The 133,158-nt window shown below is 34.0% G+C and overlaps 2 protein-coding genes and 1 long non-coding RNA gene across 3 annotated transcripts; 2 read left to right on the forward strand and 1 right to left on the reverse strand.

The window, feature by feature from the left end:
* The first annotated feature begins 6,229 nt into the window (after nt 1-6,229).
* LOC130671149 (uncharacterized) lies at nt 6,230-7,867 on the forward strand. Its single transcript, XM_057474870.1, has one exon. It carries the CDS (start codon nt 6,230-6,232, stop codon nt 7,865-7,867), a length of 1,638 nt encoding a protein of 545 aa, XP_057330853.1.
* Nucleotides 7,868-11,758: 3,891 nt separating this feature from the next.
* Nucleotides 11,759-12,286, reverse strand: LOC130671152 (uncharacterized). The gene has a single exon (XM_057474872.1). It carries the CDS (start codon nt 12,284-12,286, stop codon nt 11,759-11,761), a length of 528 nt encoding a protein of 175 aa, XP_057330855.1.
* A 21,161-nt stretch (nt 12,287-33,447) lies between these two features.
* On the forward strand, nt 33,448-105,857 carry LOC130671175 (uncharacterized). Its single transcript, XR_008990482.1, has 4 exons — nt 33,448-33,726; nt 33,871-34,151; nt 105,011-105,113; nt 105,185-105,857. It is a non-coding gene; the product is annotated as an uncharacterized LOC130671175 (long non-coding RNA).
* Nucleotides 105,858-133,158: the final 27,301 nt, after the last annotated feature.

The raw sequence follows: 133,158 nt of genomic DNA on the forward strand, positions 1-133,158 counted from the left end.
CAAATGCAAGGAAATGACAAAAAAAATAGAAAATTTCCAAAAAATGTCAAAAAAAAAATTTAGAACACAAAAAACGAGTTTCAATTTTTTTTTTTTCTTTGATTTTTTTTGACATTTTTTGGAAATTTTCTATTTTTTTTGTCACTTCCTTGCATTTGCTGAGTTACCAAAGCAAAAATTTGAGAAAAGTCGAAAAAAAAAAATTTTTTTCATTTTGATTATGATTACACAATTAAAGGAACAAAACTTGCTCCTTTAATTGTTTAGCTAAACTTTGATCAATGATTCCCAAAAAACGGTTCGATAGATCAATTTAAAAATTTACAGGGGTTTTGGGGGTACATTAAGCTAAAAAAGTCCCTGGCAACATTATTTTTTTTATCGATATTTGCAGAGTAGCGGTTGATTTACTAAAAAACCAAAAAAAGTCATTTTTCTGTACTTTCTTCTAATGGATATTAAAAATAAAAAAAAATTTTTTTTTTTAAAAAATGATGACAGGGTCTTGTAGGGAATTTATTCAAGTTTTCAACGCCGCCCTTCAACTTTCTGTGCGATCATTGGTACCTGAAATATCGAAGATCAAAGCCAAAAGGATCATTTTCTGTTTGAAGGCTGATATCTCTGCGACAAATCGTCCTACGAGGTTAAAAAAAAACCAAATTGAAGCTGAATAAATTTGCTAAACGATGTATGCATTCGTTTAGTTGAAAGAATTTTTCCGCGGTCCGTAGGCTCTTCGGAAAAAAAAAAAAAATTTAGAAATTTTTTGGCTCGCGGTATTTCTCATGTTTGCGCAATAATCGGAGCTTTTAAAAAATTTTGAAAAAAATACACCTAAACTAGAGATTTCAAGCTATAAAATGCTTTTTTTAAATTTTCGATACGATTTTTTTTCACCAAGTTACAGCCTTCCAAAAATCACTAAAAAATTTATAAAATTTTTCTGCTCCTTTAATTTTTTGCATTAGTGTATTATGATATTTCATATTTTTGTATTGCACACCTCAATCGCGAAAGCGTTAGGTGTGCTTTACTGTCACTCTCTCACTCTCGGCCCTTTTACTGACTTTAAATCCTCTCTACTTTCTTTATAGTACACCAAAGTTGTTAATGATATATACCATTTTAAAGGAAATTTATTAAGGAACATTTTTCAATGCAAACCTTATTTGATTAATGATGTGATTAATTAAAAAAATATGATTTAGTCCGAAGCCCTCAGTGCGTCAATTGTGGTGTTCGGACTCGTCTAAACACGATAACTTTCAAAAAACAAGACTTATCGACTTAGTTTTTTTTTTTTTATCTGTGTATTTCTGATCACAAGAACCCTTTCCAAAATTACTATCTGAATCCTTTTTGTTTTGGTGTAATTAATAAAAAACGTGAAAACTGATTCTTCGTGAAAAATTTAGCTGCTATTTTTACTGTTGTTATTATTTTTTTCATTGTTTCTCTCTATCAACTACTGGTGGCAGCACCAGCGTATCAATATGTTTGAAAAAAAAAGCGACATTTAAGACAAAACAAGGCGGGATATTTAGAAAAAAATGTTAGTAAAAAAGTATTAAACTGAAAATAAGAAATAAAAATAAAAAAATCAAATTGATAATTTGTAAGTGAATAAAAGTTCATAATAAAAAAAAATATATTAGTATTATATAATAATAAAAGTAATGATTAAAAATAAATTGAGCGATTGAGGTGTGCACTTTTGGATTTTCCAACATTTTATTCTTACTTTTATCCTTGTTATTTTCATTCTTATTATTATTATTTATAATCGGACTTATGTCCTTATCACATTTATCCTTCTCCTCGTTGTTGCTGTCCCCACTATTTTTTAGGTAGATTTTTTTAAAAATCTAACTATTGTATTTGTCCTCATGGTCGATTTTTCAAGGAATTTTGTCATAACCTATCATAATTAGTTGAGTAGAGTTCAAAAATACTATTCGTTAAAAAATTTATAAATGGATGTATATATAAATATATATTTATATTTTTTTTTTCGACAGTTACCTCCATAGTATGAAGCGTCTCGTCACTTTAATCGTCTGACTAACTCACTCGATTTTTGGTTCCACCATTTAAATATAGTGGAAACCCAAACATGCAAACCTTCTCAGTAAGACAATTTATCGATAAATTGTGAAAAATGTAGATAGCCCGAACTGGGAATCGAACCCAGACCAATTCGGTATCGCGCCGAGTGCTCTACCAGTTGAGCTATCCGGCACTATACTATATTCCGTTCAATTTGATCTATAACTTATTGAGCCAAACCGTCCATCGTACGGTAATACACCATTTTTTATTTTATTTTATTTTTTTTTTCGATAATTACCTTCATAGTATGAAGCGTCTCGTCACTTTAATCGTCTGACTAACTCTCTCAATTTTTGGTTCCGCACTCACTTATATCGTCTTCGATATGGGTCTCTTCAGCGCACCCCCGGAAAACTCATCTCTAGTAATTAGTTAGCTTAGGGGTGGGACAGATATTCGGGTCTCACTGATTAGCAATACCCGGTGGCACGTCGAATCACTTTATTTAATAGACTGGTTATAATTCCGACCCTTAATCGACCGTGGACAAATTCAAATTTATTAATCAGTATTTGATCATGGGAATCTATTTGATCCTGTTACAAGAAAAATTCTTTTGAAATAACATTTGACAGTTCTGAATACGTCCTCTGAAATTGTCTAAATATATAACTATTTTCATCTTTTAAATTAGTTGTAAAAAAATTCGTCTAATTTGATTACGCTTTTTAAAATTTTTTCGTAAAGTAAAACTTCTAGAATTTTTCTTTCAAATTGTTACAGAGTAAATTTGAGTTTCGAAAGAAAAATGTTTCTGATCAGTCGATTAGTATAGTAACCTGTGTCAATCACAAATTGAAAATATTTGGAAGTCTAAAAAAAGTCAGTTAAATAATTTAATTGAAGTTAAATTTAAATTTAAGTGAGAGAGCCTGAGATGCTGGGATGCTTAATTGGCGGGAACAGGATTGAGATGTATGATGTGAAATAAATTTGATGAACACTGCAAATTAAGAAGTAGACAAATCAATAACTCATTTTTATTTGATTATTTTACACTATTGTTATGTCAGATTTGTAACAAAAAAAATATTTGGTCCTAACCTTTCGACCAATAGACCGGGGACAACAAACCTAAGTGGAGGAATATGTAAAACAAAACATGAGTTTAAATTATAAATAAATGCATATATTGTTACAAATAAATTTCGATTAAATATAGTTAAAATGTAAATATTGAAGTCAAGGTTATAATACAAAATTTTCGGAATTTAACTTCTTAACAAATACTAAATAATTTTTAGATACGAATGACAATTATTTCTTTTACGCTATGCATTACAAAAATCCAATTATTTTAAACGTGCCATCAACTAGGTGGCTTATGTGAGTAATACTCCAGCCTACACTAGTTGAATTGACTGGTAGAGAATTTTCTTAATCATACAGTACAAAAATATTAAGATGTAAGACTATAAATTTTGTAAACTGACTACGTATTAAAAGGTGATAATCTTACATTAAAATTGTAATTACATAGTTTTATACGAATGAATAGGAAAGTTTCGTGAAACTATTGAGATTACTATCATGAATTAAATTTGAGAAAAAAAAAATTCAATAGTAACGAAAATCATGAATAATTTTGTTTACTTCAATGCGATTGGGAGGGTCCCTATGAATTTGAAAATAGACTAAATAACGTAGTTTATAGAATCAGAAAAATTCCCAATGCGCCGTACTGTGATCGATAAGAGGAAATAAAAGAGAAGTCCGACTGGGGCCCTGAACGATCTCAGTGTAGAAGTTGTAAAGGGTAGCCGGGATTCTGTAGTCAATTAGTAGGTCTAGGATATCTTGCAAACTGATAGAATTAAAGATGTCTGAACGACTTACTGAAGAATGGTATAGTCCTTAGGAGAAGTCTGGCAGTGGACCCTAAATAACCACACTGTAGACGTTGCTGAAGAGTTCCCGAGATTCTGAAAGAAGTCTGGCTGAGGGCTCTGAACGATCTCAGTGGTAACGTTGTTTGAGGGATTCCCGGGATTCTATTAGGACTGGGAATGTTCTAAGTTCGATTATTAGCTGAGGGAAGTTTGGCTGAGGGCCCTGAACGATTGGTCGTTGTCAGGGGATTCCCGGGATTCTTGGGCCTTTGATAAGAGACTGGATATTTTGTCTGGTTTAAGTGAGCTCAGCTCAAATCAAAAGTTTGAATTCTTAGGACTCATCATTGGTCAACGATATCCTGGCTGGAGCTTGGGGATCCATCCGGAGTTGACATAGTCAACATTTTTTTTACCCTCGCATTTTTGAATCACGGTGGAAACACGGTGGGTTTGTTCCATTTTACCACTGTGATTACGCGGTGAATCCACCGTTGATAAACAATAGGATGTAACGACGGAATATGTTTAAGTAAAAATTAAATAAAATGTTGGAGATAGTCGTTTTGTTTCTTTATTATGTAGAGATAATTTATTTATTTATTTATTAATGCTTACAGAAAGAGCTGTTATTCTTACAGCATGAGTGAAAGTATGTTACAAGAAATTAACAGAATAAAAGTATAGATCAAAATTCAATCAGTTATAAAAGATAAAAGCGTTAAGTACACGAACCAACAATATAATTTTTTTTTCCTTTTTCAGAACTCAGGAAGCAAACCAATTGACTTTATTGGATTATTAGTAGGTGTTTACATTGAGAATAGTTTCAGAATAATATTAATCACACGATAAACGGTTATTCCGGATTACAAGAGACTTAGTGATATAATTTGCTATTGATTGAATTTGTTTGTAGCTTCTTATGTTTGTCAAATCAACGTCTACACATCCGGAGGACAGGAGCCAGTCTATGAGTAGGTAGAGATATTTCATGCGCTGCGTTGTAAAGAAGTGCTCAAGAGAGTCAAGTTCGCTAGTACCACAGGAAGGGCATTCCTTCTTCGGGTAAAATTTACACATAATCGAGCCAGAACCCAGATTACAAACATACGAGTTAGTCAGTCTAAGTTGCGCAATAATCTTCTTGAACAGCATGGGGGTTTTTAATCTCAGGTACAGCTGTGAATTTTCTCCTGATGGAATCGTTGATAGTAATGGAGTCACTGATGTTTATGCCAGAGCCTCGTATTCTTATTGCAATAGCCGAGCTTTGTATTTAAAGATGACCGGGGTGAGCGTAGCCTTCCATGGTTCAGGATCCCAGTTACCCCAGAGGTATTCTATTTCCATATCTACAGCAAACTTTTTAAGGATACAAGGTAGAGCACTCGGCGCGATACCGAATTGGTCTGGGTTCGATTCCCAGTTCGGGCTATCTACATTTTTCTCAATTTATCTATAAATTGTCTTATGGAGAGGTTTGCATGTTTAGGTTTCCACTATATTTGAATGGTGTATTACCGTACGATGGACGGTGTGGCTCAATAAGTTATAGATCAAATTGAACGGAATATAGTATAGGGCTGGATAGCTCAACTGGTAGAGCACTCGGCGCGATACCGAATTGGTCTGGGTTCGATTCCCAGTTCGGGCTATCTATATTTTTCTCAATTTATCTATAAATTGTCTTATTGAGAGGTTTGCATGTTTAGGTTTCCACTATATTTAAATGGTGTATTACCGTACGATGGACGGTGTGGCTCAATAAGTTATAGATCAAATTGATGTCTAAAATATTTCATGAGACCTAATGGTTTAGTGCGATTATGGGATCATGTTCTATGATACTTGAAATATGAAATTCAAAGATAAAAATATTAATTTTTTTAGACCATTTGAAATTTAGACCATTTAAATATAGTGGAAACCTAAACATGCAAACCTCTCAATAAGACAATTTATAGATAAATTGAGAAAAATATAGATAGCCCGAACTGGGAATCGAACCCAGACCAATTCGGTAACGCGCCGAGTGCTCTACCAGTTGAGCTATCCGGCCCTATACTATATTCCGTTCAATTTGATCTATAACTTATTGAGACACACCGTCCATCGTCTCGGGGGAGAAACCCAACTTCTACCGAGCGCGTCCCCAGGTGGCGGATAGGGGAACGTCCTCACCGGTCGTCAGGCCGGCGGATAGGGGTGAAATTAAATAGCCCCCGCGGACCAAACGTGGTGTGAGGAGAAGCTAAACTCCTTTCAAAAAAAGAGAGACGAGCGTGATGGTTAAAGGCGGAAAATTTATTATGATGGACACGCAGATTAATAAAGATTCGTTTACGGAGCAGAGGAGGGATACCTCAGCCACGGCTACCGCAGGTGGGTTAGCAGCACCTGCGCGGTCGACATCCAGCGACTGCTCGACGCTCTTGGTTGACCACTTGGCCAAGGGTAACACAAACGTCGACACACCAAGTGAAGGAATATTGAAGGCGACTGGGAGCTGTGGGAACGAGATTCTCACGCTGCGAGATGGGGCGATTTCTCAGGAAGACTCTGGACTCGAGGAACTTCGGGAAGGCCTCAAAGAGACCCTGCGGACCATCACCAGGAAGAGGACCGTGGCATCTGAAGTTACTGCTGGAGTGAAGGAAGCTGCGTTGATACTAACGCAGTTGCTTGTCCACCGCAAAGGCTGGAAGGATGCCCAGAGGAAATTAGCAGCTACAGAGCTGAAGGAGCGGGAGCACCTGGTTCAACAACTGCAGCGACGGGAACAACTTCTGAGGGAGGCACGGCAAACCGAGACCCCGAGCAAGAAAAATGAGAAAGTCTCAGAGCAGATGGAGGTAGAGCACTCGAGCCCACCAAAAGGGCCTGAAGAGTCAATCGTGCTCACCTACTCTGAAGCCACAACCAGAGGTAACACTCCCTGTAAAAATGAGGCCACGAAAGGGAAGCGGCCGTTGGCATCGCCCGAGGAGGGTGAACGGGAGCAGAAAAAGAGGAAGGAGAAGGAAACCGTGGACAAAAAGTCAGGCGACGCAGTTTTCATTGTTGTGGAAGGGAAGCGGAAAAAGAGAAACAGGAAGAAAAAGGAAAAGGCTGCGAAAACAGCGGGCAATGGAGAGCAGGGACCAGGACAGGATGGGACAACGAATGGACCAGCGACGGAACGGACCACAGCACCCAAGGAGACCAAGCAGCGGAAGATGCGACAACGGGCGGAGGCAGTACTGATCTCACCAGGTGAGTCAAGATCGTCTGGGGATGTTTTGAAAGCTCTGCGATCAAAACTATCCCTAGAGGATCTAACCACAAGTGTTAGATCAATAAGGACAGCCAGGAACGGCGGTCTTCTTATTGAGTTCGAGGGATCTGTTAAAGATCACTCTGCTCTCGATAAGAGGATCACCGAGGCGGCTGGTGGGGTTGTTGCGGTGCGCCATCTCGTCCCAACCACTACAGTGGTTATCGACGGGCTGGACGCTGCAACAACAGTTGACGAGGTAAGGGCGACCTTGCGTCAGAGCATCAATGAAGGTGCGGACGAGCTCAAAGTTAATATAACTAAACCCAATAAATGGGGAGCTGTACGTGCCTTCATTGAGGCAAGATGCGCGGTCGCCACTGCCTTAGAGGCCTTGGGAAAGGTCAAAGTGGGCTGGTTGGTCTGCCGTATCCGCCGCTGGGAACGGCTCGATCGATGCTTTCGCTGCCATGGTCTTGGTCATTCGGCCGGATCATGTAAGGTGAAAGTTGATCGGTCGAGTCTTTGCTGGCGTTGCGGCCAGGCGGACCACCAGGCCAAGGCCTGTCCTAATCCACCACGCTGCCACCTCTGTGCAGCAGTAGGAGACGGGCGATCTGTGGATCACACAATCGGTTCGAGGCGTTGCACTTCTCATAAAAATGGCTAAGGTGCTGCAGGCGAATCTACAACGGTGCAGGACATCGCTGGATCTACTTCTGGCGCGGAGACAAGACTGCAGAATGGATATTGTTCTGGTTTCAGAGCAATACCATTCAGCGTCCGGACCAAATTGGTTCTGTGACCCTTCGGGGACAGCGGCAATTTGGATTCCGGACCTAGGGTCTGTTTCCGTGAAGGACAGTGGATCCAGGGATGGTATTGTATGGGTAGTTACGCCTGCGATCACCTTCGTGTCGTGCTATTTTACACCCAACGAGCCTATCGCTGACTTCCGAAAGAGGGTGAATGAACTCGAAAGAGTCGTTCACAATCTTGAGGGAGAAATCGTCATAGGTGGTGATTTCAATGCGAAATCCATCGATTGGGGGATGGAATGGACTGACACGCGCGGTACTGAGCTCTTGGACATGATGGCAGGTCTCGATCTTGTCATTGTGAATAAGGGAAACACTGCAACTTTCCGCAGGGTGAGCACACGTGGGTCAATAATTGACCTCACATTTGCTACTCAACGGATAGCTGCGGTGATCTCGGACTGGGCTGTTTTGGAGGAGTTTACGGCTAGCGATCATCAATACATCTCGTATACGGTACATGATTTACGGGGAAACCCTGCGATTGTGTCCCAGCGATCAATGAAGCGGGTAGGTTGGAGGGTTTCGAAGCTGGATGAGGGTGCTTAACAAAAGGCAGTCTCAGACAGCGCTGAGGCCTTCTCTCCTATGTCTGCTGAGACGCGCGAAGATGTTGAGATGATTGTTGATCGTACGATGAAGGCTATCGTCTTAGGCTGCGACGCTGCGATGCCTCGACGTTCCGCGAGCTCACGCAGGAAGCCAGCATACTGGTGGACTGATGAGATCGCGCTGCTCAGGGCTGAGTGTTTGCGTCTTCGGAGGCAAGCACTCAGGACGCGAAAGCGTGATACTGGGCAGCAGAAGAACGAAGAGTACAAAGCGGTGAAGAAGCGACTGGTTGTGGCGATCAAGGAAAGCAAAGGGAGATGCTGGAAGGCGGTCTGCGAAGAAGTAGATAATGATCTATGGGGCCTTGGCTACCAGATTGTTACTCGAAAATTCCTGGGTCGCAGTCCAGTATCACCTATGGAACCTGATGCGATGCAGGAAATAGTCAATATCCTATTTCCGGAGCGTGAAGATCGAGACAGTCCAGTTTGGACTATATCCGACGACGACTGTCCACCTTTCTCAGCAGCTGAACTGCGGGTGGTTGTAAAGAATCTCAAAGGAGGAAAGGCCCCGGGCCCCGACGGTATCCCCGTTGAGGTTTATAAGGCCCTCCTCCCTCAGCACGAACAACTGCTTTTGAGTGCTTACAACTCCTGCATTTCGGTTGGAGTTTTTCCTGCACGATGGAAGCTGCAAAGGTTAGTCCTGTTGGACAAAGGAAAGGGTCCGCCCTATACTTCTTCGTCCTACAGGCCACTTTGCATGCTGGACGTAGCTGGAAAAATCCTCGAATCGTTAATTCGTAATCGACTGAGAATTGAAGTTGCAGATGCCGGTGGTCTAGCGGAAAACCAACATGGTTTTCGGTTGGGTCGCAGCACAATCGGTGCTATTTCGGAAGCGCTTTCATTTGCCAGAAGAGCTTGGACGGGAAACCATCGATCCCGTCCAGTATGCATTATGATGACATTCGATGTCAAAAATGCATTTAATTCGGCACGATGGCCGGATATAATGAAAGCGCTTCGGAAATTAGGTCTGTCCGAGTATCTCATTCGGATCATTGACGATTACTTACGTGATCGTTTTTTGATCTATGAGACTACTTTTGGCGAGATGATGAAGAAGCTGAGTGGAGGAGCGGCTCAGGGTTCTGTCTTAGGACCGGAACTCTGGATCATCCTTTACGACGCACTTCTACGTCTAGACCTACCGAGTGAGGTGATACTGGAGGGGTTTGCTGATGATGTGGCAGCACTAATCCTTGCGCGCTCCTACAAGAGTGCGCAAAGATTAGCAAGCCTGGTCGCGACCAAAGTGGACGCTTGGCTAAATGACCATGGTATGGCATTAGCTAAGGCGAAAACTGAGGTTATAGTACTCACAGCCCAGAGGTGGTTTCCGAGTCCTTTCCGCGCTCTCGTCGTAGATCAACACGTCGAGAGTGGAAGTTCTCTGAAATACCTCGGGGTGACGATCGATACGAAACCTACGTTTCGCGATCAGATTGTCGGTGCGGCTAATAAAGCGGCAACGTTGGTAGCAAACCTTTCTCGGTTGATGCCGAACGTCGGAGGACCGAGGAGCAGTCGTAGACGAGCTCTCATAAGTGTCTCAAACTCGATAATGCTTCACGGAGCAGAAATCTGGTGTGAGTCACTTAAAGTAGAATGCTATCGTCGACGTCTGGCATCTGTTCAACGAAGAGGCGCACTGAGGATAGCTTGCGCTTACCGAACGGTTTCGGAAGCAGCCGTGATGGTCATCGCGGGTGTGATTCCGATCGACCTTTTAGGGTTCGAGAGGAGACGCATCTGGGATGCCCGTCGGGCTGGGGAAGAACCGTTGGAAAGAGTTAAGGCTCGAGAACGCGAGGAGACCCTGAAACTCTGGCAAGAGCGATGGGAATCTGCGGAAACGGGACGTTGGACATTCAGGCTCATTGAACGAGTCCGTGACTGGATTTCACGGAAAGAAGGAGAGGTGGATTACTACCTTTCACAATTTCTCTCCGGTCATGGCCAGTTCAATGAGTACTTGTATCGCATGAGGATCCGAACCGATCCTTATTGCCAGTACTGTCCGCAAGTTGTCGACTCTGCCGAGCACACTTTCTTTTCCTGTCAGCGTTGGTCTGAAATACGGCTGCGCTTTCAGGAGGAGAAAGAAGTGCCAAATGCCACTGACCTGGTAATACCTTGGATGTTGGCGACGGCAGACAATTTTAAGACCATGACGAAGTACGTCCGAGAAGTGTTGTTAGAAAAGAAAAAGGAAGAGATTGTGTAGCGAATAGAATGAGAAGAGAGACAGCGACGGCGACAAGAAGAGGAAGACTAGCACTGCGAAGTAATGCTAACGCGGTCCCGCAGTGCCAGGTCTGAAGAAGGGAGGGATTGAGGTTTTTAGCTGGTAGGGCCCCCAAGGATACAGTTATTTGCTTAAAACATCATTTAAGTAAATACATCCTTGGGGGAGGAGCCCGGCATACGGAGAACAATAGGCATATGGAGAGCAGCTTATGCTTTTCATATGAATATTGTTTTCTACGGTGCGGTGACGCATTTTTCCCTCAATCTCCTTCCTATAAAAAAAAAAAAAAAAAAAACACCGTCCATCGTACGGTAATACACCCAATCAATTGTAGATTTCCTTGCCGATTAATCCCTGGGGGTGTTCAGAAAGTTCGTATTGTCTGAGAAAACATGCTTTAGTTAGACTGTGGTTCACTGATTCAACTATTCTTATGAAAAACTTGAAAGTTGATTTCCAAGCTCTGTAGCTAAGTTTTTTCAGGTTTAGCTAAACTCTAAAAGCAAAGCTAGACGTGTTTCTCGGAAGTCCAAATGCCCGTTTGTAGTACTTATTTTGTACGACCTCCAGTTTATTCAGATGAGACATGCCCCATACTGGGATCCCGTAAAGAAGCGTTGATACTGCAACAGCATCAAACAACTTGACCACAGCTTCCCAGGCATACTTTTTGGCATTGGCATGAATAGCTAGCGCATCATTAGCGGCAATTCTAGCTGTTTTTATTCTTCCTTCAGTCACACGATAACCGATCGCAGAACTAGTTATGATCATCTCGAGGTAGTTATAACTGCTTACTATTTCTATTACTTCTTTTTTGTATTCAAACCTGGATGGGTCAACTGCCCCTAGGTTACCTCCTGCTCTGGCAACCATTATATTGTTTTTTTAATGTTTACAGCAAGGTCATTCATATCGCAATATTTTTCTAGTAATTTGAGCAGTTTGATCATGTCTTTGACATTACAGGCAAGAAGGACGGTATCATCTGCGTGTAAAAGAATTAATAGATCTAGGAGGTTATTCACGTTTATTCCGTCGCACCCATAAGAACGAAAGAATGTTCCAATATCAGCAAGGAACAGTAAGAAAAGCAGTGGACTCAGGGTTTCTCCCTGTAGTACACCTTCAGTAACTGAAAATTTATCAGTAGTCTGGCTGCCTTGTTTTGTTTGGACATACGCTTGTTCATATAGACCCTTTAATATCAAGATGAGTTCGGTACTCATTCCAAGAGAATATAGTTTTTTCCAAAGTAGCTCATGGGGAGCTGAGTCGAAGGCTCGTTTAAAATCGACAAATAATAAGTAAGCTTTTGCTGCTGTTTGACGTAATCTAAGGTGTATAGCCGCAAGGAGAACATAGGCTGCGTCGATGCAACTCTTGCCTTCTCTGATGCCCATCTGGCATTCAGGAATTATGTTCTTCCTATTAGCCTAATGGGGAATTCTCGATCTTAGAACTTCAGTGAATATTTTGACAGAGCAATTTATTGATGCAATGCCTCTGTAGTTGGCAGGATCAAACTTGTTACCAGCTTTGCGGATCATGCTTAGTGAAGCTGTGGCCCAGCAGTCAGGGACTAGTTCCTTATTTAGGATGCTATTGAAGAGATCGAGCAGACAAAATTTCCTGTTGGAAGGCAGATGCTTATAAAATTCGTTACTGATACCATCAGGTCCCGGAGTTTTATTGGACTTTAGCTTGTTTAAACATTTGTTTAGTTCTTGGAAAGTGATTTCATGGTGCCGCGACTGGTTACCCTCGGACAAAATAACCTCGACAAAATAACCTAGAACAAAATAACCTGAAAAAAAATAACTTTGTTATAAAATAACCTGAACAACAACAACCTGAAAAAATTTACATAAATCTTTAACGATAAAATACGTACTTGAAGGTTATTGTTGTTCAGGTTGGTAGCACAATTTGTAGTTCACGAATAAAATATCCCCGACAAAATATCCGCGATAAATTATCCAAATCCAAATTATCTGATAGACAAAATATCCCCGGACGAAATATTCAAGAGACAAAAATTCGTGACAAAATATCCTGTTGATAAACATTTTTCAGAAAAATATATTTTAAATGAAAAAATAATGAATGGTTTTCGATAAGCGGGTACCGTACCATTCCAAGCATATGTGGACCTATTTCCAAAATAATACCTACCTAAAATCTGTGAAAAAAGGGCACAGTACGATTTCAAGCATATCTGTTGATCTATTTTTAATATCACACACTCAAATTTAATGTGCAAATATATTGAGCATTTCTGATAAAAAGGTACCGTACTATTCATATGAAAAGTTTCTATATTATAAGATATTTTGTCAAGGATATTTTATCTATCGAGTATTCAGTCCGGGGATATTTTGTGTATCGGATAAAATGTATTTGAATATTTTATCGCGGATATTTTGTCTTGGATATTTTGCTTTCGGATAATAAGTGACGGTTTCGTTCAGGTTATTTTATAACAAAGTTATTTTTTTCAGGTTATTTTTTATTAGGTTATTTTGTTACGAGGTTATCTTGTTCAAGGTTGTTTTGTCGGGGTTATTTTGTCGAGGTTATTTTGTCCGGGGGCAATTTGTTACGGAACCGATTTCATGGTCCAGTTCCTCAACATGAGCGCTAAGAAAATCAAGACTGTACATCCGATTAGCAGGGAGTATCTTTGTATGGAAATTATTCCATTCCTCGATAGAGGGATCTATGTTATTCGGCTTTTTGTACTTACAAGATCTAACTGCTTTCCAAAATTGGTTTGAATTCTTGACTTGAGCAAAACTGTCCTGGATATGTTGGGAGAATTGGTCTTTCTTTGTAGTAAGCAATTTCTCATATAATTTTTTTTCCTCGATGTAGGCTGCTTTGTCCTGGGGATCAAAGCTTGAGTGAAAGCAGTTCTTCAAGAGGTTTGAAACTTATTTTTTTGCTGCAACACAGTCCTTGTCGAACCAGAGTTTGGATACTTTTTTTATTGGTCGGTCTATAAGCCGCGTGTGCATGCCAGCATACTGAGCAGATTCCTTGATAGCGTCACCGACTATTAGTGCTTTTTGAGATAGATTTGATTCACCACAATACTCTTTACAATCCGAGGCGGCCATGTAGAGGATACAGGAGCCCTTTCTAGCATGGTTCCACTTGTAGGTGTCGATAGTGAGGTTAGAGATCGTTCCACTAGTTATTTCGTTATCATTGCCTATTTTTACGTTGATTACTACCAGGAAGTGGTCCGAACCTGTGATAACCGGGCGGATATGTAGGTCTACAACTAATAAAAGCATGAATTGGTTGACCCAAATTAAGTCGATCACACTATTCCGGTTGTGATTACAGAACGCAAATTTCGCTGGGTAGTCGCTTGTATCGCGTCCGTTGACAAGTATAAAATTCATGTCTGACATGAATTTACGCAGGACTTTACCTTTGCTGTTTTTAAACGCATCTTTAGTTTGCCTACCAATCTGCAAGAAGATATCAGTTGTTAGTTCGGTCGGAATATCTTCAGTAAGTCCAACCCTCGCGTTTAGACCACCGCCAATGACAATCGGAATGTTGTCATATTTGTCTTGTATATCGTCTAGTAGAAGTTTGAGGTGATTGACTGTACTTGATGTGTCAGATGTAGGACTTGAGTAAACGGACCCTATTATAAATTGCTGTTGTGCGGTATTTTCGACTAAGATAAAAATCCATTCCATAACTACAGCAATCTCCACCGGTTTCCATTTTTCATTGTTTATTAGCGTCATTAGGCCACCACCACCACGACCACCCACTTGGTCCTTTATTGAAGTAGCCCAGAATTTGAAAGAGCCATCAGCTTGCTTAGTAAAATACATAGCGGGTGAAATTAAATGGGTTTCATTAATACATATGATGTCAGAGTCAAGATCATGTTTGCAGTTCGAAAATTTTTTGAAACCACTAATATTAAAAAAGAGCCATCCGGCCTTACCCGGAATGGAAAGGTAGATTTCTTATGTAAATACAATAAAGCTACAATAATGTAATTAATACTTATTTTGTGAGCTTAAACATGAATTTCAAGGAAATGAGTTATGCCTTATCATTTAGAAGTTATTAGAAAACTAAGCTGCAAAAATAAGCTTTTTTTATTTTTTGTGAAATTTCCGATATCATCAAATTGTTAAAACAGATGTTTAAAAAAACCAAGTATTACAGTGAAAATTGAAGCTAATCGTCCAAATCTTCAGATGTTTTTTACAAAATTTAGTTATCATTTTCGGTTCAAAAATTATTTAAGGATAAAGCCAGAAAATTTATTTTTATGAAAATCAAAAACAATTTCAAACACCCACAACTTCCAAACTAATCGACCGATTGGGCTCATCTTCGAACTTGATCAAGGTAATCGTCCAATAAATAAGTGTATAAAATTGCATTAAGATCCGTTGAAAATTGCGGGCGCTATCGTGATGACAAGGCGCGTTATATTGTATATGGGGCATTTCATACCAAATCAGCCACTTTTTGAGGTCACCTCCTCCGATATTTTTGAAAAATTTATATGTTTTAGAGGCTGATAAAAACGCTCTCATGAATTTGTTAAAATTTTTTTGACTACTCGTTTCCGAGATACCGATTTTTTTCAAAATACGAGGTTTATTTTTCAAACGGTTATGACTTCGCGAAAAATACACTAATCGGATCGTTTTTTTTTCAAAATATTCGTTTTTGAATGTTCTTTCAAGAAAAAAATGCGTTTTCATTCTCAATCAATTCCTTCATTGTTAATTTGAAGTTTTAAGCAAAAAATACATTTTTTCGAAATGTATGCCCCCTTCAATTTTTTTGAAAAAATTCTCAAATAAACTTGGATGGATTTAGAAAATTTTGAGACCAATCCAATCGTGGGCAAACAATTCGTTCTATTTTTTTTCTTAATTCGAAACAATTTTTTTTCCCTAAATATTATATTTCGACTTAATTTGACCAATAAACATTCTCAGATCAGTCCATTTAGCTGCTATGATTTTTTTTAAATACTGTGCCGTTCAGAGTATACTATTTTTTGAAATTTTTCTACTCGTTCAGAAAATGAATTTTAAAAATCAACTGAGAACTACTTATGAGTTATCTTTACTATCTAGGAGAGGTGACACGTGGCCTTATTAGGACGATAGCCAATAAGGAAAATAAAACCCCAGGAAAGGATAGTAGATGAAATTGATCCGCATTCAAACCCCAAAGTAATAAACGATGTTTATTTTTTTGTAAGCTTAAACAATTTGTGAATTTTCAAAACACAAATTCTAGTTCACACTGCAAATCCAACTTAGTGTGTTAAAATAAAACACGTTAGTGTTTTCTGCAACTTAAGCGCTTAGAAGTAAAACGGTATAAACGTTTAAACAATCGCATAAATCATTACAAGTGTTTTAAGGTTCGCGTAAGACACTTAAGTGTTTAATCCAAAAACGTTTTATCCGTTTAAAGAAAAAAACACTTCTATGTGTTTTATTATAAAGCGCTCACTGTTACATTAAACGTTTAAAAAAACATCGAGTGTTTTAAATTAAAACAGATATTCCGGAATTAAAAACTTTTTCAGAAAAAACGTTTAATCTAAAAAAACATGTATATTATAAAACGCTTAAATTTCTTAAACAGTTAAAAAAAATTCTATCAATTTTGTCAATCGACAAATGATACATATAACAATTTCAAAATATAAAAGTATGATAATTTTCAAATATATTTATGCATTACGATATAGATGTATCAAAACGTATTTTTTTGTATTAAAAATGAAATTTTACAAATGATTGAACTCGGTTAATATCATCCAATGAATTATAAACGATCATAATTTATTATTGAAATAAATGTTAGATTTTTAATTTTAAACGACGATAGAGATATATTCTTGAACTACTACATTTTTTATATCTTCAAAGTTAAGTTTCTGTGTATCAGCGTATTTTCTCTGATGACATTCTTTCTGTAATTAATAAGGATAGTATTTTAAAATAAACAAATGATGAATCGAAAAAAATAGCCCGGGAAAAAATGCTTAGATATGATCATATCTGTTCATTAGGGTGGGCCAAAAAAGTGACTATTTTTTTTTTCTTTAGTTACAGTAAAACTATTGTTTGAGATGATGAAAAAAATTCTATCAAAATTTGAGCTCTCAATATTAATATTAAGAGGTGCCTATTTGCAATTCTCCATTTCCCATTTAGATAAAATGGGAAAAAATTTTTTATTTTTTTTTATTTTTCTAGCTCGGCATTCGCACGTCATATGAATAAGTCCATAACATATTATTGTAGAGAATTTAACGCTCTACAAAAAAGGTCTCTTATCATTTTTTCATAAATCCATCCATTCGAAAATTATCGGAGCTGGAAGTCAAATCTATAATAAATTTTCAGATCTTTTTACTTTTCCAGCAAAACTATCAGACTTATCAAAAAATGTTATAGGATCTTTTTCATAGACAATTTTATTTTCTACAAATTAGTTGGAATAAAGTTCATTCGAATTCCGCATTGTTTTCTAGTTATTTTCATTTTAATCTTAGGCCACACATTACTAAATGTACTATCATATATGTTAATGTATGATCCGCTTTACGATGCGCGCGCACAGGGTTTACACGAAAACTAAATGTTGAAGTCGCTACATACACAACACGTGTTATAAAGTGCGAATTGTATATGTGCTTAATAATTATATTCACTATACTGAATCACTATAGTGATTTAAATTGAACATTTTGATAAATATTATTTACTACTGATTTGTAAATATTAGTGAAGAAAATTGTGCTTATATACTTTTTCAACTGTTCCAATATAATTAAGGTTATAACTATCCGTATGTATTATTTATTGATATAAATTATTATATTATTATTTAATCTAATTTCTACTAAATGTTATTAAATTATTAATTTAAAATATTATTGATTATTTAATATTTAAAAAATAAATATAAAAATTATAAAAATATATTCAAATATACGTAAGATATAACCTGTAAAAAACGTAACGTTGTACAATTAAGGAAAAATAAATAAATATTTTTAAAAAAAAATCAATAAATTTAACACAAAATTTGTGATAAAAATTACAATCGAATATTAAATATTTAAAATTAATAATCTAATAATATTTTGGATAAAGTACATATATAATATATATTGATTATTCTCTAAATTTAATATTTTTTATAAATAATTAAATATTAAATAATAATGAAAATTAAATATTTAAATAAATTATTAATTTTTAATATTAATTTCTCTACAATAAAACTTGCTCATCAACCTAAGATTCTGTTATTGTAGGTTTATGACTATTAATGGTACTATTCAATTTCTATTCCAGTTCTTAAGATGGATAAAACAAATGCGGACATTTGCAAGGACTGTCACAATTGGAAGATGCTCTGGCAGTAATATGGACATAATTTAAAAATAACATTCGAACAATATTATAAAATTTATGTTACACTTAATGGAAGAAAATGAATATTTATTTATTTAATTTTTCAAATTTTAACTAATTTTTATTAAGTGTGTTGACGATCTTTTTCTAGTTCTTTTATTATTTTATTGTAATTAATTATTTGTATTATACTGTATATTTTCAGATTCTGAATGATTTTTATAACTCAATAAATAACCAGTTATTTTCAAGTTACTTCTATCGTTTCTAATTTTTTTCAAGTGTAAACCTTTTTTAGAGCTTTTTTTGGACAAAAATACAAATATATTTTTAATTTATACTAAATTCCATTCCTACTTTTATGCTGAATGTGTGATGCAATAATTATCTAAATCTTCTGATAAAAAGAATATTATTCCAGGATATGACAACAATCAATAACGACTTTTATTCAAAGGCAACTATTATTTTTAATATTAGAAATATTATTATAAAAATTTCATTGATTGTACTTCAATGGAAAAATTGTTATATTTAATTTAAAAATATTTATATTATTAATTAATGACACTAAACACTTAAAGTGTGTATTGATGCCTAAACACTTCAAGTGCCTTATTATCTAAAACACTTTATGTGTGTTAAAATTAAACGTTTAAAGTGTTTACTACACTTTAAACACTAAAAAGTGTTTAGTAAGTGACTACAAGTATTTAAACGCTTAAAGTGTTTTAAAACAAAACACTTGGATTTGCAGTGTAGTTCTCGAAAGTCTCAATTCCTTTGAAGTTTTATTTGCTGCCCAGAAGTAATTCTACGTTAGTACTAAAAATCCTCAATGAGAACTATGAGGTCTAAATGCGGATAAATTATCGATTTTAAATTATGACTTAGACCTTACAATTATCAACGAATGAAAAGTTATACTTCAGACTTTGATAAATTTTAGATAGAAAATGGGAGGGGAGAAAATATGTCAAATGAGATTTTTAAAGTTCAAATGTAGATTAAATTACTTCTGTATTTTGAGGCTCTGATCCAGGTAATGTTATTCCAGTTAAGTCCTCAAAGTGGTAAAATGGGTTGTAACTACTACTTTGAGGCCGAAACTAGGATAACTTTCTATACTGTTGTAAATCTTAAATTTCTAAACTAATCGTCAACAACCTCATTGAAAACTTTGAGACTTAAATCCGAATTTGTTTTCTGACTCGAGGTGCCACTTCTTCCAGGTTGTGAAGATAACTCATAAGTAGTTCTCAGTTGATTTTTAAAATTCATTTTCTGAGTGAGTAAAAAAATTTCAAAAAATAGTATACTCTAAACGGCACAGTATTTAAAAAAAATCATAGCAGCTAAATGGACTGATCTGAGAATGTTTATTGGTCAAATTAAGTCGAAAAATAATATTTAGGGAAAAAAAATTTTTTCGAATTAAGAAAAAAATAGAACGAATAGTTTGCCCACGATTGGATTGGTTTCAAAATTTTTTAAATTCCAAGTTTTTTTAAGAATTTTTTTAAAAAAATTGAAGGAGGCATACATTTCGAAAAAATGTTTTTTTTTGCTTAAAACTTAAAATTAACAATGAAGGAATTCATTGAGAATAAAAACGTATTTTTTTCTTGAAAGAAAATTCAAAAACGAATATTTTGAAAAAAAAAACGATCCGATTAGTGTATTTTTCGCGAAGTCATAACCGTTTGGAAAAAAACCTCGTATTTTGAAAAAAATCGGTATCTCGGAAACGAGTAGTCAAAAAAATTTTAAAAAATTCATGAGAGCGTTTTTTATCAGCCTCTAAAACATATAAATTTTTCAAAAATATCGGAGGAGGTGACCTCAAAAAGTGGCTGATTTGGTATGAAATGCCCCATATATATATATATTATAACGCAAAAACTATACGCTAATTTTTGCGCTACAACTTCGTTCTCTGCCTTTAGCCTCCAGTCTCGGTACTAATAGGGCGCCAGGTAATTTTTATCACTGGAATCACCAAACCAGTAAATTACGACAATTTTGATAATTTTTGATCTGTGGAATTATTTCCTAAACCACGCATAAATAAACTGAATAATTTTTGATCTGTGGAATTATCACCAAAACCACGCAGAAGTAAAATTCAAAACTAAAACTAATATATTCAGAACTTATAAGCAAAACAAGACAGAGACTGGAACACAAAAAACAGAGTTACGGTATGCCGTGGTGTCGCTCAGTGTGTAGGTTTATGGAGAGAGGGAGTGGTCCGGGTTAAATCATCCCAAACTCGTGTAAATTATTGGCGGATTTGCAATTTTTATTTAACAATAAATAGAATCCTAGAATATAATACAAATAATCTTACTCTCTATAACAAAATACTGAATCCGAAAATACAACAATTAGGTAAATCCGGACGGCAACTTGGCATCTAAATGAGACGCGTCAAAACCTTATAGCTAAATTAATTAAAAATAATTAAATAACTGGAGCCAACCGATACTCAAATAGTACTCGGTGAACGGGAACAATAATCTTAAATTCATTACTCTAGCATATTTTCTTTAGCAAAATCGTACGACTAACGTACCTGGATCTCATTTTGACGTTAATTAGGCAATAATTAACTCACTGACTAACATATTCCTTATAATTATTTTACAAAAATAATATTAACAATAGATCGCGAACATGACTCTAAACTGTAACTACTTTCTCATAACTTTCAAAGATCTTACATCTTTTTTTCTTAACTAAAACCGTAGCATAATACCTCAAGATTCTAACTCGAACTCGACTAATTATTTACAATAATTATCTCATGCCTGATTACTGATGAATAAAATATCAAGTAACGTCTCACACTGTTAAAAATAATACTTCTGTAACAATAATTCCACCCTGCAGCTTTCTGAAGCATCACTCCTGACACGTCTGCTCGCTTCGAGCGACCAGAGTCGAATCCCTTACTGTACTCCCCAAACTAAAAACATCATCGCCATTTCTACCGGCTCTCTATACTTTTCTCCATAACTCCAACTCGATATTGAGTATGGATATCTCAATGTGTGCGCTCTCCTGGACTTGGCTTCGGTGAGATCGCAGTCTAAATTCTTGAATTTAAGTGACCAACGGTTACCCTCAGCAGCACACTGTTCAAAGCTGTCCAATGAGGCCTACCAACAAAACCCAAAACTCCAAAAATGACCAAAAATAGCGGCTTCCACAGCGATAGTGGTCACTAAACCATCGCTGAGTCCTACCAATCATAATAACAAAAACCTGATTTCATATTCCTAATCCATAATCCTTATTTTGGAGCACTAGCATTTCAACTAGACCTCTGCACTCCACATGAAAGTCTCATAGGGTCAGGCAAGCATCCTGACATCAGATACAACCGGGTGGCAATTACTTGAGCCCCATTCCACGGTTGCTCCGACTTTTCCACATACTCAATAAACCAAAAACTGTAAATTCCAAAACTCAAACTTTATCTTTCACCAAACTCTAATCTCAACCCATATCCCACAATAAATTTCCCATATAAATTTCCTGTAGCCAAACGTTACTCCATATTTTATTCTTAAACTATATCTCGATCACAAAAAAAAAACTGTATAAAAATCGCAATTTTCTGTAGCTAAATTCCAAATCTTGAGTTACCATGCTCGGTTATGCCCCAAAATCAGTTGGTGCTTGTGACGTCAACTTAATCCAAGCCTCGTCCAAAAAAATAACGTCACAATATGTATACATACATACATATATAAACTTTTGAGTGGATGGTATTTTTTGACTCTACTAGGTAAAATAAGATATATGGTGGCAAAATTCTTCGATAATTTGATCATGAGATCCATTGCAATAGTCCGATTTCCAAAGAAATCTACCTAAAAACAGATACTTGAAGTTAAGTGGTTTGCTTTATCGATTAGTTTTTTTGTCCTGATGGAGTAGAGCCTGTTTCATGTGTTCTCGAATACCCGGATTCCCTGGTCACACTGTTGGGAATAACCTTTTCGATCATTCGATTACTTGTTATGGACCTGGAGAATAGTTTATCGTGCACCATTCTGGTGCATCATTTTAACTCGTTTCCCCTACTTTCTAGCCTTCTTCCCGAATTCGCGATTCTTGTTGTCAATTAATTGCTCATTCTTTGTTAGTTCCGGATTGAAAAAAATTCTTGCAGTGGTCTGCTCACTTAAACCAGGGGGTTTAAATTTAACGCACAAAAGTTCACAGAGAAGCCCAAACACGACACATGTGCAGATAATATTTCCAATTTCATTGGAGAAGGAGAGAAGGAGTCTATTCCTAGTCCTTCAAGGACGAGAGGAAGGAGTTCCTGTTCCCATTCCCATTGAACTCCATTAATCAAGAGGAAGGTTAAATTTTAAATTTTATTTATTTTAATTCGTTGAATTAGAAAATAGAGTCACGCGTATCGATTAACTTTTCAGCAAAATATTTTATTTTTTTTAAACTTCCCGCTAAGAAAATTGTAAATTTTCAGAAATTCAGGAAGTTATTGGTTTCGGTCCGATTTACGAAAATCGAATTTTCATCAGATGTTGACGTTTTGAGGTCCTAGGAAGCGATTCTGACTAATTTTAAAATGATGTCCGAGTGTATGTATGTATGTATGTACGTACGTATGTAAATACCTGTATCTTTTGAACGGATAAACCGATTTTCAACTTTGAGTTGTCATTCGACGTGGCTTGTCAATATCTTGAAGCTGTGAGAAATTCAGCTTGATCGGTAGGGCTCGTTTACAGATATTCCGAAAATAAAATTTTTTCAAATATGATTTTTTTGAGAACTTTTAATGTGCTCGATGGATTGATCCCAAAATCGACTGGGCTCTAGAGCTTTATAAGCCGCGTCGAATGCCACATAAACTATCAAAATCGGTTCATTTGTTCAAGAGAAACCGTTGTCGAAAAAATTGGAAAAAAAATTTTTTTTAGTTTTTTTGAAATATCTCAAAATCGACTCGATAAATCGAATTCAAAATTTGATCAGCTTTAGAACTTGATAAAACGCGTCGATTGCGATCTCAACCATCTCGATCAGTTTATTCGTTTGAGAGATATCGTTGGAGAAAAAATCGTAAAAAACTATTTTTTTTCGAAAAGAACGGCACACAAAAGTATTTTCGAGCTCAAAGAGCTCAAAAATGTATTGACGACAAAGTTTTTGAGCTCAAGGAGCTCAAAAATAGCGGACAGTTTTAGGGCTGGTCCGCAGCGTCAACCGATAGACAAATTTTTTATAATCAATTCTTTGCTCAATTTAACTATAGACTATTTTTTTATTTTTTTATTATCTTTGCGTTAGCCTACAAGGCTGTTTTTTGGCCTGTAAAGTGATAGATAGGATGTGTTGGGACCATAGTGGAATCGAACCAAAATTGCTAATGGTTTCAATTTCAATTAAGTTTTATTCTTCCAACACAAATTTTGTCGGAACGACAATTTTATTGAGAAAGGGGTAGTGTATCGAATGTGAAACTGATCTTTAAAATATTTGAATAGCTAGAAAACAAATGCCTTCTTCTCTTGTTTTATAAATGCGCGACTAAAGTCAGTCAGTCTTATATTGACAACATAACAGCATATGTCTGTTGAGACAATGTGAATTGTTTTCGTCGTTCTCAGCCTTGCGGTTCCCGCTTTTATCCGTCTCGTTGCCGTCTGATATTGTACATCATAGTGCCGCGGTCACATGTCGCGTCTTTACGTCAACGCATGTCCTTGAGGGTGAAGTAGGGGCAAAGTTCACCGGCCGGTCCGAGACCCGAAATTATCGGTGCGACTCTTCGATCCTGGATCAATCAGCGCTCAGACGTCTTACTTTAATTCAGTTTCAATAATCGGGCAATCTTATTCGTATTATTTCTATATTTTTTCCATATATTCTTCTATTGTGTATTAATTAATTGTTATAAATCAAGTTAGATTTATTAAGTTTACTGTACGTTACCGGTGATTCACTCGCATATTAAATAGTATTAAGATTAAATAATAAAATCAGTGTATTACACGGCGTTATTCCACGTGGTTATGGATTGCATATCCGGCGTTCCAACCAGGACCGCATTTATTGTACTTTGCGAAAACCTTACGGTAAGTAAATGAATTGATGTTACGATTGGCAATAAACTTGCATAATTCTAAAAAGTAAATCCTTTACATTATACCTTGCCTTTTGTCCTATCCTTATCCTAAAATACTGGTCAGACTACTGAAAAGTTTGAATTAATAAATATAAATTGAGTTACAAGTAGTAACTTGACTATTGATAAGTATAATCTATAATTTTATAACAAGCCGTGAGGTAGGTTGATAAGCTTTTTTTATACGTTGCCGAGTTTGGACAAGTGCGGGTTCTTACTTTGCAAGAACCCAAGCCCATTGCTCTGTCTTATAATTGAAAATTTCGTAGAGGCCAGCCTAAGCCAGGGTTCAACCCGCGAATCCTGGTGGCTGCTGGTTAGAATCGCCAAGACAAAAGGCGATTTGTCTCACTGTATATCAATAAACTATATCTTTCTTTGCCTTCCTTTTACTGCTGTTAATTGTGGTGTCGTTATTTATAATATAAGTGTGTCATCATTGTAGTGTATAAGTGATATTGATTTAAGATAACAGTTACTACAATATGTTATTGAAATATGAGTTGATCGAAGGTTTTCATCCTTCGATAAATAGTTATGAGCCCGCCTATTCCTTATTCCATAGGTAAAATTGACTATGTGTGCATCCTTCATTGTGTCAGGTTTTAAAAAGGTGGCTATCAGCCCACTCTTTACTGTATGAAAATGAGATCACTTGGATAGGAAGAATAACGAGTATTAAGTTAATAGTTCGGGACTCACGACACAACTGACGATGTTTGGGTCAGTTCGTGAGACCTTCGAAAAAATGGGTGGTTTCTCAAGTTTCTGAAGTTGGAGGAAATTCTCTTCCCACAATCTCCCACCTCTATCCAAAGTTTTCCACTTCCTTTCGGAAACCCATTGTTTCGGGGCCACGCTATCCCTTCCACATTGATTTTCCGGTTCCCTCTCTTTCGGTTTTTCACAACTCACCCCTATTCTTATTAATAATAAATGTATCAATAGTAATGTTAATAATAATAATAAAAGTAATTGATATTATTATTTTCATAGATTTTAATCAATGATTCGATTTATTTTTCCTTGAATTATTGTCAAATGAAATTTTCTATTTCTAATTTGTTTAAATTTTATTCTAATATTTTAATATTTTATTTTTTTTTAATTCTAATATTTTAATGTTTCATTTTATTTAATTTAACTTATCATATTTTGATATTTCATTATTTTTAATTTGAATGCTAGTATTTTATTTAAAGTCTAATATTTTAGTATCTTATTTTATTAAATTTAAGTTCTAATATTTTAATCGGTTATTTAAAGTCTAGTATTTTAAATGTTAGTTTATTTATTTAAAAATTACAGTAGTTGATTAATTTTCACTTATTGCCATAAGATACCCTGTGCACATACTTGTATCAAGAAATTTCATAACGCCTTTTATTGATTATTTCGCCAACTTTTCCAATAACTGATGCGAAATCACATCATTGTCAGAAGAACACTAGCGTATCCGTAACCTTGAGGTCCGAAATGTCTTACGAAACATTCTGAAAAATTTAAATTTATTACCGTTATGGAATTCTAGCCAGTATGAATTGATTGGGGCAAAATAGGATATTAATGAATTATGATAAAGAAAAAGTATAACAATGTAAGTATATTCTAGAATATAACGCTGAAATAGCTATTTATTCTTATTAATTTGATAAAGTTTTTGTCTATCGACCGTTTGTATTTGATACATTATTTAGAAGTTAGTTTCATATTTGTGGATTATATCTCATTGAATAAATTTTTATTAATTTTTAAAGTAAAAACTTGACTTTAGATTTCATATTCCGTTTTTGAAAGGAGTCACCGATGGAATTAATTACCCGCACTATCAATTAATAGATGCATGCATATGAAATATATAGCAACATCTGTAGCATGTCACGCTAATGCACTAAAACCGTGACACAAATTACTTGAATATAAATTGTTGTTCAGCATATAGTATTTAAATTCACAGTAACTTGCATATGGAATTTCAATGTTTTCAACTTCCTGGCACGAAAATCGACGATTTTCAAAAAATCGGGAAGAAATTGTTTTTATTCCGATTTTCGAAAATTGAAATGTCATCACATGTCAACGTTTAAAGGTCCTAAGAAGCTAATTTGACTATTTTCAGAATGATGTCCAAGTGTCTGTATGTATGTGTATGTGTGTAAACTTTTCATAACTTCTGAATGAATTGACCGATTCAAATAGTTGTTGCAGCAATTAAAAGAGCTTATGAGCTGTCAACTTTTTCGAAAATGTTAGATCATTCGATCATATAGACTCTGAGAAAAGTAAGATATACGCAAAATAATTTTTTTTAAGATTTCTGAGATTTCTCATGAACGATTCGGAGAATCGATTTCAAAATTTCATCAGTTTGAGAATGCAACGTATTACGACGATTACCATAAAAACCACCTTGATCGGTTAATTCATTCGAGAGATATTGTGGGAAAAAGAAATGGTAGTTAATTAATTAATGTAACGGGACCGAAGTTCACCTCCGTTTGACGGGAGGCCGTTTCCTCACCCTTTTAGGCATACATGCGCTGCGAGTATCTACATCTTCTATCCAGATGACACTCTTAATCAACAAATATAATCAAGTGACGACTAAGGTGGACATTAACCGAATGTATAATCAAAAATCCTCATTGCGCGTGGTATCTAACCATAGCCACCACGAGTCCTACCTCTCTCGGGCACTGTAACTTTCGCCCGCTGTTTTCTCTCCGTCTTTAAATGTGTTTTGAATATGTCTCACAAAGTCCTAAGTAAGCCTTTTTAATTTCTGTCCTTTTATATTCATTCGTCTCCCTCTGATATCCTCTTCTAGCTTTGTAGACTACTCTCTTGTCTTTAGTTAGCTTTTTGGACTACCACAGGTATGATTTTATGTGCGACTTTTTCCACAGGATAGCAAATTCGCATGACTCTATTATGTTTTTAGTAAGTGCATCGGTATACTTTTCCACGTCCTCGACCGTTTCCAGGGCTGAGCCTTCAAGATTAACTCTTGCGAGTTCTGGTAGTTTCTCGCGGAACTTCTCCCAGTCAGTCAGCGCAAGGTTGAACCGCTTGGGATTCACCGCATGGAGACCCTCCCGATCTCTTGGAATTTCTAGGCTAACATCGATTGCATAGTGGTCGGTACTTTGCATCTACTCGCGTTTGATGGACCAGTTTCGTACGTACCGTGCAAGTTTTGGGGTGACTAAGGTGACATCTATGTATGATTTCTCTGATGTCGAAGCACAAGTTGGGCCCTCTTCATTATGTTTAAAATCCCCAACCCATAGTCATCTATAAAATCTTCCAATTTCTCTCCCATCTCAGTTGTTTCTGAACCCCATCTGATAGACCTAGCGTTCACGTCCATTCCAAATAAAACCCTATTTCCCTATAATGCCTGAGTTACTTTTTCTAATTGCGTGATGTGAATTTATATTTCGTTACGACACTCGAAGTATAACGATACCACGTAGAGAAGAATGCCTGGACTCACAATTTGAGCGCATACGCAGTGCGCGGTGCTTAGTTAAGAAATATGAATCATTTTGTATTTTGGATTAGTTAAGCAAATGGCCACAAATGGCCTTGCCCCAGTTGCAGCAGCAATTTGTCCATTGTTGCCAAAACCAGGTATCTTAAAACATTTGTCACTCGCTGCTGCGTACGGCTCTTGTAGAAAGAGGACATCAATACTTTCCTCCTCCCACAAGGCACCTGTCTCCAATGTTCCTGCCTTATCTTTTCGCAAGTTCACTTAAGAGACTGGAAGACCATCCGCGCTAAAACCTTTTTCTCCTCCGGCTCTTTTTGTTGTTGTCGGACTGGGGGGGATTTCGTTTCGCGAACCGAGCCCTATTGTTGTTTTTCCCTCTGTTTCGAGCCCACCGTGAGCAAAGTTACTTGACCCCGGGCACGCACGTCGGCTTGTGCCCCGCGAACAAAGTCTCACGTCTACTAAATTTACTCTGCACTCTCGCGTGAGTGTTACTGTTTCCCGTTTCACGTTTTCTAAATCATTTGGTCGCGTGATTTTACCCGTGCGCGTCCACGTTTCCCAACTCTCGAGCCGACGATTAACGGGGGTACCTGGGGGCCTAGAGGGAGTTGTATTAGTCATAGCAAGAGCTTCACCGTTGACCTGCTAGTATCGGAAAAGACAGAACTGTACGACGTCAAAACTAAAGGTGGAAACATGAAGGAAGCAACAGCAAGAGTAAAGGTGGAAATGATGGATAAATGAAAAAATAGATGGAAAACGTGCGAGGAAGACAGATGGGTGCTGTGCCTGATTCCGAATATAAAATTCTAGCTTACCCGAAATCCCGGCGAGACAGACTTTTTCTGACTCAGTTGTTGAGGAGCCACAGTTCATTCGACGCATACCTTTTTAAAATGAGATTACATTACACCCCAAGTTGCAAATACCGCCCGGACAAAACCGATGATCACGAGCACACGTTTTTCAAGTGCAATGGCTGGAAAAACTATAGAGCTAGTACCGAAGTGATCATAAGAAAGGATCCCAAGCCTGCAAGCCTTGTGACACGGATGTTATCGCGAGAAGAAAAACTGGACAGAAAACGTAGCCTATGCGCAGCGTCTTGTACAAGAAAATGTTTTAGGAAGAAACCGGTAACATAGAAGCTGACGTCATACAATGCAATACGGACTAGGTTGAAGTAATGTTAACGTGCCTCTGACCCAGTCTTCCCTGCAATTACATACGGGGAATAAGAAGAGGTTTTTCAATAGAGCGGTATCTTTGAAAGATTTTACCTCTTCCATAATAATAAAAATCATACACATGCACACATACACAGACATATATACAGACGTCTCTCTGAAAATGTCAGAGTAGCATCCTAAGTTGACTTTTGATAAACGCTTATTTTTTGAAAACCGAGGTGAAAACAATAATTTCCCGAATTTTTTAAAATTTGCAACTTTTTTAGCAAGAAGTTAATAAAATATCGTTGTTGCGTAATTATCAAATGTTCGCGCCAGAACATTTGGTAACTCCGCGCTCTACTCTACCAGAGGTACTGCTATCGACGCGCCCTCTGATACTCGGAATTTCAACTCGGTAGCCAGCTACGCGGCAACTACCATTATTTTACAACACATTATAGAACACCACGTGTTATTTAATAACAACGCAATCTTATTGTTAATTAAGCTACCTCGTTAATTACTCAACGTCATAATTTAAATCAACTGAATTAACACTCGCTGATTTATCAGGTATTTTTTTTCATTTATATTTTGTAAAGTTTCTCTTTACCTTTTTTATAAATACTGTGATCATTTTTTGTTGACGGCATGTTAACCTATCCATGCCGGCTATATCTATATACAAACAATTGCTATTACATGACTTTGCAGTCGCAAATAATTAATATTCAAATCATAGTTTACACTCCGATTATAATATTGTAACGAATGTGAAACTGATCTTTTAAATATTTGAATAGCTAGAAACAAATGCCTTCTTCTCTTGTTTTATAGATTCGCGACAAAAGTCAGTCAGTCTTATATTGACAGTTTAACAGCAAACATTGTACCTCAATAAACTATATATTGCCCTTGCTTTCTTTTACTGCTGTTGATTGTGGTGTTATTATTTCTAATATAAGTGTGTTATCATTGTAGTGTATAAGTGATACCCTCGCAGATTTGAATCACGGTGGAAACACCGTGGAAGTGTAAACACCGTGGATCCACCGAGATTACACGGTGGGTTTGTTCCATTTCACCACCGGGTATACACAGTGTATCCACTGTGATTACGCGGTGGATACACCGTGGAACCACGGTGGCTTGACCACTGTGTATACACGGTGTTTCCACTGTGATTACGCGGTGTATCCACCGTGATTTCACGGTGGCTTTGTACTATTTCACCACCGTGGTTCCACGGTGTATCCACCGCGTAATTACAGTAACACCGTGTATACACAGTGGTCACACTGTGTATACACAGTGGTCAAGCCACCGTGGTTCCACGGTGTATCCACCGCGTAATCACAGTGGTAAAATAGAACAAACCCACCGTGTTTCCACCGTGATTCAAATCTGCGAGGGTATTAATTTAAGATACCAACCACTACAATTTGGTGTCAGAAGTGCGCGTAACCTTCGTGTGTATTTACAAATATAAAATAAAAATAGCTGTCAAAATATTGCGGCGCGACGGGAAAGGCAAAGATTTGAAACGATCGTGTTTTTAATATTAAAAAAAGACGTAAATTCAGTGATCAATTAAACAAGTTTAGTGAAAACATATTTTTTTAAATTTGTGATAAATTAAAAAAAAAACAAAAAAGTTATGTGGATATGTGTTATAATGTTAAAGTTCGCGTAGTAATATAAATGAATACGGTGATGAATGAATTAAAATTTGTGAATATATTTTATAATATAGATTTCAAGTGCGTGTAATAATTTAAACGAATTCAGTGATTAAATAATTAAGTTTTGTGAAAATATTTTTTTTAATCGGTGTTAAAGTGCGTATTTGAATTTATATGTGTGATGTACTATATATAAAAAAAAAAAAAAAAAAATTCGTTATTAATAAATTAACGTTATGAAAATATTTCTATTAATTTGTGTTAAAGTGCGGGTATGAGTAATTACGTGTGTGATAAAAATATAAAATAATAGTGATCAAAATATTAAACGCCGGGTAATCTTATTTTTTTTTTTTTTAACAAAACAGTGAAGCCGGAAGAATATATTATTAGCATCAATTGAGGAGTTGAAGTTAAATTTATGGACAACTCGAAATTCAGAAAGGATAAATTTGGTGATGTATCATTATTTAATAATAATAGTAGTTAGGTAAAATTAAAAATAAAAGAAACATCATTTTATCAAACATAAACTAACTAAAAATATCGTGACATCTAACCGCTCTTTTGTTTTGTAATCGATTGACGTAATTAATAAACCGGGTATATTTAATGATTTTGTGTTGAAGAACAATAGATAAAAAATTTTGTATAGATAGTCATTTTTTAAAATTTTTATCTGGGCTATATAATATACCTCAAGTATTTATCGAGTTAATAAATATAGTTTTATACGGATGAAAAGGAAAGTTTTATGAAACTGCTGAGATTACTATTATGAGTTGAATTAAAAAAAAAAAAAAAAAAAATCGATATTAACGGAAATAATAAAAAAATTTATTTACTTCAATGCGATTGGGAGGGTCCTTATGAAATTGGAAATAGGCTAAATAACGTAGTTTATAAAATTAGAAAAATACCAAATGAAAATATAAAATCATGCATGTAAATCGTCATGTAACATATTGTGATCAATAAGAAGAAATAAAAGAGAAGTCCGGCTGGGGCCCTGAACGATCTTAGTGTAGACGTTGTAAAGGGTTCCCGGGATTCTGTAGTCAGTTAGTAAGTCTAGGATATCTTGCAAACTGATAGAATTGAAGATGTCTGAACGACTGCTAAAGACTGGTATAGTCCTTAGGAGAAGTCTGGCAGTGGACCCTGAATAGCCACACTGTAGACGTTGCTGAAGAGTTCCCGAGATTCTGAAAGAAGTCTGGCTGAGGGCTCTGAACGATCTCGGTGGTAACGTTATTCGAGGGATTCCCGGGATTCTATAAGGACTGGAAATGTTCTGGGTTTGAGTATATTAGCTGAAGGGAAGTCTGGCCGTGGGCCCTGAACGATCAATCGTTGCGGGGTTCCCGAGATTCCTCAGTCATTGATCGGAGACTGGATATTTCTTTTGATCTAAGTGAGCTCAACAAGGGTCAAAAGTTTGATTCTGAGGACTTATCAATGGCTAAGAGCAACCTGACTGGAGCTTTGGGATCCATCCGGAGTTGACACAGTCGACATTTCTCTTTTGTTGATGGCCGCGACTTCTGAGAGATAGATGGATGCCCTGGAGAGTTTCCGAGGAGCTTTTGGGGAGAAAAATGAAATTCGTTGCAACGTGTGTTATTCAGTATCATTGATATGTTAGCTATAGATGACATATCGGAGAATGGTCTGGATAAATCGAACGGCAGAACATTGAGCATTTAAGATCGAAATTATTGAATTGATCACGATAATAAAAGTTTATAATGAACAACTGATAAATAATAGGATGTAACGATGAAATATGTTTAGCTATAAAACTTATTAAAATGTTGGAGATACTCGTTTTGTTTATTTATTATGTGCAGATAATATTTCCAATTTCATTGGGGAAGGAGAGAAGAAGTCCATTCCTGGTCCTTCAAAGAGGAGAGGAAGGAGTTCCTGTTCCCATCCCGTACCTAATCCCATTCCCATTGAAAATCCATTCAATCAAGCGGAGGGTTACATTTTTAATTTTATTTATTTTGATTCGTTGAATAGGAAAATAGAGTCACGTGTACTGATTAACTTCTTAGCAGAATATTTTATTTTTTTATTATCAATTCTTAGCTCAATTTAACTATAGACTATTTTTTTATTTTTTTATTATCTTTGCGTTAGCCTACAGGGTTGTTTTTGGGCTATGGTGTTTTTTTCCCTGTAGGGTGATAGATAGGGTGTGTTGGGACCATAGCGGAATCGAACGAAGATTGCAAATGGTTTTAATTTCAATTAAGTTCGATTCTTTCAACACAGTTTTTATCGGGACGATAATTTATTGAGAAGGGGGTAGTGTAACGAATGTGAAACTGATCTTTTAAATATTTGAATAGCTAGAAACAAATGCCTTCTTCTCTTGTTTTATAGATTCGCGACAAAAGTCAGTCAGTCTTATATTGACAGTTTAACAGCAAACATTGTACCTCAATAAACTATATATTGCCCTTGCTTTCTTTTACTGCTGTTAATTGTGGTGTTATTATTTCTAATATAAGTGTGTTATCATTGTAGTGTATAAGTGATATTAATTTAAGATACCAACCACTACAATATTTATTTATTACTCATCACTCGACTATTGTACTTGTACTCGAAGCTAACTGGTGTGGTTGATGTCATCATTAAGTCCATCCAGTTATGCAGTTAATCTCTAAAATCAATATCAAATATTTTTTGTGACTTCAAATCATTTAGTTTACGATAAGACTCGGCACCCGACCTGTCTCTAAATTACTTGCTCGGTTCAAACTTATCGCATCATTAAAAATACTTGTGTTTTTATACGCTATGCTATAAATAATTATTATTTCTGTGATTTATTAATTGTTAATCGTTTTATTTAACTCCGCGCTCTATATATTTATGTATGTATATATATATATATATATATATATATATATATATATATATATATATATATATATATATATATATATATATATATATATATATATATATATATATATATATTCATTCATGTGTACGGTGCCGTGGAATTTATGATAAAGCTCTGATCGACAAAACTTACTCGCAATCAAATGTTATATCATAATGTGCTCTGTTAATTATATTTGTGCTCAACTCATGTACTCAACGCTATTATCTGTGATTCATTTATATTAAATATGGACAATACACGAAATAAGTGACTTTTTATTTCTTTCATCATCCCGATCCAGCAAAATAAATATTTAGTGTACTTTTAAGTTATTATTTTACAGTCGTAAACTCGCTGAGATTATGCTGAAAATTTAATGTCACTGAGTCATAACTCAACTGTATATTCTACGTAAGTATTTCTTAATTCACTATGAACTACTTTTTAATTCACAACAAATTAGCCGTGAATTGACTATAAATGAGTTATCTTCATGTGGTGTTCTAATGATGAAAATAATGAAACGAATGTAAATAGTGATATTCAAAAGAAATCTTGAGGCTTATGAGACATAGATATGATCAGAGTTAAATCCCTTCAGTTATTGCTCTTGTTCAGGACCATCCCATAAATTTAATAGATCGTATTGTCCCTAACTAATGGTTCTTAAATGACTATAGAGCCATGGTATGTTTATACTGGAGGAATGAGAGGATTTGCAACATTCTTCATACAAACGATAAACGCGTGCCTAACGTTATTTCCTGTGGCTGAGATGTTTCGTTAGATATGTACGTTTGTAGTCTTACATAGTTCTAGTAAAATATATTTCGAATTGAAATTCCCATCTTGCCCCACCATTTTTTATATGTTTATATACATATTACTTTACGTTTACAATAAATTTCTTGACGATTGGTATTATAAGTAAGAAAATCCAAAGGCTTGCGGCAGCAATTACAACTAAAACAAGTATTATGGTACGGTGATCCTGAAACAATCTATATAATATAATCGATTAATTAAATAAAATAAATTTTCAGGTCACAATCTTTAAGTCATACGAATATAAAAAAAAAGTCATTGGAGGGTAACTAAAAAAATGTTCATTATTGTGTGCAATTTTTATACAGATAAACTAATTTACATAGCAATCATCGCATGAATATTGTAGTTTTTAATATAATCGCAATATCATCTCGAAACTAGCATTTTTATTATTATATTGTTTAATTTTAAGAGGGAAAAAGGACCTTTATGGTACCTGTCCCGAAACTATAGCTTTCAGTGTCACTATAACCAGTCAAATGAGTTAATATCACTAACTATTAGCAAAAACTAGAATTTAACATGCCTTTAGTCGTCGAATAGAAAAAAATCGAGTCTTACCCCTCGTGAAAAAAACGGTTGTTCCTAGCAACTTTGACTCATATTAAACATTTACTAGCTCTATTACTTTATCTTTATTTTTGTTAGAAATGTCAGTTTACTCATTTTCATAATAGTCAAAGAGCCAGTGGAAGGCAGATCACACATATTTTAGGAAAGATTAAAATTTCCTCAATTAGTCTGTTGTACCAATCGACCATAAGATAAGGACTAGCTAAGCGCGGTTGTAGTATGTTCAGCGTCACTCAGTTAAGACAGGAGTGATAATTTGACGAACTTAAATACATTTTGGAAAAGTTGCAGTTTTGATATGTCAGAATATACTGTTATAGTGTAACGGGGTGGCCTGGTGTCGACTGCCAGGTCAGCAGAAAATTAAATTTCGCGCCCTTTATCTGCGCACCCGCCCTTGCGTCGACTTTGGTTCGGCGGCGTAACGGTAGGGGTAAACTGGACACCTCGTCGCCAGACAACCCAACCAACAATTTAATTATCGTTCACTGGTCGAATCGAGCAGTCGCTCAAATCTTTCGAACACTAAACATTTTTACAGTCTAACATTCAGGCAGACGCCACAAATCTTGAGTGATAATTTTTCCATTGAGTTTCACGTCAAGTGTTATCTATCATTTGAAAGGAAAAGATCCTGCTGTTGTCCACTAAGATGTCCAACGCACCTCGACACCTGGGACAGGTTGATGTAAGTTCTTCAGGATCAAGGTTTTGAAATTAATATTATTTTATATTCGTCAAACACGTGGAGGAGATCCCCCCATTTATTTATCGTCTTTTGATTCTAAATTCTTATATTAAATTTGTCAAAATTACTTTCTATTCTCTGTGCATGCGAGAAGTTATTATCGGTAAAATTTAGTTGTCAGGATTTTCCCTCGACAACGTTAAATTCCTTTACTTGTTTAAATTAAATAAAAGACTCGGGAATAATTATTATAATTAAATTACCGAGAAAAATTTATATTAATAAAGTTGGGACTGGTATCCCGGTGAGATGGAAGCGGCGCATGCGTAGTAAAACTACGTTGTAAAACTCTCGATTATTAATTATTAATTATGATTAAATTTAGTATTAAGTGTATATATTAGACAAGTAATTATTTATTTATAATAAAGGAGCCACAATTAAATTTAAAAAAAAAAAAAAAAAAAAAAAAAAAAAAAAAAATTTGAAAACTAAAATTTGAAAATTAAAAATTTGAAAAATTAAAAAAAAAAAAAAAAAAAAAAAATTTTTTTTAAGGGAAATTACTCTCCGAAAAACGTGTTTGACGAATAAGGATCAAATCCTCATTTAATTAAAAGTGTTACGAAGATCTGGAACAAAAATCTTGCCATAAATTTGTCGCAAATCGTCAATCGTTTATATATAAAATTTACAATAGAAATTAACGCATAAAATTGGTCGGGAAATTTTTGTTAATAAAATCTAGAAAAAAGCGCGGGAAAATAATACCGTCTAATCTGCATGACTCATTTCTCGGCCGGATATAAAAATAAATTTACACTACAGGATAAGAATTAAATTTAAAACTTTGAATTTTATGTTAAAATTTTAATGGTAAATTTTAACGTGAAAATTTATCATCGCTTAAACTAAAATTATAAATGAAATAAATTATTTACTGATATAAATTTTGTAATAAAATATTTAAGTAAATTAAACTAACCCTGTATTGTAATTTATAGAGAGAAACAAAATTGAAATTACCGGATAGATAAATAATAGTAAAATACATAAAATATTGTGACGGATTACGATAATTATATAAATTAAGTTTGTCATATTTATAATAAACTAAAATAAATAAAGTCTTAGGACTTAGGCTTAATAAATAAAATTTCGAGAGTGTCAATAAGGGATTATCCTTTCGTTGAGAATCGGTAAAATTTTCTTTTACTTAAACTAATAATCTTTTATTGTGAGAAAGTGATTAGTGTTCATACTGTGCGAGTGACATACAAAACCTGAAGATCAACAAGATGTCAAGTACCAGCCAAAATAGTAAACGATTGCTGAGGTCGAATAGCCAAAGAGATGACGACATACAGATTATGGTGACACCACCACCAAGAGTCACACATTCACCACCAGCACCGTCGACAACAAGAGCAGTAACGTCGACAAGAGTAACAACGGCTACAATAACAAGGCCTACAACTACGGTGTCTAGCTCCGGGATACACCCGATAACGTCGTCTACTGGGGTTATCCCTACATCCAACAGTACGGGTAATATGAACACGCTAAATAGTACTACCCCGAATATAAACTCAAACCAACCTTCTAATTCGAATTCAAATCCGAATTTACATTCAAATGTAAATTCAAATCTAATTGTTATCGCGAATTCAAATTTAAATTTAACAGAGAACTCTGACTCAAATCAAATTTCAAATTTAAATCAAAATTTAAATTCAAATCAAATTACAAATTCAAATTTAGATCGAAATCTAAACTCGAATTTAAATCAAAATCTAAATTCAAATGTAAACTCAACCCGAAACCTAAACCTAAATAACCAAAATTCGGAAAATTTGGGTATGAATTCGAATTCGAACCGAAATAACTCAAATCAGAGAGAGAATTCAAACGAAAATCAATTACCGATAAGGAGTTTATTACTGAATCCGATCCTCAACCAGGGAAATCACCCTACAAATGAAGATACTAGTCGTGTTCAGGCCGTGTTGGTCCCAGGTTCCGTTTCTTTACCTGGCTCTGTTCCAGTACCGGTCCCAACAGGTGGTGAACCGACTATGACAATGAGCGAGGTCATGAACCTTCTTCAACGGTTCTCATTGAGTAATCAAACTGGGGCTGCTCCTTCTTTACCTCAAACTGTTCACCAGATGGCTAACAGTTTTGGTGACGGGGGGTGTCGTGCAGCCATACCCGCTCCTCAATGTCAAAATATAATGAATGATCCTCGTAATTATGAAAATAATGCTCCAAATGAGGTTTTTCTGGAAGATAACATTGACACAACTTCTCAAAATTGTAATAATAATAATTTTAATAATAGGTTTACGGGAAACCCCATGTATGGCCAATCAAGTCGGGGAAATGGCCCCGAGACATTCTCGCCACGAGAATACAACAATCAAGATGAGAGGAAATGGCGCGATATTAGACAACACCTCAAGCTGTGGACATTGAGATATCCACAGGCAGATTTATCCGCAAATGGATTCATCGCTGCAGTAGAGGCTAGAATGTATCGAGAAGGTTGGGCAGAATCTGACGCGACCCGGATAATGAGTTACCTATTGGAAGGTAAAGCTGCTCAGTGGTTTGACACCAATTTCCTACGCTGGACTGATTATCAACATTTCAAAAGGGAATTCCTTCGTGTGTTTGGCACATCTAAAACCGACACCCAAGTGCTGATGGAAATAGTGCACATGAAGCCGGCTGAGGGTGAATCCATGGTGGATTTCACCTTCAGAATGCAACAAAAATATTTTGAAATGCGCTCACCGCCATCTGAGCAAGAACAGATTACCTGCATTCAAAATCATTTACCTAGTGAATTGAGAATGTTGGTATTCGCAAGATCAGTCCGCGATTATGATTCCTTTTTGACGGTTCTACATGAAGCCACGCAGTCAATGGAAGAGAGTAAGCGTTTATTCAGATCATCATCCTCCGAAACTTTCAATAAATCAGTACCAAAGCCCAAGGAGAAATCCAGATTCCTAGCTCTTCAGGAATTGGCTGGTACTGAAATTTGTATAGATACCGGGTCGATAAAACAACCTCTAGTCATCGAGGAGGTTAAAGAAAACCCAACTGGGGGTTTTGTTGTTTGTGCTTCAGTTGGTAGTTCAACTACCACCAAACCTCAATTTTTGTTGAGTACAGGGGAAGCCCCCCAACAATATTTTGTTCCACCTTTGAACCAACAACCTTCTCAACCTACGGTAAACTACCCATATTCTTATCGCCAAAACCCAGTAATCAGAAACAACTACTCGAGACCAAATTTCGGTCAAGGAACTCGCAATAATTTTTTAAGACCTCAGGTCAATCCTAATGCATTCCCCTGCCATAACTGTGGTCAGAATGGCCACAGGTTCAGGGAATGTATTAACCCGAGAGTTGACATATGCACATACTGCAATAAAATTGGCCACCTCAGACAGGATTGCTTTGCAATCCAAGGTTTCCCGCCTGGAAATGGATCTCGAAATCCTAATAATTTCCAGCGTCAACCTAATAATAATAATAATAATGGTCCTGCAAATAATAATAATAATAATTTTAATAATTATCCGCGAAATAATAATCATAATAATAATAATTCTGATCGTAATCCGGGACAATTAATTCCACAAAATTTCCCAGCTTTACCAAGTAGTGATAATAATAATAATAATCAAAATGTTCATTTAAACGGGCCACGCCCTTTTCCTGGTGGTTCCCCAGGAGAAGGGGCGTAAAAGGTTCGGGAATCCGAAAAAGAAGACGGAAAATGAGTCCAGGGAGTATGAGGAGGTATAAAAGATTTAAAATGAGATTTTTAGCTGAGGATGGCGATGATATTCACGTCACTCAGTTTGATAAAAATTTGTTTGGTGGGGTTGGCGTTGACTTTCACGCCCCCCAATATGATGAAATTTTGGTAGAAGGGGTTGGCGATGACTTTCACGCCCCCCAAACTGTTGAAGCGGTAAACATTAATAATATATGGGTTGGCGATGATATTCACGTCCCCAGTGTACGAAATGGTATTGATAATGAGGTTGGCGTTGATACTCACGTCCCTCAAAAAGGTAAAGATTTAAATTTAAGGGCAGACGATGACAATCACGTCCCCTGTTGCTTGGAAATGAAGGACTCATCAAACGTGTTAAAATTTTCCGTAGTGAAACGCTCAAAAAATTTCTTTGAAAATGAAACAGATAAAAATAAGCGTGGTAAAGCTGGAAAAATTAAGGCCAAGCCTATTGTAAATAATATGAATAATTTTATTGAAACGAGTTCTGTTATTGAACAGGCTCTTGTAAATAGTAATTTTAGTAGTAATGATAATTTAGTTGCTGATAAAAATTAGTTTTGTGTAAATAATTTTAGTAATTTTAATGGAAGTGATAATTCCGAATCCTCAGAAACTTGTTTTAGTAGTTTTTGTAATTTATTTGAAAACGTTAACGGTTTCAGTGTTTTCGAGGATTTACCTATTTTAACTAATGACGAGGTACATCTGGGGGAAGTCTTAGGCGAAGAAGAACGGTCCCCAGATGACCATACTGTGCCAGAGACCTTCAAGTCTACTGGATTAAATTTAAATTATTCTGATCTTTTAAACATTAATAATTTATCATCTACAGAGAGCTCAAAGGTGTTTGAAAATTTAATAAAATTATTTGAAGATATGCCGATAAGTGCACATGATGTCGAAATTGCTCCAGTCGGTACCGATGAAAATGAGGAACCAAGTGCTATCAATATTGAGGGCACGCCCTATTTGTGTGGATTGGAACCATTAACAGATCCAGAAGAACCTGATGAACCATGGGAGGACGAACTAGACTCAGGATTGGAGTCTGATCTTGAAGAAGGACAACCCTCCAGTGTACCAACGTTACCTGAGGCTTCTCGAGCTGGTTTCCTGCCTGGAATATTAAGAGGTAAACACCTACCCTCTCACATTATTAATAAAATCGCTTCTCGTTCTAGATTTTTATCTGGCACTGGCTCTCGTCCGCCAGCAATAACAGCCAGAATACCAGTGTCTGTCTGGGTGTTTGGGATCCAGCTGAACGGGATAATTGATACAGGCAGCGAGAGGTCCTACATAAACTCGGCTGTGTATAATAAAATATGTCAATTTAGTTCAGGAGAACTACAAGAGGATGACACGCAGCGTCGAGGAGTTCTTCTGGCCAACCACACAGCGTGCAAGACAATAGGTGGTGCACCTTTTATAATTCAAATTGGTTCTGTCGCTGGAGAACAGTATCTCAGCGTCATGGAAGATTTAAGCCATTCAATCGTTTTGGGTATGGATTTTGCCTTGCAGTTTGGCGTCAAAATTAATTGTGCTAATCAAACATGGAGATTTGATGGCACGAAAGAATTTTTCCAGTTTCAGAAAATTAATTGCAATGAACAGCGTGCTCGATGTCAGGTATTAACCTCTAGTCAGGAGGCTGACTTCGATAAATTTCTCAAGGTGGAATTGGATAAATTTCAACTACTCCCAAAACAAGGCTTAACTAATTTGGTACAACATAAAATAGTTCTTCAACACGGGGTTAAGCCTATACAGGTGCGTCCGTATAGGAGAAGTCCTGTAATAACTGCTGAACTCAACAAGCAAATTGACGAGCTGCTGGAGAAAGGTTACATACGTCCAAGTAATAGTTTTTGGTCATGTTCACCAGTAATGGTCCATAAGGCGAATGGAGACTGGCGATTCTGTGTCGATTATCGACCTATTAATCGATGGACAGTTTTACCTGCGCACCCACTACCAAACATGCTCAGGATATTGAGTGCTTTGCACGGAGCTGTCATTATAACTACGATGGATCTAACCGAAGCTTTTCATCAGATTTTAATGGCGGAAGATTCCATTCCTTTAACTGCCTTCTCAGTTGAAGGGCGCGGACAGTATGAATGGGTAAGAATGCCCTATGGTTTATCTGGAGCACCATCTACATTCCAGAAAGCCATGGATAAGCTTCGAGACCGTTTTACACATCTTATACATGAAAGGAATTTACCTCGAGCTTGGATCGATAAGGTCTTTGCCTATTTGGATGATTGGGTCATTATCAGCACAACATATGAAGAACATAAGCAGATACTTTTACTCGTTTTTGAAGTATTTCGCGAAGCTGGCTTATTAATTAATCCAAAGAAGTGTAAGTTTGCCAGATCCGAGGTAAAATTCCTGAGTTTCATCGTGGACAGCGAGGGCTTACGCCCTGATCCAGAAAAGATTGCTCCGATCATAAAATTACCTCGTCCAACTAGTCGGAAGCAAGTGCGAAGTTTTTGTGGACTCGTTAATTGGTATCATCGTCATTTACAGAACGTGGCTAAAGTTCAGGGACCACTCAATAAACTTTGCAGTGTCAATTCGGAGTGGAAATGGGGACCAGAAGAAGAAGAGGCTTTCCAGAAGCTTAAACAAGCACTTATCGAGGCCAAACCTTTAGCAATACCAAACCCAGGGCTGCCATATGTCTTGTATACAGACGCGAGTGACACCGGATTGGGGGCATTCCTTTTGCAGAAGGATCCAGAAACAGATAAGGAATATCTGATAATTTGTTTGAGTCGTCCGCTACGGGGTGCAGAGACCCGCTATACAACCACTGAAAAGGAGTGTTTGGCAGTTGTATGGGCTGTACGTAAGCTGAGATGTTACCTTGAGGGAGCACCTTTCACCGTGGTCACTGACCACGCTTCTCTCAAGTGGTTACATACTTTAAGAGACCCCAACAGTCGTCTCGCAAGATGGGCAATGGAGTTGCTGTCCCACCAGATTACCATAGAGCACCGTCGTGGACACGAGAATGAGGGACCAGATGCCCTATCACGTTTGTATGAGGATGACAGCCCTGTTGATTGGTCGGAAGTATTAAAGGAAGTCAAATCTGAAGGTATTATTTTCAAAAATATCCAATCAAAAGATTGGTATGATATTAAAAAATTAAACGTAAGGAAACATCCTGAAAATTTTGTAGAGTGGAGAATTGTCGATGATAAATTACAGTATTTCAAGCCTGATTATTTAAAAGAGTTTATAGAGGATCAAGATGCCTGGAAGATTGTACTACGCGACTATGAAGTAACCGAAGTACTGAAAAACAATCATGATGTACCTGACGCTGGACATTTGGGTCGAGAAAAAATGTACCAGCGCATTAAAACCAAGTATTACTGGCCCGGCATGTATAAAGATGTCGCTGACTACGTCGAAGCCTGCGAAACATGTAAGAAGGTAAAATATAAACAGACTTCTTCACAAGGGCCCATGAGAACACGACAGCCCATTGAGCCATGGGGAATTGTAGCTGCCGATGTCACAGGACCTTTTCCTCGTTCAAAAAATGGCTATCAGTACATCTTGATTATTCAAGACTTATATACACGATTTATTGAAGTTTTTCGGTTACGTAAACAAACTGGCAAGAACATTAAAAAATGTTTTTATCGCGCGTTTTCTCGTTGGGGTTATCCCATGTTTTTGGTTACTGATAACGGTACTGAATTTATTAACCAATTGGTTAAAGATTTTTTACTTGAAACTGGCGTGAAGCTGACAACTACCGCTGTCGCTCACCCCCAGGGTAATCCTGTCGAGCGGATAAACAGGACCCTAAAACCAATGATTCGGGCTCTTATTGATAAAAATCAGACATCTTGGGATGAACACTTAGGTGAGTTACAACTCGCATACAATAGTTCATACCATGCATCTCTCAAGATGTCTCCTTATTATCTAGTACACGGTAAAGAGCCCAGGTTATCGGGAAAAATTACTAACCTCGAGATTGACGACTTAGAGCTCGAAAATCTGGCTTGGCGCGCGCGAGTAAATCGTTTGGACCAGTTGCGACATAAGGTTGAGGATATCATGAGAAAAGAGAGCGAGAAACAGGCTCGGTATCATGATAACGGCATTAAGGATCTCCCTACTCTTAAGATAGGAGATCAGGTTTATTATCCTAATAGAAAACTCAGTAAAAAAGTAGATAAATATAGTGCGAGTTTAGCATGCAAATTTTTGGGACCCGCTATAGTAGATCAGATAATTAGTCCGTTAATTGTGATTTTAAAAGACGATAAAGGGAAAACCCTTGGCAAACATTATGTTCCAGATCTCAAAATTCCACGAAGGAGTTTGAGGTCAAAATAAACTATCTTAAAACTCTTTTTCAGAGACCTACAAGGGACTGGTTGACCCTGGAGCACTATCTTGATCATCCCCGTCGGTATTACACCCTTACTGACGTGCGCACGTTTGACCGTTTGGGGCGCAGGAGCCGCCAGAGCATTCGGATGGGGGATGGCTCCCTCGTACAAGGGAATTTGTTGGCGATTCCCACCGTTCGCCCACCACAGCAGGCTGGGCCAGATGCCCCGCCCCACATGTGCTACATACCGCCACCGCGACCCCAGTCACAATTCCCGACTAACTGGAAGAACGTGGATTACGTGACTCCGAGCGACCCGGACTTCTTTCCACCGGTGGGTCGGCGCATCGAACAACCAGAGGTGCGGGTTGAAGGGGAAGGCATTCGCCCTTCCGAGAGCGACCCTCAACCCAAACCCGTGGACGAGAAGGAGTTAGACGAGGAAGATCCTGACGTCCTAAACATCGACCAGGAGGTCGTGATCGAGGAGAGCCCCCGAAACATTTGGGAAGAGGCCGTCTTGGCCGTGCTGGGCCGGCGTGAATAAGGACCTTGTCTCTGAACCTCTTTTCCATATATTTCTTTATTATTCATTCTTTTGTCTAGAAATAAACTGAATTATCCATCAAGGCTCACTCCAAATTTAATTTTCCCTGACCTAACGTCAGTCTGGTGACGGGGGTTGTAACGGGGTGGCCTGGTGTCGACTGCCAGGTCAGCAGAAAATTAAATTTCGCGCCCTTTATCTGCGCACCCGCCCTTGCGTCGACTTTGGTTCGGCGGCGTAACGGTAGGGGTAAACTGGACACCTCGTCGCCAGACAACCCAACCAACAATTTAATTATCGTTCACTGGTCGAATCGAGCAGTCGCTCAAATCTTTCGAACACTAAACATTTTTACAGTCTAACATTCAGGCAGACGCCACAAATCTTGAGTGATAATTTTTCCATTGAGTTTCACGTCAAGTGTTATCTATCATTTGAAAGGAAAAGATCCTGCTGTTGTCCACTAAGATGTCCAACGCACCTCGACACCTGGGACAGGTTGATGTAAGTTCTTCAGGATCAAGGTTTTGAAATTAATATTATTTTATATTCGTCAAACACGTGGAGGAGATCCCCCCATTTATTTATCGTCTTTTGATTCTAAATTCTTATATTAAATTTGTCAAAATTACTTTCTATTCTCTGTGCATGCGAGAAGTTATTATCGGTAAAATTTAGTTGTCAGGATTTTCCCTCGACAACGTTAAATTCCTTTACTTGTTTAAATTAAATAAAAGACTCGGGAATAATTATTATAATTAAATTACCGAGAAAAATTTATATTAATAAAGTTGGGACTGGTATCCCGGTGAGATGGAAGCGGCGCATGCGTAGTAAAACTACGTTGTAAAACTCTCGATTATTAATTATTAATTATGATTAAATTTAGTATTAAGTGTATATATTAGACAAGTAATTATTTATTTATAATAAAGGAGCCACAATTAAATTTAGAGTCATTGTTATATTATTTTAACAACCTTTCCCCTATTCCAAATCGAGCTGCGTACTCAGCTACGTCAGACATTTCTGAACCCGAAACTTTCAAATACTCAATTTTCTATCGAAGGATGGTCCGAACTTCTTAGTACGGGGAAGCAAGGGCCAACCCTTACAATAGCTACTTAAAAATGGAATGGCAGACAACTACGTCGGTTGTAACGGGTGGCGGATCCTGTGAATATTTTGAAAAAAAAATTTCCAAAACATATTTTATGAGACTTGAAATCTATCACTTATTCTTGAAAATATTAGAAGCTTATATTTCTAAATTTTGACAGGTCCTTCGGTTGCTTTGACCTGACAAAGAGTAAAATCTTTTCTCCCGCGTAAGTGTTAGTCCCTCGGCTGAAGACAGTATACATATCGTTGGCCGAAGCCGTATACATTCTGTATACAATCTGATTTATAGGTTCGGAGATCCTGTGCTGAGTGAGTGTATTTCGCTTATACACTGATCACAGAAATTAAGGGATAGAAAAAAAATCCGAAATTTTAAGGTGATTTTCAACATGCTGTAACTCGGCGAAAAATGGTCATAGAAAAAAAATAAAATAAGCGGATTGTGGCCTCAAGTTTCTAGTTGTCAGATTTGGACCTCAAATTTTTTTATCATGCACGGTTTCGGACTGATCATAAGAAAACGGACGAAAAAAAAATTTTCAAAATTTTTGCTCGTCTTCCAACAAGTCTATGGGCTTCAATAAATGTTTTTAGATAATCCGACCTTATGAATCTTTTATGAAATTTAATGCCCTTTAACTTGAAGGCCTAAAAAAGTCTTTACGACAATTTGGCACCGAGTTATTATTGATCAAAGTAAAAAAGTCTATTTTGGCTATGATAATCAATAACTCCGGACGTATTAGTCGTACTGAGAATAGAAGGAGGATTTTAAAAATTGGAAAACATTCTCTATAAGGCAAAATTGGTGACTTTTGAAAGAAAAAGTTTTTTTGAAGCGATAATGTTTATTAAAAAACAGGTCAAAATTCGCATATTTAAGAATATTCGGAAATCTTGCTATAACTTTGGATATAACGGGTGAACAAAGGATATCGTCTTGTTTTTCAACTTTAAAGTGTCCTGAAAAAACCCTAAAACTTTCAAAGCGCTGTGATTTTTCCTTCTTAGTGTCCCGAAGCTTTAAATTTATCGATTTAGCCAAAAGTCGCATAAATAGCGATTCTTCGGTTTTCAATCACTTCTTCAACGTCAAAAAGTTTTTTTTAGCGCCAAGCTTCGTTTCTTCAATCAAAAACAGTAATTCTTGAAAAAAATTGAAAAAAGAAATTTTTTTCAAAATTTTTTTCGTTTTTCAAGAAAATTAATTCTTTTGATTTTTTTTTTTTTCAATATTTTTTTTCTTAATCATCTTCACAATTAATTTTCGTAACATCATTTCATAAAATCATTTCAAACATGATAAAGAAGAAAAATATCGAAAAAAAAATTAATTTTCTTGAAAAATTTTTTTTAATTTTTTCAAGAATTACTGTTTTTGATTAAAGAAACGAAGCTTGTCGCTAAAAAAAAACTTTTTGACATTGAAGAAGTGATTGAAAACCAAAGATTCGCTAATTATGCGATTTTTGGCTAAATCGATAAATTTAAAGCTTCGGGACATTAAGAAAGAAAAATCGCAGCACTTTGAAATTTTCAGGGTTTTCTCAGGACACTTTGAGGTTAAAAAAACGACGATATCCTTTGTTCATCCGTTATATCCAAAGTTATAGCAAGATTTCCGAATATCTTTAAATATGCAAATTTCGACCTGTTTTTTAAAAAACATTATCGCTTCAAAAAAAATTTTTTCATTAAAAACCACTAATTTTGCCAAATAGGAAATGTTTTGCAGTTTTTTACCTTTCGTTGGTCGCGCTATGAGCGATTCCCCGCTGTTTTTCTTTATTGAGTAATATAAGAAAAAAATAATTTTTTTTATCTTTCAACAATTTAGCTATTCCTTCTTTGATCTATTTAACATACATTACAAGAGTTTCTAACGTTATAATTATTCATATTAATTATACACTAATGAAAAAAATTAAAGGCCCGGGAAAAAAAGTTCTTATATGATCATATAGAAATCATATAAAAGTGACTCATATAAAATCATATAAAGTTTTATAATGAATTTACTCCTATAAAAACTTATATGACTTTATAAAATCTTATATAATCATATAAAATCTCCTATAATCATATAAAGTTAGATATACCCGGTAAAAAATGATTTTACCCAATCCGGAGACACGGCAGTGTCTCGCGCCAAGTACACGTTCAAACACATAATATGTGTGCGTGTACATGGGCGGCGCGAGGCGACTGTGTGTGTCTCTATTCCCGAGTCAGAGGCCTGTTTAACCTCACTCGTATTTTCAATGATTTTAAATTGATAATTATCAATAAATACAACATATTTTTATATTTTATCTATTTATTTATTAATCATTATCTTATTTCTATCGAATTTACTCATAATTTTCGTAATTTTATGATCTAATAAAAAAACAATTTTTGAAAAATTTCTCTTGCGCCGATTTAGGGATCCACAGAGAAAAATTCCGATTTTTGTCTAATTTTCGCCTTTCAGCTGACTTCATATCGTAGTATGCAATGAAAGTAGCTAACTCAAATTTTTTTTCAATAGAAATCTCTTCAGGTTAGCAACTTAACAAAATTAAATTTCTATAGTATGTGTATCTTATTGGAAACCTTATAAATATATATATATATATATATATATATATATATATATATATATATATATATATATACTTAGATATCATAATAGCACAATTTGCTTTAGTAAAAGTTTACTTACAAAAATTTCGTTGAATTGTTCGTCAAATTTCCGTCAAATTTGGACTTTTCTATTTTTTATGACAATTTGAATGCAACTTGCTATTTAATTTGACGTAAATTTACTACCCGAATTAGAATGCAAATTTACTTCAAAAGTTTGACTACAAAAAAGTTGTCGTCAATTTTCAGGCAAATTTTATGTCAATTTATTGTTAATTTGACTTGAAAGATTGTTAAGTATTTTTTTACCGTCAAATTGGAGACAGTTTTATGTATAAATTCCCTTACCTTCTAAAATAGTTAGAATGAACATTACCGACTTTTTTTTTTTGTAAAAAGTTTCCTTTAAATTGAAGCAAAATTAACCGTAAATTTGTATTTTCAAGTTTTGCTGTCAAATTGTCAGCAAATTTAGGCATTAAAATTCAGGTAATTTCAACACCAAATTACCGTCAATTTCAAGCTAAAATGGCTATTTGGGTAGTCAGGTTTGCCGAGTCAATGTTTGTTCAGCAAAAATTATCATTAACTTGACGACAAGCTGTTGCCAATTATATGAGATATTTCAACTTTTGACTACAATATGAAATTGAAAGGAAGTGTTGATGGAAAGTTGTGGAAAAGAATCTGAAGAAATACAGTTATTTTGATTGAGTGGAATCCCTGATAGCCAGAGTTTCTGATCAAAAAGTTGGTGTACCTGAGTTGCGACCAACTTGACGACAAGTTGTCGACAACTTTCAGCTTGTGTAACTGTTGACTACAAGTTGCTCAGAAACTTGGCGACAATCTACTGCCGCAACCTGTCACCAAGTTTCTGAGCAACTTGTAGACAAGTTGTCGGCAACAGTTACACAAGCTGAAAGTTGTCGACAAGTTTCTCGGAAAGTTGCCGTCAACTTATGGAAATGCCAACTTTTGCGGCCAACTTGGCAACAGGTTGCGGCAGTAGGTTGTTGATAAGTTGCGGCCAACTTTGCTATCAGGGATACAACTGCCAGAAATTGACGTAGAATCGACTGTAGAGAATTGTTGTTTAATTAGTTAACCATAACTTTTGAATGACTTCCTGTCAAATTGAAAACAATTGTTGTTTTTCGGTAACTTTCAGGCTACTCCTCCCATAAACTTACCTTCCAAAAGTGGCAGTTGATAATTATTGGAATTTATCTTACTTATAATTGGCAACAATTTGTCGTCAAATGAATGGAAACTTTCAGTGAGCAAAAGTATACTCAAAAAATTTGGTTATCTGCTTCAGTAACCATTTTCCCCGCATATTATTATTAACGTAAAATTTAACGACGGAAATCTACTTCTATGATTAGGCGGAAAAATATAAGTAATCTCTTGCTCAGAAATCCTGGCTATTTGATTGGGGAAAGTTGCAGGAAAGTTGGTGTCAACTATGAGAAAAGCATCAGCTCTTGGCAGTCAACTTTACGTCGAATTCTGACCGTAAGTTTCTGTCATATCGTAAATAGAAAAACAACCGAACAACAAGTTGACATATATTTGCTATCAAATTGTACAGAAATCTGATGAAATATATTTAAGTTTGACAACAACATGAGTACGACTTGAACTATTTTAATAACCTCTTTATCTGCAAATTGATGTTAAATTAGAAATTCAGCTCACTCGAAATTTACGGCTGGTATTGGACGGCAAAATGCCAGCAAAAGTTTCCTAATAGCCACTTTGCATTGAAATTACCTGAAATCTGCTGCCCGAATTTGCAGACAATTTCACAGCAAAAGTTGAAAATAAAAATTTGCGGTTAATTTTTCTCCAATTTTAAGGTAAACTTGTGCGAAAAAAAAGCGGTCGGTAATGTTCATTCCTACCATTTCAGAAGGTAAGCAAATTTATACGTAAAATTATCTACAATTTGAGCGTAAAAATATACTTAACAATTTTTCAAATCAAATTAACGATAAATTGACATAAAATTTGCCTGAAAATTAAGGACAACTTTTTTCTAGTCAACTTTTGATGTGAATTTGCATTCTAATTCTGGCAGTAAATTTACCTCAAATTCAATAGTAAATTGCATAGAACTTGTCGTAAATAATGGAAAAGTCCGAAGTTGACGGAAATTTGAAGAAAAATTCAACGAAACTTTTGTTTAGTAAACTTTTGCTCAAGCAAACTGTGCTATTAGGGTTAGAGTATTATTTGCGGTTATTATTCTGTCAATTTACACTTATGTCATGGTTATATTTTAAGCAATTAAGTTTACTACCCTAATAGCACAGTTTGCTTTAGCAAAAGTTTCCTTGAATTTTTGTCAAATTTCCGTTAACTTCGGACTTTTCTGTTTTTGACGACAATGGGGTTCCGTTTTTGTCAAACTCGGCCCAGGGGCAGCATTACCGCTAATTCGGTGGCGCGCCAAAATTTAACGTTAAAAATAATTTCTTAACTTGTCTAACAATATAGATACAAATAATAATAAATATTCCACATGTGATGTTGCACAGTTAAAAGAAGATAACTATTTATTTACCTGTGTAATAACTTTCATTTTTTTCAACAATAACATCCTTCGCGAAATGGTTAATATTATACGAGGAGTTACCGTATGATTATTAAGATAAGAATGATTAAAAACCGTGTTTATTAAATCTTTATATATGAGCTCCTATGCCCCTAGCAATATGAATTTTTTTCGATGACAACATTCCAACTTCGAGTTCTCAGAAACGAATATAAGAAAGTTGAATACGTGTAAAGCCAAATTCTATATTTAAAAGTTATTGTCATCGGTAAAACATAGAGAAAAATTGAGTTGAAAAAATTATTTTAGTGGTTAGTGAGTTGAGGCGACATGGAGGAAAGACGTCTTGGCAACACTGTCAGAGACACCTGTTGTGTGGCGCCAATTTTAAAAACATAAAAAATGAAAAAAAAAAAAATTTTTTTTGGTCTTCTCGGTAGAAACTCCAATAAGCAAACATGAAGTATAATAAAACAGTTTAAGCGATAAACATTTTTCTCCATTTTTAAATGAAGGGAAATTATTTATATTTAAATTTTTGCTAAACACCCGACTTAAGCGGTTATGTACGTTTACACACATGTTTGTATATCTCTATCAAAGAGTACTGGTGTCATATCTTATTTAAAATTTTTACTACGAAATTATTTTTTAAATATTATAATTTATTAAACATTAATTAATGTATGTATATAAACTACAAAATATTTTTACAATTAAAAAAAAAGAATTGTAATCATATTTTTGTCAGCTGAAGAAATGAAAAAGCTTAGATGCTTTTTTGAGTCATTTAGTAACGCTTAAACCTCCTTAACAGAGCAAAATTAGAATTATTGTATGTGTATACAATTAACGGATTGGAACTCTTCAAAAAATAATTTGGAGCTTGAAGGAATCACTTAATTTCATTAATATTATTCCATACCAGAGAAAATTTTTTTATCGAAAGAGTAGTAAAATCAATAAAAATTATCTGTTACAAAAAAATTTGAAATCGCCCCAAAAACAGATTCTCTGTAAATGGTTGCGCCAAGTACACGTTCAACATTGATCTCAGGTTGCATAATAAATAATATTTTCACAAAAAAGGCTGAAATCATAAAACACCAAGTAACTGAGATTTTTAATAATTAAAAAAAAAAAAAAATTTTTTAATAAAAATGAAAAAAAAAATACTTGAACGTACTTGGTGTGCGTAAATGCAAAAAATTAATTATTCAGTCATGTGATATGTTTTGAATATCTTATTTTTATATCTTACTCTTAAATAATTTTTGAAATTGAGTTTAACAGCGCACACCAAGTACGTTCAAGTATTTTTTTTTTATTTTTATTAAAAAAATTTTTTTTTTTTTTAATTATTAAAAATCTCAGTTACTTGGTGTTTTATGATTTCAGCCTTTTTTGTGAAAATATTATTTATTATGCAACCTGAGATCAATGTTGAACGTGTACTTGGCGCAACCATTTACAGAGAATCTGTTTTTGGGGCGATCATATATTCAGGAAATTTTATATGATTAGATTTCAATATTGGCAGGATTTGATGATATATAATTATATATAATCATGCATGAACAAAAAAAAAACCATCTATCGGTTAACTGCTATTTTGCCAAGGGGTCACCCATCCAACTAATGTTCTGCCTCAATGCTGCTCAACTTTGATGATCTCTTGATTGCCGTCTGGTTCTCTAGTCTGCTTTACCCTTATAAGTATTTGACAATCTATAGCATTACTTAAATCAAATGATCAAATTGATACATCCTACATCAATAATGAACCAAATATGATCAAATTTTATCACATTAGTGTTTTATATAAAATTATAAATTTCTTTAAAATAACCTGCTTATAAGACCATATTAATTATAAGACCATAGAAATTTATATATAAGAATCATAGAACTATATAAACTTTTATATAATCATATATGATTTTATATAACCGTATTAAACTCTTTTGTAGTTATACAAATTTATTTATAAATTCATATAAAATCACATCAATTTTCATTAATTATCTGAATTCGTAGAAAAATTTTATAAGGTCATATAAGATTTCATATGATCATATATATATGATCATACATGATTATGTGTAATCATATAAAACGTGCTCTTGTAATTTCACAATGTTATATATAACTTTATATGAAGTTACATCAAATTTTATAAAAATTTTATAAGATTATACGAATTATTGTAAGAATTTCATAAGATCATATGAGTTTTTATATAATCATATATGACTGTATATAATGTATGACATTTTATCTGGTAACGTTATAAATTCATATATAACTTTATAAACAATCATATCAACTATTATAAAATCCTTATAAAATTATATAAATTCTTATAAGAATTTTATAAGATCGTTATGAGCTTTTATATGATCATATATGATGAGACAAATCGCCTTTCGTCTTCGCGATTTTCACCAGCAGCCACCAGAATTCGCGGGTTGAACCCTGGCTTAGGCTGGCCTCTAACAATTTTTATTTTATACTGGACAGAGCAGTGGGCTGGGGTTCTTGCAAAGCAAAGACCCGCACTTATTCAAACTCGGCAACGTATATAAAAAAAGGCTTATCAATTTACCTCACGGCTGATAATTTTTATACTGCTTTCTTACAGCTGATTTACTTATTATTTCTAACTTAATTAATAATTACTTTATCGTATTAAATAATCTTACCAGTATATTAAAATAAGGATAGAATAAGGTAATGAATAAAATAGGGAAATTATTAGGACAATGTGCAATTTTATTGCCAATTATAACAAATTCAATTACTTACAATTAAGTTTCCGCAAAGTACAATATTGGTCCTGGTTTGGACGCCGGGTGTCAATCAGTGGCCACGTGGAAGCACGCCAATTAATACACTGATTCTATCTTTATATTATAATATTATTACCGCGAATATATCGCCGGTAACGTATAATATTTTATATGCTTAAATATAATTATAATTAGTAACTAATAAGCAATACAAAGAGATACTATTTTGCAAGTTAATTGCCCGGAAAATTATGCGGTTTACAAAATATAAAATATCGCAAGTATAACAATTAATATTAAATAATAGAAACGTCTAAACGTTAACGGATCCAGGATCGAAGTGGTGACCGATTATTTTTGGGCATAGGGCTCGCCTCCTGACTGTCCCCACCTCTTCCTAACCGGCATGCGTCAACGTAACGAGTTGTCATGTGACCACGGCACTATGACATGTGACATTAGAAGGCAACGAGACGGAAAAAAGCGGGAACCGCAAGGCTGAAGGCGACGAAGACAATTCACATTGTCTCAATCCCCCCCACCAAGCCAAGGTTACCCTTTTGGATTTCCGTCTAGGTTGTCCGACAATAATAATAATAAAAAAAATTATTTACATTAAATTATTTACAGTGGTGCGAATCGATTGCCCAAAATTGCAAGTTACTTGCCAAAAAAAAATTTTTAATTGCAGGAATACTTCCAGATATAAATTAAAAGAAACATTGCTGGTCAATCACCAGTGTTACAAGTAAATTCCCAGGTTGAAGAAAGAAAAGATCGCAGCCGTTAGGGATATTATGACCAAATTTCCCAGCCCAGTCCCCCTAATCTCAAGCCTACTTCGATCCTGGGACTTCGACCTGAATCTGCAATCTTTCCAACTTATAAACAAAAAAAATAGAATTTAAAAATATATATTTTAGTTTAAAATAAATGTAAATAATAACATAATTTTAAATATTTATGTTCCACAGCCTCTGGGCTGTAAAAAAAATAATAATTTTCTGCTGCCAACTGCTACAGGACTCGGAGCTGTAATTGAAAGTTATTACAATTGGCAACAATAATGATTTAATACAGTAATGAGATGAGTGTGAGCGTGTGTGTGTTTATTTAGATTTACATCTGAATCGGTAACGTAACAGAGTAAATATTTTCAGTCGAATTTCTTGACAGCTCGCAGATGATTCCGATGAATTTCTTGAGGTTTTACAAGTGCTTATGCGTGTTTTGCAGTCGGAGGACGGGAACGGACGCGTAATCCCGCTTTAGCACGAAGTTCGTCAGTTACGGGTCCGCAGCAAACATCGGCGACGTGACCGATTCTAGCACAACGACCGCAGGTCAAAACATTTGGTGCAGGAATATGTGATGGTGGTACTAAATTAACTTGTGGAATTTTTCTTGGTGTGGCATTTACCAACATTTGATCCAGTCTTTTCAAAATTACCTTCATGGCAGATTCAAAACGATTTAATAAAGTAAAAGATTCAATATTATGTACTCGATCTGCCTCTGAAGTGACTTCAATTGCGTTTACTCGACTACAAAGATTCTGTATGTTGGCAATTTCCTCTGGAATTTCATGTCTTGAATTTGGACCGCAGGCTGAAGACTGAGCCGATGTTTGTGTTGCCGGACAACTGACTCCAGTGTCCATAAACTGAGTCCCAACATTGACAGCTTGAAATTTCTCAGCGAATCCCTTTGAACTTGGCAGTTGGATTTTTGACATCATCTGCTGATTTTGTTGGACCTGCTCGGTCAACTGGTGCAGTTGAACCGTAAGGTTAGTGATCAAGATGAGTTCTTGTACAGTTGGGGTAATTTTCAAGGACTCCAACTGTGATTTGAGCTCTACAAGAGCAGCTTGAAGACCATCTAATCTGTCATCAGTACGTTGCATCCATTGAGTGTCAAGTCGTGCTAATACAGATGCTATTGACATTGCTGAAGAGCGTTGATTCGTAACACGATCAATGCGAGCGTGAAGCTTGCTGAACTCGTCTTTCATGAATTTTGTTAATGACTCCAACATTACTGATGACGGCAAGGTATTTGCACTCTGTTGGTATGGTTCAGGTGATGGACAATTAAACTCCAAATCCATGGTAGTCTGCCACAGCGGTAACGAAAACTGAGATCCCATAAACCAATTCGGTGATGATGTTGTCGCAGCTGTTATTGGTACAGTTAGTGACGGTGCAATTGTTGTTGAGATTACAGGTGCAGCCGGTGACGCAGTTGATGGTGTAGTTTCAGTAGCACGTAATTCCAATGTAGGTGCTGATGTAGTGTTTAAGGAAGGTGATAATGAGACAGATGGTGGTGTAACTGGATGACTTGATGGTGTTTCTGAGTCGGATATTTCACCCTCAGACTCATAAAGTGAGACCTCGGTATCCGAGTCTCCAAATAATTTTACTTTCATGATGAATAATCTGGAATATATCGATAATAATCAGTTGCGTCTTCGAGACCGTCTAGGGATTTTTAAGTCATTGTAATAATATGTGCCAATATCGTTACCAGCATTATCTTTTAATTTAACTACTAGAGGACTTAAAATTTTAGATACAATGGCGGGTCCCGAATATTTTGGTGCTAATTTAGCACTGTAACCATCTACTTTTTTACTCAATTTTTTATTTAAATAATAGACTTCATCACCGATTTTTAAGTCTATTGGGGTATCAGAAAATTTTTGTTTATTTTGTTTACGCGTACGTTCCCGAGCTTTCAACATATTTTGCTCAACAAAATGTCTTAATTCGATCGCACGGTCCATTCGGGCTTGCCAAACGGTAACGTCAGATACGTCTAGATTTTCAAGAGGATCGGTATCGTTAATCAGTCGTGCGTCACGTCCGTGATTTAAATAAAATGGTGACACTCCTAAGGCAGTGTGTACCGAGGTATTGTACGCGAATTTTAAATCATCGAGATGTTCATCCCAATCCTTTTGATTTTGACTCGTAAACGCGACAATCATAGGTTTAATTGTGCGATTACAGCGTTCAACAGGATTTGCACAGGGGTGACCGATAGGGGTTGGTGTGAATTTTATGTTAAATTGACTAATTAAATTAATTATGTCTTTATTGATGAATTCTTTGCCATTATCAGAGATAATTTGACAAGGAGGGCCCCAATGATTAAAGACAGCCGTCAGGTGATGTTTTATAATTTTACCCGATTGTTGTTTCAGAGGAAAAATTTCGAGATAGCGAGTGTACAAGTCTTCGATAACGAGAGCATATTGGTTCCCCATAGTTGAACGAGTATACGGGCCGATAGTGTCAATCGAGATAATGGACCAAGGTTGGGTCGGTGGTCTCGTGCCGATATATCCTTGCGGTTTCGTCTGGTCACTTTTAGTCATTATACAAGTCTCACAAGCTGAGACGTAAGATGCCACGTCTTTAAACATTCCTGGCCAATAAAAATTATCCCGTACCCGTTGGTAAGTTTTATCGATCCCGAGATGGCCTGATTGGGCTTCGCAGTGGGCTTTCTCGATAGCTGGACGGATTTCTGGCTCAGTTAAGACAATTTTCCAAGGATTTAATTCACCGAGTATTTCCTTGACAGCTAGTGGACGGTAAAAATACAATTTATCGTTCTCATATTTCCACTCACGGTAATTATCCGGATATTTTTGAACAACGCGGACTTTTTCATCATACCAAGCGGAATTTTGCGCAATTACGCACAGCGATGGAGAATTAGGATCTGAAACGAGTAAATTGGCAGTCTCTGGTTCTTCATATCGACGTGAAAGCGCGTCTGGAGCTTCATTCTGCGTACCCCGATAGTGAACAACTTCGATATCGTAAGCAGAAATGTCAATAGCCCACCTGGCTAATCTACCTGCAGGATCTTTTAGCGAGTGAAGCCATTTCAATGCGGAATGATCAGTATAAACCGTGACTGGTAAACCCTCGATGTAACCGCGTAATTTCCGTAAGGACCACACGACAGCAAGACATTCTTTCTCTGTTGTCGTGTAATTCATTTCTGCTTTATTTAAAGGTCGACTCAGACAGATAATTAAATTTTCTCGATCAAGTTCTGGATCATACTGAGTTAAAACAGAACCTAATCCAGTGTTGCTAGCATCGGTATATAAACGATATGGTAAATCTGGGTGGGGTAATGACAATGTTGCAGCCTTTAACAAAGCTTCTTTCGTTTCAACAAAAGCTTTTTCTTCAACATCTGTCCATTCCCAAGGAACTCGAGTACTTGTCAGCTTGTTCAAAGGACCTTGGACTTGTGCGACATTTTTAAGATGTTTATGGTACCAATTAACTAATCCATTAAATCTTCGCAATTCCTTACGGTTAGTGGGTCGTTTATAATCTGCAATCGGTTCTAATCGAGCCGGATCGGGTTTCAAACCCTTTTCATTGATGATAAAGCCCAGGAAATGAACTTCAGAGCATCCAAAATGACTTTTTTCTTCATTCATCTTTATTCCAGCCTTGCGGAAGCTTTCGAAGACAGCTTGAAGAAGAATTTTATGTTCTTTTAAGTCATCGCTGATAATTATCCAGTCATCGAGATAAGCAAAAATTTTATTTTCAGCTTCAATGTGAGAAAATTGTGTTTTTAATGACTCAACAATTTCTCGTCGTACCGTATCCGAGACTTCTTGATAAGTACTGGGGGCATTTGTGAGACCAAACGGCATCCGGACCCATTCAAAAAGACCTCGTCCATCTACGCAAAATGCTGTATATTGACGGCTATTTGGCTCAACTAAAACATGATGAAAGGCATCACTGACATCAAGTACTGAAATTACTTTAGCACCCTGCAGACTTGACAAAATACGGTGCATGATCGGTAACGGATAAGCAGATTTTTTCGTGACTTTATTTAATGGCCGGTAATCGATGCACATGCGCCAGGTATTATTTTTCTTCGGTACCATTACCGGCGAACATGCCCAAGCACTATTCGAAGGCTGAATATAACCCTTCGCAAGTAATTCATCTACTTTATCATGCATCGCTTTCATTACTGGAGGACTTCTACGATAAGGTTTGGTACGCACCGGAGTGTCATCAGTTAGTTCGATTCGATGTTGAACCACGTGTGTTAAACCCAACGGAACTTGTTTGTTTTTCCCAAATTCGGTTGTTAAAAATTTTTCGAGATCATCACGTTCAGCTGAGGATAATGCATTCAACGTTGCGAGATTAGTGAATCCGGACCGAGAGAAAAATGAATGAAGTATATTACTGGTATTTAATTTCCAAGTATTTTCCTTGGAATTTACTTGAATATCTGCTAGCTGCCAGAAATCAAGACCAAGAATAACTGGAGTAGATAATTCAGATAAGACACTCAACCAAGTAATGATATCGTGACCGTCAATTTTTATTTTAAATGGCGCTCCACCACGTGTTTGCGTGGACTTGGAGTTAGCCATTGTTACCCCATGAGTGCTAGTGGGATCAGGTGTGAGATCTTGCAGCTGATTTTCTTTGATTTGTTCATAAGCAATCTCAGAAATATAGCTGCGCTCACTCCCACTGTCCAGTAATGCTTCCAATTCATATTTACCGATAGAAATTTTAGCAATCATGCGACTGACTGTTGAAGGTGCTTTAAGACTCGCTGAAGACGTCATTAGACTGTAATTATAATCATTACTGAGCATCGGCAGTAATGTACTTTGCTTAGTGTCTGCATTCAGTGATATCGTGAATTTTGGGGCATAAGCAATTTCTTCGCTGGAATCAGAGCGATACTCATCAATCTCGGAGTCATATAGAGGACTAATATCCTCCCTTAGATCACAGAGAAGGGTATCGTCTGTCTCTGAGTCAGTCTCAAACTTTGTGACAGTTTGTTGTTGCCGTTCGTCGATTTCACGTTCTAGTGATGAAATTTTACGTGGAGATTTTAATTGATTTTGATTAATTTTATTTTTTGAATTACGTGACGGATTTATGGATTTTTTAATTTTAGATTTTAAGTTCTTTATCGGATTTTTACTTCTTAATTTTTTAACATGTCGCACTTGTTGAGATGCTTCGGAACTTGTCTCCCAACTGGACTCTCCATCTGCCGGCTTGTCAATAATTTGGTCGAGAGGAGTTGTAAAATCAATTAAATCATCGTTGAGATTATCCGAATCGTTACCGACCAATTTTGGAGCATCCGAAGCGATAGGATAATTTAAAAAGAATTTTCCGTTACTGATCATAAATTCAGGAGCATCAGGATTTAGTTTAGACAACTCAGGTGTGACGTTCGATTTATCCGAATTTTTAATTGACACAGAGGCCCTGGTAACGTGATTGGTGTCTACCAGGGCACTTACTCGTTTTTTGGAGATGAGGGACGAGAACGAAGGGGCAATCCCGCCTTGATACGCAGTTCATCCGTTACTGGACCACAACAAACCTCGGCAACGTGACCAATTCTCCCACAACGACCGCAGACAGGAGCTTTTGGTGTAATATTTGGTGACACTGGGGGTGTACTGACTTTTCCCGGTGACGTATTAACAGTAGTTTGATTTAATTGCTCTAGAATAGTTTTCATCATCGACTCAAGGTTGCTTAGTAAAGTAGAAGACTCAGAGTTTGGATTTTTAAAATGTGAATCAGTTTGTACCGGGTTTGGCATGTTTTTAAAATTATTGAAATTTCTATTTTTATTAAAATTATTATTTCTATTAAAATTATTGTTTCTATTGAAATTATTTCTATTGGAATCATTATTTGAAAAATTATTATTACCGGGAGGTGAAACAGATGACTGTGCAGCTTCCATACTGTTTAATTGGTCTATTTCTGAATCTTTGATGAAATTTAATTGAGTACGCGTTTTAATTCTACTGTTATTCTCTTTATGACTTTTAAAGTGGGGATTCAGTGCATCAGCCGTTGGCTGCCAAGCGCTGACCCGTGTGTACAACTCCGCGTACGTCATTATGGTCGTGTCCGAAAATTTTTGTAAGAAATGCGGATTGAATCGCGACGTTATGATTCGAATTTGCTTTGTCTGCGGTAACGGGTCTTCTAATTTCGCAAATTCACTTTGCATACGATTAATAAATGCAACTCCTGTCTCGTCGTTGCTTTGTTTGGCTGAGTAAATCCCCTGCAACACCGATTCATCTGTCTGTTGCACTTGCCAAATTTTAAAATATTCTTTAAACGCCGCCCAGCTGTGAAATAAATGCTCGTTGAGATAGTACCATTCCAGAACGTCGCCGTTGAGAGTGTTGGTTACGACTGCGTGGAAATTTTCGAACGAAATTTCATTACTGACCATTCGCTGCTCTATTAATTTTAAATATTTCCTTGCATCGATAGGAGAAGATCGATCACGAGAAGGAAACGAAACACCCCAAGATTTGACAAGACGACTAAGATCGTATAATCGCATAGAATTGGAACCACTCGTGTTTGAATTTCCCGCTGGAATTGTGTATGTGTTATACCACGCTGATGGCTGTGTTTGTGGGTGTGTGGACGGCAGTGGTGGTCGTGAGTACATGGGCGCGTATGCTGGTACGTTATTACCATTGTGTGATTGTGTGTATGTGCATGGAAGTGAGGGCTGAAAGTTCATATGCGGTGGTAACATTTGAATTGGTGGTAGGATCATCGGGTGCGCGTACGGTTCACGCGCAGGTAGACTCGGCATAGTGAACTGCTGCCCGCTCGCTTGCGTTGCCGGGATAACCGCGTGTGACTGTATATTCATGGGACTGTTGGAGAGGGGATTTGCTGCCTGTGACGTCACAGTAGCAGCAGGAAATAATTCTCTCGGCATCAAAATACTTGATGCATTTGCCTGAAAATTCGTGGGTGGTAATTGTACACCTGGGGGTCGTAAAACCGTACTCGAAATCCGAAGCAAATGTTGACGTTCGGCTTGCAAGGCTTCGATTTCTGTTCGTAGTCCCGAAACTACGTTTTGTAATACGGCGACGGAGGTCGTATTTTGAGCTTCAGAAATGGGTACAACCCCACTAACATTGTGAGAGTTAACATTGGCGTTACCGGTCGCACTGGTGGTCGAAACATTATGATTATGATTTACAGGTTGACTTTGGGTACATATAGTACTGTTGTGGAAATCATTGTTTGGCATAAGGTTGACGAGATCGTCCATTGCACTCGTATTTGCAATTGCCGCGCCCGATGTAGTGGGGAAATGTAAAAGATTAACAGGGTTGTAAGCGGAGGTGACCGAAGGAAGTGACTGCGGAATCGGTGTCCTTGGTAGCGTCATGATTCGACAGAAAATTTATCTTTATCAAACGAAAATAACTTCTTTGCAGGAATAATTTATCAAGATTTTATTGTTGATATTATTATTTAATCCAAACTAATCAGATTATAGATAAATTTATTTCAGCAACCATTATCAAAATAGAATTTAATCCAAAGCTGTAAAGATTATTCATTTATTGGATAGAATAATTAGTAATTTATTTTGGCTATTACAATACTTGATGACTAATAAATTATTCTTTATTACTGCAAAGATCTTATTTGAAGTTTGTTTAATTCTTTATTTTATTTTGTCGAGCAAAAAATATTCTATTTTAAACCGGAAACGTTTATAATCTTTTGTATCACAAAGAAAGCCATTTACTACGGACAAAATTTTATTTTAAAATTTTGAGTATTTAATTTTATTATTTATTTTAGGCTGTCTTTATACTTGAGTAGAGACTGTAAGCTGTAAAGCAAATAAATACTAGTGTCTCGTGTTACGACGCGTATAGCTAGCATATGCTCAACGCTCGAAAATCTTATGGAACAAAACCGGCACAATATTACAATGACAGTTTCTAAATAATTTATAATAAATAGATAAATAAATAAATAGGGGAAGTAATTAAATATTTTATGAAATTAGATGAATAATGAATGATGGAAAATAATGAAGATGAATGTAGGGAATAAAATTTCTAATACTGGTAAGAAACTTAATTGTGACTAGAAATTTTAGTAAAAATTTTGGGTAAAGCCGTGAGAAAAATTAATAAAATTTTTCGTTGCCGATTTGAACTACTGCAAAGTCCCTGTTCGAGCGCCAGTTGAGACAAATCGCCTTTCGTCTTCGCGATTTTCACCAGCAGCCACCAGAATTCGCGGGTTGAACCCTGGCTTAGGCTGGCCTCTAACAATTTTTATTTTATACTGGACAGAGCAGTGGGCTGGGGTTCTTGCAAAGCAAAGACCCGCACTTATTCAAACTCGGCAACGTATATAAAAAAAGGCTTATCAATTTACCTCACGGCTGATAATTTTTATACTGCTTTCTTACAGCTGATTTACTTATTATTTCTAACTTAATTAATAATTACTTTATCGTATTAAATAATCTTACCAGTATATTAAAATAAGGATAGAATAAGGTAATGAATAAAATAGGGAAATTATTAGGACAATGTGCAATTTTATTGCCAATTATAACAAATTCAATTACTTACAATTAAGTTTCCGCAAAGTACAATATTGGTCCTGGTTTGGACGCCGGGTGTCAATCAGTGGCCACGTGGAAGCACGCCAATTAATACACTGATTCTATCTTTATATTATAATATTATTACCGCGAATATATCGCCGGTAACGTATAATATTTTATATGCTTAAATATAATTATAATTAGTAACTAATAAGCAATACAAAGAGATACTATTTTGCAAGTTAATTGCCCGGAAAATTATGCGGTTTACAAAATATAAAATATCGCAAGTATAACAATTAATATTAAATAATAGAAACGTCTAAACGTTAACGGATCCAGGATCGAAGTGGTGACCGATTATTTTTGGGCATAGGGCTCGCCTCCTGACTGTCCCCACCTCTTCCTAACCGGCATGCGTCAACGTAACGAGTTGTCATGTGACCACGGCACTATGACATGTGACATTAGAAGGCAACGAGACGGAAAAAAGCGGGAACCGCAAGGCTGAAGGCGACGAAGACAATTCACATTGTCTCAATGATTATATATAAGCATATGAAACTTTACCTGGTATTGTTATAAAGTTATAAATAACTTTATATAAAATCACATCAATTGTTATAAAATTCTTATACGATCATATGAATCCCCTCGCAGATTTGAATCACGGTGGAAGCACGGTGGGTTTGTTCCATTTTACCACTGTGATTACGCGGTGTATCCACCGTGATTCCACGGTGGCTTGACCACTATGTATACACGGTGTTTCCACTGTGATCACGCGGCGGATACACCGTGGAACCACGGTGGTGAAATAGCACAAAGCCTCCGTGAAATCACTGTGGATGTACCACGTAATCACAGTGGAAACACCGTGTATACACAGTGGTCAAGCTACCGTGGAATCACGGTGGATACACTGCGTAATCAAAGTGGATATACTGTGTATACCCGGTGGTGAAATGGAACAAACCCACCGTGTAACCACGGCGGATCCACAGTGTTTACACTTCTACGGTGTTTCCACCGTGATTAAAATCTGCGAGGGTCTTTATAACAATTTTATAAGATTATGTAAGCTTCCATATAATCATATATAAACACATATGTTTATATATGATTCTATAAGAACTTTTTCTCGGGTTTATATAAAATCACATCAATTTTTATAAAATCCTTATAAAACTATATAAATTCTTATAAGATTTTCATAAGATCATATGAACTTTTATATGATCATATATAATTATATATAAGCATATAAAACTTTATCTAGTACTTTCATAAAGTTATATATAACTTTATTTAAAGTCATATTAATTTTTATAAAGTCCTCACGAGAGTATATTAATTCTTATAAGAACTTTATATGAGCATATAAGCTTTTATGTAATCATATATAATTTTTATATATTTCTAATATGATCACATATAAATTGTATATGAACATATATGTTTATATATGATCATATAAAATCTTTTTTTCTCGGGGGATCAAAAAAAAATTCTAAATTTTTAGGCGATTTTCAACAGGCCCTAACTTTGAGAAAAATGGTCATACAAGAAAAAAAAACGAAATTGTAGCTTCAAGTGTCTACTTTTGGGATTAGAACTTAAAAATTATTTAGCGTCAGCAATCTTTGAGTAATCTTCGAAAAACCAGCGACAAAAAAATTTTCAAATTTTTTAAGTTTTTTTGTCTACGGGCGTGGAAAAAATTATTTTTGCTTAACCACTATGAGGATCGGATACCTTCATTATTAAGCTTCAATTTCTTTTTTTATGGACCTTGATACGTCCACTTCTCGCCGAGATATCGATCTTTAAATGGAAAAGGAACCTTTTGTCTTTGATTATCGATATCTCAGAAACCAATGATTGCACAGAAAGTTGATGGTGAGTTTTAAAAACTTGAATAAACTCCCTTCAACGATTAGCCATTGCCTTTTCGAAAAAAATATTTTTTCCTATCGTCACATGAATTGAAAAAAAGCAACAAAAAAAGGGCTTTTTGGAAAATTAAGCGCTGAAACGAAAATATTGTGGAAATCGAGAATGGTGACTGTGCATTTTACAGTTCAATATGTCCACAAAAACCCTGCAGAGAGCCAGATTAATCCAACCAGTCGTTTTTTTGTTTCACTCGATCAAATTTTTGAAAAAATTAAAGGATCATGTTTTTTGCTCTGAAAAGCTCATAAACTTTAACAAAATGGAAAAAAAAAATTTCTGAGTTTTGTCTACATTTTTATTGCAGACAGTGCTTAAATTTTCAAAAATGAAAAAATTTTTTTTTCAAAAAAGAAATTTCAAAAAAAAAAATTTTTTTTTTAAATTTTTTATTTTGGAACAACTTTAGGAAATTTAAGAAACCAACGCTAAATCATTTTCAACACGTTTTCGCCGCTGCATTCCATGGTTTTACTGATTCCTCGTTAATTAAATTTAAAAAAAAAATTAAAATCCTTAACTGAATTTCGACCTTTTTCACACGCTTTTCAGAGATTGTTTTATTACACTTATTGTGAATCCTTAGCAGATCGCTTAATTAATCAGTTTTATTAAAAACTAATCTCACACAAAAAAAAATTTTTTTAAATTTTTTTCGTCCAAATTAAAAGTTTCTGACGTTTTTGATTTTTAATCATGGTTAGACGACATTTATCGGAGGTGGAGGTTGCTCGGTTGGTGACCCTTATTGACGAAGGTTACCCTCAACGTGCAGTTGCCACCTAGATGGGTGTAAGTCAATCCGTCTTATCTCGAGCTTATGCCAGATACCAACAGACGAATCAACACAATCGTTGCCCCGGACAAGGACGCCATCGAGTCACTAATATCCGCGATGATCAGGCAATTGTTAGAGAAGTTCGACGACATCCTTTCGTCAATGCGAATATTGTGGCTCGAAACTTTCCTAATCGCAGACAACAGCAACAGCGACGATGGCATCAAGTGCGAAACATTTCCTCTCGAACGGTCATCAACCGTCTTCGTGCACGCAAAAAAATTTTTTGTTAGAGCAACAAAAAATATGTTTAGGTAACAAATCGTTATGTTAACATAGGGATTACAAATAATATGTTATGATAACAATAAATTGGTTACAATAAGTAATTTATGTTGATTCAACAATAGTGTTTTATTATTGTGATAAAATCCTCTGATTGTTTTAAGAAAATAGTTTGGTTAAATTAACAAATCCCTTTGTTTAAGCAACAGAATTGCTTTTTCTGAGTAACAAATTTTTCTGTTGGCTTACCAAAAAGTTTGCAATTAGTATAACAAATTCTGATTAGTAAACTCAGCAAATATCTTTCTTAAAGTAACTGACAAACTTGCCATAGTAAGATTTTTTTTTTAATTTTATTTGTGGCTTACGCAAGCCAGAGAACCTATTTTTGGCCGTATTTTCATCCCTCTGGGAAAATTATTAATATTGGTCCTACAGTTCCGGAAGTCAGGACTTTTTTTAGGAAATTTCCTCTTTTCGTTGAATCTTTTTTTAAATTTTAAAAATCTTTATTAGTTTTGCAGATATTTCCAAAAAACTGAACCCCTTTTTTTTTAGTTAATTGTTAATAACTTTTGCAATTTTTGCAACTTTATTTTTTTCAAAAATCATCTAGATGCTATTCCGAATCGAATGACACCTCAATCATAATTTTCGGAGACTGCTGAAAGAAGTTGACCAAAAAGGCACTCGTTGACTAGACTATTAAACAAATGTTGTATTAAAAAACATTACATGATTTAATGTTAATTTTTATCTTTATTACAAAGTTCCTTGTATAAGGAATTTTTTCAGTTACTGTCCAGTAAATTGTATACTTTTTAATTCGAATTTTGAGTTCTGCTTTTGACAGGAGCTGTGTTTGGGCATTTCCTGAGATATTTAGGGCTGAGACAATTTATTTAATTTTAATAGAATTTTTAACAGGAGCTTTGTTCGAGCATTTACGCTGAAATTTCCTTATTTGGGCCAGAAATGCCTAAACACTAAATTTCAAACCTGCAGAAGCTACAAGGTAATAGTTAAAAATTGTTTTCATTTTTAACTCCCCAACTTTGCCCTTTGTGAGTGGGATTTCACAAAATCGGTTCTTGACAGTTTTTAACATACCAAAAAAAATATTCTATCAAAGTTTCAGAGTTCTAAGAGCTATAGATTGGAAAATACAAATTTTTTAAAATTGTTAATGCCTCCGTACAGCCCTCTGGGAGTGGAATATCATCAAATTAGTTCTTACTAAATTCAAGAAGCAAAAAAAAAAAAAAATTCTGGCCAAGTTTCAGAGTTTTAAAAGCTGTAGATTGGAAGATACAAATTTTTTTTAATTTCTCAACACTCCCGCACAAAAGAATATCCTAGCTGTTTTATACCTATAAGAGATGTAGTTTAAAAATGTGAATTTTTTTTAAGTAACGTCCCCGCAACGCCTCTTGCGAACGGAATTTCGTAAAATCCGTTCTTAGCTGACCTCTACTTGGTGGAAAGAATATTCCTACCAAATTTCAAGTCTATATGTCTTATGGTACCAGAGATATTGTGGTGAGTTACTATATACGTGGAAATCTCTTATATACATGCAGAAAATATAATAAAAAATATAATTAAAGTGATTAGCTATCATAACAAATTTCGTTTGTTAAATCAACAAACTGATTCTGTTACGACAACAAAAACGAATAAGTAATGATAACGAAACAATTTTGTTATTGCAACAAATTCATTTATTACGACCACAAAGCGATTTTGTTGAGACAACAGATTGACTTGTAGGTTGTTCAAACTGATTTTTTATTGCAACTTAGTTCATATTGTTAAATAAACTAATTGATTTGTTATCTTTAATAAATTCATTTGTTATTGAAACATATTTTTCTGTTATCTCGTCTTTTGTTATACTAACAAAAAATTTTTATGCGTTTGTAATCCACGATTCTTAGTGGTTGAGGACCCAACAACTATCCACCAACGTTGACAATTACTTACTTTTACCACCGTTACAGGAACAAAACAATGAGAGCTTCGTAGAAGGCTTACCTGTGTCGTCACTGATCCCGAGTATTCGCTTCACCACGTGGAATAATTATTTAATACTTATTTAAGGACAAGGAATTTATTCTCTAGTGTAAAATAAATCTCTCAACACGTGGTTAAAATAAACGAATAGCTTTATTATAGAAATATCAATTTAACGAGCATTTAGCCCACGGAAATAATGTTCCCAATTCAATCAAAAGTAACGGCGATAATGCCCCAAAATATAAACGGAACTTTATCTTCAAAGATTCCACAATTAAATTTAGATTATACTTGCAATAATAAAAACGTGGCCGTTAACTGTAATGGCGGACCAGAGAAGCAAGAGCTTTTTTCTCCCCGCAAGTTTCGTGGGTCCATCACTTTCCCACGTGGCAATTTATGGTTTTGGCACCATCTATGATCTAACATCGATACAAGTTATCGATTGCTTTGCTCCACCCTAGGGAACACGCCGTATAGGCTCGCACGGAATTGCTCCTGCAATCTGGCGACGTATACTCCTCAATTGATGGTAAAAGAGGACACCAATAACAAGTCGCTAATTGGCGGGTCGATTTAAATCCCACTAGGACTGTGAACACATCACTTGGGGCTTTCGTTGGAGAAATATTCATACGAATATTTCTCTAGCCGACACGGGTCCTTGAATAACCTGCAACAAAGAAAGGTGCTTCTCTGGACGGTCACGCGGATAGTTTGAATAATAAATATTTACCAATAATGACGAACGTCTCGTCACAATTAATACGGGAATAGTTTGTCTTATTGTTTCAAGCGGTTAAGAAATATCATTCAACATTAATAGGCTTCTAGATATATTAATTTTTCTTTATGGAAAATCTTCAAACATTACGTCGGTAAAAACATTTTTTTTTAAACAATGAAACTAACGATTAACATTAGTCTATGTTTATAAATTATTTTTTTATAATGTTGATTTTATTTATTCTGTTAAATTTCTTCGTCAATCTCTTCTCCATCACTTCTTTTTTTCTCTTCATCATGCTCTTTTCTATCCTCTTTTTCCTTCTCCTCTTCATTCTGTTCTTCATTTTCTTCTTCATATTCCTCACTCTCCTCTTCACTTTCTTCTTCATTCTTTTTGTCGGACCCCTCAATGTTGTTAATTTTTTTTTTGAGTTGTCATTTCTTGAGAAGTTTATTTTTTGGATGTCTTCCTCAAGTCAGCAATTTTGCTTCGTACGTATTCATCTATTTTTTTCAATTCTATTTGAATTCTTGCTCACTCCATTCAGACCAACGTGAGGTAGAATTTAAAAATATCTATAAAACAACACATAATTGTTCGAAATTATAATATAACTAATATTATAATTTAATAAATTCAGTTATTAATCTTATTGAGTTGGTATATATGCATGTTTGTATAGTAGGATGTGTCAATAAAAAAGTTAATTTTTATCGTTAGTTCTCATGGTGCCAAAAGTTTTTTTGGTATCTACAAAATTGTTCCTAGTATTTTTACTTCAAAAAATAGCTTGCAATTAGTTTAGTAATAGTTTGATTTAAAGGGAAGGTTTAATTAGGATTTTAGATTATATTGATAAATATGAAAAACTAAACAAACTCGATATTGTGAAAATTAAAATACAGTAGTAAAATTTCAACAAAATCAAGAAAAAAAAACATTGTAAATACTCGGACAGACAATAACAATGTTATAAATAGTTATAAAGTCTTATAAAATCTAGATATATTTTAAAAAATTCAAGTCAACTGATATCTCATAGAAACTCATAGAAACTCAAGTCTTATAGATACTCAAACAAATTGTTTATTAAAAACGAACAAAGATCAACATTAAATTAAAACTCATAATTATATTTATCACATATTTTAATGAAATAAATTTCAAAACATTTAAGGGCTTCAATCAGTATTATTTTTTATGACTACTAACGGTATTTTTATAGATTATGAACAAATATTGAAAATGATGTTATAATCTACTTAATAGATAGATGAGTAGGAGAAATCTGAATGATATCTAATATTTACGGTTTATTATCGTATTGTTATTATACGAAAAGCATGGGCAATGTAATATTTTTAAAATTAACTTACCATGCACAGCAACAACAACTGCTTCATGAATTACCCCGTCTACTTCAATTTTGAAAATTTTGGTTGGACAATTAAGTTTGTAATTAATAAGTTCACTTAAATCAACTGTTTTATACTTTCCACTCATCACAAACTTAATGTGGGCAAACATGAAAACTTTTAATAGTAATTAAATATGCACAAAAATAAATCACTTGTAGTTTGCAAATAAATTATATCGATGGACAAGCACTCTGCACGACAGTCAAAACTGGAATGAAATAGCACGGCTGATCTCTAACGTTAAAAGAGCGGGAAGAACAGTGGTGTCTGTCCTACGTTGTGTTTATTTTCCTTTATCTCTTTAAGCATCTTAAGTGTATGAAGAGAACAAGGGAGTAAGAGAGAGGGGAAGCGAATGAGTGAGTGACGAATAAACATGTAAGAATAAGATAGAGGCAGTGTAATATGAGCTATTTGAGTTTTTGTGTGCAAACTTTTATGCTTATAAAATTTTTACTGTCGTCTTTTCATAAATGATTTATTCATAATTTTGAGTATTTCTCCACGAAAAAAATTTAACTTAAAATATAAAAAAAATATATTTTTAGTAGAAAAAAATTTATAAAAATACATAAAAAATATACACTAATGCAAAAAATTAAAGGAGCAGAAAAATTTTATAAATTTTTTAGTGATTTTTGGAAGGCTGTAACTTGGTGAAAAAAAATCGTATCGAAAATTTAAAAAAAGCAATTTATAGCTAGAAATCTCTAGTTTAGGTGTATTTTTTTCAAAATTTTTTAAAAGCTCCGAATATTGCGCAAACATGAGAAATACCGCGAGCCAAAAAATTTCTAAATTTTTTTTTTTTTTCCGAAGAGCCCACGGACCGCGGAAAAATTCTTTCAACTAAACGAATGCATATATCGTTTAGCAAATTTATTCAGCTTCAATTTGGTTTTTTTTTTAACCTCGTAGGACGATTTGTCGCAGAGATATCAGCCTTCAATCAGAAAATGATCCTTTTGGCTTTGATCTTCGATATTTCAGGTACCAATGATCGCACAGAAAGTTGAAGGGCGGCGTTGAAAACTTGAATAAATTCCCTACAAGACCCTGTCATCATTTTTTGAAAAAAAAATAGTATATTACACACCGAGGGAAGTAAAGTAAGAAATGTCTCAGATCACATGTAATTGTTGGCCGAGGCGAAGCCGAGGTCAACAAACATGTGATCTGAGGCTTTCTTATTTACTTCCCGAGGAGTGTATGCTATTTTTCTCCTCGACGGAGGCGGAAAGCGGCAACTTCATTTTGCACAGCGGGACGAAAGTTGACGCTTTCCGCCCGTCGAGGAGAAAATTTGTTTTATTTTTAACATCCATTAGAAGAAAGTACAAAAAAATGACTTTTTTTGGTTTTTTAGTAAATCAACCGCTACTCTGCAAATATCGATAAAAAAAATAATGTTGCCAGGGACTTTTTTAGCTTAATGTACCCCCCAGACCCCTGTAAATTTTTAAATTGATCTATCGAACCGTTTTTTGGGAATCATCGATCAAAGTTTAGCTAAACAATTAAAGGAGCAAGTTTTGTTCCTTTAATTGTGTAATCATAATCAAAATGAAAAAGTTTTTTTTTTTCGACTTTTCTCAAATTTTTGCGTTGGTAACTCAGCCAATGCAAGGAAATGACAAAAAAAATAAAAAATTTCCAAAAAATGTCAAAAAAAAAAATTTAGAACACAAAAAACAAGTTTCAATTTTTTTTTTCTTCGATTTTTTTTGACATTTTTTGGAAATTTTTTATTTTTTTTGTCATTTCCTTGCATTTGCTGAGTTACCAACGCAAAAATTTGAGAGAAGTCGAAAAAAAAAAACTTTTTCATTTTGATTATGATTACACAATTAAAGGAACAAAACTTGCTCCTTTAATTGTTTAGCTTAACTTTGATCGATGATTCCCAAAAAACGGTTCGATAGATCAATTTAAAAATTTACAGGGGTCTGGGGGGTACATTAAGCTAAAAAAGTCCCTGGCAACATTATTTTTTTTATCGATATTTGCAGAGTAGCGGTTGATTTACTAAAAAACCAAAAAAAGTCATTTTTTTGTACTTTCTTCTAATGGATGTTAAAAATAAAACAAATTTTCTCCTCGACGGGCGGAAAGCGTCAACTTTCGTCCCGCTGTGCAAAATGAAGTTGCCGCTTTCCGCCTCCGTCGAGGAGAAAAATAGCATACACTCCTCGGGAAGTAAATAAGAAAGCCTCAGATCACATGTTTGTTGACCTCGGCTTCGCCTCGGCCAACAATTACATGTGATCTGAGACATTTCTTACTTTACTTCCCTCGGTGTGTAATATACTATTTTTTTTTCAAAAAATGATGACAGGGTCTTGTAGGGAATTTATTCAAGTTTTCAACGCCGCCCTTCAACTTTCTGTGCGATCATTGGTACCTGAAATATCGAAGATCAAAGCCAAAAGGATCATTTTCTGATTGAAGGCTGATATCTCTGCGACAAATCGTCCTACGAGGTTAAAAAAAAAACCAAATTGAAGCTGAATAAATTTGCTAAACGATATATGCATTCGTTTAGTTGAAAGAATTTTTCCGCGGTCCGTGGGCTCTTCGGAAAAAAAAAAAAAATTTAGAAATTTTTTGGCTCGCGGTATTTCTCATGTTTGCGCAATATTCGGAGCTTTTAAAAAATTTTGAAAAAAATACACCTAAACTAGAGATTTCTAGCTATAAATTGCTTTTTTTAAATTTTCGATACGATTTTTTTTCACCAAGTTACAGCCTTCCAAAAATCACTAAAAAATTTATAAAATTTTTCTGCTCCTTTAATTTTTTGCATTAGTCTATGATCCTGAAGTTAGCCGACAATTCAAAATTTTCGGATTTTTTTTACAACACATAAATTACAATAAAACAATCTAAAAATATGCGCATGTAGAAAACTTAGAAAACTGTAAGTGCAATTTTTTTTAAATATTTTTTTTTTAATATTTATCGTTTCAAATAAATTTTAAAAATTATTAGACGTCGGCTAGTTTCAGTATCATAAAAAATAGTATAAAAAATATAATTTTAATAGCTAACTTTTGGTCGATTTTCATATATATTTGATCTATTTTAAATGTAATTTAAATATATTAAAAATATATAAAAAATATAATTATGAAAATCGGCCAAAAGTTAGCTATTAAAAATCTGTTTTTAATATATATTTTTTTAAATACTTTTCATAGGGGTTAAATACATGTAATTAATTAGAAGTATACTTAAAAAACATAATTTAATTGTTTTTATAAATAATATATATGTACATATACTAGACTGCTTTTTTTGCGACTATTTTTTTTTTCGCTCCCATCCCGAAATTTTGTTGGAAACACCCCCGAAAAAATTTTCTGAGAGTTCAAGCCCTTAATATTAATCTTAAGTACTTTCCCAGAGCAGGTGAAGATTTCCCATTTAAAATACACGTAAACTTGGGTTTTTATTTTTTAAACTTCTATAACTCCACGGCATTTCATGATATCATCTCGCCCAAGGTCGGGATTTACTCAAAATTAAATGTTCTACAAAAGTGCTTATTGTCGCGAAGTCGTAACTCATACGGGTAGAGTAGTACGGACCGCTAAACGGAATTTTTTCATAGAATTCTTGTTTTTTCTCTCATTGTCTCATAAACAACAAGACCTACAGAAAAACTGTAGACGACAATTTTGCAGGAAATTTAATTTCCTACTGTTGTAATAATAATTAAATAAAGACATGCCAGGACTGGTTGGTGGTTGGGATGTTTGAAAAATACGCATAATTAAAAATATAACAATATTTTTATTTGTCACAGCACAAAATATCACTGGGTTGCAAATTAAATAGTTCATTTAATTTATAATACTGTTAAATGTCTGAGCTCATGAATACGTGAATGATTGAATACAAATTATTGAGTTGAGCTCGAGTAAATAATGAATTAAAAATAATCAAATTGAGTTTAATTGAACACTGAGTTGAATGCAAAAATGTCATGATAATAAGTAACATGATGTCAGAGGTTACTGAGCGAAGTGAATTATTGAACACGTAATTACTATTTTTAATAGCACTGAATACATAAATAATTTTTAGGTAGATTTTTCTAAAATCTAACTATTGTATTTGTCCTCATGGTCGATTTTTCAAGGAATTTTGTCACAACCTATCATAATTAGTTGAGTAGGGTTCGAAAATACCATCCGTTAAAAAATTTATATATGTATGTATATATATATATATATATATGGGATATAACGCAGTTTTGAGGACACGATTACGCCTACAATTCTTATCAGATCTTAATGAAATTTTTCACACTTATTCTATGGGCGGTTATCACGGTTAAGTTCGAAGATGGGCAAAATCTGTTGATTAGTTTAGAAGTTATGGCTTTTTGAAATTTCCATGATTTTTTGAAAAAATCGACTTTTTTCCACATTCAAGTTCATATAATTTTAAAACTAATACTCATAGACGATTTTCGTAAAAAGTATCTGAAAGCTTGTCTAATAAGCTTTAATTTATGACCTTAAACTTTGTATTTCGACCATTTCATCCTATAATTCGATGGCCTTGAAAATTTTAATGGAATCAAAAAATGTTGAAAATATGGGTTTCATTCCACATAACTTATGAATTATCAATTATAATCTAGTTTCAACAGTTGTATTTTATTGTGCACAAAATATCCTGTAAATTTCACAGTTATTTTATATTTTAAAAGTATTCCTTTTATTACTTATGATGTATCAAATGTACCTCTACTCCCTATGATTGTCACTGGTCTTTTCATTACAATAGCACCCAAAGTTCTTATCGGATCTTAATGAAATTTTTTACACTTATTCTATAGGCAATTACCTTGATCAAGTTCGAAGATGGGCTGAATCATTTGAATAGTTTTGAAATTATGGCTGTTTGAAATTTTCATGATTTTTCGTAGAAATCAGTTTTTTATTCACTGTTGAAGTTCATATAATATTAAAACTAAAACTGATAGACAATTTCAGTAAAGAGTATCATAAAGCTTGTTTAGTAAGCTTTAATATTTGACCTTAAACTTGATGTTTTGACCATTTCTTCCAATAATTTGATGGCCTTGAAAATTCTAATGGAATTAACAAATGTTGCAAATATGGTGTCATTCTACATGACTTATGCATTTCCCATTATAATACAACTTTGTCAGTTGAATTTTATTGTGAATAAAATAACCTGTAAATTTCACTGCTATTTTATATTCTAAAAGTATTTCTTTTCTTATTTATGATGTATCAAATGTACCTCTAATTTCTATGATTATCACTGGTCTTGCCATCGTAATAGCGATTAAAATTATGATCTCATATTAATTAAATTTTCTATACTTTGTTTACGTGAAGGTTAGTTTGGTACATTACCTATATAACGATTTGTCAAATCAACTATCTGAAGTTCTCTATCGAAAATAGTCGTTGTCTTTTTTTACCCTCACTCTAAGAAAACGAGCCTAATATCATATCATGTCTATACACTAACATGTATCACAAGATATGTATGTATGTAACTTTTTATATAGATTAATTGGCAAATCTACCTTTCATTTCGGCTGCCGAATGGCCTCTTTGTTGTTATTGAGTTTTAATAGTAATGATCACATAATTGAATTGAATTTAATGAGCTCATGATAAATTACACTGATTTTAATTTATCTGTTGAACACGTGGTAGCATGATAGCAGAGGCTACTGAGCGAAAATAACTTTTAGTTTAATTAAAAAAAAATTGAGCATAATGATAATTAAATAAATAATAAAACTAAGTCTTTTAAATTAATTGAGCACTGGTAGCAAGTAAATGTTTAATAAAAAATGCACCTGTTGCTTTCTCGATGATATAACCTCGTGAGGAACAGGTTGTAGAACGCTGGATTTCTTGATGTTGTTTTATATTTATTTTTTGAGCTCTGGTGCTCGCAATTATAAAAATAATTATATTTTTATATAGAGTTACAAACTCTGAATGTAATTAATTGATTACTTTTAATTATTTACTCGAGATGAGCGCAATTTGAATAGATTATACAAAACACGTGGTGACACTTGAAAATGTATAAAACGAAGAGATAATGGCGTCGGTCTTCTTGCCACTAGGCGGGAAAAATCCATGCGCATGCGTCGCACAGCGCAAGTCAAGTTTGAATAGATAGACACTAGGCCCCAGTAGGTGCTGCCTCTATTTGCCGGAAGTTCAACTACATTCAAATTTGAATGTAGTTGTGATTACGCAACACCTACAAAGAAGGTCCTTAGCACCAAATCACTCAGAGAGATGTTTTCTGAGATATCTGTCAAATAAAAAATCTATATTTTCTAAGATTTGATTCGACATTTTATGGGAATTCAATGCTACGTAAACTTCAATAATTAGTAGCTCAGAATATATCAATCTTAGTGCTTTCCGACAATACCAGTTAATTTCTTTTTTAAACAAATGGATTTTTTCAGTCAATTTACAAAATTCCGTTAATAAAAAAAAGTTAATAAAACGATACTACAGAAATTCATTTCGCGAAAAATCCAGTCGATTGGGATTAACATTTTGTGTATTTTTTCAATCAAAAACTGTCTGTGAAAAAATCCATTTGTTTAAAGAAGAAGTTAACAAAAAAAAAATTTTTCATTGGACGATACCACAGAATTTGGTTTTGCGGAAAATCGAGTTGATTGGTAGGATCGAAATTTTATCGATTTTTTTTCTTCATTGATTTTTAATATAAACGACTTTGGTCTATCGACCGTCGTATGCGTAAAGGCGGAGAGAGAGCGCGAGTGCAAAGTAACTGCTCGTGCCAGAGAGAGAGATCCGAGCTCCCAGCTTGTTTTTTTACTAAGTCCGCAAAATATTCGAGATAGGATAAAAAGCATACATATGATTTTTATAAATTTTTATATTTCGAACATTTTTTTTAATAAACTTCTCCGTAAAATCAAAAGTTCGAGAGATATAACGATTGAAACTATCAAATTGTTCATAACAATCGTTGACATCACTTTTAAACAAAATAAACTAGATTTTTGTTGTCCCCGACCCCAGATACGTAAGAAACCGGTGCAAAAATTCATGAATTTTAAAATGTATACAGCCCACCCTCGCCTGCCAAGAAATTGTGAATCTAAAGAAAAAAAAAAATTGTAAGACCATGATGTGTCTCAATACGAAAAATACTCATAGAATATTTGATTAATGATTGAAACTCGAAACAACTCAATTTTTTTTTTTGTACAAATAAATTTAATAAGTAAAGACTTTATTGTAGATCAATTTTCAATTTAGACCTGAATTAAAATGTATCAAAATTTTCGTGACAACATGTCAAGGAATATAACACATTAATCTTATAGGAATATCAGTTATTGTGCCTCATAGAATCATACAGTTGAAAAATCTCTATTGATGCACATAAAATTCCATTTGCAATATCCCTTAAAATGGTACACAAAGAAAATTCTTATAGAATCTCATATGAATTCTACAAGTTTGTTATACACAAAATATCTCAGAAGAAAGCATTTGAACTAATAGATTTTCAGATAGAAATAAATTCTACTATAAATATTTCGGAGTTCTTTTCATCTCATGTGCGTAAATAAATATGTATTTCGGATTGAACACTTTATGATCTATTATTATAAATTAATCGTCGCAAAAAAAGATCAAAATATGTCATTCCATTCATTTACTTTAATACATATACGTATGATTTTTGTCAGCCATGGCGCTACTAATAATTATGTTGAAGATAATTATGGTAATCATATTTTGAATTAGTATTCAATATTTATTATTATCTAATAACGCTTCTGAATCAAACATTTTTTTTAGTACTTGTTTTTGATAAAACTTTTAAAATAGAATATCGACTTTAGAACTCGATTAATTTTATGTCATTAAGCTATATATTTTTCAATAGTTGACCACAACAAATCCTCTAACAGCAAAAGATTTTCTGAGAGTTACTGATTTTTAAAAAAGTCTCATCGAATCTCATAAATCTAGCGTTTTCAAAAAATAGATTTTATGAGGAATTTATGTCATTATCATATATACCAAGTTCTCATCGGATCTCATAAGATGACAAATTCAAGGTGAAGAAATATAATTTATTATTATTCTTTCCAATTTGTTAAGTAGAAATATGTAATCAAAAATCATGTAGGAACTTTTTATTTATTTGAACGTTTGAATAGTAATTTAAGAGAAATTTCTTGTTAGATAAGTCTCTTAGAAACTCATAAATCAAGTAACCTAATAAAAACATTTTTATGAGAAATTGACTTGCATTTGGCACTGAAATTACTCATTAAATCTTTTAAAATTTTTGCATTCAGTATTCTGCGGAAATGTCTTATAAAATCTCTTAAATACTCTAAAATTTTTTAAGAGAATTCAACTTCAGATAAAGTCCCATTCAAACTCATAAAACTCGCAAGCTTTTTAACATGAATAAAATTGATGAGAAATTGAGAGACTTTTATATATCAGGATATTCTGTTTAAACTCTCATTAAGAGTAAAGTAGTAAATACTTATAAAAACTCATAAAGAAATTATCGATATTCAATCTTATAGAAGTTTCTGACGATTTGACTTATAGTATCTCATAACATAAAAATTCTCATTTATTCCCATGAAAATTGTATAAGATATATCGCTTAAGATAATGAACAAAAGAAAAACCTATAAATTCTCATAAAGAGTTTTATGAGCAAATTTTTTGTTTCTCATAGAAAATTTTGTAGCTCATAAAGTCTCATAGAAAAATATGTTTTTTTTTTTTTTTTATGAGAATCTATGAGTTTGTTTCAACAGGGCAGTTCCGAGAAAAAAACTTTCCAAGGTTATTTCACTTTTTAACTGGGTAGCAGAATATTTATTTTTAGATGATGACGTCATCTAACAAGTCTAAACTTGTTTTTTCCTTTGTTCTTCTTTGTTCGAATCTCCCGCGCTTGCGTTTCTCGTCGCTGCTCTGAGGCCGATTAAATAGAGTTGCACTGACGCGATATCATGCGCAGGCGGCTCCATTGGTCCCATTTTTATCTCAAGCTCCGCCCTCTCATCCAAGTGGGGATGAAGGAGAAGACGAAGCCATCATGATTGAAAACTCACTGACGCTATCAGCCACGTGTTTTTTTTGCTTTCACTTTTAATCTTTTGCAATCGCGTTGATTATCATTAATTATCACCTCAAATTTATTCGCATATTAAAGTGAATATTATTCGTATTTGATTCCTGTAATTATTTAATTAATATCACTTAAAATAATTCTTTAAATAATTAAATTCATCTCACCGCGTGGTTGTTAGTTTGCCGCCAACCGCCATCTTTTTCTCACATCACCGCGGGTTACCGCATGTAAAATTATTCATCTCAAAATCATAATAAATTAATAAAGTGCAGTGTGCATAGTGTATAACAATAAATAAAAATAAGTTATTAATATATAATATTTAATCTCAAGTGATAAATACATTTATTTTAAATATAGATAAATCTCATCCTCATTCCCGCCAATTAGGCGTCCCAGCGTCTCACCTTCTCACTTAAATTTAAGACTAAATTTAATTTAAATATTTAAGTGATTAAAAACATTGGTCCTTCGAGCCGGATACCTTAATTGGTGCTGAATTCAGTGAAATTACATCTCAAAAAAGTGCATCATCATAGTCAGTTCAACACCAGTGCATTGCTGAGTACCCTGGACGTGGTACTGCATTGGTGGAAAAAGTGATAAGGGACACATCAGTGCAAATTACACTTTGTGAAGTGACTATTGCATTTTGTTAGTACGTACATCATCTCCAATTGTCTCAAGGTCATCTCAACGTCGCTGCATCTCACCAACAATCTTCACCAGCCTCTGTCAGTTCGTTCTGTACTATTTGTTCAACCCTCAATTTTGGTTTGTGGTTTTCACATCACTTTTGTCACAGATTCTTTCATCTTAACCACTAAAATGGCGGCTGTACAGAATAAACTGGCATTACAAATGGGACGTATGTCCTTAATCTCATTTCTTTCTGCAGCTGCAGAAGCAGGACTGTTCGAGACACCCCCACTGTCGTCTGCATCAGCCAAACTAAAACTGCTGAATGTATATTGGGAAAAATTTGAAGCTGACTATGAAAAGTTGCTCTTGTCGAAGTCTGACGTCACCGTGGAACATAAATACTTCACCGACGGGTCCTTTGAGACCACTCTCCAACAGTTTCAGGCAGCTTCAGACGGCCTCCACACCCGCATTACGGATATTGAAGCTTAATTACCATCTCACGGCAGCGATCTGGCTAACTCAAGCCTTATTCAATCATCTCACCATTGCACGTCTTTACCAACTATCACAGTGCCGAAATTCTCTGGAAATTACCAAGACTGGAGACATTTTCACGATTTATTCGTCTCACTGATCGGGGAAAACCCAACCCTCACCAACGTTGAGAAGATGCATTACCTCAACTCATGTTTGGTTGGTGAAGCTACTCGTCTTACCTCAAACATCAGCATCACCGCAGAGTCGTTTGAGTCAGCCTGGGACACAGTTGTCAACCAGTATGAGAACGAACGGTTCCTCATCTCAACTCAGCTTCACAAGCTCTTCAGCATCCGTGCAGCTGAAACATCGTCAGCCAAACACCTCAAGGCAGTTTTGGGCACTGCCATTGAAGCCATTGATGCCCTGAAATCACTGGGATCCCCTACACAGCATTGGGATTAGATTCTAGTACATCTCATCTCACAAAAACTAGATCTAGCAACCTAGGAGGCTTAGGAAGTCAGTGTGGGGGCCACTACTGAGTTCCCAACCTTTGCAAAGCTCAGAACCTTCCTCCAAGGTCGCATTCGTGCCAGAGAGGCCATGGAATGTGGTGGATCTTCACGAAAACCATAGTCATTCAAGCCATCTCAAACTAAAACACCGCTTGCAGCACGAGTACATAATCTGCAGCAGACTAAGACTGAGACGTTCAACATCTCACCACCATCTCAAGCCAAGGCACCTGCATGTCAACAACTACTGTCAGAGAGTAAGCAGTGCAAGTTATGCTCTCAAGAGCATTTTGTGGTGTACTGTCTACAATTTCGCGCTTACTCTCCTGATAAAAGACAGTGGGTAACCCAGCGATACCTCTGTACCAACTGTCTTTGGTCCCACAATGTCTTGCAGTGCCGCAACTCCAAGACCTGCGCTTACTGCAAAGAAAAGCATCACTCTATGCTACATGGTGCTACTGCTTTAACCATCACAAAGCCGCAACCAAAGAAAAACACAACTTCAACGCCACCAGCAGTAGCACAAACATCTCAACAACAATATGGCGAAGCACCGTCAGAAGCTGATGCAAGTAAGTCAGCTTAAACTTATCTTGCATCATTTCTATTAATTCAGTCTTATCTCACCTCTCCTGTGTTTCACTCGCAGCTCATCTCAAACGCTTGACAACCAGTTCTCACCTCACCTCAAGTGCAACAAAAGTTGATATCAACGATGTCAAGTCATCATCTCACTCAGCAGCACTCAATTCAGTACAAATAAACCACTCGCATGACATCTCAAGAGCAACATCACGACCCAGTGTCTTACTGGCCACTGCCAAGGCCATTCTCAACTACGCAGATGATAATCATCAAATTATCCGCCTTCTCATCGACCTTGGGTCGGAACTCACACTCATATCACGGACAATAGTCAATAAATGTCAATTTGACACCATTTCATTTAAAATTTTTGTAAACATTTTTTAAGTGGTTAATTAAACAACTTATAAATAATTTAGTGATATGTTTTTTAAATGAACAATCATAGTGATTTTTTAACAGTCAAACAAATGAAATTTAAAATTAAACTTTATAAACTAATTTTTTAATTTTGATTGTTTTCTAGTATATAGCCGTAGTAACGGCCTTTTACACTTTTTGCCTCTATATCGCAACTGCTTTACTTCTTTTTCTGCCTTCATTGTGCGGCTGTGGCCCGACTTGTGCTTATACTGTACTGCATCATTACGGTGATGCCCTACAACCTCCCTTGTGCAATGGAGGTGTAGTGGCGTAGGAAAACCACAGAGAACAGCTAGCCAGTACAGTTTCGGTTTGGGTAAAGCTCCAGTGATCAGTAAAATTCCCATTTTACCGATCACTGGATCTTCATCCCGTGCCTAACGGTCAGAGACCTTCGTTCCAACCCGACGTCTGGCTAAACCGTCACCCAGCCAAGTAGTGACCATGCTCGATGCTACTAACTTCGGTGATCGCCCGAGCCCTCACGTACCGAACGGCTGCCTCAGCTGCTAAACTTTATAAACTAATTAAATCATATAAAAACTACTTAATAAGCAATACTAGTGATAAACTTTTAAAAAACAATTTTAAGGGTAATTATAAACAGTAACTTTAGTGATGGACTTTTGAAAAAAATAATTTTAAGTGAACTTCTAAAGAATAGCACAAAATGATTATATTGCGGCGCTTTAGCGTCCAGTAGATTCAATAATTAAATCAATTAATGATTTACACGATAAGCCATTAGCTAAAGAACATTGTCAGAAGTGATTATCAAGTGCGCACTGATACAATTAATTACTTCAATGAGATCTTGATTGGATACACCGCGTAATCACAGTGGTAACACCGTGTATACACCGCGTAATCACAGTGGATACACCGCGTAATCACAGTGGATAAACTGTGTATACCCGGTGGTGAAATGGAACAAACCCACCGGGTAACTACGGTGGATCCACGGTGTTTCCACTTCCACGGTGTTTTCACCGTGATTCAAATTTGCGAGGGTGTATAAGCCGCCATTTCAGATATATAAACGCTCGAGAGTAATGCGAACAATATAACCTGATATATTTTGTCTTTAAAATACTGTGATATCATTTATAATATTATTTATGTAACTATTGATAACTATTGATCAACAATACTCACCGGCTGATAAGAAGTAAATTTTTATTTATAATCACGAGAAATTTTTGGCAGCGGAAACGAAAATTACTTGATTTGCTTGGACCACGACAACTAAAACGACGTACGCAACATTGATTTATTTAAAATTTTTTATTGATAGATATTTAATAATTTGTGAATGACTTTCATTGAAATATTACAGAAATATATGATACGAAAAGCTGGTGGTCGCAATGTACAGAAAAGCCATTCGTTTTGCATTGGAATCATTTATTCCTGATGAAGTTGGCTACACAAGTGACATCGTCCGGATTACACGGTGAGATTGAAATCTCAGCATGTTTCTTCTTATGCTTTGGGTTACTCAATCTCAAAATTAATAAACTCGAAATATAAAAGTAAGCTTATCAGATAAAAATAAAACTATGAGTGTCACCAGTGTTAGTCACAAAAAACTAGTCTTGATATTAAGCTCACAATTATTTTTACTATTATTGTTATTAATATAAAACCTATGAGTTTGTAACTAGACCTAATTAAAGTAAAAAATAATTTAATAATTGTACAATTATAGTACAAAAAAATAGTGCCAGACATAGAATAAGCCATTTTGTGTTGTAAAAAAATTTTTAATAAATTTAAGCATTCCAATTATCAAAAATTGTATATTTGTCACAATAAACTGCGAGTGATTACAATTTACAAATAGATGTGAACACAATTTTTAAAATGTTCGATCATGAAATAAATATTTGTTTGTTATTGTTTAGTTGATTCAATATATTAAACAAGAAAAAATAAATATTTCATTTCATGATCGAATATTTTTAGAATTTATGTTTGTTTACTTGTAAATTTTCAAAATTCCCGCGGCTTATACTACCCCTAACCTCTAATGATTCTTAAAATTGTTAGCATTAAATCAACTAAGATAAAACAAATTTGTTAAATTAAAGTCAACTTTTTTCCATCAATTTGTTGCCAATGAAAAGTTAACAATTTGTTACGTTTTTGGTAACATAAAACACATTGTAATTTATTAACAAAAAGTTGAAAAATGTCAACTTTAAGTTATGAAAATGTCAATAAATAGTTAATAATTTGTCACCATAAAGTTATCTTTTTGAGACAGAAAAAAGTTAGCATTTTGCTGGACATTAGTAGTGATATTCGTTGAAAAAAGTTTGTCTTTTTACGTCGCAAAATAAATGTTAACATTTTTTTTTTTTGTTAACTTTTCCGATACAAAAAAGTTAACATTTGGCCACTCGGGTAAAGACGCCGTGCCTTTTGTTGTATATGCAGACTTGGAATGTACACTAGAAAAAACTCAAGGAGATGACGAAACTCAGGAGCATGTTCCAAACAGTGTGGCTTTCTATCAGCATTGTAGTTATAATTATAAATTATCTAAATTTGAATTAAATCGTTCAAAATCATGTATTGGGTGGTTTATTTTAAAGTTAGAAAAATTAGCTATTGAATATGAAGGATATTTGAAGAATCCTATACCAATGAGAACACTTACTAAACAGCTGCAAAAGACACATGATCAGGTTACTGTTTGTCATATTTGCAAAAAAATTATTACTACAAATACAGATAAGTGTAATGATCACTGTCATTTCACTGGTAATTATCTTGGTCCAACTCATATATCCTGTAATGTTAATTATCCCGAGTCTCATGTTCTACCCATAGTCTTTCACAATTTATCCGGTTATGATTCACATTTTTTAATTAAAAGTTTAGCTACACTTATTAAAGGTGATGTAGCTCTACTACCATTTAATAAAGAAAAATATATATCTATTACAAAATCAATTGCAAATACTTCAGTGACATTACATTTCATAGACTCATTCAGATTTATAGCATCAAGCCTTGAAAAATTAGCTTCATATCTTGGTGATGATGAAAAGTTTATAACGAAATTTCACTATCCTGACCCAGAACAATTCAAATTAGTTACTCGCAAAGGTATATTTCCTTATAAATATATATATTCAGTATTGATAAACTTGATGACAATCAATTGCCTGATCAAGTATCATTTTTCTCATAATTAACAAATGAAAGTGTATCTGATGAGAATTATTTTTTTGCTCAGCTAGTCTGGAACAAATTTAACATCAGTATATTAGAATAGTACTCAGATTTATATCTTAAAACTGATGTACTTCTTCTAGCAGATGTATTTGAAAATTTTAGACAAAGCTGCTTCAAAACTTATAATCTAGATCCATTACATAACTATACTGCACCTGGTCTGCCTTATGATGCAATGCTTAAATACACTGGTGTGGAACTTCAGCTTCTTACTGATCTTGAAATGGTACTTTTTATTGAGAAAGGTATCTGAGGAAGGGTATCCCTCGTGGATTCGGAATTACTTCGAAATCATGGTGAAATTTCGGTGAGATCACTGTGATTTTGTGCCATTTGCTCACTGTGATTTGATTACCATCCGATGGTAATTTTATGATGATTTCACCATTGATTTATAGTAGAATCACAATAGCATTACAGTTAATTTACAGTAGTATAGCTGTTAGTTGGCAGTGGTATTACCGTGTTTTTACAGTGATTTCACTATCAGTTTAACCTGGATCTGCAGTGTTTTAGTCATGCTTTCTCGGTAATAATACCGTCATCATATAGTGATTTCACAGCAGTCTTACTGTAGATTCTTCGTGAAATCACAATAATATCGCTGTGAGTTGACAGTAATATTAATGTGATTTCTTAATCATTTAATCCCGGATCTGCTTAGTTTTCATCGAGATTTAGGGGCAATATTGAGATTCTATATTTATTCATTCAAAGATAATAATAATAATATTATAATAGCAACAATAATCCCAATCTTGGTTTTTCAATAAATGATTTTTCTTGTTTAAAAAAATTATTTATTATCTCTTTTTAAGACTTCCTGTAATTTCTCTAGAGGATTCAATGCTATTTTTTTACCCTCGGTAAAGAAAGAATTTTAATTTTTTTTAACGTATGATGGGACTCGAACTGTCGACCCTTCGATTGACAGCAGCTTAAGTCATGTACTTTAGCCCGCTCGGCAACCACACGCATTTGGAACTAAATATTTAATCTGTTACTTCATGCTATTCAATACTATATATACTCAAGACTAAGCTATAAGAAAAATTATATTATTGAATACTATAAATTTAAAAGAATTCGATATTTATTAAAAAAAAAATTTTGCCTTCAATTGTAAATCATCAAGTTTTCTAATTTAAGAATATTTTATTTTAAATTATATTAAGTAATAAATATTTACTATTGAAATATTGATCCAAATAATGTTCTCTTTATTTTTTGCAATAGTTTAAAATCAATTTATACAGTTTTGAAAAAAAAGTTATTCAATTTTTTTGTTTATTTATTTTTTTTTATTTCCATAATTCTGAAGAATTTTACCGTCTTAAGCTTTTATAAAATTAACTAAATTAGATAAATACAGATAAAGTTTCGCTCGGAAATTCCTAAAATAGCTAAATTTATAATAAATAAAATACATACGTGCCCAAATATTTGCTAAACGTACAAATAATTATAGGAGCATTTATGAAATAATTGTTATTATTTTTTTTTTTAAATTTCATTTCTATCGATTAATGACATTAAAAATTCAAATTTTGATTTTGAAATTGGAGAAATGATAGATGTACCCTATCAGATCACTATCAAAGTAGAGTTATATCATGGAGAAAACACTAATAATTTGCTGTGAAAATATCATAGAGTCATAGTGCTAATACTACTAGGTCTCCATGGGATCACAGTAAAATCATGGTAAAACCACTATGAACTGACTGTGAAACTATTGTGAAGCCGCAGAGTTACCACCATCAGATCACTATGGAATCACAGTGAATTCTTAGTGAAACCACGATAAACTTACTGTAAATCCATGATAAAGCCCCAGTGTTACCATTGTCGGGTTACCATAAATCGATAGTTCATCGACAGTAAGATTATCATGAAACTATGGTAAATTAATCGTAAGCCTACAAAAGAATCACTAGTAAAATCACAATGGAACTACCATAAAATTGCTGTAAAATTACTACAAAACCATAGTGACAAAATGGTACAAAATGACTGTGAATTCACTATGAAATTACCGTCAATACACAATAAACTCACGGTAAAATTGATTTCACTGTGATTTTACAGTAACTCCAAATCCGCGAGGGTATTTCAGTGTAAAAACCGGTACGCTGCTGCAAACGATTGTTACATGGGTAGGGACTTTGATCCAAGTAAAGCTGAATCATACTTGATGTATTATGATGTAAATAATTTGTATGGTGCAGCTATGAGTATGCCATTGCCCACAGGCTCATTTGAGTGGGTGAAAATGTAGATGATGATGCAAATAAATTTTTAAATGTTAATGATGATGTAGGATATATTAAAAGTAGACTTAAGTTATCCTGAAGATTTACATGAGCTTCATAAGGACTTGCCCTTGTGTCCTGAGCACTTTGTACCACCAGGATCCAAACACTCAAAATTATCAACAACTTTGTATGACAAAAAAAATTATATAATACATTATAAAAATTTGCAACAATGTCTAGACTTATGATTAAAATTAACAAAAGTTCACAGAGTACTACAGTTCAAACAATCACCATGGCTCAAATCATATAAAGATAAAAATACTGATTGTAGAAAATTAGCAAAGAATGAGTTTGAAAAAAATTTTTATAAACTGATGAACAACGCTGTATTTGGTAAGACTATGGAAAATGTTAGAAAGTATAAAGATGTACGATTAAAAATCGAATGAGAGGGTAGAAATGGCGTCAAAGAATTGATATATAAGCCAAATTTCCATAGTCTTACCATGTTTGATAAAGATATGGTGATTACTGAAATGAAGAAAGTAAAAGTCTGTTTCAATAAACCTATCTATGTAGGCTTTTGTATTTTAGATTTGTCTAAAACATTCATTTATGATTTTCGTCATAGTTATGTTAAAAAGAACTTTAAAAATGATGAGTCTAAATTAATGTATACTGACACAGACAGTCTCATCTATCATTTCACTGTGCCAGATGTTTATGAGATCATCAACCGTGATATCTCCAAGTTCGACACCTCTGACTACCCTGCGGATAATGTTTATAATATGCCATTAGCCAATAAAAAAGTCCTGGGTCTGATGGAGGATGAAAATAATGGTGAAGTTATGACTGAATTTACTGGACTCAGGGCTAAATTATATGCATTTAAAACATATAAGAACAAAAAGGCCAAAAAGCGAGCAAGGGAAGTCAAGGGTCCTACTTTGAGAACTGTCATGTTTGATGATTTCAAGCAATGTCTTGAAAATCATGTGACTTTAACTAAAAAACAATATTTAATTTAATCAAACAAGCATAATTTAAAGACAATTGCGCAAAATAAAATTGCACTGAGTTAGGCTGATGATAAGCACCAGCTCATTGACGGCAGCCACGACACTAGGCTTGTGTCGTTCCGGATCTGTATGGTTCCATGAACTATATCTTTTGCCGGATATGTTCCCCTTATTCCCTAAAACTCACTACGGTATACTCACATAGTTCTTTTTTTTTAACCAATGAAATTCGATTAATGACAAAGTTGTATCCATAGATATTTATACGACGATTTTTGTGATTGGTGATTTCTTTTAGGACTGAGCTTAAACACCAGTCGTAAGTAAGTATAAGATCTTCTATAAATCTTTAGCATTGCAAATATAGTATAGTATACACCAGATACCACATTCGATAATCGATACTCGATTCTCGATAATTTATGTTTGTCGTGTTTCTTGGCTTATCAACTCACCACAGTTTGAATTCAAAATTTTAAAAATTAAAAAAAATGAAGTGGAAGTGTAATATTTGTCGCTGCACTAATTGAAATTTTCATAATTAATCGAGTGAGATTATAGATAGATACCCAGACAGCATTAAAGTCAGAATGACTGCTTTACGACGTATTTTTGAAGGAGTCTTCAAGAAGTCTTATAATGACTTCTTAAAGGTGTCATTTTTAAGAACTCTAAATTAAGAGTTCTTGAAGACTTCATAAATAAGACGTCAGTTTTGTGACGTCTAAATGTATTCTTTTTTTAACTTTTTTGAAGTCAAAATGAAGTCAAAATTAGGAACTCCTTAAGACGGATTGGTAAGTTCATTCTGAAGTCTTATTTGCGGAGTCAGAAAAAAGAACTCTTTGAGAACTCTTTGAGAACTTTTACAGATGTCTTACTGAGTTCGCTAGGTGGCGCATTCGACATCTTGAGAACTTCTTAAAGACTTCTTTAACGTGTTTTTAAGACGTCCAAATCATAAATAGGAACTCATTCAGAACTCATCAAGACGTCATTTTGCTATCTGGGTAGATAGATAGATAGATAAATGAATTTTATTTGGCCATGAAGTCAAAACTCCTTGTGGCCATACAGTTTATAAAATACAATTATAATACATATAGTTATAGTATATTCTAATTTTAATACATAATATTAATTTCTTAAGATTAATAATTCTAACATTTTTAATGTTAAAATTTAATTTTTTTTATTTTCATTTATTTTAGTCATTCCCGTTTTCAAAGTTTTTAAAGTTTTCAGAGTTTTTAAAATTTCATTACCTTCCCTATAAATCAATGTGATCACTATTAAAGAAATAATTATAACTTGACACTCTAAACTCAGCAAATGTAGTTAGTGTAGTAAGTTCCGATGGTAGTGAGTTCCATACTCTAATAGATGTAACAATAAATGATTTGTCATACATAACTAAATGGCTTGCAGGCAAGCGCAGATAGTCTTGCCTCACATCACCTCTACGTAGCATCGGTTTTAAAAATTCAAGTTCATTTTTAAAGAGATAACCCTGATTTGCATATATTGCTTTATATAATAGACAAGATAAGAAGAAGTTTCTTCTGGTTTTTAAAGTCAGCCAACCAAGTTTTTTGAAATAAGGTGTTATGTGCTCATACCTACTCACTTTGAAAATGAAGCGCACGCAAGCATTAAGTTAACGTTGTAACTTAAGCTGTAGAGATTGACATAAATTAGTATACATTGCAGCACAATAATCGAAAATTGGAGAAATTAACGTTGTGACTAATTTATTTCTAATTTTTTCATTAAATATTTCATTATTCATTTTTAGTTGAGCTAGAGTGCGCATACTACGCTTACATACATAATTAACTTGTTCATTCCAAGACAATACATTATCCAAAATTACACCTAAATATTTTACTGATTTCGTGAATTCGAGAGCCACATCATTAATAATTATTTTATCTGCGTTTATACATAGATCTTGTTTAATATTATATGAACTCCCGAAAATAATCCTTTTTGTTTTTGTAGCATTTAACTTTAAATCATTATCAATACACCAGTTCAAGATAATATTAATAATGTTATTTAGTCTAGCAATACAATCATTAATAACATTAATAGTATACGATAGATAAATTACTAAATCATCTGCATAGAATAAATATTTACAGTCAAGAAGCTTTCCAAGATCAGAAACATATAATGTATATAATAAAGGGCCCAAAACGCTTCCTTGAGGTACGCCACGCAATATATCCTTCCAAGATGACGTTTCACCATTACTGTTGTTGCGAACCGACTGCTTTCTGTTACATAGATATGAAAATATCCAGCGTAATGAGTCTTCTGAAAAACCCATTCTACGTAATTTACATAATAATTTAACATGATTAACTGAATCGAAAGCTTTCGTGAAATCAAAGAAAATAGCAACAGTAACATTAAAGTGATCAACAGAAAGACGAACATCATCTAGAAAGCGTATTACAGCAGTTTGTGTATTCATTTCCTCACGGAAAGCTGTTTGATATGGGTCTGGTTTATCATTATCAATGCAGTATTTACAGATCTGATCATATACGCACCTTTCAAGTGCTTTTGAAAGTACACATAGCAGCGAAATTGGACGATAATCAGAAAAACTATTTGGGTTTTTGTTTTTAGGCAAAGGTAAAACATATGACCGTTTCCAAAGATCCGGAAATTCATTTGTTAATAATGATTGATTAAATAATAAAGTTATTGTATCAAGAAAATATGGAAGTAAAGTTTTATAGATTTTAATTGAATTGCCATCTGGCCCAACAGAGCTAGAGTGAATCCTCATTATTGCCTTTTTTACCGATTCAGTTGATAATATAGAAAAGTAAAATTGAGTTTCATTATATTCTGATTCAATAAATTCAAAAATCTCATTATTGATAAAGTCGCCCGCAGAATGTATGAAGTAATTATTAATTTCATTAATATTAAGATCAAGTCGCTCTTTATTTTCATTTTTCTTAACTAGTTTTAAGCTTCTAAAGTCATTCCAGATAGCTCGTGAATTATTTGCAGATAAGAACCGTGATTCAAAATAGCTTTTTTTTAAACTAATTATTCGCTTCTTAGTGAGCTTCCTAATATTACAAAATTCAGTATACGCAAAACCTGTCCTCTTAAAGATTCTGTATAGCTTTCTACGTCGAGGTTGAAGATCCTTAATATCTTGGGTAATCCAAGGAGCCATTGGACGCGAAACTTTTTTCGATCTCAATGGTGCAACTTTGTTAATGACTTCACTAATGGACATATGTATGTAATTATTTAATATATTTACTGACTCCACCGATTCAAATGATTCAAAATCAACATTACTACAAGCTTCTTGTAAAGCTGATTCATCAACGAGACTCCAATTTCTGTATTGGATTACTTTTGAGCTCTGACGAGGCACATAATAATTATATTCGATAGAGATCAAATCATGTCCTGATAAAAATGGTTCTTCTGATTGACTGAACGATGACACGTGACTCAAGTCATTAACCATGCACGTTTCTATCCATGTGTCACTTGTTGCTGTGTGATGAGTCGAATGAAAATTAACAAAATGAAGACCAAGACCATCACAAAATCTTCGTAACTGCTGAGATTTATAATCATTGATATTCAAATTTGCATTAAAGTCCCCCAGGATAATGACATGCTTATAGTTAATCATTAATTCTTCAAGATCTGATTCTAATAAATCAATATGACCAGTGTTTGGTGGCTTGTAGACTACGCAAATCAAAATTTTTTCTCTTATAGAAAACCAGACTTCCACCATCAAATATTCAGGATGATTCTGTAAATATTCAGATGAATGTATGAAACGTGACGATAAATTATTTTTAATATATAATGCTACTCCACCACCAATTCTGTTCCTGTCATTGCGATATATAGTAAATAAAGGTAATGAAAACTGTTCATCCGAGACAATGCTAGTGAACCATGTCTCAGAAACTGCAATGACATCAAAGCTATGACATCTAAAGAATTCTTTAAATTCATCAAAATGACAATGCAATGACTGAGCATTAAGATGGCATATATTTATTACTTTGGAGTATGGATTAGGCATAGAGTTCACAGACGGTTGAGGTGATGAGACTTCAGGAAGTCAGGCTAGTAATTCACTAATTTTATCCAGTCCTGTAGAAGGCAGGAGCTTTATTGGTTCTTGATCACTTGCGATTCTCACGAAAACTGCACCCTTGGCAATCCAGAGATTTCGTGGCGGAATTTTTGGAAATTTCTTTTTTATGTCCATTCGTAGTTTGTAGAGTACTGATGGATGTCTGCGATGCAAATACACTTGATTTTTCGAAAAATTCCTTCGATTTGGCACGATCCGATCAGCGGTGATTTCTTGTTTCATCAATTTCATCCCTGAAATAAAAGAATCTACTTCTTTTCTCGAATTGAGTCGAATAAGTATATCTCTTGAATCACATGTAGAACCTTTGTTTTTCTTTACTTTGCCTATGCGGTTCACTGATTTGATATCAGATTCAGTAACTGACAGATCTAAAAGCTTTGACAATCCCATTGTAACTTCTGTCAAGTCTGTATCAGCTATCTCTGGAAAGCCAGATAGTACCAGCTGATCTTCAAGCGCACGAGTTTCAAGCTGTAGTGTCCGCAGTTCTAAATCATTGTTTACAATAACCTCTGCAGCTTTTTCTACTCATTTTAATAAGCGCTCACTGTCGCCTAAATTACCCTTTTCTAAATCAGTGACACGTTCATTCAGTTCTCGATAATTGTCACTTAAAACTTTATTTGATTCAACCAATGAATTCACTTTGGCATTTACACTATCTAAAGAAGAAAGCATTTTATCTAGACTGTCCAGTTTATCAAGTTTATCTAAATTATCAAGTTTACTTAATTTCAAAGCCAAATTATCAGGTAAATTAGGACCGCAAACTATGCATTTTGATTTAACAGCTTCTCCGGCAGTTGCTCTTGACGATAAACAAAGTCTAACTTTAACACACTGCGCATGGAAACGATGTTTACATTCGGCAAGAGTCTGAACCTCAGTGTGACTGTCTTTAATAGCTGTACAGCAGATACCACATTACATCTTGATAAGTAGATTGTAACTTGAGGATTAAATAATAAGATGTCACTTAGATCAAGAACGTTAACTATGTAATTTAAACAGATGCACTACAGCTAACCTTCAATAGCAAATTATATTTATTAAAATAGATATAAACTTAATCTGCTGACAAAAGAGCAAATAAATTATCACAAAAGATTCACAAAAATCAATGTATTAGATACAGTACTGAATGCAAATTTTATTTAACTTTTTAAAAACTTAAAATCAAGTAGAAGTAGAGTAACGAAGTACCCACGTTTACTATACTATACTATTATAAGAAAAACAAACTCGTAAATCAAATATGCCTTACTTGAAACATTTAAAACCAGTATTAACAGCTCATAGACACCTTAAAACAACAAAAGACGGTCGACATTGTTTATTTGTTGATACTCGAAGTACGTATACTTAAATTTTATATTTATTATATTTAAAACATGATATATTATTTCAAATTTATTGCAATTTTTAAATAATTAGTGTCGTACAGAAATTTTCATGAATAAAAGAACTTTTTTTTTTTAATAGCTCTGTAAGTTGTCTACGTAAAATTACACGTATTACGCTATACTGGAGTAGCACCTACGAGAGAGAAGACGGGGATGAAGACGAACCATTCGTTGAAACATCTTTTGGTACAAAAAAAAAAATTTATATTATTTTCTATATCATTATTTTTTTTATTATAATTATTGTCTTTATCATAATTATTAATGACGTTTAAATTGTTAAGCGATAACAGTTTATTTTTATTTTTTATTTTAGTAACCGATGACGAGAGCTTGGAGACAATTGAAGAGAAGTAACCAATCCCTTGTATCATCTGCTATTGTTTACACATAATCAGCTTATAAATTCTGTTATTTTTTAAATCCACGCTTTTCCTATTTTTTAAATTTACTCAATGGCACCACGTAAAAAGACTAGTGTTTTGTGGGACCATTTTTCTGAAAGTAAGCCCAAGATGGCAAAACGCAATTATTGCACACCACAAATAGCATTTACTGCTGGCAACTTAGGAAATTTAACTCGACATCTCACAAGGAAACACCCCATAATTTCAATAAATTTTCCGAATCGTCAATTAACAGCATCTTCAACAATCGATATGGAAGCTTCAATGACTGATAATGAAAACCTACAACAACCCGCTATTAAATTTAAATCAACAGTGCAAGATAATACCCAGAAGAAAATTGACGCTTTTACAGAAAGTACTAAACCATTGGCTCCAAACAAAAAAAAATAGATGAACAATTAATTATAATGATTGCGAAAGAATATCATCCGTTACGCTTAATAGAGGAACCTGAATTCAAAAAATTTGTCAAATTGTTGTGCCCATCTTACATCTTACCTGCTAGGAAAACATTATCAACAGTACTTTTTCCTCAGCTTCATTTGAAGTCGTCTGATGATCTACAAAATAAAATGACAAAAGCACCCGCCATATGTTTAACTACAGATGGCTGGACATCAAGAAATAACTCAAGTTTTATTGCTATTACAGCGCATTATGTTGATATTGATTCTATGAGCTTATGTTCTAATTTACTTGGCTGTATAGAATATGACAAAAGCCATACTGCTGAAAACTTGTGTAAATTTTTAAAAGATGAACTATCAAAATGGAACGTAGAAAATAAAGTAGGAGCCATTGTTAGTGACAATGCTGCGAATATTGTATCAGCAGTACAGTTGAGAGGATGGCGTTTGATCGGCTGCTTTGCACACTCATTAAATCTTGTCGTACAAAAAGGAATTGCACAAATTTCAAACGTTGTTACAAAAGTAAAAAGTATTGTAGAATATTTTAAATGAAGTTCTAAAGGCTTATATAAATTACATGAAATCCAAAAACAAATGGATGTACCTGAACTGAAGCTAAAACAGGATGTTCCCACAAGGTGGAACTCTACATACCAAATGCTCGACAGGGTTTTAAAAACCAAAAACCCAATCATAGCTACACTAGCTTTGATAAAAAATGATTTATCCTTATTGAATGAAGATTGGTTAATAATAGAAGAAGTAGTCCTAATATTGAAAGTATTCTATGATGTAACAAATGAAATTTGTACGGAAAAGAATGTTAGTTTATCTAAAGTCATTGTTTATTGCCGGCCTTAAAAAATCATATAAGTCAGTGTTTATCAAAAGTTGAAACGTAAACATTAATACAAAAGCACCTTTTTTTTGGAGATGTTCGTAACTTGTTGGAGACACTTCGGTGTAAAATTCATACGCGCTTTTATAACATAGAAAAAAATTTTCTCTATGCTGAGTCGACAATACTCGACCCCAGTTTCAAAATAAAAGGATTTCGTGGTGAATCAAATTATAGAAAAGCATTAGATTCTTTGAAATTGAAAGTTGGATCTATTAGAAATGAACCCTCAATTGAATTTTCTATAACTAACACTTCAATTATACGAACAAATGAAACTTTAGCAATAATACATTCATTGGCTTCTGGAACAACTAAATAGAAATCTATTTGGGATGGGTTCGATGAAGAAATAGCAAATTTTTACACCTGATAATAACACAGCAGCTGGAATAGTTGAACTGGAAAAATACATTCATGAACCCATTCTAAATAGACTAGAAAATCCTATTCATTGATGGTATGAGAGAAAAAATGTGTACCCAATATTATTTAAATATATTTTAAAGCGCTTAAACTTAGTTGCGACTTCTGTACCATGCGAGCGTATTTTCTCAAAAGCCGGTTTAATTCAAACTGAAACACGAAGTAAATTGTCGGCCAATAAAATTTCGCAATTACTTTTTATCAGTAGCAATTATGGAAGTTAAAGATAATTAAGATAACACTGAAGTTAACCAACGTCTAATAATTTTTGGATTTTTTCCAAAACGATAAATTAAAAAAAAAAAATATTTAAAAAAATTGCACCTGTAGTTTTTTTTGAATTTCAACATGTGCATAGCTTTAGTTTTTTCTTTTCGTTATATAAATTTGTTGTAAAAAACATCCGAAAATTGTTAATTTTCTAGTAACTTCAGGATCATTAATAAAGCATGATCTCTACAAAATAAGTCTACTTTGAATTCTAAAAATAGTTTTACATAGATTGTTGTATTATTATCCTTACAGATATTTATTTTATTGTTATTTAAATATTCCTTATTAACAGTTAATCTAAGCATACTTCTAATTGTAAACTATTGAAGCTTAAAGTAAAAGAAACTTCATACTGATTTTATTACTTATCACTTATAATATATATATATATATATATATATATATATATATATATATATATATATATATATATATATATATATATATATATATGTATACATATTTTATTCATAATATAAACAGTTTCGCGGATACGATTCTGCGAACTAGTTCCTTTTTACGATGGAAACGTTCCATGCTTAATCCGGATTCAAGCCGGATCGACACAAGCCTACACAACACCCTACCATGGCGTTATAAAAATAATAAAATGATTGTAGATGATGATGATGATGATGATGATGACGGTGATGACAAAATAATAATAAAGTAAAAAAAGAAAGATTATGTAAATATTTGTAAATAAAAATGTAAATATTATTTCTAAGTTTTTTGTAAAATTAGTTTTAAGGTTTTGAAAAAAGTTATGGGTAAAATTTTTAATTGGATATGAGAAAATTGTAATTGATTTAGATGACTTTCTGTAAATATCATCATCAATTAAACAATAATAATGATTATCTATGTTACAAGATTGGTTTATCAATATTTAATAAAAAAATTTTAATTCAAAACATTAATTTTTGAATTTTTTTATATTTAATCTAGAATCAATTAATAGACTAAGTTAATTATAATTTATAAAATTAGCTATCCATAAAAACTAATTAATCAATCATAGTTATTCTATTTAATATAATTTTTAAGTTCGAAAGAAAATTGTTTAATTGATTGAAAAGAAAAAAAAATATTTGTCAGGTATGTATAATTTTTGAATTTAAAATTTTTTCCACCATAAGTATAATTCTTTATTAATATCTTTAAATATGGTGATTAATTTTAATTATATTATGAAGTTATGGACAGTAGAGGCAGCCGACCGGTTCTCGTGTGGCTCGGGCGATCACCCAAGTTAAGCAGCATCGAGCATGATCACTACTTGGGTGGGTGACCTCTTAGCCACGCGTTGAGCTCGATCGGAGGTCTCCCACAGCTAAGGTGGAGGATAGAGTATCGCCGTAATGGTACAGTACAGTATAAGCACAAGTTGGGCCACAGCCGCACAATGGAGGCAGAAATGGAGGCAGTTGCGATATAAAGGCAAAAAGTGTAAATGGCCGTTAATGCGGCTATACACTGGAACAATTAAAAAAAAAAAAATTATATATATATTATGAAGTTTGAAAACAAATTGCTCAATTGACTTGAAGAAAAAAGTATTTGTCAGGTATGTATAATGATCGAATTTAAAATTTTTCACGGCCAGTGTATGAAGTGGTAGCTCACGATGACATCCAGTGGGAGGGATATTGTGGGTAGGCCACAAATGCTTTGGTGAACATGTGCAACATAAATCCCGGTAGGCGTAAAAATCGGCCCAGATGGCCCAAAGCCATGTCGTGGAACAACTTCCCAAGCCAAGGTGTAAGCTATCGTGCCGAGGGCTGGATGGCACAGGGGTACTGTGTCGCGAACGATACACCCTGGGGCACCAGGTGCAACCCCATTGTATTTATGCACCTTCCGCTTGCAACGGGCTTTGCTGGTGGTGACTTCATATTTCCTGACTACTCGTGGGACCAAATATGGAAACAAACACAAATAAAAACTCTGGATTAGAGGCTTCGAAAGTGAACTCCGATCTTCTTAATGTCTTTATTGACGTCGTGGAGAGCACGGGAGGCTCAGCTAATGCCGGGACTCCTGGAACTCTTACAGATGGAGGGATGAAAAAGAATCACAGTGGAGCTGCGAAAAATAGGGCCCGGAAAGCCAAATTGGCTGCACGGGATCAATTTTCGGGGCGAAGCAGCGGGAAGTTTCTTCCCCCATCAACGTAACCTCGGTGGAGGATGGCTCTTCGGTAGCTGGTTGCCCCAAAAGCCTAGACCTGAGGATCGAACCCCATCAGAGGTGAAAAAAGTAGTTAAACGCGGCAAGGTGACCTACAAGTCGACTGGTTTCGGTGACGCTGTTAGGGCGGACAGGAAGGTAGCCGTACCTTCTAGTTACCCTGGCACGTTACTGAGCCAGGAGACGGGTGATCTGGTCACACAGGCGTTAGTCAGGGCACTGGATGCTGTCCCCACAGGACAGTCTGTCCCGTGCTTTGACGGATGCCAGTGGGATCAGGGAGCTCTGTGGGCTACCTGTGCTGATGACAAGGCCAAACAGTGGCTGCTAGGGACTGTCCCGGCTATTAAGGCTGGGGGGACTCGTTCTTCAAGCTCTGGAGAATGAGAAACTTCCTAGACTTAAGAAGCTGACGGCAGTTCTTGGCACTACTGAGGAAACCAAGGTCATCCTGAACAGGCTGGCATAACAAAATCCTGGGCTCACTACTCAATTGTGGCGGGTTTGGGACCGTCGGGTGGTAGGTAAAACCGTCCACCTTGTTCTGGGAGTAGACCAGCAGTCACTGGTGGTACTCTCGGGGTGCAACTACTCTCCCCACTTCGGTCTGAGTGAGGCCCGTTTTTACGAGGCCTCGTCCAAGAACGCGGCTGGGGCGGGTGGGGGCGCTTCGGGAGGGGCTGCTAGCACGGTGGCGAAGTTCACGTCCGGAGCAGTGCCTCCAGCAATGGCAAAGGTTGGGAAGCAGGGCCAGAAGACTGAAGCGGTTGGCACTGCTCAGGAAACTGGCACTGCACCCATACCTCCAGAGATTGTGGTCGTTCCGCCTCCACCTTCTCCAGCAGAGGAACCTGCCGGGTCCCTCAGTGGTGAGAAGAGAGAGGGGGAACGCCCCGATTCGTTTTGGACCTCACTGGTAGGGCTACTTATTAAGCCGTCTCGCCTGGCAGTGAGTGGGATTTCCAACGGTGAAAAGACCATGCCTCCGGCAAGGTCTTGATCCAGAGGAAGGCCCCTAAAGGCGAAAACGGTTGCCAAAGAGAGCCTGACAGGGACTAAGCAGGGTAAGCAAGCTACCCTCGCTCAGGCTCTGACGAGGACCCCCAGTTGTCCAGCACATCGAAAGGGGTGGCAGCCACGACCAATAAAGAAGAAGACGATGGGCACTAGACTGTCCCCTTCCTTCTTCAACCTACCAATCCCCACTTCTCCCCCTTCTCCTCCGTCCCATTTCCCCTCCTACAATAGAAGTGATACGACAGCCAGTGCAGCAGTATCTGTAACTGCAGGACAGACCTGTTTTTCGCAGATTAACTTGCAGCATTGCAAGGCAGCCTCTGCGATACTTAGCAGGAACCTAGCGATGTTGCAGACAGATTTGTCCCTAATCCGAGAACCTTGGGTTCACAAAGAACAAATTTTATGGGTAGACAGGAAGATCGGCAGCCTGATCCATGGTGATTCAGAGCGGGGAGCTAGAGCCTCTATCTTTATCAATAAGAAACACACAGTGCTCAAGTTGCACCAGCTCTGCACCAGAGATCTAGCGGTCGCTTCCATAAAAATCGTTATCAGAAAGAATAGGATGGAGTTGATCATTGGCTCTGCCTATTTTCCATATGAAGATGACAATGCACCAACCAAAGAAGTTACTGACTTGGTAGAATACTGTAGGTCCAAAGGGCTACCACTCTTGATAGGTTGTGATGCAAATGCACACCATTCAGTCTGGGGCAGTTGTGACATAAATGAAAGGGGTTCAACACTGCTAGAGTACCTTTCTACCACATGCCTAGAGATCCTAAACTCAGGGTCTAGGCCCACTTTCATTTCCTCTAGGAGGCAGGAAGTGATTGATATTACGCTGGGCTTGTGTAAAATTGCACAGTATCTTATGAATTTGCGAGTGAGTAAAGAGGATTCTCTTTCTGATCACCGCCAAATTTACTTTACGCTAGAAGGCAACAGAAACGGCGGGACTAGGGACACTTCCAGGAACCCTAAGCCCACGGACTGGCTCATTTACAAGAAAGAGCTAGTAAGTAGGCTGAGGGAACCTTGTGGGGTCCTAAAAACTGCCGGTAGAATTGAGCAAGCGGTCGAGCATCTGCAGACAGCCATTGTTTAGTCTTATGAAACCGCATGTCCTTTAAAAACGAGGAAATGCAGCAAGCGGGTGGCATGGTGGAATGCAGAGCTGAGCAGGCTCCATTCTTGGTCCAGGAAGCTACTTAACAAAGCGTTGAAAGCGAAATCAGACCAAAACTGGGCTGAATACAAAGCAACCCAAGTGCAATACAAAAAGTGTATTAAGGTCTCTAAAACTGAGGCCTGGAGGAAGTTCTGTGGGGAGAATGAGGACCTACCACTGGTGACCCGTCTCCACAAGATCTTTACTTCAGGACCTACAGTTAAGCTAGGTGGTCTGACCTTCCCGGATGGGAGGGCAACAGTAAACCTCGAAGAAGTTTTGGCTCATCTCTTTGAAGTACACTTACTTGGCTCAGAACTTACGGGGCAGGAAGAAAATCAAAGAGAGATGAAGAGCTTCACAGTCACCACACAAGGTGACTGGAGGACTGCTGCCAGGGTAGTAACGCCCAGCAGAACTGAATAGGCAATCAGCAACTTTGGAAGGTACAAAAGTCCAGGAGTGGATGGGATTTTTCCGGCTCTTCTACAAGAGGGTAGAGAATTACTGCGAAAACACCTACTACAAATTTTTTGGGCCTGTCTGGCCCTATGCTATGTGCCTGGGGCATGGCGTGAGGTCAGGATAGTCTTTATACCGAAACCTGGGAAAAGTTGCTATCACCTGGCGAAATCCGTCAGGTCCATTAGTCTGACTTCCTTCCTTTTAAAAACCCTAGAAAAGATGGTAGACAGACATATCAAAGATGAAGCGCTGAGTCGAATACCAGTGCATCATTCACAACATGCATACCAGGCTGGGGAATCCGTTGAAACGACTCTACACGAAGTAGTTAGCTACGTCGAGAGGGCCTTCCACGGAAAAGAATCAGTCTTGGGAGTATTCATTGATATTGAAGGGGCGTTTGATAATATACCCTTCGAAGCTACCTGCGAAGCGGTGGAACACTTTGGGATTGAGAAATCTATGACAGAATTGGCCCACAATATGCTTCGTTCAAGAATAGTGACAACCGAACTTAGTGACAATAAGGTATGGACCCGTGTTGGAAGAGGTTTCCCGCAAGAAGGCGTGACCTCCCCTCTTATGTGGGTGTTAGTCATTAATGAGCTCCTAGTATGGTTGGACAAGCTAGGAGTACACGCAGTGGGCTACGCGGGTGACGTTGCTCTGATTATCAGAGGTTGTAGCCCAGTAGTGATAAGATGGAGGATACAAAGAGCACTCGATCTTGTACAGAAATGGTGCACCGACAGATCTCTGAAGATTAACCCTAGCAAAACAGAGATGGTGCTCTTCACTAAAAGGAGGAAGCATAAGATAAATGCACCTTCAATTTTCGGCACTAAGCTGAAGTATTCAACAGAGGTACGCTACCTTGGAGTAACTCTGGACAGTAAGCTCACGTGGAGAAGCTGTCACGATATTTGAATATCGCGGCAGTCTTGCATCAGGTCGGTGAGCAACAGGTGGCAGCACACGCTACCCTCATGTCTCACCTTCCATTATTATTATTATTATTGTTTTGTATACATTTACTATTTTCTTTTAATTGCTGCGTTGTTATTATGCAACCGATTTCTTAGGTATAAATTTTGCTGATTCCAGCAATTATTTATGATTAGCTTGAGCGCACATTTAGATTTTTTATGTACTGTAAAGAATAATTACGCGTTTAATTTATATGATTATGATTATTGGCCGAGTGACGCATGCGCGTCGATATAACAGTTGGCATCAATAAATTTATTTGTTATAAAGAAATTTAAATAATTTATGCATAACTTAGTGGTTGATTTATGATTAAATCGTGGTAATAATTACTTAGGAGGGAACAATTGGTCATTTGGCGTCGGAAACCGGCTAAATTACATTGTTGACATCATGTTTTATGTTGGTGTTGTTGTTATGTGCACATAAGGCCTGAAAACTCGAGTCCTCATTGACTCATTTCACTATGACGTAGTTGTGTTGTTACCGGCAAGTTATAACGTAAAAAATGTTAGTAAATATCGTGTGATATAAATACTTGATGTAAATAACAATATATCCCGGGTGAAAATATTTGGCCGAGAAAAGGCCAAAACAGCTTAATTTGGCTGAAATCACGCCGAAACTATAAAATTTTATTGTAAGAGGCCGAAATTTAGCCGAAAAAAGGCCGAAAAATTTATCATGTTATTAAATTGGCCGAAAAATGGCCGAAAAATTTTTATTCTTTATAAAGAGGTCGAAAATCAGCCGATATTTGGCCGACAAATGAATCGGCCTTTTTTCGGCCAGAATATATTTGTTTTTCAATAAAACTATCGCAAGTAAGAATCTTTGGCCGAAAACAGGCTGATATTTGGCCGACAGTTGAATCAGTCTTTTTTCGGCCAGAATATTTTGTTTTTCAATAAAATTATCGCGAGTAAAAATCTTTGGCCGAAAACAGGCCTAACTTTGGCAGACAGTTTAATCGGTCTACTTTCGGCCAAAGTTTTTTTTTTTTTTTATAAAATCATGGTACTTAAAAAAATTTTTATGCAACTCAAAACAGAACATATAAAATTTTCAAGTTGTGAAACTTAAAAATGTATTTGAAAATTTTGAGAAAAATTATGTTTTTAATTTTTAAAATGTTTTAGTAACTCACTAATTAGTGTAGTATAACTTAAGTTATATGTAGTATATTATATATATACTATATATAATGTATTATATATAATACATTATATATAGTAAATATATTTAAAAATATATTTTTATACATGTATTTTTTATATATTCTAAGATATATTTTTAATACATTTTTTAATATGAAAAATATATTTTTTTTTATAAATTTTTTTCATGGGGGTACATGGCCATATATAAAACCTATATATTTCTTAAATAATTTTATACATAACTATATAACGAAAATTACACATATCACAATTACTTACACACAGGATTATATAGCACACGAAAAAAAAATAAGAAATTTTTTTGTTATTACTAAGAATAGATTTTCAATTATATTTTGCTGTTTTAAAAGTGAGTTATTCTTACAATCTCATATAACACAAGTAAACTTAGCAGTCACTGTCGGTAACGTAGCCTAGTCGTTAAAGCGTCGGTCTTTCGTTCGTTAGGTCCCAGGTTCGAATCCCACTAAACCGTGTGCGTTTGGTTGATATTTATAGCATTTTTTCCCTACATTAAAAATTTCTACTTGGTAGGAAATTAATATGATCGAAAATCTGATTGATTTCCGCATCATCAAAAAAAAAACAAAAATACAGAAATGGAGTGTCTTTTTTTTTTTTAATTTAGTTGAAATTTCTATACATGCCTTTGTATATATTGGAAATTTTGATATATGGCCATATATAATTCACTTTTACCGGACAATTAAATCACTATTTGATAAATTCAATTATTCCTATTTTATCCAATGAAATATAATAATAATTACAATAGTATAAATCCTCGTGTCTGGCGTCAGACATTTTTAAGCTTTATTGTCGGCCATTTTTAGGCCTAACGAGTTTCGGCCGAGAATAAAAATTACTTTTAGAATATTTTCACCCGGGTTTTCTCATTGGTTGTCCAAGCTAGACACAGAAAATTATTTATTCAAGAAGATAATAATCTTTCAATTGAAAAAAAACGTCTAGACACGCTCGGTGCCAGCCACAGATTTCTGTCAAAATTATAGGTTTTGTTTTTTATTAATTCATAAAATATTATAAAACATAATAAATAAATTTATAATAAAGAGTAATAAGAATATTAATGATTAAATAAGTGTATAAATAAATTATTTATTAAGTGTTATAATTTGAGTGTAAAAATGTATACAAAAGGCCATGATGCCTAGGTGTGGTATATAAATATCTTCAATACTAAACAACAATTACATACAAATGTGATTAATTTCACCATACATCAATATACATAATTGAATAAATTTGTTGTTATTAAATATAAAATTATTTGAAACTATTGACAAATTTTGAATTGGCAATACATTAAACTAACATAGTCGTTTTAATCTTATTTTAAATATTTTTAAAATTCATTAATTTTATGTTACAGATATATAATTAAAAAATCATTTTTAATTAATTCTGCCGAGTCCATAGAATAAAAAGTAACAGCACTGTTTTTTCTTCTGCTAGCAATACAACGTTTTATAAAGGTAGAATATTTTTCCATTTACTATTATAACTTTAATTTAAATCTATTAATAATGATTTTTTTATTGTGAAGATTTATAAAAATGGGTAATCTGTTGTGCTATGGTTTAATTATACCAGAAGAATAGTATCTCAATTTTTCAAAGGATCAAATTCTAGATGATATTCGCCATCATATTGTATTATTAAATAAGAACGGTGAAAAATTTGAAAATTTAAGACTACAAATTGGTGATATTGTAACAGAATTGAAAAGTTTTGATATTGAAGCATGCTGGTGGTTTGCTAGATTCGGTGATGGAGAACTGAATGGCAGTATTTCTTCACCAAAAATTTAGTTCCTGAAATGTTTCCAGAATTTGAAAATGATTATGTGATGAACCAGAGGAGAAGAGAAAGGCAAATAATAATGGATCGGTTCTTAACTCATTCAAACAATCATCATGATTATCCAGATGATGGCATTGAGTTAGATGAAAATGAGTTTGAACGCTTGGATGATATAAAAGTCTTTTTAAAATATAAAGAAATTATACCAAAAATCTGCACAGCTAGTTTGAGTATAGATGAGGTTGTTGGAGGAATCGGCGAAAAAATGGCAAGATTTTTAGATAATTTATTATTATAACTACAATGCTGATAGAAAGCTACACTGTGTGGAAAATGCTCCTGAGTTTCATCATCTCCTTGGGTTTTTTCTAGTGTACATTCAAAGTCAGCATATGCCACAAAAGGCACGGTGTCTTTATATTGATAGTTTTTGAATTTTTAAATTTGATCTTTTTTTTAGAAATGTCATATGGACTTTATTCATTTTCTAACAATCAGCTTTGTGATTTTCATACGAATAATCATATTTGAAATGATTCAACCATCTATCAGAAAAAAATAATTTGCTGTTTGACTTAGAAATTTGAGATTTAACTAGTCATGAAAGATCTTTGATCAAAGCAAAGTGGACTTTGGGTTGCAAATTTTGAGTATAAAAATTAGATACATTTATTTTAACATATTGTTGTACCATTAAGAGATGAATAACTTTTTTATCAGACACTATAAGCTTACTTAGATACAAAGGAATTATTGTACTTTTATCGGATTTGTTATTGCAAAATTTTGACTCGATACCGTAGACATTAATTGATAAATTATTTAATTTCCGAATTTCGGAATATCATTTAAAGTGATTGGAAATTTTATACCTTCATATATTAATATAAAACTAAAGTGAGGATATGACATTTTTCTCACAGGATGTTCATTAGTGGCAGGATGTAATGCTGCTACAACGCTCCAAAGAAAACAATGTTCATCAAAATGTTTAATACTTTTTTTTTTCACCTGTATGTCCTTGGGTAGCTCCACAAACGTTAAATCTCCATTTTGAAGAGGCGCATATCTTGACATGATAAAACTTGTAATGATTAAACTGAGGAATTCAGTCAAACTCCATCCAGAATCTTTTTGATTAAATTCCACGACTTTCTTCAATAATTTATCGTTGACATGATCTTTGTACCAAGTAGCAAGAGATGTTACGGTTAGAATGTCTCGGCTCCTGGTGTTGAATGACTTCGTTTCTTCAATGACATTTTCCGCTTTTTCGTTTCTGAATTTGCAAATCAATTAAACATTTACTTCAAGTCCAGCAACATCTCTGAGCATATTCTCAACTTTTTCAGTTATAAGGGCTCGAGTATCATTAAGAAAAGCACGAAGATCTGTATGACCTTGATTCACCACACATCCTAATTTGATATTACTTGAGAATGCATGTTCAAGATCTTGTCACTTGATGAGACGACGGTTTGCACGCAAGTCACCACCAGTTACTTCACCACTCAATTGTGCAAATTGATCAGCACACCAGTATAAAAGGACAATATTTGCTCCCCTGATTAAAAAAAGCAATTTAAAACGATTTGCAATGTTGAATGCCCATAAGAAGAGGGATTCAAAAGTATTCAAGGTGTTCAAAAGCATTAAAAAGTATTTAAAATTTTTATTTCGAACCGTTTTAAATCGCTTTTTTTAATCAGCCCTCGCAGATTTGAATCACGGTGGAAGCACGGTGGGTTTGTTCCATTTTACCACTGTGATTACGCGGTGTATCCACCGTGATTCCACGGTGGCTTGACCACTGTGTATACACGGTGTTTCCACTGTGATTACGCGGCGGATACACCGTGGAACCACGGTGGTGAAATAGCACAAAGTCACCGTGAAATCACTGTGGGTGTACCGCGTAATCACAGTGGAAACACCGTGTATACACAGTGGTCAAGCTACCGTGGAATCACGGTGGATACACTGCGTAATCATAGTGGATACACTGTGTATACCCGGTGGTGAAATGGAACAAACCCACCGTGTAACCACGGTGGATCCACAGTGTTTACACTTCTACGGTGTTTCTACCGTGATTCAAATCTGCAAGGGAGGGTCGTACACTTCTCCGGAATCGAACGACTATTTGAGGATCTAGCAAGATCTCGTTAAAGTAATTAATTGTATCAGTGCGCACTTGATAATCACTTCTGAGAATGTTCTTTAGCTAATGGCTTATCGTGTAACTCATTAATTGATTTAATTATTGAATCTACGGGACGCTGAAGCGCCGCAATAAAATCATTTTGTGCCATTCTTTAGAAGTTCCCTTAAAATTATTTTTTTCAAAAGTCCATCACTAAAGTTACTGTTTATAATTACACTTAAAGTTGTTTTTTAAAAGTTTATCACTAGTATTGCTTAGTAAGTAGTTTTTATATAAATTAAATAGTTGTTAAAAAAATAAATTTTTAAGAAATCACTATGATTGTTCGTTTGTTAATTTATCACTTAAATTATTTATATATTGTTCAAATAACTACTTAGAAATTGTTCATTTGTTGTTTAAATAATCACTCGAGAATTGGTTTATAAAAAAATTTATCAAAAATTTTGTTGCACAATTTTAAAAACGCGCACTCAGAGAACTTGTAATCGTGAGAAATTCGTACTTCATTCAGAGAACTCGTAATTCTTTTGGTGAAGTATGCTCTGACGTGGTGCTTTTATAGGTGGGGCGTGACTCATCAACTGCGCAGTAGACAGTCCTGGCACTTATGACTACCAGCCTTATGAAATAAACTTCCCTAGAAACTTGCGAAAAATTCCCTAGAAAATATTAAAGTACCAACCTTAGAAAACCAAATCCCCTAGAACCTTGACAAAAAAATCCTAGATTGTATCAACATTACCGAAGATGTAGGTGGCGCAACGGAGAGTTTAATGTCATCTACTACGCAGTTGAAAATTTAACCGGATGAGTCACGATCTAAAAATGGAATCGAGTGAGTCATCATCTAAAATTAAACTCTATGGAACATTCTACTACGCAGTTGAAAAAACAAAGGGAAGTTTTTTTCTTGGAACTGGATGAGTCATCATCTGAAAATGAACAGTTTACTACGCAGTTAGAATTAAGCTCGATGACATCATCTAAAAATAGAATTAATTAAGTCATAGCTACTAGAGAAAGTTCGCTGTTCCTAAAAAATAATGATGTGAAATCTTATGATTTCTGATTAGTGTCTAATAACTTTTTGTTGAAAATGTACCACTTATTCATATAGTAACCTTAGAAAAACACAAACTTAAAAGTTTCAGAATTGATTCAGAATGGCAGACACAAGCATAATATTTAGTTCAGAATGGTGAATGAGAGCTCAAAATGGCGGGTATGAGCATAATATTTCATTCAAACTGGCGGAAATGGACATAATATTTAATTCAAAACGGCGGAAATGGGCATAAGATATAATTGAACATGGTGGAAATGGGCTAAATATTTAATTCAAAATGGTGGATAAGAAAATAACATTTAATTCAAAATGGCGGACACGGGCTCAAAACTTCCAACTATGAGGTTAACACGAGTATTGATCTTTTCAAAAATTTCACTTCAAAGTATACATGAGGCGCCAACTGTCATAACACGAGCTCAAAATGGCGAATAAGAGCTCAAAGTAGACGTTGATTGACACAAAATATTGTCAGTAGCACAAAATCTTATCAATTACCTTCGAAATGTTAAAAAAGTGTCCTAGATAAGCTCAAAAATGAGCTCGACCAGTTAAACGAGCTACACCAACTGCCAATACATGACGCGCCACCTGTTTTTGCACTTAACAACACAAAATAAATGTCAACTAGCATAAAAAATCTGGAGAAAGGGCTCAAGGTAAGCTCAAAATGATGGTTAATAGCTCAAAATGGCGGGTAAGAGCTCAAAATAACTGCCACTTAGCATCAAACGAGCCCTAGATAAGTTGAGCTTGGTTGGTAAAAAAGACTTCCTATTAGCATCCAAATGATAACAATTAGCATCCAAATGATGTCGATTAGCGTCAATATGATGTCAATTAGTGTCAAAATGATGTCAATTAGCGTCAAAAGATATCAAAAGAGCCCTAGATAAAAACGCCAACAGTTGGCACGCTATCATAAATCGATAACTTACCATCGGTCAGTACAACAGATCATGCCCATCTTGACCCTATTGTATCCAGAATCTTCCCTGCCTATCTACTGCTACCCGTTCTCTTACTCGGTCTACGACCAGCCTGATGTTACGTCCAGGTAGCGGGTACCGATGGACAATTATTATTATTATTATTTTCGGCCCTAGTCTTTCGACCACTAGACCGGGATCACCCTGAGTGGATTATCTGAGAGGTATTTTGAAATAAAAAAATTATAGTTGGATGTACAATTTAAATTACTAATATATTCTACAAAATTTCGACGATAGGAATACAATAATATTTGAAATTAAAATTATAATTAAGTGGCTGGTCAGCCGACATTAAAACGAAAATTGGTTCCCTCGCAGATTTGAATCACGGTGAAACACGGTGGGTTTGTTCCATTTTACCACTGTGTATACACGGTGTTTCCACTGTGATTACGCGGTGGATACACCGCGGAACCACGGTGGTGAAATAGCACAAAGCCACCGTGGAATCACGGTGAATACACCGCGTAATCACAGTGGAAACACCGTGTATACACAGTGGTCAAGCCATCGTGGAATCACGGTGGATACACCGCGTAATCGCAGTGGATACACTGTGTATACCCGGTGGTGAAATGGAACAAACCCACCGTGTAACCCCGGTGGATCCACGGTGTTTACACTTCTACGGTGTTTCCACCGTGATTCAAATTTGCGAGGGTTATTAATTCTGAATTATAGTTGGGACATAAAGTGGCGAGCCGCCTACTCTTACTCATATAATTCGAATTTTACATTAAAATATTATTATAAAAATTGTCTTTTATAAATAACGAGAACCAGTAATTTTAAACGTAAAAATTATCTCTTTTGTTTGTGTCACGAGTAATTAGCAAATCAAAAATTCAATTGCCTATTATGATAATTTAATTTACAGTACCTGTGGTTGCAGCAACTGGATATTTCCTATTTATATCGTTGTGGTAGGTTACACTGACTCTAGTGTAATATTTATGTTTACAATTTTGTTTCACTGTTTAATTTATACTTTCAATTATTCTAAATTAATATTAACTTGTAAAATATTTGTTAAATTAAGTATAAAACACTTGTAAAAGAATACTATGTACTTTTGAGTAAAATAAATATTACAGTGCTGCCTCTGTTATAATACGATGTAAGCTATAAAAATTACGATATTGTATCGTAATTTTTAAATATTAACTGCGTCCTCCGCAAGAGGCGCTCTCATGACATGAATGTTTATTCAAATCGTTTATATGAACCTTAAAAACCATATAAAGTGTAGGCTCTTCGGTGGCCGAGTGGTCCAAGGCGTCGGACACTTCGCACTCAGAAGGACTCAGGTTCGAATCCAACGTCCGAACGATTATTAATTTGTTCTTTTATTTAAAATTTCTCTTCAAATTTTACGATATTCACATCGTAATTTATATTGAAGAGCTTAAGACTTCGTATTATTTGTCAGAAGTATTATTTCTTAAAGGAAATTTCCAACGCTACATCGTAAAAATTACGATTATAAAAGTCTAGTCCACCACTACAATAATCAATAGGACAAATTACGATATTATTATCATAAATTTAATTAGAATTTTTTTTCCGTGTAGGTGGCCAGCCAGCCGACACTCAATTCCAAAATTCAAAATTTATATTTACTATTCTATTTTCTTATTATTATCTCGTATTAATTAAAATCATATGTTAAGTAATTTTTATTAAAAATATTTTGTTAGTTAAAAATTATTTTGGATAGTAATTTTTGTATTCAATTCCCTTGATGACTATTTCGTCATTTAATATCTATTTGTTCTATGATCCCGAGATGTCTCGACAGAAGTGCACTCAGATAGAAAGTAAGGGATTAAGATTGTTTAAAAGATTCACGTCTTACTTATTTTGAGTACGCTTCTGCTGATAAACATTTTCGGTTACTTTCCACGTAAGTGTTTTCAGCTAGCCTTTGGGCCTTGGTAATTACTTAAGGGTCATTACGGCTATATTTAGGTGTTTGTTCTAGCATTTCAACAAATGTCGAAACAAACAAGCCTAATCTTTTAAAAGCATTTTCTCTTTTTTAACTACCTTATCTCTTATCTTTTTAACATTAATTCTTTTTAAAAAACTAAAAATAAAATAAAAGTAAAAATAAAAACTGGTCGCCTGCTTAATTTTAATTGTAAAATAAAATCATAATGCCAAATAATTAAATGTATTTTTAGCAAATTTAACTAGACGTAACATAAATTTACTGAAAAAAAAAATACAGAAGAATTATTGCAACCTATCTTCATTGTATTTTTGTAAATTTTTAGAAAAAATCAAAGAGGGCATAGCCGGATTAATATGGGAATTCTGCCCCCATGGCTTTTTTGACTCAAACTGGGAAGGTATGAGTTGCCTACCATTTTATTGCCGAATTAATAGTTGCTTACCTTATTAATACCTACATTTTTAATGCCCACTGTATAATTGCTTACTGTAAAGTTGCCTACTGAGATAAATTGCCTACTGTTAAGTTGCCTACTGAAATTTATTGCATACTGTTAAGTTGCCTACTAAAAATATTTGCATACTGTTAAATTGCCTACTAAAAATATTTGCATACTGTTTTGTTGCCTACAAAAATAATCAAATAACGTTCTATTGTCAAAACAAATATTAAAAAAAATTTTAATTATTCCGTAAAAACAAATGCTTTCTATGTAATTATCTATTGAAATATATATATATATATATATACACTAATGCAAAAAATTAAAGGAGCAGAAAAATTTTATAAATTTTTTAGTGATTTTTGGAAGGCTGTAACTTGGTGAAAAAAAATCGTATCGAAAATTAAAAAAAAGCATTTTATAGCTTGAAATCTCTAGTTTAGGTGTATTTTTTTCAAAATTTTTTAAAAGCTCCAATTATTGCGCAAACATGAGAAATACCGCGAGCCAAAAAATTTCTAAATTTTTTTTTTTTTTCCGAAGAGCCTACGGACCGCGGAAAAATTCTTTCAACTAAACGAATGCATACATCGTTTAGCAAATTTATTCAGCTTCAATTTGGTTTTTTTTTAACCTCGTAGGACGATTTGTCGCAGAGATATCAGCCTTCAAACAGAAAATGATCCTTTTGGCTTTGATCTTCGATATTTCAGGTACCAATGATCGCACAGAAAGTTGAAGGGTGGCGTTGAAAACTTAAATAAATTCCCTACAAGACCCTGTCATCATTTTTTGAAAAAAAAAATTTTTTTTATTTTTAATATCCATTAGAAGAAAGTACAAAAAAATGACTTTTTTTGGTTTTTTAGTAAATCAACCGCTACTCTGCAAATATCGATAAAAAAAATAATGTTGCCAGGGACTTTTTTAGCTTAATGTACCCCCAAGACCCCTGTAAATTTTTAAATGGATCTATCGAACCGTTTTTTGGGAATCATCGATCATATTTAGCTAAACAATTAAAGGAGCAAGTTTTGTTCCTTTAATTGTGTAATCATAATCAAAATGAAAAAAATTTTTTTTTTCGACTTTTCTCAAATTTTTGCGTTGGTAACTCAGCAAATGCAAGGAAATGACAAAAAAAATAAAAAATTTCCAAAAAATGTCAAAAAAAAAATTTAGAACACAAAAAACGAGTTTCAATTTTTTTTTTTTCTTTGATTTTTTTTGAAATTTTTCGGAAATTTTTTATTTTTTTTTTGTCATTTCCTTGCATTTGCTGAGTTACCAACGCAAAAATTTGAGAAAAGTCGAAAAAAAAAATTTTTTTCATTTTGATTATGATTACACAATTAAAGGAACAAAACTTGCTCCTTTAATTGTTTAGCTAAACTTTGATCGATGATTCCCAAAAAACGGTTCGATAGATCAATTTAAAAATTTACAGGGGTCTTGGGGGTACATTAAGCTAAAAAAGTCCCTGGCAACATTATTTTTTTTATCGATATTTGCAGAGTAGCGGTTGATTTACTAAAAAACCAAAAAAAGTCATTTTTTTGTACTTTCTTCTAATGGATATTAAAAATAAAAAAAATTTTTTTTTTCAAAAAATGATGACAGGGTCTTGTAGGGAATTTATTCAAGTTTTCAACGCCGCCCTTCAACTTTCTGTGCGATCATTGGTACCTGAAATATCGAAGATCAAAGCCAAAAGGATTATTTTCTGTTTGAAGGCTGATATCTCTGCGACAAATCGTCCTACGAGGTTAAAAAAAAACCAAATTGAAGCTGAATAAATTTGCTAAACGATGTATGCATTCGTTTAGTTGAAAGAATTTTTCCGCGGTCCGTAGGCTCTTCGGAAAAAAAAAAAAAATTTAGAAATTTTTTGGCTCGCGGTATTTCTCATGTTTGCGCAATAATCGGAGCTTTTAAAAAATTTTGAAAAAAATACACCTAAACTAGAGATTTCAAGCTATAAAATGCTTTTTTTAAATTTTCGATACGATTTTTTTTCACCAAGTTACAGCCTTCCAAAAATCACTAAAAAATTTATAAAATTTTTCTGCTCCTTTAATTTTTTGCATTAGTGTATATATATATATATATATATATATATATATATATATATATATATATATATATATAATTTAATGAAGTTACACTTAAAATAAGTTGATTGCGTTTCATTTCTTTTTTAAAAAAAGAAGAAAGCTTGATTAACAAACATATTGTGTTAATCAATTTGTTTTGAATATTTTATTCGTCTCTTATTTAAAGTTATTTTAAAAATGGATAATCGTAGAGAAGATATTATTGAAATTTCCGGACGACATAATGATACTAAAAAGTATTATTATCAGGGTTATTGTTATAACATTGACCAAAGAAATCGCTACATCTACAGTGTATATTTATAAATTTGTATACTTATTCTAATACATTTTTTTTAAGTCCGAATATCTATATCCTATTCAGATATCTAATAACATGTAGATTTGTATATTATTTATGAAAAACAAATTGTTACACGGAAAAAAATAGGTGCTGCAACAGGACAAAATCCTGTTGTAGCAACAGCACAAAATCTTGTTGCAGCAACAGGATTTTTTCTGTGGAAGCAGGGTGTGTCCTGTTACTGTAACAGGAAAATCCTGTTGCTGCAACAGGATTTTGTCTTGTTGCTACCACAGGATGTGTCCTGTTGCTACAACAGGATTTTGTCCTGTTGCTACCACATGATGTGTCCTGTTGCTACAATCCTGTTGCAGCGCCTATTTTTTTTCCGTGTATGGCAGATAAAATGTCAGCAACTGTACATAATAATAATTAATTTTTTATATTATAATGATAATTAATTAGAGTGATAAGAAGTCAAAAACTTATTTTATCTTAGTATTTAGTACAGAAAAAATTTTCATTTAAAATGACCGCAACAATTCCCGATTTCGCTGAAACTTTTTTATCATTATTTATCCTACCAAAGACATTTTTCTGAATTTTTTCAGATTTTTTTACCCAACCCAGAAAAAGTTACGAATTTTTGAAAAAAACCGCCCATTTTTTTTTAAATTGCTATAACTTTTTCAGAAATTAATCTTTCAGCACTTTTTATTTTTGTAAATGTGTGTTTTTAAATGTAGTTTTGAGAAAAAAATACAAAAAATGTTTCGAAAGTCATGATATATAAAATATTTCAGTTTTTTCAATAAAACCGTTATTTTTTCGAAGTTCGACACCTTCGATTCTCGATTTTTTTGTTTTAAAAAAAAACTTCAACCAGGACAGTATTCAACCCCGCTATTCCCATTTTGTGCCGACTTTCCTTTATATTTTTTTTTTTCGATTGAAAATACAGAAATTTCTAAATTTGGCTTTTTGGAACGTTTTTGAAAGAAATTTTTAAATATAGTGAAACCTAAACCTACAATTAACCTTCGCAATAAGACAATTTATAGATAAACTTAGAAAAATATCGATAGCCCGAACTGAGAATTGAATCTAGCCCATGTCGGTATCGCGCCGAGTGCTCTACCAGTTGAGATATCCGGTACTATACTATCTTCCGTTCAATTTGATCTAAAATTGTCTATAAGGCTATCGATATTTTTCTAAGTTTATCTATAAATTGTCTTATTGCGAAGGTTAATTGTAGGTTTAGGTTTCACTATATTTAAAAATTGGGAATTTTCTTCCGAAAAAATCAATCCTTGCCCCTAATACACTTTACGGTCGTTTTTGTCTAATTTTATTCAACTTCTGATCTTTCAAAAACGTTCCAAAAAAACTTGAGCGCAAAGTCATAAAAAATAAGCCAAATTTAGAAATTTCTGTATTTTCAATCGAAAAAAAAAAATATAAAGGAAAGTTGGCACAAAATGGGAATAGCGGGGTTGAATACTGTCCTGGTTGAAGTTTTTTTAAAACAAAAAAATCGAGAATCGAAGGTGTCGAACTTCGAAAAAATAACGGTTTTATTGAAAAAACTGAAATATTTTATATATCGTGACTTTCGAAACATTTTTTGTATTTTTTTCTCAAAACTACATTTAAAAACACAAATTTACAAAAATGAAAAGTGCTGAAAGATTAATTTCTGAGAAAGTTATAGCAATTTAAAAAAAAATGAGCGGTTTTTTTCAAAAATTCGTAACTTTTTCTGGGTTGGGTAAAAAAATCTGAAAAAATTCAGAAAAATGTCTTTGGTGGGATAAAAAATGATAAAAAAGTTTCAGCGAAATCGAAGGGGGTCGGGTCAAAACCTCGGTGATTTGGCATGGAATGCCCCATATATAGGTTCATATATATAATTATATATAATTCCATGTGTAATCACGTATAATTATATGTAATTATATATGATATCTCGTATATAATCATTTATACTCAATTATAATAATTTAAAATCATTTTTGATCGGGCAATCTTATGGCAGTGTCAGTCTTCAATTTAATGTTCTTAGATTATGTGACAGCATCATAGATTGTGTTTTGGAGAAAGACCTTGAGGATACTACTTATCTTTTTGATAATTAGTCTGGAAAACCTTGCGATAACGCTTGGTGCTTTCTTTTCCCGATCTCTTTTCTTTCTCATAGGCCGGTCACTGTCCAAAATGTTCAATTTAAGTTCAAAACGTTGAAAACGTTGAATTTACGTTGAAAACGTTGAATTTACGTTGAAAACGTTGAATACGTTGAATTTACGTTGAAAACGTTGAATTTACGTTGAATATTTCGACTCGGGAATCAGATTGTATTAAAGCAATACCCTGATTAAACAAAAGTATTTGACAGGATTAAAAAAATTTATATCCTTATGAATGCTATCGAATCCTGAAAATATGATTCAGAAGGATTTAACATGATTCAAATTTTTTAATTCTGTTAAATACTATTTAATCCTGAAAACATGATTTAACAGGATTTGAAATGATTTAAACTGTTAAATACTTTTAAATACTTTTTAATCCTAAAAAGATAACGAAATATAAAAATTATTTCAGGATTAAAAAGTATTCGGTAGCATAAGAAATTTTAAATACTGGTTCAATCCTTCTATATCCTAAAAAGGTTATGAAATAAAAATATTATTTCAGGATTAAAAAGTATTTGGTAACATTAGAAATTTCAAATACTGATTAAATTCGTTTATATCCTAAAAAGATAACGGAATGAAAACATGATTTCAGGATTAAAAAGTATTCAATAGCATTAAAAATTTCAAATACTGGTTAAATCCGTTTATATCCTCAAAACATAACGGAATGAAGACATTATTTCAGGATTAAAAAGTATTTGGTAGCATTAGAAATTTCAAACACTGGTTAAATCCTTCTATATCGTAAAAAGATAATTAAATAAAAAAATTATTTCAGGATTAAAAAGTATTCGGTAGCATTAGAAATTTTAAATGCTAGTTGAATCCTTTTATATCCTAAAAAGATAACGAAATAAAAACATTATTTCAGGATTAAAAAATATTCAATAGCATTAAAAATTTTAAATACTGGTTGAATCCTTTTATATCCTAAAAAGATAACGAAATAAAAATATTATTTCAGGATTAAAAAGTATTCAATAGCATTAGAATTTTTAAATACTGGTTAAATTCATTTAAATCCTAAAAAGATAACGAAATATAAAAATTATTTCGGGATTAAAAAGTATTCGGTAGCATTAGAAATTTCAAATGCTAGTTGAATCCTTTTATATCCTAAAAAGATATTGAAATAAAAACTTTATTTCAGGATTAAAAAGTATTCGATAGCATTAAAAATTTTAAATACTGGTTGAATCCTTTTATATCCTAAAAAGATAACGAAATAAAAACATTATTTCAGGATCAAAAAGTATTCAATAGAACTAGAAATTTCAAATGCTAGTTAAATCCTTTCAAATCCTTCTACTCCTTTCGATTATTTTAGTATTAAAAAGTATTTAATATGATTAATCGTGAATTTTGAAAAAGGATTTACAGTATTTAGCAGGATTTGAAAGTATTAAAATTTTAATCCTGTCAAATACATTTTTTTAATCAGGGTAGGCACCAATCTAGTGTTCCATAAAAATTTTAATAATAAAATTATATGAATCTACACTTATATTACACAGATCACTGTAGAAAGTCCGATTGGTGCTAACTGCTCTACACTGTAAAAAATTTGGAGTGAATTCGTAGTGATGACGGATTTTATTTCCATTCGAATTCACTCCGTCACTTACAGTTCCAGAGTTTAAAAAAAAATCCTCTGCATATGGAGTAAACATGAAGTTTGCTTTTTCAGCTCAGTGATTCCGAAGGGATCTGAATTTGAATTCAATTCACATTTACTCCAATCCGGATTTTTCATATTAAAAAAAAACTCATCCGCTCGTTAATCACTCCGAATTTACTTCACGTTCACTCCGCTAATTTTTTACTATGTAAGATTACCAGGCCAGTATTGTAATTGGTAAGTCAAATTCTCTTTGTATACGCTCCCTAGCGGATCCGAATTACGGTAAATACAGTGATTTTCCGTAATTTACGGTGCCTAGCAGAATTACCGTAAATTACGGCAATTTACCGTAATTTGCCGTAGATTACCGTAATTGACCGTAGATTACCGTAATTTACGGTAATCCTGCTAGGCGTCGTAAATTACGGTAAATTACGGTAAATCACTGTATTTACCGTAATTCGGATCCGCTAGGGCTGTAAGTAGCCATTAACTTCTTTTAGATCTATTTTTCTGTATATAATATACTTAATTTAATAGATGATTACATAGAAAGCATTTGTTTTTATGGAATAATTCAAAAATTTTTAAATATTTGTTTTGACAATAGATCGTTATTAAATTATTTTTGTTGGCAACAAAACAGTTTGCAAATATGTGTAGTAGGCAACTTAACAGTATGCAATTAATTTCAGAAGGCAACTTAACAGTAGGCAATTTATCTCAGTAGGCAACTTTACAGTAAGCAATTATACAGTGGGCATTAAAAATGTATGTATTTATAAGGTAAGCAACTATTAATTCGGCAATAAAATGGTAGGCAACTCATACCTTCCCCTCAAACTTAGGGGGTTGATTTGGTGTCGAATGAAAATAATTCACCTCAATTTTTAGCTCTTTAACTCAAACGGTATTCGAGAATTTCAAAAAAACCTGTTTTTTGAAATTATTTGTATTTTTATAGTAAAATTCGGAATTAATAAATGATGATTTTTTTCCTAATTCTTACTGGTCTAAAACATAAAAAAATCATATGATTGTGATTCTCAAACGGAAATCCGATTTTTAACGGAGAAAAAAAAATTATAATCTTTTTTTTTAGCCTTTTTGAAATATCTCACTCACTAAAATTTGTAGAAAATGTTTTTCATACTCCTCTATACTCAGGATTTTTTTTGAATTTTTTTAAGTGGTGGATCAATTCGAAAGAAATTGAAAACTCATTTTTTTCTTGAAATCTTGCGTTTTAACAACCTTAAATTCTTTTTTAAGTTCAAATAAGTAAGTAGAAAAATTTTTTTATTATAATTTATTTGTTTCTGTATCAAAGTTTAAAATATTTCCCAATAGTATAAAAAAAAAAATACAAGTATCAGGGTGTCGCAAAAAAAAACAATTATATTTTTTTTTGAACGTCTTATAGGCTCAAAAGTTACTTTGTATTATAAGAAAAATCCTTACCGAATTTCAGCCAGATATCTTATAACAGGGCTATGCTGCTACTCTGGTCGTCCTTTATCAAGGGCGCCACTGGAAGTGATAACGGCCTCCCAGAGCCGGATCTTCGATCATCAGGGTCGTTGTAAATTAATTAATTGTAAGAGAGAGGAGAGGAAGGATAATTTATAATAATTTTAATACACTTTTTATTTAACCTTTTGACCTTTTATTTAATTAATAACCTTTTAACCTTATAAACCTTTTGACCTTATAAACCTTATAACTTTTATTCCTTATACCTTATACTTTATAACTATCGTCAACTACCTTTGACGTTGTAAAACCTTATTTTAAACCAACTACCTTTGGCATCACACACACACGCACACGTCTTTATTATAACTACTGGCCAACTACCTTTGGCATTTATTTAAAATAATATAAAATCGTCGTGCCTGACGAACCTTAATTAGCAATAATAATTATTTAAAATTGATCCCCTGGATCTATACACGCGCACACTCACTCTAGTCCCCTGGACTTATTTCCACACACACTGATTTTAAATAATATTAAAATGGCGTCCGGCCATCGACTTTCCCGCCACGACTTTTTCAATAGATTAATTAATTTTAGAATAAGAAAATTTATTAATTAATTTATTTTCATTTAACTTATCACTTTTACTTTTATCCATTTCCTTCTTTTAGTAATTAACCGTATCAACAATAAATTTTCATCGGAGATCTCAACACCGCGTTTACCCGATACTTCAAAGTATGCGTTACTGACTACTTTGGATTCCCGACTCTTTCTTTTCCGGTTCAGACTCTTATTTCTCTTTTATTGTTATAAATTTTATTACGGTAAATTATTAACTAATTTTATTTAATAATTTTAATTATTAATCAATTAATTCAATTTCAGACCTCTCGCGTCTGTCAACTTCATCTTATTTATTTAAATTATTCATTTCGATTAATTTTGTTTAATTAATTAATTTAATTTAATTTATTTATTTTAATTAACAACTAATTTTAACGCGGACTCGACCACGAAATTTCTGGCTCGTGCTCAGCACAATGGGCCAAGAATTTTCTACGACGCAGTAATTCCGGCGATGGCCTGGAATTATCAACGACGCCTAGATCCGGCTAAAAGGCCTGGATCTGATTAGACAACCGTCTGGCTTAAATTAATCTTAACAAAATTCTACGACTAATTAATTTATAACGGGCCTAGACGCGGATTACCCGACGAACGACTAAGTATTTTTATAGAATTAAATTAATATTCTGGCTTGGGCCTAGAACAATTAATTTAATTAATACCTGGGTTAATTACTGGTGTTTCTTTTCCGTTGTGTTGTCTCCAGTCCTTCTCGTCAGGTTCCTTTGTCTCCTTTTTTTCAGGTTCCTTTGTTCTGGTCTTCGTTCTTCTTTAATCTCGTACTTGCTCCCTCTCTCGATTTTATTGATACTCCTTCACCTGTTTTTCCAGATAATTAGTAATAGTTATAAATGATACCGGCTAATGGCCTGGTATCTATAGTATTGAGAAATGATATCGCTTGGTTCCACAATCACAGAATCCAAGTAAAATAATTTTAATTACCTGTTAGATTGTTGTGCGTCTACTTGCTTCGGAGGTCTGTCCGGTTGTGTTCCGGTCTCCAATTTTCTCTTCGACACTTATCACGGTGCACCCACTCGATTAATTTCGGCCACTTCCGGAAATCTGGAAACTCCTACTTACAACTAGAGAGGGGGATTGACGGACAAGCCCCTACAATTACCACTCCTGACGACAAGTCGCGCTCTACCCCGGATAACCCTGGAGTAGTTATAGTTTTTATCGACGGCGCGTATACTAGGTAATCGTAGTAACGCGGAAAATTCAAATTTTCCCTGTTACAATCTTTGAAATTGAGCTATCACAAAGGGGGGTCCCCTTTCCCATTTAAAATACACGCGAAAATTTTCCATTTTAGTTTTTTGTTATTGAGACTATGAAAAAAATTTTTTTTTCCCATTCCGCTTAGTATAATTTCATAGGGAATTAAATTCTCTACAACAAGTGCGTTTACATTATGTACGTCAAACAAACTGGGAAAAAGTAACGGGGCTTCAAAGATCAACAAAAATTCAGTTTCATCAGTGTTAAATTATTTTTTATCATTTTTCATTTTTGTTCTATCAAAAATTTTTTTTTTTTCACATTTTAAGAAGCACGTTATTGTAGAAAATTGAATTTTCTACAAAAAGCATTTGATACCTTATATACGTCGAATGGATAAGAAAAAAGTTACAGGTCTTTAAATATCAACAAAAAATGAAGTTCCTTTTTTCTTTGACAGTTGAGTTCCAAAATTTAATATTTTTTAAACTTAGCTTTTCGTTGACATTTCAAGCCCTGTAACTTTTTACTCATTCATTTGACCCATTTATGATATCAGATACTTTTTGTAGGAAATTAAATTTTCTACAAGAAAGTGCTCGTCAAAATTTAAAAAAAAAATTTTTTGATGGAATAAAAATGAAAAATAATTTTTAAAAAATTAACATTATGGAAACTAAATCTTTATTGATATTTGAAACGCCGTAACTTTTTTCTAGTTTGTTTGACGTACATGATGCAAAAGCACTTTTTGTAGAGAATTTAATTCCCTATGAAATTATACTGTGCGAAATTGGAAAAAACAAGTTTTTTCATAGTCTTAATTTTTAGTCATAAACTAGAATGAAAAATTTTCGCGTGTATTTTAAATGGGAAAGGAGACCCCCCTTTGTGATAGCTCAATTTTAAAGATATCTGGCTGAAATTCTGTAAGGATTTTTCTTATAATACAAAGTAACTTTTGAGCCCATAAGACGTTGAAAAAAAATATATTTGTTTTTTTTTTGCGACACCCTGATACTTGTATTTTTTTTTTTATACTATTGGGAAATATTTTAAACTTTGATACAGAAACAAATAAATTATAATAAAAAAATTTTTCTACTTACTTATTTGAACTAAAAAAAGAATTTAAGTTTATTGTTAAAACGCAAGATTTTAAGAAAAAGTGAGTTTTCAATTTTTTTCGAATTGATCCACCACTTCAAAAAATTCAAAAAAATTCCTGAGTATAGAGGAGTATGAAAGACATTTTCTACTAATTTTGGTGAGTGAGATATTTCAAAAAGGCTAAAAAAAAAGATTATAATTTTCTTTTCTCCGTTAAAAATCGGTTTTCCGTTTGAGAATCACGATCATATGATTTTTTTTATGTTTTGGACTCGTAAGAATTAGGAAAAAAATCATCATTGATTAATTCCGAATTTTACTATAAAAATACAAATAATTTAAAAAAAACCGGTTTTTTTAAAATTCTCGAATACCCTTTGAGTTAAAGAGCTAAAAATTGAGGTGAATTATTTTCATTCGACACCAAATCGACCCCCTAAGTTTGAATCAAAAAATCCATGGGGGCAGAATTCCCATATTAATCCGGCTATACCCTTTTTCGATGTTTACCATTTTTGATTTTTGGTTTTTTTTTTTTTTTTTATATAGAACTTTTCTAAAAAAAATAAAAACAATAAATTTAAATGGTAATCCTCGAAATAATTTGAATTTTGTTCGAAAGTCAAGTTTAAAAATAGAAGGACTTTCTGAATATTTTCTTGTATTTTTTTCTGAAAACTACATTCGAAAACAAAGAAAATGATAAAAAAAAGTTTTCGTTTGGTCCATTTTTGAACAGATGCTGGCAATTCAAAAAATTCCTTCCACACTCATTGTTTTATGGTTAGAAAATTTTTTTTTTTAATTGCCAGCATCTGTTTAAAAATGGACCTAGCGGCAATTTTTTTTTATTTCATTTTTTTCGTTTTTGAATTTAGTTTTCAGAAAAAAAATATAAAAAAATTATTCAGAAGGTCCTTCTATTTATAAGGTTCCATGATTCTTGATCCCCCGACAAAATATCCCCGACAAAATATCCCCGACAAAATATCCCCAGACAAAATATCCCCAAAATAAATATCCCCGGACAAAATATTCCCACGACAAAAAATTCCCGACAATTAATCCTAAATAGCCGGAGTTTTTGAATAAAACGATAAACCTTAAACCACCAAATATTAAAAGAAAAAAAAAAATTTTTTTTGTTTGCAAATAGTACTTTGAAATGTAAAGTAAGAATTGTCTAAACACAAATCTAAACCCTTAAAAAAATGTGTTTTCGGTAATTTAGTATGTTTTGATATTCTATCCCAGTTTTTTCTTAAAATTGCTTCAACTAGTTTTAATGGTAAGTTTGTAAATAATGAGACTACGTCTAGGGATATTAGAATGTAATTTGAAGGAATGTTGTTAAGTTTGTCTATTTCTTTCTTAAATTCAAAACTATTTTTAACAGCTGAAGGTTGTTTTTTTCTCGTTTGACTTAAAATGTTGGTGTACCATTTGTTTAGATTGTATATCGGAGAGTTTACTGATGAAATGATAATTCGAAAAGGCATGTTGGGTTTATGAATTTTAGGTAATGCATATGCTTTTGGTAAAGTACTGTTGTGTGTGATTAGAAAATTTTTTGTATCTTTGTCAATGTGTCCTAGTCTAAGCCAAGTATTTCAATCAAGGTATAATCATGGTTTTTGTGTATGTTTGCTCGGAAATAGGCCAACGCAAACGCGGGTAATAGTGTTGCGCCCTTTTATCATGGTTTTCGTGTGTTCCCTGTTTAGAAAATCTCATAGAATCCGATAGATTCTCATAAATTCCCATAGAGATTTTATAAGATTGAATGAGTTCTATGAGAAGTGCTATAGTTCAGTATAGGGCCTTATACATACAGCTATAAAAATCTATCGGATTTTTTAAGCAGGATTTATTCGACATTAGACCAACATATTCGCTTGTTACCGTGTTGTGCCCTTTTATCATTGTGCCCTTTAATAATTTTTTTTTTATTTAAATTTTCGAAAACTATAACGAATTCGAAGGATAACTTGTCGGGGTTTTTTTGTCATAGGGATATTTTGTCGGGGACATTTTGTCCAGGGATATTTTTTTTTGGGATATTTTGTCGGGGATATTTTGTCGGAGGATCAAGACGCCTGATACCATTTATAAACTAGATTTTTCGAACAAGATTCAAATTATTTCGAGGATTATCATTTAAATTTATTGTTTTTATTTTTTTTCCAAATTTGGGAGTTTTCTGAGAACTCTCAAAAATTTTAAGCATGGTGTTATAAAAAATAAGGCTAGTTGTAAAAAAACTTTTTTTTCAATTGGGAAAAAAAAATATAAATCGAAAGAACATCACTCTGAAAAAATTGAGGATCTGCAGAAAATGTCAAAGTATTATATAAAAAAAAAAAAAAAATCAAAAATCAAAAATGGTAAACATCGAAAAATTTTTGATTTTTTTTTTTAAAATCTACAAAAAAACAATGAAGATAGGTTGCAATAATTTTTTTGTATTTTTTTTTTAAAGTACATAATAAAACAAAAATCTTGGAAAAAAGCGTCCCAATCAGTCGAATTTTGAAAAAGTTATAGCTATTTAAAATTTAAAAAAACCATTTTTTTCAAAAATTCATAACTTTTTTATGGTTGGGTGAAAAAATTTGAAAAAATTACGAGAATCGTTTTTGATGGGGTAGAAAAAGAGAAAAAATTTTCAGCCAAATCTAAAGGGGTCGGGTTCAAAAATTGTCGATTTGGCGTGGAATGCCCCATGTATATATATTAGGGTGGGCCGAGAATTCGCTTTTTTAAAATTTTCATTATTAATACTAAAAATATTTTTCTTTGAACAAAAAAAAATTTTTCGGAAAACAAAAAAAATTTTAGGTCGATATCTTAGGCTCGCCAAGTCCCGCTAAAGTTAGAAGTTGTTTAAAACTTTTTTTCCAATTTATTTTGATCGGAAATTTAATTCCCCACAAAAAAGGTCCTAATAATAAAATTACGTAAAGTTGATAGTGAAACGTAGTTAAGGTCCATCCCCTCTAGTAGGGATGAATCAACCGTTCGTTACCCATTTTAATTAAATGGGCCCGTGTCCCTTTTAGCTAGTAAGCTAATAATTCGATAATTGATCCTGGTGTTACCCGGTAAGGACCAGACGACCGGTTGGCCATGAATTTGTATATGCCAAATGCATATAAAGGATCGGGAGTCGTGGGGCATGTTATATATCAGTAATATATGAAAAAAAAGAAAGTAGACTACAGGTGTTTGCAAAGCAAGCCAAACTAGTGAGAAGCACAAGAGATTATAAAAGGTATAATAATAGTATTATTATACTTACCTGTGAGTTGTTGGTTCACTGGTGCTGGTAAATGAGAGCAATAAGTAATTAAGACAATTGTGAGCTCAGTATCACAATTGTCTGGTACAGCTACAAGCAGGTATTGTAGGTGGACATCGCGGCAGGTACGCGCTTCTGTAAGCAGGTATTACAGGATAGGTCGCGGCAGGTACGCGCTTCTACAAGCAGATATTGTAGGAAAGTATCGTGGCAGGTACACGCTTCCACAAGCAGGTATTGTGGGATAATATCGTAGCAGGTATTGTGGGAAAGGAGTGCAGCAGGTATGTACCTCTACAAGCAGGTATTGTAGGAAAAGGATGTAGCAGGTATACATCGCTACGGGGTTACCGTCTTCTATAGGAAGGTAATATAGGCGAGGATGAGGATACAGCAGGTATGCACATCTACGGGGTTGCCGTCTTCTACAGGCAGGTACTGTAGGCTAGGATAAGGTGTAGGTAGGTTTACATGAATATAATCATTGCAGTTAATGATTATATTATTATTTAAGAGAGTACTTAAATACTACTGGATACTTAGTCGTAAACAGGTGGTTAAAAGAAAGAATTAAAAGATCAAACTGTATTTATTATAAAGTCATAATGAAGTGAAAGTGAGAAACAAGCTAATGATAATCGGCGCGCAGGCCTTTTTATATATTCACGTCGATGCTTACGCGTCGACGTGGTGCGCATCCCTTCCATTTAAAATGCGAATGGAGAGGGATTATGTAATAATAATAATAATTAAATAATGCTAATGCAGGTAAACCAGATAACAAGTGGTAAATACCCTCGGTAACCGTCTATTATCATGGTATGATAATGAGGTATTATAAACCTCGTTACAATAGTTACAATAGTTACTGAGATAATTGCAATTTTGCTCTAAAAAATGAAATTTTTCAAGATATTATTAACTTTCCCGGGTAAAACATAAATTTAATCATAAAAATTTCATAGGAAATTCAATTTTCTACAAAATATACCTAATAAAAATTTATTCAAAGTTGACACAGAGATAATAGCGATTCTTGGTGAAAGCCAACAAATAACGAAAGATGTGAACATAAAACTGCCAGTTTCTGAATAACTATAAATTTCAAGTTTTTACCAGAAGGCCAATTTTGTAAGAAATTTAATTTTCTATGAAATTTATATAATAAAAATTCATGTTTTACTCCGAAAAAGTGATGATATCTTGCAAAATTCTATTTTTTAAAACAAAACTGCAATTATCTCAGTAACTATCAACTTTACCTAATTTTATTATAGGACCTGTTTGTAGAGAATTAAATTTCCGATCAAAATGAATTAGAAAAAAAATTTAAACAACTTCTAACTTTAGCGGGATTTGGCGAGCCTAAGATATCGACCTAAAATTTTTGTGTTTTCCGAAAATTTTTTTTTTGTACAAAGAAAAATATTTTAGGTGTTAATTATGAAAATTAAAAAAAAGCGGATTTCGGGCCCACCCTAATATATATATACATATATATATACATATATATATATATATATATATATATATATATATATATATATATATATATATATATATATATTAGGACGATTCAATTCCGCAAAAGTTTTTTTTTTCAAGTGCTCAAGCAAAATCTCAATCTACATCGAAAAGAAAAATTATCACCAAATGTGAGCTCTTAATTCCAATGCTAACCCGTTCGGCATCCATGTCAGAAAAGCATTATTATGTTATCTGAAAAAATATATCTTTTAGAGGCCAGACAAATTTTATTTTTTTGACAACTTTTTACGGATAACGGTTTATCGAGATCTAAAAGATAACTATGATAACTTCTGTAGATGTCCTTATGAGGCCAAAAAGATATCTTTTTGTTAACATTTCATCATAACCTAAATCTATCAGCAAATAGATATACGTGCAAAGAGTGTTTGATAATAAATGACCTTTAGAAAAACATTTAAAGAACTAACTATAAGTAAAAAAAATGGACGTTTACGAAAATTCTCAAATATTTCAATAAACAATTCTAATCTTTAGGAACCTCAGATTATTGAGCCTCAACCTGATTAAACAACTGAATTCGACCGAATAAAAAATTTAATTCTGTTATATTCTGTCGAATTCTGCAAAACAGAATTCAACTGAATTGAAAATTAGAATTAGAATTAAACAGAATAAAACCGATTTAAAAATTTCAAATTCGTTTTGATTCAGTTTAATTCGGATTCAGAACCAGAAATTGGAGAATTATTTTCGAATTAATCAGAATTAAACCGAATTGAATTATTTAAATTCGTTTTAATTTGGACGAATTCTGTTTTTCCTGCTGCATTAGACAGAATTCATTTTTAAGTTAGGTACCGAATTAACAGAATTTATCTGAATTAAATAGAATTAAAAATTTAATTATGTTTAGTTCGATCGAATTCAGTTGTTTAATCAGGGGCAATCATTACCCTGAATAAGAAAAGTAATTTAATCCTCGCTAAGTGAATATCTGTATATTAGTCGATTAAAATTATTTTTAGATTATTTCAAATTGTTTTAAATCATTTCAAATAATTTTTTTTAATTAGGGTAGCAAACTTTGAAGTTAATAGCAAATGTCAATTGGATTACACTACAATGATAGTAGAAATAATAATAGCGATAATAGTAGTGACAATAATGATCATGGTGATAAACAAGTTGCAGTGAATTTGAAGATTAATATTGTTATTATTATTTTTATTATCATTATTATTATGAGTATGATTATTAAAACTAAATTATTATTATTAATTATATTTAAATTATAATAGAATTTCGAATGAATTATTTTCTAATAAATAATAAACAATAAAAACCGAAAAATTTTTAAATATTAATTATTATTAAGTAACCTCAAAATCACACCTCATTAGAGATAACTTTATTATACCATTGATCCAATATCTTTTAGACGGTGACACGCGTTAATATCTCCGGACAAAATATCCCCGACAAAATATCCACGACAAAATATCCCCCGACATAATATCCACGCGACAAAATATCCCCGCGACAAAATATCTCCAGACAAAATATCTCAGGATAAAATATCTTCATGACAAAATATATGTTGACAAAATATCCCTATCGTTGAATAATCGATGAAGAAATTTGTGAAAAAAGGGCATAATTTTATTACAAGTGGATGCGTTAAGATATTTTTGTATTTACACACACACAAAATACCTGCAAAAAAGACACGTCCTATTGCACGTATGTGTGTTCATATATTTTTGTGATTACACACACCCAAAACCTCTGAAAAAAGGGCACAATTTTATTGCAAACGGATGCATTCAGATGTTTATGTATTTACACACACACAAAATGCTTGAAAAAAAGGACAAGTACTATTGCATGTATGTGTGTTCATATATTTTTGTGATTACACACACCCAAAACCTCTGAAAAAAGGGCACAATTTTATTGCAAACGGATGCATTCAGATATTTATGTATTTACACACACACAAAATGCTTGAAAAAAAGAACACGTACTATTGCATGTATGTGTGTTAATATATTTTTGTAATTACACTTACCCAAAACCTCTGAAAAAAGAGCACAATTTTATTGCAAACGGATGCATTCAGATATTTATGATTAATATTAAATTTGACTAAAACTATTGATGAAAAGTGACCTTAAATAGTTGGTAATTACTAATAGTTGATAATAGATTATATTACTTACAGTAATTAAATTAATCAATAAGTTTACGTTTTTTTGTATTTCAATTCAATTATTTTTATTAATGTTAGTAAAGAAGTTCAATATAATCTTTAACGTTTTATACTTATTTCTTTCTTATTATTTTAAATTGCTTTTATTAAAAATTTTGGTCAACGTAAATATTCGTGGATATTTTGTCTACATATAATTTGTCATGAAGATATTTTATCCTGAGATATTTTGACTGGAGATATTTTGTCGCGGGGATATTTTGTCGCGTGGATATTATGTCGGGGGATATTTTGTCGTGGATATTTTGTCGGGGATATTTTGTCCGGGGATATTAACGCACGTAACCCTTTTAGACATCAGAAAAATGTGATCTTTATAATAACTTTTTGCCGACCGGGAAATACTTGCCATTTCAATTTAATTTTTTCCTATTTAAATGCATGTAAAAAAATTTTTTTTTTTTCAAATTTCTAATGCTGAGCTGCTTTTCATAATATTGAGAAACGAATCGTTGGATCTTCTATGGGATTCCATGCTCTTTAAAATTGCTCCTTCAAAAATGAAAAAACTACGATTTTCTTGAACAAATTTAGGTTGATAGCTCTTACTGGTGAACCAGCGTGAGCTACATTAAAAAATCCAAGAGCAATTTTAAAGAGCATGGAATCCCCTACAAGATCCAACGATTCGTTTCTCAATATTATGAAAAGCAGCTCAGCATTAGAAATTAAAAAAAAAAAAATTTGTCTATCGGTTGACCCTGCGGGCCAGCCCAGTAACTTCCCGCTGTTTTCGAGCTCCTTGAGCTCGAAAACATTGTTGTGAGTACATTTTCAAGCTCTTCGAGCTCGAAAATACTATTGTATCCCATTCTTTTCGAAAAAAACCGTTTTTAGAATTTCTTTCTTCCACGATATCTCACGAACGAATCGACCGATTTCAATGGTTGAGGCAGCAATCGACGTGTTTTATTGAATTCTAGAGCTGATCAAATTTTGAAATTGTATGGTTAAGTCGTTTCAAAGATATTCGCAAAAAACCGTTTTTTGGCATTTCTTTTGCCCACGATATCTCACGAACGAATGAACCGATTTTGATGGTTGAGGCGGCAATCGACGCGTTTTATTGAGTTCTAGAGCTGACTAGATTTTGAAGTCGATCGTTCGAGTCGTTTCTGAGAAATCAATAAAAAACTAAAAAAAAAAAAAATTTTTTTTCCGTAATTCGCCAATATTTTCGAATCTACTTGATCAAATGATCTGGAATTTTCAGAAAAGTTGATGGCCAACAAGTTCTTTCGATTGCCGCCTTAACCATCCAAATCGGCTCATTAGTTAAAAAGTTATAAGCCAGTCACACACATACATACACACACACACACACACACACACACACACACACACACACACACACACACACACACACACACACACACACATACATACATACAGACACTCGGACATCATTCTAAAAATAGTCAGAATAGCTTCCTAGGACCTCAGAACGTCGACATCTGATGAAATTTCGATTTTCGCAAATCGGGGTGAAAACAATAACTTCCCAATTTTTCGAAAATCGTCGATTTTCTTAGCGCGAAGTTAAAAATTTTTTTATATGCATTTTAAATGGCAAAAAATCAAATTGGAATGGAAAGTATTTAGCATTGGAATGAAGAGCTTATATTTGGTGAGAATTTTTCTTTTTCGATGTAGATTGAGATTTTGCTTGAGCACTTAAAAAAAAAACTTTTGCGGAAATGAATCACCCTAATATATATATATATATATATATATATATATATATTGTAACATGAGGAAAATTCGACATCGACCCGAGGTTTTAAATTATTTGAAAATAATGAATCGTTATCCGGTGAGCCAATTCTGGTGACACCTATAGTGAAAAATTTCGACTACGACCAAGCAATCGACTCGACGCATTGATTGAAACGAGAGATCCGGGATAGACGCCGTACTGAACGGCCACGTTTTTTTATTTGAACAAGTCGACTCTGAACAATTCTCAATTCCGACGTATGGACGATTTGAATTACGACATGTAAGATCAATCCGAGTTTGATCAACGAATAATAATTCGCGACAATTAATTACGACCGACAATAACCGAGTTCGTGAACAAGTGAACAAGCCGACGCCTCGGCCCGAAACTGAACAAAGTGTACAACCGATTTGTTAATAAACGAGTGAAGTGCAATAATAATTAATTAAGGAAATAATTAATTTCGCGTAATAACTGTGTGATCGTGAAATTGAACGCGTTGCCGAAATAAAATATTATTTTATATTTTATTTTATTTCGTTCGAGTAATTCTGAGAATTACGGATTATCCGTGTCTCATTCGTACCGAGTCGAGTCTTACGTTTACAATACTCTGACGTCATTCGTCAAGTATTGTGTGTGAAAAATAAAATGATTTTATTTTAATTTCGTCAACCGACTGTGTTTTCTCCGAGCAATGAACTAATCGTGATTTTTTTTTATCAACTACGATTTTTTTTGATAATTTTGTTTATATCGAGTCAAGCCGACAACGGCAAATTATTATTTTGTTTGTAACCGATTATTTTTGTGAGACCGATCAATTTATTATTCTGTGTTCAATATACGATTAATTAATTTTGTTTAATTCTGATCAATTATTTATCGTAATCTTAAGTGCCTGACCTCTCCCCGATCCGCCACCCTGAGTCGACATTTTTGATAATTGTTTAATTGGTGATATTAAAATCACCTGGCGCCCAACTATAAATTTTGAACAAGGTTGCCAATAATCGTAAGTGTATTCGGACTTCACTCCGGTAGATCCCCGGTGGTGAAAAACCCGTTACAATATATAGCGTTGCTACTAGGTGACGCGATCGATAAAATGCGGCAGTTACCGTCAAACATCGATTATTTCATTTATCCATTTCTACCACATTGGTGGGGACAATAAATAATAGAGCGCTGGACTGCATACATTCATTCAAGCATTTTTCCTGTACTGTTTACTTACAATTACTGTGTTACTATCGTTTATTTAAATAAAACATTTGTTTAAATTAATTAGTTGGTTTTAATAATTTATATTATCACCTCAACTACTGAATTGGTGACCCCGACGAAATCTCTTTTAAAGGGAAGCGTCGAACACGTGCATTCCGCAAGTTCTCGCATCGTTTTACCGCAAATATTTGGTCTCACTGCCGATTAATCGACATTTTATTAAATATGATTAATTTTTCGCACACTGTCGCGTTAAATTTTCTGGTAGCTACGACATCGGAAATAGTTTCGAAGATTAAGCCAGAGCGTCAGCCGAACATTCCTGAGTGGCAAGTCATCGCTGGATACGTAGTAAAATTAAAATAAAATAATTTTAAGTGCAGGTGATATTATTTTTTGAAATATTATTTTTCTGTTTTATATTTC

Source organism: Microplitis mediator, chromosome 7 (assembly GCF_029852145.1).
Source record: "Microplitis mediator isolate UGA2020A chromosome 7, iyMicMedi2.1, whole genome shotgun sequence".
NCBI classification, from domain to species: Eukaryota; Metazoa; Arthropoda; class Insecta; order Hymenoptera; family Braconidae; genus Microplitis; species Microplitis mediator.

What these genes read in the sequence shown, in the direction of transcription:
- LOC130671152 (XM_057474872.1), bottom strand. Translation starts at nt 12,286, where the DNA reads ATGGGCATCAGAGAAGGCAAGAGTTGCATCGACGCAGCCTATGTTCTC.
- LOC130671149 (XM_057474870.1), top strand. Translation starts at nt 6,230, where the DNA reads ATGGTTAAAGGCGGAAAATTTATTATGATGGACACGCAGATTAATAAA.